The sequence below is a fragment of the Aquila chrysaetos genome, chromosome 3, assembly GCF_900496995.4.
Source record: "Aquila chrysaetos chrysaetos chromosome 3, bAquChr1.4, whole genome shotgun sequence".
NCBI classification, from domain to species: domain Eukaryota; kingdom Metazoa; phylum Chordata; class Aves; order Accipitriformes; family Accipitridae; genus Aquila; species Aquila chrysaetos.
Genome location: NC_044006.1, coordinates 79,036,256 through 79,178,249, shown reverse-complemented (window position 1 = coordinate 79,178,249; position 141,994 = coordinate 79,036,256). Strand labels below are relative to the sequence as shown.

The 141,994-nt window shown below is 55.3% G+C and overlaps 2 protein-coding genes across 2 annotated transcripts; one reads left to right on the top strand and one right to left on the bottom strand.

Moving 5' to 3' along the window:
* The first annotated feature begins 8,930 nt into the window (after window positions 1–8,930).
* Window positions 8,931–16,283, top strand: GBX1 (gastrulation brain homeobox 1). Its single transcript, XM_030009482.2, has 2 exons — window positions 8,931–9,436; window positions 15,561–16,283. The coding sequence occupies exons 1-2, from the start codon at window positions 8,977–8,979 to the stop codon at window positions 16,079–16,081; spliced, it is 981 nt and encodes a 326-aa protein (XP_029865342.2). The 5' UTR covers window positions 8,931–8,976; the 3' UTR covers window positions 16,082–16,283.
* An 8,196-nt stretch (window positions 16,284–24,479) lies between these two features.
* AGAP3 (ArfGAP with GTPase domain, ankyrin repeat and PH domain 3) lies at window positions 24,480–132,931 on the bottom strand. The gene is given in 19 exon segments (XM_030008325.2): window positions 24,480–25,786; window positions 26,072–26,327; window positions 27,420–27,642; window positions 28,000–28,090; window positions 28,628–28,782; window positions 41,933–42,094; window positions 46,746–46,919; window positions 74,042–74,210; window positions 79,525–79,629; window positions 88,863–88,955; window positions 93,018–93,173; window positions 102,703–102,830; window positions 109,891–110,025; window positions 112,046–112,187; window positions 112,529–112,614; window positions 112,764–112,851; window positions 120,029–120,087; window positions 132,044–132,467; window positions 132,469–132,931. Coding segments are annotated over 19 exon segments (3,297 nt in total). The 5' UTR covers window positions 132,892–132,931; the 3' UTR covers window positions 24,480–25,558.
* Window positions 132,932–141,994: the final 9,063 nt, after the last annotated feature.

The following is a 141,994-nucleotide window of genomic DNA, read 5'->3' as shown; positions in this document are numbered from 1 at the left end:
CAGCTGAAGAAAGGCATATCAGCATTATTCATGTACCAACCTGTATTGCGGATTGTGTTGCATAGCCTGTTTTGCTCTGAATCCTGCATCCTGCACTCTAAGAACACCACTTTTCTTATAGCCTCTTTGCTTCTGAAAGATAGCCATGAAACATACATTCACATAGTGACCTGCAGATGACGCATGTCATCTGAATGAAAGCATCCAGAGTGCCATGCCCACATAACTTCTGGGGCAGAGCAGTGCACTTGGAGAGGTCTTCTTCTAGGCTAAAAGTGCAAGAGGTATCAGGCCTCACCCCTGGGAGAGACCATCTGCTCATGGGCCAGATAGGGCTATGTTAGCTGAAGGCAACGTGCACAACCCTAGCGCTTGGGCACACTTGTCCTCTGGCATCACTCCCTTGCAAAGCCTCCTTGGTAACCTCCAAAGGACGCATTATGCAGTGATACCCCTGTCCCCTTGCCCCTTCCTTGCAGCCGGGGGCTGACAATGTGCCAGGTATGCCATCTTACAAACTGCGTCCCATCTTGCCTGCTGAGGACTCTGCACTGCCCTGAGCAGTTTTCTTTTCATGAAACTGATGACTTTCTGGTAATGGTTTCCCTCTGGAGATCTCACACTCACTTGGCTTTCTTTTGCTCTTTCTGTCCTTCTCTTGCTCTCTTCTCCCCTTTCTCTCTCTTTCTCTTTCTGCCAGTTATGCTTCCTGAACAATGTCTCTGATCAGCATGGGGAACAGCCATGCTACAGTTAGGAAGCTAGACAGAGTGAACATGTTGATGCTCCTAGAAGACCTTATCCCGATAGGAACTGAAGACAGCTTTGCAGCCCAAGTGTGGGCATTGCTTTGGGAATGTTGCCCAGAATACCTAGTCTTGGTCTGCTGTACAAACACAAGCCAAAAGAAACCAAGAACTTTCAGCAGCACCCGGTGAATGAGACAGTACCACGATGCTGCCAATATAAGCCAGCCCTGTGCCCTAGGAGCCCAGCAGATTATCAGAAGTGTTTGGCTAATATCACTCTCCCAGAGCAGGATCCAAACCCAGGAGTGAAGAAGGTGTTAGCTCTCCTAAACAGAACAATCCTCAAAGTGATGTGTGAAAGGCTCCTACCTTGTCCAGGAGTAAAGAAACGAAAATGAGAGACACTTGCCAGGTGCAGACAAGTTGGTTAACAGTGCCATTTTCCAAGCTGAACTTTTATCTGGGGGGTGAGTGGGTTGAAGGGCTTAACCAAGCTTCCAACTGAAGTGGTACCTGTGACTGGTCCCATCAGGCTGGCCTCTGTGTACTTACTCTGTTTGTGCGTTGCTGCTCCTCAAGCAGGCTGGAGCAGGATAAGTTCAACATGTTACCTGAGATGTGTAATCGCTATAATCACTGCCAGCAGCTTGCCTGCAGAGCCTGCTACCTTGGCAATTTGCCATCCCCACGCTCACGGCTCTGTGTCTGCTGAGCAGCCTGTTCCTGCAGGGCATGGGGTCTCGGGGATCTGCCAGTGGGGCTGGGGGAGCAGCAACATTTGCTGCTGGGGCCATGCCTAGTACCAGCTTTAGGTGATGAAGCTCCCAGCACTGTGTCTTCACCCCCTGTCTCAGGGGAACCAAGTAGCAGACGGCCACACTGCCCACAGAGTCTGCACAAATTCATTCTGAGTCCTGCCTTAGCTTGAGCTGCTTGCCTGGCAAAGGCCAGTGTGGCTGGATAAGCTGTGGTCCACTGAGGCTCACTCTAAGCTTACATGGAAAGGCAGCCAGGGAGGGAAGGTGGCATGCAAAGGATCCCAGGGAACTGATAGTCACAGGGGGCTGAGCTAGCTCTGTCAAGTCAGCGCTGTTGCTAATGAGCCATAAGACCATTTTAAAGTGCTCTAAGCAGGAAATCGGTCTGCCCAAGGTGTGGGTGCAGCTTTGGGTGCAGGAGTCAGGAGAGGTGCCAGGAAAAGTTGAGCTCCTCCAGGTATGGATGCGCTCTACCCTATGACAAGGCCTGGGGTATGGTGTGCTTTTTGCTTGATAGACCTGCTGGCTGGTGAGGGTGCTTCACATGTGTGTTGCCTGTGGTTTCTGCCTCACCGGTTGGGCCTGGGGCTAAAGGGCAAGGGGAGATGGTGCAGAGGTGCCTGCCTCAGCTGCCAGCATGCTGAAACAGCTGGTTGGTGTCTTAGATGGCCTGTGTGCCCTTAGCAAACCCAACAGCCTTCAATCACCTGCTCTCAGAAAGTATTCCTTTGCTAGCACCATGCAGGAGCTGTGCTCCTGCGCTATGTGTATGCCCAGTGGGCAACCGGGAGCTGAGCCACTGTAGGTCCTGCCAGGAGGCCTTTGTGGCTGGGAAAAAAGCCTTTGCTTGTCAGTCTGGGAAAAGAAGCGGTTTTCAGATCAGGAAGACCCAGCTTGGGGCTGCTTCTCGGCACTCTGCTGAACCACAGAGGTCGGTACACAAGACAGGCCACTGTTACTGCTGGCCTTGTGCAAGGCTTATCAAAAAGACAGGTATGTGGTGTTGCTCTGCCCTTAAATCCTAGGATGGACCACTCCGAGCTTTCCTCTCTTTAAGTTATAGTCTTTGCCTATTTCGGAAACCCTGGCTTGGGACAGGTCCTTGGAAGTAGCCTTTTTCTGCTCTGAGATCTTGTCAGCAGCAAAACTATGCACCTGGGAATGCTCTTTCTACTATTAGTGAGGATCCTGGATCCTTACTGCTCCAGCTATGGCTCTGCCAGGGCTAGTTCTAAAGTATGTTCCCCAGGCATGAGAGGGTGTCTCCTCAGCTGCTGCAGACAGGTTTTGCTGTAGGAAGCTGAAGACAGAATCACATGGGGCAACTCGGCAGTGGGGTGAAAGCCTGTGAGGCTGTATTTGCAGAGGCCCGCGGGAACCGCCCAGGTGCTCCTTGCATCCAGGTTGCCTGCTGGGGCAGGACTTGCACATTAGCTGTTACCCACCAGGCTGAGTGTGCCTACAGAGCCTGATGGCTCAAGCCAGGTTTGTTTCATCTGGACCACTTCACGGGTATAGCCCAATAGCAGAGCCTGTGCCTGATAGGAGCCTAGCTTCTGTCGACACAACATCACAGCCGCGGCCAGCCCATTCTCTAGGCTTTCCAAACTGAGTAAATAATTTTGCAACATTACCCTTGCTTTAATATGTTTAGCAGCTATATTGCAGGAATGCCTAGAGGCCGTGACTAGATTTAGTCCTGTTGTGCTAGATTCTGTGTAGAGATCGTAAGTGGAGCAGGTAGAGGCATAAAGTTAAGCTTGCATAGCAGTTTCCATTAGAAAGACCTGCTTTCATTTGCCAGTCAGTTATTAAACTTTAACTGATGCAGTTGTGGTTTGCCATGCTGTGTGCCTGTCTCACACTGAACTTTTCCCGCTACAGCAAAAATTAATTGGCCTCTACTTAGCCAACAGCTTGTGTATCAGGAATACGCTCCAGACTCCCCACCTTGGAGGAGCAGCTTACAGTGCAGGAAGGAGAGCTGACCCGGATGTTTCTTCTTCTGCCCAGTAGCGCGGGATCAACTTTTCCTAAATGACCAGCCTCTGAGGATCCCATTTTGCACGTACCAAGCAAGGACATTTTTAGAGGCCAACAGTTTTCTCCCAGGAAGCCTCTGCCTATGCTGAGCAGTTTGAAGTTATGCCAGGTCCTCTGTGCTGACCAGACAGGTCATGTACCATCTTCAGCATAGACACTGTGTCCAAAGTGTCAAGTGTTGATCAGGACACTTTCCAGTCTTGCCTACCGACTCCAGAAATGCAGGCAAACTGACTTTTCCATGCTCACATGAGTGCAGCGAGGAACAGAGAAGAAGAGGAGGAAGAAGCTTCAGCAGTACTAATGTGGAAAACAGACAAGAGGAGGGGTGGGAAGCAAAGGCAGACCGAGGAAGGAGGGCCAGCTCGGGAGGTGACGTGATGGAGGAGATGGGACAGGCTGCTCTGTAATTGTGTAAGGGCACTGCTTGCAGAGACTGGACTTGAATTCAGTACTCGGGGCCCAGATTGGTGAGACTCAGGACCAAGTGCTGAGGCTGATAAACACAGAGCTATGACCCAGCAACCCCAAAACAGAAGGGAGAGAGCAGGTCTCCTCCTGAGACTCTTTTAGCTCAGTGTCTGATCATGTATCCAGCAAGGTCCTCAGAGGTCTCTGTCAACAGCTGAGAGTGCAATGAGACCAGCGCCTTTACAGATTGCACGTGCAATTAATATTTCTCATGTACCCGGTGTGTTGGATGGTGTATCTCCAGGCACGTTAGGGGAACATATCAGCTACATGCGAGTGGGGGATGGAGCCCGATAAAATGGAATAGAGTGGCTCCCCGCAGAGAAGGCGTGTGGGGAAGGAGAAACGCCCAGGGAGCATACTGAACAGTGAACAGCGGAGGTCTGAGCCTCAAGTGGAAGCCATGGAAACTGCATTTCCACCAGACAGTGAGAAAGCGTGGAAGATTAGATACAGGATACAGAAATTGGGAAAGACCCTGGAGGTAGAGTGGTGGTAGAGTTACCATGTGCAGCCTGGACCCTCACCCTTCCAGTTTGGCTCGCCCTGCAAGGATGGTGGATGTGGGGGCTCTCAATCTGTGTCTTGTTCAGTGTATGCACTAGAGTACAATAGTACAGTATTTGCTTTATTTTGCTTGCAACCCTTTTATTTCCCAGTCCTTCGACCTTTTGTTCTCTGAATCTTTGCTTTACAATTTGGCAAATGAATTTCTACCTTACTTTACTGCAAAGTCTCAGGAGACAAAGTAAACCAGAGTGGAGTAAGTTGTCAGGGCCCTGAGTACATTCCCCTCCTCCCGGGGGTTTGGCTCTCTGGGGTCAGGGCCAACTTAGATGATGCAGCTGTCTGTCCTTGGGGAACCTCAGCAAGAGCCTGCCCCTCTTTGGCTGAGGAGCTGCTTTTAAGCTCAGGCTCTCACCCTTAGTCTCTGCCTGACCTAAGCTGGAGGTACACCTGATCTTGTACCTCTCTGATGCTGACAACGATACCGACACACTTATTTGACTTTCTGGCTTGGCCTTCGACCTGCCTCACCACTTGGAGAGTGGGACTTGCTGGGTGATCACTGGACTATTGGTCACCCTGGTTACTGTCACCAGATCTGCTCTGCCCACCTTCCTTGAGTCCTGTAGGACTGCACCCTTGTCAGTGAAGACGCTGCCTTGCTGCAACTCTTGCTTCCTGGCTTCCCTTCCCTATCCAAGCAGCCTGCCCTTGCTGCTCCTGGCATCGAACTGAGATTCAGTGTCTGGAGAGGCAGGGGCTGCAGGTAATGCAAGTGTATGGTCAAGTAAGCAGGACCTTAATCTTGGAGACAGGTGTAGGGACTTGCAGGGTGCAAGCTATTGATTTGCAGAGGTCAGTGTGGGAGCTTGTGTTATTGGCTTCAGGAGGGACCTGCTGCTTCAGGCACAGGCAGCCATCCTGCCTTGTGGGAGCTGTAGTTCAATCCCTAGCTTTCTCGGTTTCCCCAGCAAGGTGACTGAAGATAGCAGTTTCCTGCAGCTCTCAAGTATCTTGCTAACTTACATGAGGGCATGAGGTGTGGGTTGAATGTTACATACGAAAGGTTCATTGAACAAGTGATCAAATTGCAATTGCTCAGGACTCGGGAAGTTGCTTGCATAGCCTTGATTTGGACCCTTTTGAGTACAGGTCTTGAGATGCAGTAACTTATGCGTGGCTATGCTTTCATTTTCTCCGTGGTCTAAAGTGCTTTGATAGTGGCGGAATGAACACAAGCTGTGTGCATGAAGATGACTCCAACCAGAAGGTTCCTTTCCCACAGCGACATTTGGTGGATGAGGCAGGAGGGCTGGCCCAAGGACAGATAGAACATGGGTGCTGACCTGCAGACTTTGAGTGTGTCCCTTATCCTGTCACAACTGATTCCTAAGGCGGGATTCATCCAAATGCTAGTCACTGCCAGCCTCCTTCCCAGCCTGAAATCTGGGCCCTCATCCTAGACAAGGGGCCGAAAGGCCTATGCCCTACGAACACGAGCATCTCTTCCTCAGTGATTCCAGGGCCATCTGTTAGTGGGAGGTTGTCCCAGTTTCAGCTGGGATAGAGTTAACTTTCTTCCTAGCAGCTGGTATAGTGCTGTTTTGGGTTCAGTATGAGAAGAATGTTGATAACACAGTGATGTTTTCAGTTGTTGCTAAGTAATGTTTAGACTAAGTCAAGGATTTTTCAGCTTCTCATCCCAGCCAGCGAGAAGGCTGGAGGGGCACAAGAAGTTGGGAGGGGACACAGCCAGGGCAGCTGACCTAAACTGGCCAAAGGGGTAGTCCATAACATGTGATGTCATGCCCAGTATATAAACTGGGGGGGAGTTGGCCAGAGGGGAGGGGGATCGCTGCTTGGGAACAAACTGGGCACGAGTCAGCGAGTGGTGAGCAATTGCATTGTGCGTCACTTGTTTTGTATATTCCAACTCTTTTATTATTATTATTGTCATTTTATTATTGTTATTATTACCATTATTAGTTTCTTCCTTTCTGTTCTATTAAACTGTTCTTATCTCAACCCATAAGGTTTGGGTTTTTTTTTTTCCCCGATTCCTCCATCCCACTGGGTGGGTGTGGGGGGTGAGTGAGAGGCTGCGTGGTGCTTAGTTGCTGGCTGGGGTTAAACCACGACAGAGGTATCTGCATCAGAGTGGTGAGAGGGATCCCTCTTGCCGGGCCTCAGTTTTATCATTCAATGTTTGAGCCTGGATGATTATTTTAACATTGACTTCTCCACATCTCTGTTTCCCTGGCTGGGGGTAGGGCAGCTCTCGCCACAGAGGGATATTTCCTTGAGACTGCAAGGATATACCATAGAGAAAGGCATAAAAGACATGAAAGAAAGAGGAGGCTCTTGTGCAGGCCCTTGGTACTTATGTCGCAGCTGGACCCTGGGGATTCAGATCGTGCCTGTTTAGTGGAGGAAGGCTGAGTACCATACCGTCAGCCCGGTAGACCCATTTGGCCTCATTTACATGCTCCACACAGGATTCAAGTGTCCAGCTCCATGGCTGGAGTGTCATGTCCCACAAAAAAACACATGATTCAAGGCTGCAGTAAAGTGGTGCCCCAGACCACCCTGAGGACAGAGTAGGAGAGGGGACTGGTGGAGAACTCCATGTATTCACTTAGATACCAATGCCACCAGGCAGCCTGGGTAGCTAAGCAGCCAGATGTACGGCAGTCCTGGTCAAAGGGTGAGCGCAGGCAGGAACACACAAGGGTCCCGAGAAGAGGACTACCCCTAGGTGAGAGCTGGAGGTCTGGCGTGTAGCTGCGCCACTGAAAGGGCAGTCAGCGTGAGTTTAGGCATGACTTCAGCTCTGGCATTTCTCAGCTTCTGAGTGCTTTATGTGGTAATCCTGATGCTGATGCTCTTCTGAAGCAGAGCATTAGTTTGCCCCACGTTCAGGATATTACAGGCCCGGTGAGCATCTCCCTGTAGAAAGGAGCACAACGTAAGTGCTGAGCCGGGGGAGGGGATAAGTACTCCATTTTAGCGTGGGGACTCCCCAGGCAGGGTCAGGCCACGCTCGCCACGATACGCAGCAGGGCAAGGCAGAGCCGTGGACCTCTCGCCGCAGTAGTTCAGGAGCGTTCGGCTTGCGCTGCTCTCGCTTGCTCCGTAGATCGAGTGATGTGCAGAGGGCCCCTCGGCAGCCAGGCCGGGTACACCTCTGAGACCCGACGAGAGCGCAGGCGGGAGGGGCAGAGCCCGGCGGCTGCACGCAGCCCAGCCACGGCCGCCCCCGGGCTGCCGCAGTGGCGGACAGGTCCGGGCGGGCTGCCGCCGCCCGGGCAGGCGCTCCCCCGGCGTCCCGGCCGTTCACCGGACGCTCGGCGCCCCGGGCTGCGGCCGCGCTCCGCCGGGGCTCCGCACCGCCCGCCTGGTCCTGCCCCGACGGAGCCGGGCACCGGCGCCCCCCCCCCCCCGCCGCGGTGCCCAGCACCTCATTCCCCGCTCGGGCTCCAGCCCCCCCCCCACCTCCCCTTTCCCACTCTGGCCCTCGCCCTCCTCCGGGCGGCCCCGCGGCCTCCCCCGGCCCCGCGCCGCCCTCGCCCGCCGGTCCCTCGGCGGCCCCGCTCCGAGCCTGCCGCCGAGGCTCCGCGGCCTGGAAGGGGGCAGGCCGGACTCAGCCCAGCGGCCCCCCCGCGCCCGGGAGAGAGGCGGGCGGTCTTCCGGCGCAGCACGGTCGCCCCGGAGCGGCGGGGCCGCGGCCGGTGCCCGGCGAGGGCCGGTCCGTCGGGGCGCTCGAGCCCGCCCGGCGCCGGTGTCCCCGGGCCGCTCCCCCCGCAGGCTCGGCCGTCGGGAGCGTCGGCTCGGGCCGGCTCCGGGAGACGGTGGGGCCGGGGCGGAGCGGAGAGGGCCCGGCTCGCCCCGTCCGTTGTCCCGGGCCCGGGGGCAGCCCGGGGAAGGCTATGCCGAGCGGCGCGGCCCCGTCCCGTCCCCACAAAAGCGCCCTTGTGCTGGCCCCGTAATTGCTAATCATCAATCACCATTAATAACAGCTGATGAGGCGGGAGGGGGAGGCGCCTTCCCAGGGGCCGGCCGCGCCGGGGGGGGAGCGGGGAGCCTTGCCCCGCCGGAGCGGGCGCTGAAGGAGGAACTCGACCGTGATGTGCGGAAGATGGATGAGAGCAGAGGGCGACACCCCCGCCCGCCTCCCCTCCCCTCCCCTCCGCGGCCCGGCCCGGCCCCCCCGCGGCGGGGCGGGCGGGCGGGCGGCTCCGAGCGCGCCTCCACTCCGCCGCGCCGAGCCAGCGAGCGGGCGGGCGGGCGGCAGCTCTCGCCGGGCGCCGGAGCCCACGGGAGGCGGCGGGCGCGGGCCGGGGCCGGGGCCGCGGCGGGGCCCGGCGGCGGCGGCGGCGGCGCGGCGAGTTGGCGGCGGCCCGAGCTCGCCGGAAAGTTGGTGCCGGCTGAGCCGGCGGCGTCCGCTCGCCATGCAGAGACCCAGCGGCCAGGGGACCGCCTTCTCCATCGACTCGCTCATCGGGACGCCGCCGCCGCGCTCCGGGCACCTGCTCTACACCGGGTACCCCATGTTCATGCCGTACCGGCCGCTGGTGCTGCCGCAGGCGCTGTCCCACGCGCCCCTGCAGTCGGGGCTGCCGCCGCTGGCGCCGCTGGCCTCCTTCGCCGGCCGCCTCACCAACACCTTCTGCGCCAGCCTGGGCCAGGCCGTGCCCTCCATGGTGGCGCTCACCACGGCCCTGCCCAGCTTCTCCGAGCCCCCCGACGGCTTCTACCCGCCGCAGGAGCTGCCCCCGCCGCGCGCCAACCCCGACGCCGGCTGCCGGCGGGGCGCCGAGGGCCTGGAGGCGGAGGAGCTGCCCCCGGGGCGCGACAAGGGGCCTCCCGAGCCACCGCTGCACTTCCCGGACCCCTTCCCCGGCCTGGCAGGTAAGAGCGGCGCGGGCCAGCCCCGCCCGGCAGAGAGCGACTCGTCTGCGGCGAGCGCCGGCCCGCCTCGCCCGGGACCCCCGCAGCCCCGAGGGGCCCCGCGGCGGGCAGCGCCGCCCGCCCAGACCCTGTCCGGGTCCTCCCCGCCGCCCCAGCGGCGGCTGCGGGCGACACCGCGGGCCCCCGAGCTCGCCAGGGCGGCAGCCGCGGACCCGGCGGCGCCGGGGACCGGGGCGCGGCGGGCAGGACGGCGGGGGCCGCGATGGGCCGTGGACGGCGGGATCTGCCCACGGCTGCGCTCCCGGCCTGTCCCGGCGGGCCGAGCCGGGAGGACCGGGCCGGTTCCCCTCCGTTCCGGGCCGGCTCCGCAAGCGCCCGCAACTTTCGCGGGCGGGAGACAAACTCCGTCCGCCGCGCCCGGGCCGCGGGGCGGGAGAGCCGCGAGAGCCGCCGGTCGGGGCGGCCGCCCCGGCGGGGCACCGACCGCCCGGCGGGACCGGAGCGGCGCGGGCCCTCGGAGCCGAGGCCGGCCCGGCGGCGCGGAGCTCTCCGAGGTCCTGGCAGCCGGCCCGGGGCGGGCGAGGCGGAGGGCAACGGGGCGCCGCCCCGCCCCGGGCCGCGGGACTGCGCGCGGCCCTCCCCGCCCGTCCCGGTGCCGGTGCCGGTCCCGCTGGGTGCAGCCGCGGTGCGGCGCGGGGCTGCGCCTCGTCTCCGGCACGATGCCGCGGGGCTGGGGGCTCCCTGGCTCGCCCGCAGCCCGCGCCGTGCCGAGCTCCGCCGCCCTCTCGTCCCCGTCGTGCTGCGGCTACCGGCGCCCCGAGCCCCTCCCGAGGCCGCGCCGCGCCGGGCGAGTCCCGTGCCCGGGCGGCCGCCCCGCTCCCGGCGCCGTCTGGAGCCCCGCTCCCCTTCGTCTCGGTCCGCCGCCCCGCGCTGCCGTGCCCACTGCACCCGAGGCCTCGGCACCGGCGGCCTCGGCACCGGCTTTGCCCGACGGCGCGGGCGGGCGGCGGCTCCACTCCCGCGCCCCCGCTCGGGGCTGGCCGGGGGCGGCTCCCGCTGCCGTGGCGGGGCCGCGGGGTCCTCGCCGTTGTGAGCTGCGGCTGCTCCCCCGTGCGCACAGGCATTGGCCTTGGCGACTTGTTGCTCTATGTTTCTCAGCCAGCTCCAGCTCCTGCTCTCTTCCACCTCAGCTCCTGCGGCACGGGGCTCGAGGTGTCCCTTCTGCGGCGAGACTGACACAAACCAACTGCTGGTTTTCTCTGACATGGCCCGTCCTGAGAGCTGTCTCCCCTGGTCACCCCCGAGATCCACCTTTGTCTCACAGGCTTCCCAGCGTGGATGCGTGCTGAGAAGTCTCTGCTGCTTCTTGCAGTGCTTGGCTGTTTGTTCTCCATCCTCCCTTTAGTCTCTCCTGGGTAAGCCCGGGTCTTTTCCTTGCCCTGCCTTGTTCTTCCCTCAGAAGACTGTTTCCCTCACTCAGGTACCCCTTGAACCTCGTCCCTCAGCAGGACAACTGGGGCATTTGCCTCCCCATTGCCTTCATGGGTTATCGGGGCTTTGGTGCTCCTCCGGCGCTCCCAGGCCTCTGTGCCGAGTCAAAAGCCCGGTGCAATCTCGCGTCTGTTGTGAAAGTCTCCTCGGGGACAGAACTGCCCTGGCCAAAACCAGCTGTCCGTATGACCACATCTTCCCAGTCTATGGGGAAATGAGCTGCATTGTGCTTGATATCCCTCCATGGCTCCTCTGTAGCTGAGCCCAACATATTCTCTCCTCCCGAGGGACTCAGATGAACTGTCCCAGACAGTGGCCATTTCTGCTATCGAGAAATCATATCTTTAAGACTTGCCCTGTTGTGACTGGCTCATATGATGGAAGGAAATATGTCTTGCTACTGCTGTTCTGCTGCCTATTGGCTGTCTCTTAGCACTGTGCTTGCTCTGGAGCCATGAAGGATGCTTGTCCTTCTGCACGAGCATTTGCCCATGTGGACCTGACTCTGTGGGCTGCTCTGCCCAGGTCCAAGGGGATTTGTCAGGCCAAATGTACCCCACCTTCTGCTTTACCTAATGTTTCTCCTGACTGTACCAGCCAAGGCCCTTGGAGAGGGACAATAGGATTTGTGTTACCAACCTTCTCGGATGAAAGCCAGGATGGTTGCTGTGGGCTTTTTCCACAATCAAAGAAGAGAAAGATGATTCACATCAAAAGGAGACATTAAAAACTATCTATAGTGGAGTTTGTGCTAGCATCCTATCTGTGGCCCGGGCCAAAAGCAATTGTCCAGGGGAGAGTAAGAGAGCACAACCTGTGCAATACTTTCTAAAATGATGCTTCCCTAGCATCCAACCACCTGCACCCCAGGGGCTTCCTGAGCCAGGCGTTGTTTCTGGATATTTAGTAACCTTTGACCAATTCCTCTTCTGTGACTTTATCTAGTCTACCGTGGAGTCCACCAGCAAGGACTTAGCCACGTCCTGGCGCAAGGTGTTCCACAGATCTCTTATCTGTAGAAGAACCATGTGAAGAAAAATGTCTCCTTTTATTTCTTTTGCTGACATCAGGTGAATTATACCCTAAAGTGACTTATTTCTGTCCCTGGGCTCCATTAGTATCTCCATCATGCAGGTGTCTATGGAGACAAGATCAGTTGTTTGCTGAATCAGCCAAAGAAGTTAATGCTCTATTTTAGGCCCTCTCTCTGCATCTACTATGTTTCAAACTTGCTTCCAGCTGTTGTCACACTTCATGAGAGGGGAGAGGCTTATAGCGAAACTGGTGGTATGAAGCAGCAAAGCTCGGAGTCTGGTTTGTTACTACAGCTGTGACAAAGAGTATGACCCCCAGGATAAAGGTACTCAACACCCCCAGCTCTCCACACCTCTCCTGAGAGCACGTTTGTTCCTGAGCTGTAGAGGTCTCCACCGAGATCCAGGCAGTGGTCTGAGACTCTCTCTTGGGTTGATGTAGTAACTGCACATTCAGTCAGGGACAGGGTGAAGTTGTGGGTTGTTCCCTATGAACATGACTGAGAGCTCTTGTGTGCTTACCAACACAGGGCTCTTCTGGCTGTCACAGCACCCATTCTTGATCTGGGTGCCCCTGATCGTGCTTGAATAACTTGGTCGCCTGTGACACCCAACTCTCCTCACCATGCTTACTGCATTCATAATCATAGGGTTCCATTTGGGTTGGAAGGGACCTTCAAAGGTCATCTAGTCCACCCCCCCTGCAATGACCAGGGACATTTTCAACTAGATCAGGTTGCTCAGAGCCTAGTCCAACCTGACCTGGAATGTTCCCAGGGATGGGGCATCTACCACCTCTCTGGGCAACCTCTTTCAGTGTCTCACCACCCTCATCATAAAACATTTCTTCCTTCTATCTAGTCTGAATCTGCCCTCTTTCAGTTTAAAACTGTTACCTCTTGTCTTATCACTACAGGCTCTACTAAAAAGTTTGTGCCCATCTTTCTTATAGGCCCCCTTTATGTACTGGAAGGCTGCTAAAAGGTCTCCCCAGAGCCTTCTCTTCTCCAGGCTGAACAACCCCAACTCTCTCAGCCTGACCTCACAGGAGAGGTGTTCCAGCCCTCGGATCATTTTTGTGGCTTCCTCTGGTCCATGTCTTTCCTAAGATCAATAAACAGCTGGGACTTTGTGAAGAGCAAAGCAAATGGTCAATTCTATTCTTCGTCTACGGCCTTCTTGTTGATTTTTCAAAGTCACAATGCTTTGCTTCATGACAGCTTCACTTCCTGTTCAAAGGCCTTGAAAGTCTCAGTACACCCTCCCACCAAATGGGTGGGTTCCCCTGCCTCCGTTACTTCCTCGATGGGCACATGCTAGATGACTAACAGACCAATACACCAATTGTCTTTGTGAACACCTCTGGTGTAGACTCTATCATCACATAGTTCTGAGTTCCTTACTGCAAACCCAGCCTTTTTATAAGGCACAAATGTGAGACGTGTTAGTCTGCTAGAGACCATTTAAAATTTGGGGTCTGATTAAGAAGAGTATCCAGGGATAGTACCTGTTTTACAGAGTGACATGTTGCTGTTAGTAGCTCAGCCTTCTTCCAGTCTCTTGGGACAGAGTCTGGGCCTACAAGAGCAAACTGCTTAATAAGTACCATTTGCTAGTGTGGCTGCTGGGATGCCGTCTTCCATCACTGGGGAAGGGCAGAGTCAGGGCAGGACCTATGAGTACTCTTGGTGAAGACACTGATGTCCTCATAAGAGCTCTCTTACCTTATCAGGCCTTGTGCTCCCACGGACAGAGATGGTACACAGAAATGAAAGCTCTCCTTTTCTTCGGCAAAGTGCTTGCATGAGACTGTGCATTGGCAGCCACAGTGCTCCATGCCACCTGCTGCTAATCCTCAGCCCTATGAGCATCAATTCTCTGGGTCTTTACTATACGCCCTGTGCATATGGGAGATTTCTTGCCCCACCTCTCAAGAAGAGAGAGCTTGCTGTCTATTCTACTGCAGCAGAATAGAGGCAAAGGTGTTTCTTTCCCACTGTATGAAGCAGGAGGAGCAGGGAGGTGATTCCAGATCTCCAAAGGCACTCACTCTCAGGAAGCCACAGACTTGCTGCAGGACCAGCAAGGGATGTGGGAGCGCCACAGCAACCAGACTCCTAAGAACGTCTCCTGGGCTCAAGCAGTTTCTTGCAGTTGCTGCTTGTGTAATTGCAAGCTTTCACCTTCAGGCATCTGAGGGCTGCTCTGCCTTTCCCACTGAGGTGAGGTGAGGTGCCTGGAGATCCAGTGGCCCAGGGTGCACATGCCGGTACCTGGACACTGCTTAGAAGCTTGGAGAGCTGCTGCTTCTCCTTCTGCATGTAGGACTGTATTGAGAGTGGCAGTGCTTCAGAACCAGCTCCTTCCAGCAGCGATTCCTGCTGTTGGGTCGGACTTGGAGACTTTGCTGGTCTCTTCCAGTCTCAGCATGACAGAAAAGCTTCTTCATCTGCTTGTGCATAGCTGTGGGTCCTCTCCCTCCATGATGCCCGGCTATGGCCGGGAGCATCTTCTCGCTCGATCTCCTGTGGGGCCTTTGTTTGAGCCCTTCTACCAGGGAAGTGACTGGTTTCCAGGCCTCTTTTCTCCCCACAGTCTCCCACCCACGTCCTCCCTTGCTCCGTGGCTGTTTAATCATTCAGGCAGCAGTTTGGGACACAAGAAGCTTGCAAGAAGGAGATTCGTAGCCCTACACCCTATCAATACCCTTGCAGGCAGCGTAACAGTGGTCCCTGCGGCGGTCCAAGCGCTGCCTCCAGGCTGGGTGGCCTGGGATGAGGTCCTGTCTGTTGAGTGATGTTGGCAGGCTCCAGCGTGCCCCTCCGCAGAGACTTGGTGGGGGGAGCTAAGCCCTGAGCATCACCTGCCTAAGCACCTTGTTCCCCGGCTGCACCACTCTGCTGTAGTGCATCCTGGGGTTAGGGAGGGAGAGCTGGCAGCAGGACACCCCACGTCCTGTAGAGCCCTGCAGAGAGGTTTGCGGGGCTGGCACCGGCTCTGGCTGCTGTTTGCAGGACGGTCCTTCAGCTCCTCTTGGCTGGCTTCTTTCTGGGCGAACAGCAGTGGGACGGGGCAGAGGGGCGAGGTACAGACCTTCCCTCTGGCCGCGGAGGTCCGCTGGAAGGGTTGCGGTGTGCTCTGCGGGAGGGAGGCAGTGAGGCTGCTGCGGCCAGGTTCTGGGACGGGGATGGCGGCGGCGGCGGCGGCTCGGCCCCCGCGGTGCCTGCGGATGCTCCGGCTCTTGCGGGCGCTGCCCCAAGACTGTGGGCAGCGCGGGGCCGGGGACGACGGCTGCCGGCAGCGGGGCCGAGCGCGCAGCTGGTGCCGGGGAAGCCGCTTCTCCGGCGGGCGACCCCGCGGCTGCGGGACGCGGCGGTGGCGGGGCCCCGGCGGCCGCGGGCGGAGCTGCAGCCTCCCGAGCGCCCCGGGGCTTGGGGGGGGGGGGGGGGGGGGCGAACGGGGGGAGCCCCGCGGGGCGCCGGGGCCGCGGCTCCGGGGGAGGGAGGGGGGCTCCGCGGGCGCGGGGTACCCTCGGGCCGGGGGGGGGGGGGGGGGGCGGCGGGCCGCGCCGGCGGGCGCTGACGCTGTGTGCCCCGCAGACGGGAAGGCGTACAGCTCGGACGAGGAGAAGTTGGAGGTGAAGTCGGCGGCGACGCCGTGCAGCGAGCGGGAGGAGGAGAGCTCGGCGGGCGACAGCGAGGAGGAACCCTTCCTGGACGGGGCGGCGGCCGCCGCGCTGGGCGCCAAGGGCAAGAGCAAGGGCGGCCCCGCGGCCGAGCAGGCCCCGCCGGGCTCCGGGGCCGGCAAGAGCCGCCGGCGGCGCACGGCCTTCACCAGCGAGCAGCTGCTGGAGCTGGAGAAGGAGTTCCACTGCAAGAAGTACCTGAGCCTGACGGAGCGCTCGCAGATCGCGCACGCCCTGAAGCTGAGCGAGGTGCAGGTGAAGATCTGGTTCCAGAACCGCCGCGCCAAGTGGAAACGCATCAAGGCGGGCAACGTGAGCAACCGCTCGGGCGAGCCCGTCCGCAACCCCAAGATCGTGGTGCCCATCCCGGTGCACGTCAACCGCTTCGCCGTGCGCAGCCAGCACCAGCAGATCGAGCAGGGCGCCCGGCCCTGAGCGCCGTCGGGGCTCTCGGACCCTGGGGCGGGCGGGCCGCCGGCAGCGGGGGGGGCCGGCGCGGCGGGGGCGCGGCCCGGGCGCCCGCTCGCACTCCTCTGTACATGTCCCTTATTTATTCCGTGTAAACTCTGTACATACGGCAGCGTGTCCGTCTGTCCGTGCCGCGGGGAGCGCGGGCCGCCTGGCCCCCGCGGGCCCCGGCCGCCAGCCGCGCCGGGCCAGGGCCGGGGGCCGCGCTGCCCGCGGACGCCCGCCCATGTATAGCTGTGATTTCAATAAATTATTTTCTATGGAGCGAGGCGACGTTCTTCCGCGGCGCTGCCCGCCCGGCCGCGGGACAGGGGCTGGGCGGGGGCAGGGGAAGGGGCAGGGACGGGGGAAGAGACGGGGGCAGGGGCAGCGGGCGGCGGCGCCGACCCCGAGAGGCGGCAGCGGAGGCCGGGGAGGGCGTGCGGCCGGGGTCGGCGGGAGGCTCCGGGGGTCGCCCGCCCCCTCGGCCGGTGCCGGGGCCCGCGGACCCGGCGGCTGTGCGTGGAGCAGCGGTGGCCTTGCGGGCTCCATCGGCCCCGATCCGGTGCCGGTGCTGAGGCACGGGAGGGGGCAGGGAAGGGGAGGGGCTGGGAAGGGCCCGGGAGCATCCGCGGGTCCGCCCTGCCGCCGGCGGGGAGGTTCGCGGGCCGCGGCCGGGGCCGGGGCCGCCCGTCGCCGCCTCCCGCAGCCCCTGCCGCCACAGCCTGCGGCAGCCGAGGCCAGCAGCCCACCCCCGGCTGGGAGGAACGTGTGCGCTGCCCCTCGGGCTCCCGACACGGCCGCCTGCCCCGGGACAGCCGGCATCCCTGGTGCCTCAGGCCCTGGGGCAGGAGCCGCTCCGCAGATTGCCACCCTCCCTGAAGGCAAAGCCCTGCTCGTCCCGTGGGCCTTCTGCCAGGATCTGGCCTTTGCTGGCCGTGGGCTGAGGAGAGGTCCGTGCCCGCAGCCCCCTTGGCCCCTGCCTGGTGCGGGCAGGATGCCTGCCTGCTGTCCCCAGGGCTGCCCCAGCACCCTGTGCCAGCTCTGCACGCGCTCAGCCCCACATGCCAGCAACACCTCTGAGGCCCAGGGATGCAGTGCCCTCCAGCTCTTCAGGGCTGCACTGCCTGCTCTAGGAGTCCTGTCTTGAAGCTTTTCCTCCTCCCTCAGCCCCGAGGAGCACACCCCAGCCCATGGGGAATGAACGGAGAAATCCTCCTGCAGCTCAGGCGCCTTCTTGCCGCTGAATCCTGGGGCAGTGCTGGCTGCCAGGGCTGCCTGCCCCCACAGCTGGGCTGAGGGGAAGCTAAGGGTCTTGCCCTTCCTTGGAAATCTCAGCCTCTCTCACCAGTACCAGCTGCTGCTTCTCTTACCACACTGCTAAGGCTCCGCAGCAGTGAGCAGGGCCAGGGCCGAGCAGGCACTGCTGGCACTGACACTGTGTCTCCTTGCCCCAGCCTGGAGCAGCTGCTGGGTCTCACTGCACTGGTGCAGGAGGGGGGTTTCAGACTTCCTGAGAAGGGGCTCTCACATCTAGGCCAGCCAGAGTGGAACAGTCTGCTCTTGAGAGCTATTGCAGGAGAAGCTGCTTCTGAAGTCAGGGGGTATCGCAAATGACTGAGCCCAAACCCAGAACCTCATGAAGATCCAGTTTTGCACGGGGTGCAGCTGCATGCACAATCCTGAGTCAACAGTGCAGAGGACTGTGTGATTCCACCGCTAACTGGGTGTCCAGCCATGAAAGCCTCTGTCGCTGGTTTGATGAACATCAGCCAGCCCATGGGGCAAGGGAGCTCTGTGCTGTAGTAGCAACACTCAGTGCAATCCCACCAGAGGTTCCTCGACAGGGAGAAGGCTCTCTCCAAGGGTGTGGGACATGGTGCTGCTGGGATGCCAATTGCTCTGAGGTTTGATACAGAGTTTGGGTCACACAGGGTCCAGTTAGTCGCTGGCACCCTTCCCTGGGAGACAGAGCTTGTAAGAGTGGGCAACATCCCTGACAGCCAGAGCCGACTTTGGCTTCCGGGGTGCCCTCCCTGATGCCACAGCAAGGGCTGGCCCATCTCCCTGCTGCCCGGCAGGGAGTGCTCCTTCCCCATGGCCCTTCCCTCTTTGCCAGGTGCATTCTGATAGTCTGGAGTGCGGACCCAGTGTTCAGCCTGCACAGCTCAGTCCTCCTGCAGAGCCCTGCAGCCTCAGAGCACTGGTGAGTGGCTCTCCCTGCCCATCGGCTGCTGGCTCTGGCTGACCTGCGTGGGGACAGCCACAGCTCGGAGAACAGCAACCATTAGGACAAAGCTGTGCTCCTGGTTGTTTTAGGTGGGTGCTTCTTTGCACGATGATGTTTGTTGCAGGTCCTGAGACAGTTCTGCAGGATCCTTTCATGACCTGGATTTCTGAGCACCTTGCTGGGGCAGTGGAGCACAGCTGGCTTCCTGCAGCCACAGCAGGACAGCTTCTGCCTCTGTCCCCTGCACCACCGACCTGGAAAGGAGAAAGTGTCCTCAGGAACTGCCTGGCCTGGTGTTGCTCACAGCATCCCCAGTGTGGGCTTGGCCTGCTCAGGTAGCAACATCTGCTGGCATTCACTCTGGATCAGGGGAGGTAAATGTCCTCTGGCAGCTGACCCCAGCTGCCCTGCCCTCAGGGGAGCTGGCAGTTCCCTTCATGCAGTGGTAATGCTGCCTGCACCTGAGAACCACAGCTCAGGTAGTCCCTGCTTCTCCCTCCTTGGGTCTGGGCTGGTCTGAGGCAGAAACTGTTAACTTATCTATGCTACTTGGCTGCAGAAGGGGATAAGATGCCATTTGCAGGAATTGCAATAGCTCCTGCACATGAACTGATGCACGTACATCTGGGTCAGCTGGGGGGGGGACGGGGAGGGCAGAGGGAGGCGGGATAAAGCAATTGTGCACCTATAAGCAGTGCTCTGTCACTATAAATGTGTCCACATGAGGGGTCTGTGCCACTGCTACCTAGCACGGCACAGCAGTCCAAGATTAAGCATGGCACTCGGAAAAATGTCCACAGATCCAGGCTTGGGGCTGTGACATTGAAAGGAGTTAAATTTTATTTTAGGGTCCCAGAACCCCCTTATTCTCACTTGGCATTTCTAGCTGACGCTGTGGTTTGATATGCCCTGTGCCACTGACAGCATCTGTTTATTGTGCTCTTAACCCCCCCCCCCCCCACACCACTCTACCCCCCCCCCCCCCCCCCCGCTGTGCACGCCATTGCCAACCTGAACTCTGTGTGCAAAGCAACCACCACTCTGCACGATTGTTCATCTACTGCCTGTAGACTGGATTGGAGAACCAGAGGTTTCAGCTTCTTAGAAGTTATTTGGGTTTTGGCTTTTTTTTGTTGTTGAGTTAGATCAGTCCCAGAGCCAGTACACAACGCAGCCTGCAAACTGTCGCGTTAATGTACCTGCAAGTGCTGCAGAGAGGTGCAGCTCAGTCTGGTGCTGATGGAGGTGAGAGACTCACTGCTGTCACTGGAGGTGTTGGAGAGAGCTGCAGAATAGCAGAGTGCTCCTTGCTCTGTGCAGAACAGAGCTCCCCTGTGAACCTCATGCATTGCAATGAGCCTGATGCCTCCTGCACAGCACAGAGCAAAGCACTGCAACACACCAGTGAATGCGGGGAATGGCACTGCCCACACTGCACAAAGTGGCTGCAGCACCTCCCCAAATAGAAGAGCTGCTGGGGCAGAGGGTGCAGCATGTCCCACAAGCTGGGCTATAGGTGCTGCATCATTTAGACTGGGGTGGTGGGAGGAGAGCAACAATAAAAAACTGGGCAGTAAAGGCAGACCCTGGCATGACAGAGCCATGGAGGTGGGAAGGGACCTTGAGAGGTCTCTGGTCCAACACCTGCTCAAATCTGGTCCCGTTAGATCAAGATGCTGAGGAACTTGTCCAGCTGACTTCACGAATCTCCAAGGATGGCGATCCCACGTCTTTGGGACCCTGTTCCAGTGTCTGACCACCTTCCTAGTATTTTTTTTTTCCTTACAGCTATATGGAATTTCCCATGTACCACCTTCTGCCTGTTGTCTTGTGTCCTGGAGTAGGAACTGGCGGGGGGAAGAACTCTTATGTGGATATCCAAATGTGTATGGTGTATGTGCATGTGTATGCTTGCATGCGCATACACAGAGTAAAAGGTAGATACAGACATATGTATATACATGGACATGCATTTATTTATACATATGTTTATACATATATATACACACATATGTACAAACAAAACTTATTTTGCCCTCTTGAAGACAGTTTCATCATTTACAAGGGAATTGTCTCTACCCAGACCTGCCCACGCATTTACCTGGACAATGGTTCTTAAAGAACTAGGAAAGGAGTAGTGATTGCATCCCATGGGTTGTTTATTCACTCAGCGGTCCCCCTCAGGAAAAGGTTTTCAGTGCAACAAAGCTGGTTCATAGCATTCTCTAACAATGGGCTTGTATGAAAAATTTGATGGCCACAACATGGTGCTGGTGCCACTGTTGTTCATTCAACATCTCCAGGACTTGCTCGGATGCTTAGCTGCTCACAGAGGAGTTCCCCAGGAGGTCATGCCGGGCTTTTTTTTCCAAAGCTAGTGTGCAGCAGTGGCTGCGATGGGCCCTCTGGTCCCAGTACAAGCAGACTTGAGGCAGGGCAGAGGAATGCTGTGCTGTGGGGGAATCTGTGCTGCTGGGGGTTGCCTTTAGGGAGCAGCTCACCGTACTCCTGGCCTTGGTCAGAAGTACCACGTGAGCGTCATCACTGCAGGAATCCTGCAATGCAATGAACCTATATCCTGGTGGGGATAAATTGGCTCTAACTGCACATGGGCAGGAGACAAATAATCTCCCTTCCCACCGGCCTGGCACCTGGGAAGGGTCATGAGCTCCCCACAACCACCTCCAATTCCTTTACAGCCAGCTCCACAGCAGCACACAGAGTTTAGGGTGCAGCTGCAGAGGGGATTCAGCAGCTAGTCTGGTCATGATGACCTCAACAGCGGCGTGCAAACTCCCGGTGGGTGTATCTATCTTCAGTGTCAAAGGAAAATGAGCCAAGACCTGAAAGAAGTTATCAAGGGCATGCTGGAATTGGGGCTTAGGAGAGAGAGAGAGAGACTGTAGCCACACTCTGCTGTGCTGCTGCTCACTCAGGTGCTGGGCAACCTACGAAGCACTTCACAAGACTGCAGTCCTTGATGATCCCTCGCTAGCCAGGACTGCTGAAACCCTTCCCGAACAGGGGCTCCCACTCACCTGCCTATGCTGGCCCTTTCACAGCCTACCAGCTTGTGCCAGTGTCCTCAGGTGCCAGGCTGACGTCTCCTGCAGAGGGCTTTGTGAGGACCTGTGCTGTGGACTTCTGCACCTACAGGCAGGCCAGATGATACCGAGACATGAATGGGCATAGGGTGCAGGTGCTGTAGTGGAGCATATTGGTGCCATATCTTGGTAAGCACAGGCCAAGGGAGCTGGGACATTGTGTCACACCTCTGCCCACTCTTTCAAAGAGGCAGGGCTGATTGGGAATGGAAAAGTGCGGACCAATAGCATGATCTCTGCTCTGGCCATCTCTTTTAAAAGCACCTCTGCATGGACCCAGCGTGTGGTCCCAGCTGCCTCAGTGCTGGGTAGTACTGCCCCATGCCATGGCTGCTGCCCACCTATGTCCCCCCCTGCCAGGAGGCTGTGCCAGCTCAGCTAGGGCTGCGAGAGGGCCCATGGGGCTTTGCAAGTTGTGCCCTGTGGGGCTTGTCCTGGCCTGGTCTGCTGTGCCCAGGCTCTCTGGGAAGTGTTGTAGACCTGTGGCATGGCTGGTTTCCAGCCTGGGGCTGCACACCCTGGACGAGCTCGTGGCATGAGTCTGCATCCTTTACTCCTGCCCTGCAGCACCCACACCCTGCTGCAGCCACTGCTTCAGCTGAGTGGTGCCGGCTGGCTGTGGCAGCGTCCTTATGGTGCTGCCAAGGAGCTGGTGTGGTCATCGCTGCTGCTAGGGGGCTGCATCATGCAGGGACAGCCCCACTGTGCTGCTGCCTTGGCACACTCTTGTGGCATGCAGAGCAGAGTGGAGGGTCCGCCTGTGCCCTCCCTGACACCAGCCTAAACATGGACACAGCAACTCCTGCCCCTAAACATGGACACAGCAGCTTCTGCCTCAGCCTGTCCTGGTCTGGGACCGTGTGAAGCCATGCGGGCCACCTTGGTGCTGAGCTGTGCTCCAACAGTGGGATAATGCTGGGCTGGGGCAAGGCAGGGCAGGACCGGAGTGCTGCTGCTGGGGCCTGGCCCCACTGCCAGATGAGGACATGCTATTTTTCTTAACAGGGACACTGCTGTTCAGCGCAGACCCTTTCCTGCTGGGCATGGGAATGGTGTGCCACAGCCCAGAAGCTGCCCGTGTCCAGCACAGGCCCTTGCACTGGGGCAGCACACTGGTATGGGGTGGCGGTGGCAGTGCATCCTCCCTTATGGAACCCAGGGCCACTGTTGTTGTGCCGGCAGCCCACGACGGCCTTGCCTGCCCGCTCATGAGCTGGAGAAAAGGGCTTCTTTTGTCTTGGCTCTTCGGGACCATGTCAGAGCCCGTGGGGAAGCTGCTGGCACTCCCTTCCCCTGGGTGCAAGCAGAGGGGCAGCCCCCCGGAGCCCCCCTCAGCACCCATTTGCAAGATGCAGGCAACAGCCGGGCACTGGGTCTGTCTCCACGGGGCTGTGCGCTGGCAGTGGTGCCACCACCAGCAGGACCTGGCCAGGGCTGTGAGTGCCCCGAGGGGGGCTGCAGACCCCCACGGGCACCAAGTGGCCCAGCAGGGGCTGCTCAGGGCGGCGCGGCCCCAGGGCTGTCCTCCCGCAGCTCCTGTTGGCAGAGCCACCGCTCCCAGCCCTGACCCCGACGGCAGAGTGCGGGGTGGGCGAGGGGTTTGCCTGGGGACCCTGGCCCGGGGCTGGCTCTGGCGCGGGGTGCAGGCTGTGCCGCTGGCCAGGGGCACCCCGGCGGGTCAGGGCAGGGCTGGGATGGGAGGGGAGGCGCCGGGGCTGGGCCGGGCGGGATCCCGTGCGGGAGATGATGTATGGGCAGATGTATCAGATCGCACAAGATAAACAAGCAGTGAATTTCATCAGGGCCCATCATGGCTTTAATTTGGCTGCCTAATGAGTCAGATCCAGCCGCGCAGATAAAAGTTGTCAGAGCCGCAGCCCTAATGAATTTCTTGCCACTTGTAATCAAGGCAGCTTGTCTGAGGGGGATGATTAATGGGCCCCAGAGGAGCTGCCGTCCCTCGGCTTCCATTCCCGCTAATGCAGTCGCCAGGAAATTAACCAAACCCAGCACCGGGCCGGGGCCGGGGCCGGTGCAGGGGCACCGATGTGCGCTGCGAGGGAGAGTGGGCACGGGCACCGAGGGGCAGGCACAGGCGGGGACAGCTGGGACCGGGACCGGGATGGGGACCACGGCACTGGCACACGCAGCCGGCACACACAGACAGTTAAGGGGCTGGCGGAGGGGCCACCGCCAGTGAGGCAGCCCTCTGCCGTGGGAGTGGCACAGGGAGGAGGCAACGGGGGTCCGGAGGGGACTGCTGACGGTGACCTGTGGCAGGTGGGGTGCCCGGGGTGGGGGGAGTGGGGTGTTTTAATGGTGCTTTTCCTTACAACACCACCATGCAGGCTTGGGGACCCAGACCTGTGCCCAGTCCCAGGCACTGGAGCCCCGAACTGTCGCTTGTGGTATGGCTTTGGGTGCAGCCAGAGGAGAAGCAGCAGCGCTGGGGCCTTGCTCTGCCAAAAGCTGGGAGAAGCATGTGGGGTCAGGGATGATAAGGCAGAGACCCACGGCTTCCTTCACTGCTTGGGGGGGGCTGTCTGTGCTTTGGGACTAGATGACCTCCAGGCTTCTGCAGGAATCTTCTTGCCATAGCAAACCACCCAGGCTCCTTGCTTGCCGAGACAGCCCCACCATTCCCTGCCCATCTCTGCCCCCCCCCACAGCTTCAAAGTCACTGTATTGTGCACAGGGACCAGCTGTGCACCTTCCCCAGCACTTTTGACCTGGCATGTCCCCTGCCCAGCACACACCTCTGCTGTGCAGATCTCTGATCTTGCCAAAGCCATGCATCCCTCCAGGGCCATGTCCCTGCATTGTCCCACAGAGCCTGGGGTTGACACATCTCCCCTTCCCATCCCAGCACTCTGCCATATCCACCAAGGGGCCCAGTTCAGCACAGGACTGCTGTTACCAACTCCCGAGCTGGAGGAGAACGAGCTGAACATTTGTCAGTCTGGGATGGAAATACACCAGACCTCACGGAGCGGGCAAGAAGCAGTCCAGAGGCTGCACTGGAGGCCCAAAAGGCAGCAGACAGAAAACGGCCTGGCAGGAGGTGGGTTGCTTTATTGGCCTTTATCTCCTTGGCTGCAGATAACACACACAGGGCAACTCATGGCAAAGAAACAGTATATACAGAGTGTCCATATAAATATTTCCAATGTACATTTTATACACAAGTGACAGAGACGTTCCACAGCAGCGTCCAAAGCCTTGGGGTTCCAGCGCTCAGCTGCAGGCTTGGCCCAAAACCAACAGGAGACGCTCATCTCCTCTCTCCTCTTGCTCAGCCGGAGACCAGCCCCGCCTGGGCATCAGCGGGAGCCAGTGGGGATGCTCTGATGGAGACACTGTGTATGGCTTTGGGGCTTGAACCTGGAAGGACAGTGACTCTACAGACAGACAGACACAGCTGGGGATCCCAGGGTGACCATCCTCTTCCCCCTCTAGGTCACCAGGGAGGCTGGAGAGGCCTTCATCAAGGGGCTGCATGGGAGAGATGCTCCCTTTGCTTCAGCACGTGGGGAGTGGTACCAGCAAGCGCATCCCTTCCTGCACCGGCGAGAAGCAGAGAGGAGCACAGGGGTGCAGTGGAGAAACATGCACCTCTGCTGCCCCCCATCTCCCCATTGCACCAGGGGTGCACAGCAAGGCTGACACAGGAGGGAAGGCAGGAGGGAGGTGCCCAAACTGTCCTACTGTTTGGGAGAGCGGGTGCAGCAATTGCCCTCCCCAGTACCAGCTGTGCAGGGGAGGGCCACACACCTGAACTGCCTCCAGCCCCTGTATTATCTACATGTGTGTGTGATGGGGGGCACAGAGAAACTGCCTCTCCTCCCCCTGTACCGGTCATGAGAACGGGGTGTGCTGGAGCCCCTCTGCAAGCTGACAGCGCCGGGTCTGCACAGCCCCCCGCCCCAGTGGCATGGGCAGAGTCCACAGGAACTGGCGCAGAGGAGCAGGCTGCTGGCTCCCCGGCCTCCTCCCGGCTGCAACGGGGGTCCTGCTGGGGGAGCGATCGCGGCGGGCAGCCCGGCTGCGCTGCTCTCGGACCCGCTCCTGTGGCCCTGGTCCCCTGGCAGAGCTGGAAGGCGGCCATGGGGTGAGTGGAGGGCCCGTGAGGAGCTAGACAGCACTGGGGCTGGAGCCGAGCTCAGCTGGCACCACGGTGCAGGCATTGTTGTTGGCGTTGGTGTTGCGGCGGGGCAGGCTGGGGGTCAGCGTGGTGACGGCACTGTCGCTGGGGCATCCGTGCTGCAGCAGGATGTCGATGCACTCCTGGCTGCCGGCTCGCCGGGCGTAGGCCAGCGGGGTCAGGCCCCGAGCGTCCCGGCTCTTCACGTCCACCCCGTACTGTGCAGGAGAGAAAGCAGCTGGTCAGTGGCACCCAGTTGCCACGCAACCCATGGGCACGGGGGTGGTGGCGCAGCAAGAGCACCGGCAGAGGCAGAGGGGCTCTGTGGCACTGGGGTGGGCAGGGAGAGGGAGACAGCGGGGTGGTCAGGGCAATGCCAGCGGGCATGTGGGGGAACCCATGGGAGGAGGATGGACGAGGGGTGTCCCGAGAGGCGCTGCAATGGGGAAGCACCGGGATAGGGCCAGAAACGCTGTGGTGGAGGCTGCGAGGTCCTGTCTTACCCAGATGAGCAGCTGCGTGAAGACTACGTTGGCCATGGCGCAGGAGAGATGCAGTGCCGTGCGCCCATCTCCATCACCGTAGGTCTCATTCACTTCTTCCTTGGTGCCGTGGGCCAGGAGCGTCACCACGAGGCGCAGGTCATCCTCTACCACAGCCCGCAGCAGCTGCTGGCCCAGCGGGATGTCCGACTGGGGCAGCGGAGCCAGGAAGAGCTTCTGCTCATACTTGGCCCGGATCCAGCGCTCCTTCTCCTCCCTGCCAGATGGGACACTGTCACAGGTGGGTCAACCTGCCTGGGCTCCACGTGCAAAGGGGCACGCACACCAGCACTGTCACCCCGAGCGCACCCCGTGTTAGCAGCGAGCGTTTGTCACGCAGGCATGCCTCGCATAGCCCCGCTGCAGGCACCTCCCCTGCTGTGCCCCCCCCCCGTGCATGGCTGTCACTGGGGCTCTGTCACACTGCTCCAGACAGATGCCTGAGACACACCTGTCCCACTGCACCTCCTTATAGCTCCCTATGTACACTGTGCACTTACGTCCATGCATGTACAGCAGCAGCATCCCACACCCAGACCCCACACCTGTCATTGTGCAAAGGAACACCCACACCTCTATGCTAGTGCCCCTACACACTCTCCTGTGTGCCCACTGCATGGGGACCATCTCTGTCCCGCACTTGTGTGTGGGCCATGGCCAGCGGCAAGAAAAGGTTAGCTGCTGCACATGACAGCCCAGTGCCACGGGAGGCACGTTATCACTGCTGCCGTCTCGCCTGGTGCAAACAAAGGCTGCGGCAGCGTCCGTCCCGCCTGGGGCTGTGGGGCCGGGCGGATCGATGTGTGCCGTGCCGCTGCTATCTGCTGCCATTCTATCCATCTGCATCTGGCGGGCGGCCATCAATGCCCTGCGCGGAGCATGCTCACTCCTGCCGCCCCCTGACCCGCTCTTATCCGTTGATAAGCTGCAGAATGGGCTCTTGTTGGGATGAGTGACAGGAGAGTCGCTCCGATAGGGACAGACAAGGGCCTGAAAGGGACGCACCCTTGAGACCAGCACAACGCTGCCAAGCCATCTCTGTTAACCCCTTCTGCTTTGCAGCCAGCCACAGCTCCGGCAGTCACCGCATGGCCATGGCTGGCCATGAAGCCCTGCTAGCCCACCAGGACAGTGGGAGAGGGCCTCCACGGCCCAGAGAGCAGGCAGGACCCCGAACACTGGAGCACCTCGAGGATTCCTGCCCACCTCTCTGTTTGACTGGATGGCTGCTCCCAACCTCCTGTGGCGCCCTCAAGCCTCCCGGTGTGGTTGTCTGAGCAGCATCTCTGCAGTTCCCGATCTCCCTTACCGGCTGCTGTCAGGGGTGGGCTTGGGGTAGCCTTCCACTGCTCCTTCCCAGACAGCGTTGGCCAGGGCATTGCCGATGGCTGTCATGACCATGAGAAGCTCGCTAGGCCAGTCGTCCAGGTCGAGGGAGCGCACGCGGGACAGGTGGGTGCCCAGGTTGCGGTGGATCCCCGAGCACTCAATGCACATGAGGGAGCCCAGGTTCAGACTTGCCCAGTCCGGATCTGAGGGCAGCAACATCAGTGGGGGAGAGTTAAATACCAGCATGCACTCACCAGCCTGTCTCCTACAATCCAGGAGACACATATTTGCAGGCACCTGCCCAGCGGATCCCTTCCGAGCCCAGTGCCCCAGCAGCACAGAGAGGCAAGGCCCCCAGGCTGGTGAGTAAGGGGTCACGGACCAGCGTGGCAGGTGGGTCAGTAGCCCATGCCTGAAGAATAGGCCCACTGCAGGAGAGGACGAGACAGCCCCACGGTGTAGGTCTCTTTGGGGTGAGAGAGGAGGTGGCTGGGATGGAGTCCCTCTGCCCTCCCTGGGTGAGCAGCCCCACCTCCCAGTTTCTCCCCACCATTTCTTACTCGGTGCGTCGCAGTCCACACAGAAGCTGTTCCCACGTGCGGTGCGGACGGCCTGCATGGCCTGCGCATCGCTCTGGCTGCCCAGCCGAGCCTGAAACAAAATGCACGGGAACCCCATTTACTCAAGGCCAACCGCCCTGCCACGTGTCCTCTCATCACCAGCCCATGAGCCTGTCGGGGAGCCGCCAGCACCTCGCTCCAGCAGGCACCCCGCAGGCTCTGCTGCAGGAGTGGTGTCCACCGCGGGGGCTCAGAGAATGGGTCTGGAGGGAACATCGATTCCTAGCGCGCTGTGTGTCGGAGGAGCAGGGGATGGTGGGCTGGAAGGGGGAGCGAAAAGGCAGAGCTGTCCAAGGAGGGAGCGGACAGTGCAGGATCCAGCCCTGGCGGGATGCAGAGAGCTCCGTGGGGCCGGAGCCAGGCTGGGGAGATGACAGGGAGCTCAGAGAGGTGACAGGACACCTGAGGTGGAGCACAGTCCCAGAGACGGGATTCAAACCTGACTGGGAGCAGAGAGATCAGGACGGGATCCAGCCTGGACAGACAGGGAAGCCTGGACAGGGACGGACACAGCAAAGCAGGTGCCAGAGAGGAGGAAACAAAGCAGAACTCGGCCAAGGCCTCTTACCTTATTTTTGCTGCTCTCACAGCACTGCAGGCTGGCCAGGATCTGGCTCTCGATGGCCTGCACCCAAAGCTCTCGCTCCTCTGACGTTGAGGCCTCAAAGAGCCATGTCTGGCCCGTCAGGGACACGATAATGAACTCAAATGGCTCATCTGGTTCTGGAAAAGAAAGGTGTGCCATGACATGGGTCAGGGAAGGAGGGGGTCTGCCAGCCTCGCAGGGCGTGAGCAGACAGACAGATCCCTGCGGGCCACCGCTGTGCCCGCGCGCGGGCAGGATCGCCGGCAGCAGTGGTCCCTGGGAGGCTGGGACAGGGAAGCGCAGGCAGAGAGTGCCTGCAGGGAGGAACCAGAGCTCTGCGCCAGGCCATCACTCCTGCTGCTTGCACAGCTCCCTGCGTGCCAGCTCTACTAGCGTGGGCTTGCTTTTCCTGCCGCACACGAACATCCGCAGCCTCGTTCCCCCATCGTCCCGGGCCGGGAAACCCAGGAAGGTGTAGCATTGGACTCCTGGAAGCTGCCTGCGCCCTGCTCTCCATGCCCTCTATGTCCCAGCCTCGGAAAAAGCTGCTGACCTCTTGAGCAGTGAAGTCAGCGCCTCCGCAGAGCTGCTGCCCCCCAAACAGCCCCATCACCCCCAAGAGCCCACAGAGTGCTTGGTGCCTGGTGCTGGCTTTAGCGGGACAGGGCCCTGCACACTGAATCAGGAGATGCAAGGAGGGTCCTTGCAGTGGGCTCAAAGGCAGCTCTTCACAGACCTGTGCATTGAGAAGGGGCATCATCGCCAGCTGAGGAGCGCGGCAGGGCAGGGATCCCGCTTGGGAAGCCCTCGGTGCCTAGGTGCTCCACGGACCCACACAACAGGGCACAGCCGCTGTTTTCCCATAAAGAGGCATTAAAAGTCACAGAGACCCAGGCAGGAGCCACGGAGTGGCAAGAGTGATGCCATTCTCAGCTCTGGCACCTCTCAGTGCCCTGCTGGGCAGATGGCCGCTGGCTCCCAAACTGGGGAAGCTGGTGGCCACGGGAGTCCCTGGAAGTCGGCCAAGCAGAGCTGCTTCCATGAGCCGTGTGGACGGCAGTGGTGGGGACACGTGCAGGGCAAAGTGCCCGGGAGGGCACAGCCAGGCAACCTGCTCCTCAGCCTCTCCTCTGCGCAGCATCAGCATCTGCACCCCGCAAGCAACCCCAGAAGATACAGCCTCAATATTAAAGCACTTCTCTGGCCATGAAACACGTGGGGACAAATTCCCGACTTTCCATCTTCAGGGAAGTTAATTTTTGTGAGCCCCAAGGGTTGCTCAGGCCACCAGGCACTTACAGGCTGGGTACAAATGGAAGCGTTAGCATCCCTACAAATGCAGGCTGCCTGGTGGGTTTCCAGGGAGGGTGTCAGAGCACAGGCACCTCTGCGCTGGGTGGCAGAGCCAGGAGCAGAGAGATGGGGGACAGTGAAAATGTGTGAAAGCACCTCAGGCCCCCTGGGCCTAAGAAAACAGCCCCAAAACAACCAAGAGCCTGCTGAAAACCAAGGCTTAAAATGTGGTCTCCCCCGCTGGCTACTGCTCTGATTGCTGTAACGCCCTCCCAGTCTGGGCTGCCAGGGCTGGGCTCTGCCCTGCCAGCCCTTGCCACGGGCTGCACCGAGCGGGCGCACGGGCCTCAGCTTTACATGGGCTGCCCTACATGTCTCATCTTTGCACCCGAGCACCACCAGCATTTACCTTTTATTGCCAACTTCAGTAGTTAGTGCAGTAAATGACTTAACTAAGCGGGGCCTGAATGGAATGACTAATAAACGTTATGTCACAGCACACGCTTCAGCTCATAGCAAAATGATTTGTAATTACCTAATTAGCGTTATGCAAATAACACCCTCATCTCCATAATGTGCCTTCCCAGCTCTCTATTAAAAGCAGGGAGTCAACTGCACAGCTCCAGAGACAGCAAGGAGGCCAAGGGGACCAGCCTGGTCCACAGCAAGGCAGAACTGTGCTGGCCTCCAGCCTGGCAGGGTCTGTGCCCGCTGGGGCAGACACGGGGAGGCGAGCGGAGGGGGTCCTCTCTTCTGCCCAACTTCCCCTGCAAGCTGCGGCCAGAAGAGTCTCTTACTGTGGAGGGAAGCAGCAAGAGGGAAATGACTGAGGAACTTGCTGCAGCCCGCAGCACCCCAGCAGAGCTAATGAATGGGTGCAGAGGCCACCAGCCAGGTCCCACCACGGGCACGGTCAACCTCAGCTGCTGCTGGACTGCCTGGCACTGGCTGAGCAAGACTGTGTCCACAAACACTCTCAGAAAATGGGTGCAGCCATGGGAAGTCTTCCTGAGTAAAGACAGCTTCGATGGGGGTGGCGGGAGAGCACAGCCCTTCCTCTCTTGCAAGTGCTCTCTCCAGGCTCTCATTTCCTTCACAGGCACCACCACCTGCATTAACAAGTACCAGGCACAGCACCCAACTCTTATCTCTTTCCATCATGCACAGCTGGTTACCCCAGAACAACCTGAGGGTAAAATGCTGCTTCTGCTACTGTGCCACGGTGGAGAGCGTCATGCTACTCATGCAGCGGGCTCAGGATCTTGTATTTCATGGGGGCTAAATGCATGAGTGACATCTAGTTGGAAAGAAGCCTGCCCTTTGCCATGGCTGAGACCACTCCATGGTGTGTCCTGCACAGATCCCAGCAGCAGCCATGGGGGCTTGGAGATAATTAGCGCTGATGAAATGCACTGGTGCAGGAATGCAAGGCTTGGTCTCCACACCAGCAGACCCTTGGGAGGATTGAATAACTCCAGGGAGAGGGGCTCTCCAGGTGAAGTGCCAACTGACCTTTCCCAGATGGGAAGGGGAGGCTGTTTCACTCATTTCACCATAGAATCAGCTTGGGACTCTTCTTCTGAGGAAAGATGTCTGCAACTGCCTTTCTTCTGCTGGGAAGGAGAAACTCGGGGGCATCAGGAGGAGGACAAGACTGCAAGGTGCTGGCAGCCAGTCACGCTGCTGGACTCTCCTCCTCTCTGCAATGCACTTGCCTAACCAGGACATCAAGGTTGCCCAGCACTTCGTCCTTTCCTCCAGCTCTCAGCCACAGAAGAGACCCCACAGTCCCCGCTCTGGGGAGCTCCCTGCAGGCAACATGCCTCCTACCCTAAGGATATTTGCTGTGGAGGCTCCAAGGACACCAAATCCCAGCTCAAAAACAAGATTCTTGGAAACTATACAGCCCGTAGCTTCTGAATACTGGGAGAAGAAATAACCAGACAACAGCCAGGCTAATAGCCACTGTCCCCTCGGCTAGCTAGCACCATCCTCTTTGTGAGCGCTGCCAGACCCTGGACATGGGCAGGGAGCACCCAACCGCTGATGGCAGCCAGCAGTCAGGCGGGACAGGAACCTACTACCACGGCACTCAGCTGGACCTGCCCAGCCCCTGCTCAGCTCCAGCCCACCCATGAGCAAGCAGCTGATGCCACCTCTTCCACCATCCCAACCTGTGACTGGGATCTGCAGTCCAGGGACTCGAGTGCTCCAGCTGTTCTGAGACAGTTCCTTCTCCCTCTGCAGGAGGCTACAAGAGAGCAGGGATCAGGCCCTGAGAGCTGCAGAACCAATTGCTGCCCAAGGCGAAGCATTAATAGACAGGAAGGAAAGACTGGCTTTTTTTCCTGGGGGACAGTGACTGCCCAGGTGCTTGAGGGAGCGTTTGCAGCTCCCAGATCTCGCATCAGGCCACGCTGTTGGAGCAGTGACCAACAAAGCCACTCCTGGGGCACCCCAATATATCAGAATGGGCCCTATTCTCCTTAAATCTCTCCCACCCTCGGTCTGAGCCACCTGTGGCAGCTGTCAGTGTGTTGCAAAGCCCGCTTGGACCTGGCAAGTACTGGATGCACTTCAAGTGCTCCGTGCTGCTGAGCCACTTCTGCTGCCACTGAAACAGCAGCAAGCAGGTCGGCACTGTCCCTGGGACACGGTGAGGATTGCTGCCATGGGCTCACATGACTCCATCCTCCTTGTTCCTTTCTCTCGCTTGCTCGGTACCTCCCCACCAAACACGCAGGCAGGAATCCCAGCCCAAGTGTTCCTGAGCCAGTGCGCTTCCCAGCAGAGACGAGGCAGCAAACGCCAGCCCTGCAGTGCCTGCCTGCCCCAAGGCTCCCATGCGGGGCTCGCTGGTGCTCCTCTGAGGTGTCTCTGCCTCAGGTGCTGTGGTGGGGTGGGGGTACCGTATATCTCCCAGTCCTCTGCTCAGGATACTCACAGAGGAGGGGCAGGCAGCTCTGCCTCCTGGGGTCCCTGCTGGGCTGCCCACACCTGACCACGGGCAAACAACAAGGTTTCTGGGGCTCCAACCCCACTCAGACGGACTTCCGCACCGTCACAGCTCAGGGGCATCCTGGATCATGGGGCTGCCCAATCCCAGCCCTGGCAGCAGTCCCAGTCAGACCAAAGCCCCAGCGCCGGCTTTGCAAGCCACAGGACCTCCATTCCCCTTCCTCCTTTGTGCCTCATGGATTCCAGCTTTACTCTGAACAAAGGGCCTGTTGCTCTCAGCAGAGCCCGGGAAGAGCTAACAAAGGACGACAGCTTTTCTTCCACACCAAGGCTTCTTTTGCAAGCAAAATCACCACCTCTCTCCCTGCAGCAACACAGGACAGCACTGCCGGGTCAGACCTCCTTGGAGGGTTGAGCACGGCATGGCTATGGCAGGAAAGCGGGCAGCTGTGGGATCACTCACTTGGATTCGCACGCAGGATTCGGCAGAGCTGGGAAGGGAATCGAGGACTCAGAGCAGCTTTGAGCAGCGTGCAGGCCCAGCTTCTTGGACGGTGTGGGACGAGTTCCTGCGCTCCCAGGGGGGGCCCGTACAAGTTGAATCAGACTTAAGCCATAGCTTCAGGGAAAGGGGCTTTCTCAGACTTTTCTGGGGAGAGGCACAGGTTTCTGATGTGGCAGGGGCATTTCTGGCCAGATGAAAGAGTAGCACAAAGTAGAGGACACAGGCAGAAGGATTCGGACTACCTCTGTTGAAGCAGAGTTGGCAGAACACCCTTCCCTGCACCACGTGCAGGGGACAGGCTCCTTTCTGGTGGCCAGGGTGGCCAGAAGAGCCCTAGAGCTCGCCAGCTCAGACTCACCACGGCTAAGGTCCTGGAGGAAGCCACTCCTACAGGAGTGGGAAGCCCCTTCCAGCCACCTCGGGGTAGAGGGGCTATCCCAGGGCCAGAAGGCAGAGCTCGTCTCCCTGGCCCTACGGCTGCCTGCAGGCGTGCTGGTGGGAGTCCATTACGCCAGCTCCATTAGAATTAGTGGGCAGTGGAAATGAACGCGCTTGTCTCTCTCTCTCTCTTGATGATTTTTTGATGATGTTTTAAAGACTGAGCTCCGTGAAGAGTTGCTGAGCAGAGTTCGGTGCGAGCCGGCTCTGCTAATGGGCGTTAACCCCATGACCCAGCTCCAACACCGCCCAGCAATGAGTGCTCCAAATGAGAGCAAAATTAGTGAGGGCACTGCACAGTGGCCAGGACGGGCCAGGGCTGTGTGGCACTCAGACCCGACTAGCAACTGAGTCACCAAGCTGAGTGGGCTTGAGGACTTCTGCAGCAACCACAGCGAGGTGATCAGCCCTTGCGGAGTTACCCTTAACCAGCCTGCTGCGCTAGAGAGGGGGGAAGCCAGCAGCCCCCACTGCCAGCAAGCCAGCCTTGAGACGAAGCATCTCCCCAGGGCCAGCAGATGAGCACCACAGGACTGGGAAGAAATGGGGGAACGGAGACATCCTCTATGCACTGCCAGGAACCAGCACAAAGTGAAAGGAAGAAGGTAAAAGGGAAGAGCCCCACCAAGAAGCCAGGGTGGGACAGAGCTCTGCTGCCCTAAGGGGCCCGAGAGCTGAGATGCCCAGCAGACCAGTGAATCTGTCACTGTCACCTGCAGAAGCAGCAGGGGATGTTGGAGAGGAGAAGCAGCACAGAGAGGAAGGGAAGCAGTGGCATCCCGGGAGTGTTGCCCTTACGGCTCGTGCCAAGGCCCTTCTCTCTGCTTTCAGTGGGAGGAAGCACAGCTTTGAGCAGCAGTGGTACATCAGGGCGGCTAAAACCACCATAGCTTCAGCACACAGCTGGGCGCAGGGATCCGTCCTGCTCTATCAAGGGCTCAACTACACACTGCATCAGTGCAGAAGAGGCCAGCCCAAAGACCCCACTGCAAGGATCTCAATGTGGAGTCAAGGGAGTGGCACTTCCCACCTCCTTCCCACGGACACCCTGCTTCTCCCTGGGGTGCGGTGTGAAACCCCAGGCCAGTGTGCCTCCTCGGGGAGCTGCAGTGGGACAGGTTGGGCACATCCCTCACACGTACACAAGGTGCCCCCCACACAGGGCTGGGGCAGCACCCTCAGAGCACTAGCAGCAATATGGGGCGGGCTGCTCCCCTATCCCTCAAGCACCAGGACACAAACCAGCTCTGCATCATGCGGTGAGATGCTCCTCACCCAACACGGCGGGATCGTGCTTCTCCCCGCACTCAAGACACAGGGCTGCAATTCCCTCCCCACACAGGGCACCGGACAGAGCTCCCCCACGCCAGCCCACAGGACACAGGGCAGAGCTTCCCACCCCAGTGGGCTGGACAGGACGGAGCTCAGCACAGGGGATGGGCGGGAGCACTTCCACACCAGGCAGGGAGAGCCCTCCATGCCAGCCGGCTCCCCAGCTGGCTCCTTCCCTGAGCAGACGGGATGCAGCCCCTGCCCTGCATGGAGGATGGTGTAGGATGCCTCCCCCTGCATCCCAGCAGGTCCAGGAAGGAGGAGCGGGACCCCACTCAACAGCAGCAAAACGAGAAGCAGAGCTCACACTGAGCCATGCCGCACTCTTGAAGCAGCAGTCTCCTTTTTCACCTCCGCTCCCCCCGCCCCGGCTCCCAGTCACATCCAGTCTCTCCCTTCGCACTGCCCTTCTCCTCCCATCCATTCTCCCACTTGGAGCTGGTGTAGCAGAGGTGCCTCTGGATGCCCTGGTGAGTGGGTGGTCACACAGGGAAGAGGCGGGGGGGGGGGATAATTCCAGCATGTGGGGGCACATGGCAGGGAACCAAGGGCTGGTCCTGCCTTTGGTGCAGGGAGTCCCTGGCCCACGGCTCTGCTCTCTTGCTGCCAAGTCTGTGAAGAGTGTCCAGGAGCAGGGCAGCCTGCAGGCCCCCCAGCCTCGGGATGCTTGTTTGCAAGCTGCCACTGTACCACATCATTATGAGGTGTTTGGGATATCAACAAATTAGCAGGCGTCTGGGAAGAGAAGGATGCAGCACCATTCGTAAATGTCAGCTCGCTGCCTCCTCATTTTGCAGATCATTAAACCCAATATTCCTAACCTGTATTAGTGCAACGGGGACAGGCCCCCTCCACAGCAACAAGCCGCCAGGAGAGCCGCAGCAAGAACATTGCTATGGAGACCCCACAGCGCCTTCTGTCCCAGTGCCCCCAGACCCCCAAGCTGAGCTGGCACGTTCCCACCGCCCCACTGCCTGCCCTGTCCCCGGGGGGCACGCTGGGCTGGGGGGGGCTCTGTGCAGTGACACTGGCAGAGATGGGCAAACTCAGCTGTACAACAGAGGACACGCTGTGGGGTACCAAACGTGTGCGTGCGTGTGGGCACGTGTGGGGAAGGACAGCAAAGGCAGTTGAGCCTGCGTGTCAGGAAGAGAAGGTGCTCCTGAGGGACACTGCAGGGCACGCTGTGATGTGCAGAGGGTGTCACCGCAAGGGACCAGGAGTGTCGTTTCTATGTATGGGGGGACAGATGCCATATGGGGTGCAGCGTGTCTACACAGCGCAGTGGGGCTGGGAGGCAGCAGAAGGGCCATGCGGGGTGCATGTATGCACTGGGGGCGGAGGGGGTCACACTGCGGGTGCAGGAGGGATGGCATGGACGGCGTGGGCTTCATAGTGCACGTGGAGGCTTGCTGCGAGATGCACCAGTGGGGTTATGGGTGTGCACACGAGGGGCAACAGGGAGCTGTACGAGGTCCCCCAAGGAACCACAGAAAGAGAAGGGTGCGGAGCCGATGGAGATGGGGGATCAGCTGTGGTGTGGCCATGCCCAGGCACAGGCTGCTTTCCTCCTGCCAGGATGGAGCAGGGAGCTTGCGGGGTCTGTAATGAGCAGGAGTGACTTGTTAGCACTGAATTAAGAGCCTTGGTGGAAGGGAGCGCACGGGTGACACAAGCTGCGTGGGGCAGCAGGAGCTGAGCAATAGCAGCTGGAATCCCCAGCAATCTGGTAAGCGCAGCTCAGCCCTGCACTCCCAGCTCACCGAGATCGGCCTCCGACAGCCCCTGACAGTTGGTATTAATCACGCACATCGCCCCAACACAACTCTTTACTGGCCATCAATTTCCCGTGGGTTTTAAAACTAAAAAACAAAGACAAAACCGCGTCGTTTGGCCGCCACTGAGAAGCACATTAAGGGGCTGTCAGCTTCTCGCCATGCACCCTGCATCACTCTTTAAGCACATGAGAAGTTCATTATCCCCGGAGCTCTGGCAGCCATGGGGATGCTGGCGTAGGGAGCGTCGCAAAGGTGCTGCTGCCATCAGACGTGCCTGGTGGCTCCCCGGGGCCCTCCCGGCTGCCCGAAACAGGAGCCAGAGGTCCCAGCACAGAGGAGGTGCGGCAGCAGCGGGGGCTCTGGGCCTGGCTGTGGCAGGACGGGGCACTCCTGGCCGCAGCGCTTTCTGGGCAGACTTTCCTGATGGTCCCTGCAGGCTGATGCTGCAACCCCACCACGCTGACGAGCTGTTCCCGGGGCTGCTGCGACGACGTTCCCCTGACAGCCTGACACCACGTTTGCCAGCCTGTGGGTGCTCCCTGACAGCCTGAGCCGCACTCTCCGGTTTGGTGACATCCCCGGCAGCCCAATACCACGCTTGCCATAGTTTGCTGATGCTCCCTAGCAACCTGACACTGCGCTCTCTTTAACATGCGACCATGTAAAAAAGCAACAGCTCGTTTGATTTATGATACTTCAGAACAACTAAGATTCAATTGCTCCGCACGTCCCTGGCTCTGATTACCTCCTAAATGAGATAAACTGATGGCAATTTATCCCCAGACCTCACCAACTTTCCCAGGATGCTAACCTGAGACACTCGTGCCCTGCACACGCAGGTGTCGGGCTGGGTGCATCCGAAGGCAGCCTGGCCGCAGCCCAAGCCGCCTGCTCCTCCGCTCTCCCCTGCTGCTGCTCCTTGTGCCTGGGAGAGACGCTGCGATGGAAGGCTGAGCCTGACACCGTGCCTGGCCCAATGCAGCTGCTGAGGTCTCCTGGCAGGAGGCTTTGGGGGGTCCCAGCAGCGGTGCTCCCCACACTGGTGTGGTCACGCTGGTGTGAGCTCAGGGAGAGCACAGCCGGTCGCTGGGCTGTCCCCGCCCCGGCTCCTCCCAAGACAGTCTACCCTGCACAGCAGGATGAGCACCACAAGGGATGGGAGCTCTACCACAGAGCATGGCAGCCCTGCTCTCTGAACAGCGATTTTTACACTTTCACCACATTGCCTATGCGAAAGCAAAAAGCTCAGATTATCCTGCTGTGAAAAAAACTGCTGTAACTGTTCAAAAGCAGCTAAAAGATTCAAGGAAGAATCAGACATACTTATGGACAGCAGTCCATGACATAAGTCATCAGTCATGCCCATGATGTGGGGCAATGCTCGGCCCCAGTTTCACAGCTGGAACCAATCGCTGACCATTAAGACGTCAGGATGGGACCTCACAGAGAGGCTCATTATCTATTATTTGCTTGCTGCCAGTTTCCACTTCTAATGCAGGCTGCCATGCAGGACAGTGACCTGGCTGTGACTCCAGTCTAGTGCTCACCGTGAGTGGCTAGAAAGCAGACAACCTACGCATCGGTCCCAGAGTCACTCCTCTGCATCGGCCCTGGGCTGCCTGGTCCCGGTGATGAGCCGCCACAATGCCCTGAGCTGCACCAGCTCTCAGGAGCAGGGCCAGTGCTTGGAGCAGGAGAGAGACAAAACAAGTCTCCCAAGGGGGGTACCACAGGCAGGGAGACCCAGTGCGAATCAGACGTGTGGCAGGCAGGGGATCGTCTGCCTGAAAAGGAGCGCGTGATTCAGCTCCGCAATTTGTGCTGAGCACAGGGATGTACGAGGGCCCTTTCAGACAGACATGGCCCCCTCTCCTCAAAACAGGGTATACAGCTGTTTGCTACTGAAACACTGGCCTGGCTACAGTAGGACCAAGCTGCGAACCTCTAAGTGCGTGCTGCCTCCGCACAGCAGCAGCGGCTGGCTCCCGCGGACGTGGAGCATGGCTCCGCTGGCACCGGTGCTGCCCGCAGCCCCTCCGGACCCGCAGCATGCACAGCCTGGCCTCCCAAGGAGGTGCTGATGCAGGGCGACCCGTGAGGATGACAGAACTGACCCAGACTTTGGAAGCCCAGTTTTGCAATCAGATCAGTTTTCTAATACAGCAGATTACATACAAAATAAACACAAGGCAAGTTTTTGAAAAGCCAACCAAAAAGCCAGAAAACCCACCGCACAATACCCCATGTGGAAGACGCCGCATGGGACTACTCTGACCCGGCGTGAGCCTGGGAGCAGCAGGCTCTTGTCATCTCTGCCCGACAACAGTGCTGAGCCAGTGGATACTGCACCTACTGACTGCCTGAAGGAGGACACAGGGACTTGGAAGGACTGGATTCAAGCTGGAGACAGAGAGGTTGGATTGCTCATGTGATCGCAGATCACAGATGCTTGCTCCGCTCTGCCGTGCCATGCCCTCCTGCCTCTGCTGTGCTCTCCTAACTCCTCGCATGGCGTCCTCACTGCTCCCTTTCCACTGCTGCACTAGAGCAGGCTTAAGCAGCCTGCTGCCACGTGTCCCAGCAGCGGCAGTACCGCAGATCACTGGGGAGGTCTTTTTCCTGCTCTCGGTTCTGGTGCCAGAGGCTTCTGGCAGCAGGAGGAGAAACTGCGTGCGAGGTCTGTGCAGTGACAAATGAAGTTTGGTAACTGACACTTCACTGGCAAATGAAGTTCCATGTTGATAAATGCGAAGTAATGCACATTGTAGGAAAAAATTACATTACTCCAACACCTGACAGGGCTCTAAATTAACTGTATCAACACAAGACAAGGCCTGGATATCACTGCAGATAGCACAAGACCTCTTCCCAGCACACCACCATGGTCAAGGACCAGGGCAGGGAATAACAGAAAATATTCTGATGCCCTCATACATATCACATGGCACCACATCCCCACTATCTGCAGCCTTGGTCACTCCACCTTCCAAGGATACTGCCAAACAGGGAAGGACAGCAAGAGTGAGCATGTGTCCCAAAAAAACCCCCTATGAAATGACAGAAAAACTGGGATGGCTCAAAGATTCATGGACTTGGCATCCCAGAAGGAGGGTGACAATCAGCTGGTCTGCCCACCTCGATGCAGAGGGTAGGGAATTCTGCCAGGGGCCAGACCACACACATCTTGTAGAAAAGCGACTAATTTAGTTGAGCAGTGGTTAGTCCATATTACTGCTCCATAAAAGTGTGCCCACATTTAATTACCTCTTCCACTAAGAAATTGTATTCAATTTTGTGTAACTTGAGATCCCAACCTCTGCACCTTCTCATGCACCCATCAGCTATGCTGAACAGCCTTGCAGGACCAGACTTCTTTCTCTGTAAGTACTGAAAACATCAGTCCTTCGCTTCTCAGTCTTCATTCTGGTAAGCTGAATACCTTAATGTCCACATCATAAATACATTCATCAGAAATACATTCATCAGACCCAAGTCTGTTTTGGGGCCTTCTTTACAACTCTCTCCAGTATTTCCATGCTCTCTCAGAGTATTATTTCCAGGATGAGACACAGTACTTTAGCACGTGCTTTCTTAGTCTCACGTGTAGGTGCAGAGTCATTCTACTCTTTGGTATCCCACTTTCAGACATATAAAGAATACACGTCTCTCTTTTTGCCAAAGCACTGGACTGAGAACCGCAAACTGAGAGGGGAAGGGCCATAATGTGTCTGAAGAGTCAATATATACCCATAGCTAAGAACGCATCAGTTGTTTAACAAAATGTAAATACAGATAATATTTCTTGCTTTCTGTGAGACATCCAGTGTCTATTATAGACTCAAATGATGCTCAAGATGCCTGAATCAACCACCGCAAAGGCAAAGTCTTAGTTGCTGGATGGGGTTAAACCATGACACTTAAACTCAGTGGTTTTCAGATGAAGACAACTACAACGGAACTGCCAAACTCCTTTGCAGATCATCACCACAACATTTCTAAGAGAGAGAACTTAAAAAGAGTTGTTCTGCCATGCGAAACCTGGGCTGGTGGACTACAGGCTGACCTGCGATTTGGAGCAAGATGCCAGGACAGCCACAGCATGCCTTGTTAGTTACAGGCTAACAAATGTACAGGCTAAAATATTCTGGTTTGGTTTACAGTAGCTATTAGTTTCAAACACTTGTACTTAACCCCTCTCCCCCTGCCTTTAGCGATCTGAATTAAATCTTTATTTTGGTTTACTACAAAAGCTTACTGAGTGCTGTGGGACAGGATGACCTAGGATAAAGTCAAATCTTAAAGACTGAGGATCACTTTTTCCACAGAGGCTAATCATAGATGCAGGCTTTGGAGAACGTGTTTGCCAAGCTGATCTCTCTACCTGGACAAATTTGGATGGCTTTTCATAGCAAAATGCACTTCCCTATGCCTTGCAGGCTCCCTGCCAAGCTTGGGTCCCTCTTCAAAAAACAGAGACACCAAAATTTCTGAACAGAAAAACCATCAGTACTTTTAGCATAGGCAAAGCAATGTATACGTCTTCAACTGGTTTCCTGAAGTAGATAAACTTTTCCAAAAGACCCTCAGCTTGAGGTGGATGGCCAGCATAGGTCTTTTAAATGATGAGAGTTTGGCAAATTTACAAGCCAACGAAAACAGGTTCTTTCTTGTGGTAGAAAGTGTCTGCACACCTTAAGCATAGTCAAGCACGCCTTAACTATGTGGTGTGCTCTGCTCTGCTAACACAGTTAGTAATTATTATTACCACTAATAGTATATGCAGTCATGGGCATGATGGCAGTCCTGCTTCCATTGCAGGTGAGAAATCAAGGGCAGATCAAGAGGGGCTGGTTGCTCCTTTCTGCCTAAGCACAAGCTGGCTTGGACGAGGAGCGCTCCAAGCCCCGGGACCTGATGAGCCCCGGCAGGACTCCTGGGTGCCCGGCGCTCAGAGCTGCCCCCCAGGCAGAAGACCTTTCCTACCTTCTGCTGCCGTGCTGGGGCCATCAGGCCGGGTCGTCCCTGTGCTCTTTTTCCTGCGATGCTTCTTCCTGTTCGCATGTGGTGATGGAGGTGGCTCCAGCTTCGGGCTGGCAGCACTGGAAATGTTTGGGCTGGAGCTGAGAGAATCGGCAGTACCGTTAGCTGGGAACAAAGATAAAGAAAGTAATGTACAGCAAGACAGTGACAGTCTGTTCTTTCTAGAGACGACCAAGTGTCCTGGAGACAGCCCCGATGCTCTGCCTGGCTCAAAATGCACAGCCCCATGAGCCAGGACAGCACCCGCACTCAGCCCTGCTGCATGGGGCAGCTCCGACACCCGCTCCAGCTCAGGGCTGGCAGGCTCCTTGGGCAGGGTCAGGCTGGACACGCTCTGCACTGGGATTCATCTGGGATGATCACAACGAGACAGCGCTGGCACCTACGTAGCCGGGACAAGCGCAGCGGCATCACTGGGGCAGCCCGACACGCTAGCCCCTCGGCGCACGTCCCTGTGCATACTGCTCAATGGCAGTGTCCTCACAGGGCGATGTGTGCATTTTGGGATGGGACAGTCCCAGGAGGTGTTTTCGGCCCCCCAGGTGCAGATCCAGGTCCCGGGATCTGCAGTGCTGCTGCAGAAGCATCGATCCCCCACGGCACCGCTCTGCCAGACGAGGTGACTGGGGTTGCCACACTTAGGAACCTAAGCATGATGGTCTCAATAGGCTTCCGATACGGAGCTGAAGAAGCTGCATCCCCAGCAGCAACGCACCAAATTTATCCTCAATCATACTGTTCCTTACAATTAATAGCAGAATTAGAAACAATCAGGGAGCTGCCTAATTACTGTCAATTAGAGCGCGCTAATCAAGCTCCGATCACACACACACACGCTGCCGCTGCACTCACCATTAAATGTCAAATTTCATTAGAGACCAGCAACAAAATCAAAAGCCTGACATTCAATTTCAGCAGCACACACAGCGCAGGCTTCCAATCAGCATAAAAATGCAGACTCCGGGGAAGGCAACGAGGCGCAGGAGCCCTCGCTGCACTGTTAACCCTCTCTGAAATACACTCCTGCCTCTCCAGTGTCCACCCGCCCACAGGTCACGTATGGCAGCTCCGCTCCCAGCTTGCTTCTGCCCTGGGCAGCTTGCTGTCCTCTTTGCAACGAGCCAGGGTCTCCCGCTAAGTCCTAACCTCCAATTTCCATGTTTTGTGGCACCTGAAATTAAGAAAGCAATCACAGCATCTAACAAGGGCAGCACCCTCCAGCAGTGGGGACTGCCTGTGACTTGGCAAGCCCTTCTCCCACTCCAACCTAGCCTCTGCTCTCCCGTTCCAGCCTGGCTCGGTCTCTGGGGCTCGGTCTGTCTCTGTGTGGCAACACAAACATCCAACAGTGGGGCAGAGATGGCTACAGGCAGTGGCCAGGAGCTGCCCCATGCAGAGGTCTGGCATGCAGCTGGTGTCCTCCTCACAAGGCTGGGAGAGGATGCGGCATCAGAGCTCTTCTATCTCTGGTTTCTACTACATTTGACACACACTAGTAGGGTGTTTCTGTTGCTATTCATCCACAGGGAAATAGTTCACCCTTGACAATTAAGAGAGATAAATCTAATAGAATCAGACTTCAGTTTTATAAATATAAATTACTGATACTGTTCAACAGGACTATGCTTGGAACAGGTGTGAGGCACCTTCATCTCCCAGCCTGGATGTCGCAGGGGACCTGAACTTTCTCGTCTGAGGCTACACATGGTGCATCCAGCCTACCTCTGCTGCCCACCTGCTCACCAGGATGCCCTCCGGGCCAAACCATGCACCGCCAGCATCCTGCCCCCCTCCGCTCACCCACTCAGCGTAAAGGGTTCATGCATTTCTGCAGCTCCTGCCAACGTGCTTGCAGGCTGCGGTGAGCCTGACACCTCACGCTCCGCGGAGCAGAGATCACCCACGTCCCTGCTCTTCTTACCACCCAGCAGCTAAAGACACGGAGCTGGGGGCTTCCAGGGCCCCCAGTGGGGTAGGGATGGGACTGCAATGGGGCAGGGGCAGAACATGAAACACGCTCTCTCTACAAGATCAGGTATTGCTTGCTCTCCCTCCTTCCCCAGCAGGACAGAAGTGAGCTCCTCTGACGCACCCAAGGACTTCCAGGTCCCCATCTCACCATGGGAACCCTTCCACAGGCACGCGTGGGACCTCCTGGTTCCTCCCTCCGAACCAGCTGGCCTTACAGGCAGCCCCTGGGTCTCCACGGGTGGGCGCAGAGGTCCTCCCATAAAGGACAAACATAAAATGTACTGGAGCGTGTTTACATGGCCTGTACAGCTCTCTCCCATGTGCTCTCCAGGTCACAACTGGAAGAGGCAGCCTGCACCCTCTGCATGCGCCTGCAAGTCTGCTCTGAGCAGAGAAATATTCCTCATCCTGCCCCGCCATTTAGAGCTGGAAATAACAGCGGAGAACTCAGACCTGGGCTGCACGGACACGGTGGCACAGCCAGGGTTCAGGCGCGGGTGCGAGGCACGCCTGCTTCGGCTTAGCTCAGCCCTGCAGCAGAGGGGCGGACATGCTGCTCAGCTTGGCAGGCTGTGCTGTGCAGGACGCACTGCCTGTCCCCCCAAAAGCCCTCTCCCTCATGACGCTGAGAACCCACTTTTTCTGCTGGCTGCTGCCCATGCAGGTACGCAGCCCGGAGAGCCGCCAGCCTGGTGTGTGCACAGCCCAGGGCTGCTCTAGCTGACCGGGACAGGAGCCCAGGGAGCTGCTCGCCACCTCCCTGGGGCCAGGGCTTTGCTCCAGGGGCTCCACCTGCCCCAGCCCTCCCTCGACAGCCCTAAGCGGTTCTGCAGATGGGAGACAGATGCTGGGAGGTATGAAATTGCTGCTTTTCCCACCAGCGCAGCAGTGATGGTGCCGTGAGCTGTAAGCTGGGCGATGGACTGCGAGGCTGCTCCAGGAGGCTCCCAGGACAGCCAGGCCGGTCGCCCCTCGTATCCTGCGGGCCCTTCAGCACGGCCGGTCCAGTGATGTGTCTGTGGACCACTAACACCAGGGCAGGGCAAGGCAGGACCGACCCACAGGGCTTGGGGTCCAGCACAGCGCAGAGGGACCTGAGAGTGGACGAGCAGCCTTCAGTGCTTGAGACACACAATTAGCACTGAGCTGACATCTCACCCCTCCACATCACTAGGAGAAGAAGCAGCTTCTCAGCTCCTGTTTGCATCAGTCTCCCGGTTACTTTGCATGAAAGAGGTAGATTGCTTCGGGTGGCTGCAAGCGCAGCAGGCTCCTCCCGTGGACAGGGAGCAGAGGCTGGCTTGGTCTCTTGTGACACTCAGGCCAGAGCCAAGGCAGGCAAAATGCACAGCGTGGCCACACCAGGCCCTTGGGCTCCTCAGGAGGACTGCTGGGAGGAGGACGAGACCTGCTTGGACGGTTCCTGGGGCAGGAGGCTATCCAGGCAGACAGCTGCTGTCCGGAAGGGCTGTGCCACAAAATTCACCTGTGCAAAGGCAAGGTGCGTGCGGACCGCAGCGCTGCCTGTCTGCTCACCTGCACCAGGGAGCCCAGACCCCGCTGCTGCGCGTACAAGGGCACGCTCGGCAGTCAGCATGGGAGGCTCTGCTGCCTGCCTGCGCGGCTCCAGTGGGCAAGGCAAGGTGCTGCCCGTGGTGGGGCACCCCTCTCCCGGCCCGAGGACCGGTCCTGCAGCATCCCAGCAGATGTGCCTGTGTCCAAAGCAGCGCGCGGAGCGGCGGTCCCCCCTCGCACCCCGCTTCCTCCGGTGCTGGAGGAGTGGAGGCTGCCCTGCTGCACCCCGTGTCCGAGGCGAGGGGAGGGGGGGGGGGCTGCCGGCACATTAATGCTCAGAGCTGCGCCCTTCCGCTCCCGTCGCCTGCGCTGCCCCATCAGCAGTAACAGTCTGATTAATTCGCTTCCAGCAGGGAGCTGATGGGGCCAATGATGGAGCCGCTGCATCAGGCGCGCTGAAATTGATAGTTTTTCACAGTTACAAATGAGGAGCCTCCTCAGCTGCAAATGGCGCCCGCACAGTCGGACTCCGGTAATGATCATAAAGAGGCTCTCTTTAAACTGCGAAAGCCCCTGGGACCGAGCGGGGGGGCGGCTGCTGCGCTAATGAGAACTACAAGGGGCGAGCAGGCATGGAAATGGCTCCTCCACTCTTGATGTGCATTTAACTGCTTTTTTAGTGCGGCGGCAGAGCCAGGAACGAAGGAGTGATGAATGCAGCACAAAAGCATTTATTTTCCAATTCGGCAAAGTGGCTACGTTGGGAAATGTATGAATTATTTTAATTCACTCAACTGTCCTGAAACATCACAGAGAGCGAGTGAGCGTGGGGGGAGGGGGCGGGTGGTGCTCAGTGTGTGCTCCAGAGACAGGAATTACTCCTATTCGTTCAACTGCCCCAAAATCTGGGAGCTGGGGGTGCTGACGAGGAGCAGAGATGGGGGAAAGCAACGGTTATCCCTTGCACGGTGAGCTAAGAGTGGGGGAGGTGGAGGAGAGAGGTCAGAGCAGTCCTCAGAGCAGCATCCCTTGGCTGGAGAGAGACTGCTTTACCATGCCCGGCAAGAGAGCTTCTCCCCCCCAGTTTGGACACTGCCAGCTGACCCTCACGAAGGTGGACGGTCCCAACAAGGCCCCAAGGGCTGTGTCTGACACCCGTGGCAAAGTCTGGGCTCGCAGCCACAGGGCATAGCTCAGGATTGCCCCATCACCAAAATAAGCCTCCCCACCTGCTGCAGCTGAGGGGAGCAGGGTCAGAAGTGCTACTTACAGGGGTTGGGGCAGCTGCCAGGGATAGCCACAGCCTCGTTCCACTGGTCTGCGCTGGAGACGGAGTAGGAGCGCTGGTGCATGCCGTCTGGCTTTGAGCTGAAGCCCACCAGGTTGATGCCGCTGATGGAGCGCTCTGAGTGCAGGGAGGTACTGCTGGTTGAGTGGGGAGCACCTGCAAGAGAGACGTGAGTTTAGCACGGACCAGCTGCTGCCCTGAAGCACAGTGGAAGAAGGAAAAGCTGTCCTGTACCTGATGTGACATGCCCCCGGGTGGCCCTGCCTGAGGACAGGCTCTGTCTGGCTCTCCCAAGGGGTGCAAGTGCATCAGCCCCCAAAGGTGCTGAGAAAAGAGCACTGCCCAGCACACACCACTTCTCAGAGGGACACCCAGCTTGATGGATTTCAGCGCAGCACCTGGGATGCATAGCTAGGCATCCTGGCACACAGCCTTCTTCTCCAGCCGGATTTTGCAGCTGGAGTTCACGGTCTGCTCATAATTTTCACTATAGCCTCGGGTACCTGGACAAACACAAACCCACCCCATAGCCCGCATGTCCATCCTTACTCCTTAACTTCACCTCTTGTGTGTCCTGAGCAAGAAACACAACCATGTTGGAGGCACTAGGAGTGAATGGAAAAATCACACGGAGGATGTCAAAGGGACAAGCAGGGGAACAGACATCTGTAAGGTGGGGATTGTGGGTGGGAACGCCTCTTCCCACTAGCTGAAAACCCCTGCGGCTGAGCCCAGGAGCTTGAACCCCCAAGAAAGGAGTGGTTTTGGGACTAGAGGCCATCACAGAAGACAAGATCCCTCAGTCATTCAAAATGGGTCAATTGTTTCTGGATTACAAGAATATACACAATTTCCAGAATAGTATACAGAGCAGTTCTGACAGGGAGCAAAAATCTTGCTGTTCAAGGATGCAGGCAATCTGTTAAGGAGGATGACGCTGCCCTAGAGAGACTACCCTACACCTGCCCACTACAAGCACTTTCCTATGCCTGCCCTTAGGGCATTCAGCTCCAGCCACCGTAGAGCAAGTGCTCTGGGAGCTCGGGGGCAAGCAAAGGGTCCCTTTCCCTACTCTGAAGCTGTGTTTCTTCCTTCCACGCCCGGAGGCACAGATGCTGGGCTGGGACTCCCACACCAGCCCTTCTGTCCATGGATGAGTGCAAGGCCCGTTGAATGGCTCCAGCTGCAGAGCGCCTGGCTGATGGGACACACAACCACAGCCTGACCCGTCTGCTTGCTCCAGCCCTGCCAGGGCCGACCACCCCGTGGCCATGCAAGGAGCCAGGCTAAGAGAAACCAAGCAACTTGTTTCATGGGACTGGGATGTAAGTGGGATACTTTCACAGAAGCAGGCTGGAGAGCAGATGGACACCTGCAGGAGCAGGTCCCCAGCTGGATCTGCTGCAGCCAGGACAGCTCACCTGACCGTGTCTTTGCTGTGTAAAACCAGCCTCATTTTGCTCTCACAGCACAGCTGAGGTTGAAAGGGACCTCTGGAGGTCATCCTGTCATCCTGCTCAAGCAGGGCCACCCAGAGCCAGTTGCCCCAGACTGTATCTGGATGTTTTTTGAGTATCTCTAAGGAGGGAGACTGCACAACCTTGCTGGGCAACTATTCCAGTGGTTAGCCACCCTCCACAAAGAGCAAAGCCCTGTAAAATGCCATGTGGAGCCCTGGATTCTGTACATAAAGTTACGTTTCTGTCCCTCCTGTTTCCATGAAAACCTAAGAAATGTGATCTGAATGTCACTGGGGCCTGAATGCTGCCTGAAGCTGCAGAGTGCCTGAAACGACAGCTCAAGAAGCCCAAATCCCCCCCTACAAAAGGTGGATCCAAGGTGTGTGCTGAATGGAGGGGTGATGTGGGTCATCAGCCCTGCATCAGGCATGCCTGCCATCCACAACCACCTTTCATTCATCGCCAGCACGGCGTGTGCCTCCCACCCTTCTCTTCCATGTGCCCACCCCGGACCAAAAATCCCCTTTCTCTGCTGCACTGTGTAGGGACTACCTGTAAGCCTTGCCGGCAGACCCTGCCTGCCCCGGCAGCAGCAATGCAGAGCTCGCATGGCCACGGTGCCCTGCAGCCCCGAACTGCCAGGGCCCTTGCCCGTGGGGCAGGAGCAGCAGAGCCGCCGGCTCGTCTGCCTCCAGCCCGGCTGCTGCACGCTCCCCCTCCCTCCCCTTGTTCAGCGCCACAGAAACACGTGTAAAACCATGACACTGACTTTGCCTCTAATTAGCCCTTAATTTACAAGACACACTCGGAAGGGTAATTAGCTGGCGCTCCGCTCCTGACTGCCGCATCCATCTCCTCTCGCCTCCTCGTGGGAGGGAGCCTGCTGCCACTGGAGCAGGGACAACGCTGCTCTCCCGGGACTGGGAAGAGCTGGGTCCTGGGGACCGCGCTGCTGGGCTGGGACAGGATGGGATGGGACAGGACGAGCTGCCCCCAGAGCTCAGGCAGTGCCCGCCAGCCCCAAGCCAGGCTGCGCACACAGCACGTGTCTATTGCCACAGCCATAGAGGAGAGGGAGGCAAACAGCAGGAGTGCAGAGTGCCTGGGAGAAGCTCCTCCAGCAAAGGGGAAAGTCCTGCAGAGCCCCAGGGAGCCCAGATTTGCCCCTTGCACCTCCACCCCAGCCACACTGGGAGCCCAAGCCTGCAGGCACGTGCCCTTCCATCGTCTCCTCTGAAGAGCAGCGCGGGCTGCCACAGACGCCCAAGTGCCCCAGCCCTGACCAGAGCCAGGGACGTGCGATTCTGCCGTGGCCAAGGCACCCTCCAAACCCGCGCCCAGCGATGGACCTCCTTGGTTTTGTGGCACCATGTGGTAGGTGAGGCTGGGCAGCAGGAACGAGTGCTGGCAGCAGGAAAGGAATATGCTGTGGTCAGACTCGCACAGCAGCAGCCCCAGGCACCTCAAGTGCCTGCCCCGCAGCCCCGTTCGGCTTTGCCAGCGGCCGCCCTGGGAGCACACCACGCTGCCAGGGCAGGCGGCCGCAGCTGCGGCGTGACCTGCGCCAGGCCTGCGGGACACCAAATGTGTGCAGAAGAAGACATGCTTGGGAAAGCCGCCGAGACACGCTCAGAGCCCACACGCACGCCCACCCGACCCCGCACCAGCGCCCAGCATGAGCCTCCTGAATCTGACGCCTGCCTTGCCAGCAGCGCGTGCCACGAAGAAGCAGCGCCAATTTGAAAATTTCATTTTGAAATGAAACGGTGCTGCTACAGCTTCCAGGAACAGCTTCTATCAGCCTCTGCAGTCTCCCCAGGAGCTCCCAGCTGCCTGGAGTCACCCAGCTGCAGAGAAATGTCCTTGCAGCCCAGCCGCTCGCTTGGCTCACGGACCTCTTGGCCATGCAACTCTGGCTTGTCCCAGGGATCTGCAAGGTGGTCCCAACAAGGCTAGAGCTCTAAGGAATTGCGTCCCTTTGGAAGTGACACCACCGGCAGTCACTGGATATGTTCCCTTTAAATTAGGCAAGCAAAGTGAAAGGTGAATAAAAGGCTACATGTAAAATACTAACTGCCTCTCTGAGCCAAAGCCTCCAGGAACTGAACTCTCCCTGACCCTGCCTACAGTCCCCCAAGCAAAGCTCTCCCAATCACTATTTCCTCAAAACCCCAGAAAAAAAGAGATTCATGTAGACATGTTAGTGTGACCTCACCAGCAGGCAAGGCTTCATGAAGCCTTTTTAAGTAAAGCCTAACTGATGACATGGCAGTAAATGGAAAATGACCTAAAACCAGAATGTCATTTTTCTAAGCGTGGAGTGTGGCAGCCTGGCCACTTCAGTAAAACACCTGAATCAAAGCAAACTGGAAATTCTTCATTAAGGTGTGGACACACAGGGAACTGGATAAAGATGAGTTAGCAAAAAGGGGTACTGCCAGTTGGGATGGAGATAATTTGCAGAGTCACTTGAGGATCTTTGGACAAATCTTTGGACAAATTTAGTATTTTCAGCAGTGATTTGGCAAAATAATACATGGGTTTTGGTGAAATTTCCTGGTAACATTAAGTTGGAAGCACTGCCAGTATTCTGGAGATGAAGATGGCATACAGGACTAGATGATTTTGAAAAGTGAGCTAACAAAACCACAACAAAATTTATTTAGTACACAATGCAAAGACATGTACTCTGGAACTAATGGGCCTGATTCAGAAAAAACTGGGAAAGTACATACTGTTTGCCATGGGATTTGGATTGCACTGCAACGACATGAATGTTTGCACTAGGCTGGGGCTCTTAACTGGGGACACCAGAGGAGGAGGAATTCTGCAAGTATTGCCTCTTCACAGCATTACCAAACTACACCACCACTGAGGCTGGAAAGTCGAATGTGATCCCACGTGTGCAAGATGAGGTATGTCTTCCATAAGTGGGAAACGCACACTTTCTGCACAAAGCTGGTATGATGCCTCACCTAGATCCTCATGCACAACCTACCACCCTGAAAAAAACTAATTCAAGGTGGAATGGGTATAGAAAACAAAGGTGACTTTCCATTTCTACTAATCCTATTAGCCCACCTGCCCACATCCTACAACCTGCAGTCCTGAACTACTGCAGACTGCCAGTAATAGCAACACAAAGTGTACAGACATGCTAAGTCACATGTTTTTTTAATAGGAGTAATACAGAAATACCTACATTCTCGACAACTTCATTGAGGAAAGGACTACTTCCTTCTCTTCTTCGAACATACCATAACCTGACCAGCACTGAACAAACTAAGCTGTGACACATCAGCTCCACCTCCTATCACTAGTATCCAACATCCACTTCTGAGGAAGCTCCCGGTGAAGCCAGATGTCTCCTTGATGCACGTCCTGGGTGCTGAGTGTCTGCAGTCTGGCCAGGACACGGAAGAGAGACTGCTTCAGTGGCACAGATGGATACGCTCTGCGCACCAACAGACAAAGGACAGATACCAGTGATTATGGTCCTGGGCTAATCTCTTTGCTGTGTTTGATGCTGTCAACCCAGGAATAAAGCCATTTCAACCTGAGAAAGGGGACAGGGTCCCAAAGGCTCATCCTCCTTTGGCAAATGCACACAGCAGACTGCAACACAAAAATGTCTTCGCACTCTCAGACTCCTGCCTGGTGATAACTCAAAGGAAGAGCTGTCTCTTGCTGGATTTATTCAACATTAAAATGTGATCAACAGGAGAATAGCCACATGGCAGCTAAATCCTGCTCTGCCTGTGCCTCTCCACACCAACCACACTACTGCAGTCAGGATGGCTTGGTTGGATGTGATTATCAGAAGTCGTGCACAGCAAAGTGAGCTGGTAGCAGAAGAAACACTTTGAGAAGTTTGCAGCTCCCATGAAAACTGAAAGTGCAGACTTCTGAGTCAGTTGCTGCTGTCTGGAGTGAGCTTCGCTCTCGGTTCCTTCGCTGGAGCTATGTTCTGGTACAGCGTAATTACTCATGGATGAGGTCATTGTTTTTGCTTGAGCAGAAGACTGGGCATCATCCTGTGGATACAGCTTGGCCTCAGTTCTTCAGGCATCCATCGTTTCTCAGCTGGACTATCCCAACGCGCTCTTTATCTGTGCATGAAGCCACCACGAGCACAGGCTGAGGCAGTGGTGGTGGGTGTTTGCAGAGAAGGCAGGAGGCTGGCTGGACACCTCATCTCAGCTAAGGCTGCTTGTATGTTCTTTTGCCTCCCAGAAACATGAAGGGTAGGTCCCCGACCATCTGCACCCCATGACTTCCCCAAGGCCCTGCAGAGCTAAGGGCATGGACAGACAATTGCCTGCAGTTATGTTTCTGCAAGGAGCCACCGACCCCATCCCCACCTCAGCACTGCTCTCCTGGGGCAGACTGGCTGCTGCCAGCCCCTTACAACATGGAAGAAACCGGGTTTGTTCAGGGGAAAAGGGGTATGCTGAATTTTAAAGAGGCACAAGCTGGACAGCAGTTTTGGAATTCCCCCTTGTTTTATGGCCAAGGTCAGCACAGGTCTTTTCTCTGAAGTGCCAGGTCTTGCTCTGGCACAGGAAGAGGGCTGCCACTGCCACGCTGCGTTGCAGCAGAGACTGCCAGACGTATGGCGTGGGGCGGTGATGGAGGTCACCCCAGGAAGGCATGAGGACACCCTGGCATGAAGCAAACCCTATTTTCTCTGGTACTGCAGTAGGCCAATAGCACACTGCAGATTAATGCTATTCACTACCTGCCAAACCATGTCGCAGAGAGTCATCAGTTACCACTATCCATTAACCAAAACTTTAAGGTACTTGTTGCCAACTGCTCATCATTTATTCCAAATAAACATCTGAATTACTGCAAGTCACCTTAGTGTACTGACTCTCAAATACTCTGTTGGTGTCCGCAGCCAGAGCACGTCTCAAAGCCTCCCCAAAAGCTGTGCACGAGGGGCAGCCGCAGCTGCTCTGGACCCCAACATGCTGCTCCTGGGCTGTGCGGAGCAGGCTGGATGGGTACCCACCTCCAGCTGGTGGGAAACTCCTCAGTTCCGAGAAACCAACTGGTTCTTGAGGGGAGGCGAGAGCCAATGAGCCTGGTTAAGCTGACTGCCTGCGAAATCCCTGCTGGTAAAGACATAATTCACCACTCTCCATCAATGGGCGGTCAGCTGCCATGTACACAGGAATGCAGCTGTCCTGGGAGCACCCCGCGGCTGCCTTTCCCAGAGCTGCCCCCACCCCTGGAGCAGGTCCGGAGCCAGAAGAGTCTCTGTCAGGTTGGTTTTCTGAACGAAGCACTGCATGCTGTTTTGCTGGACACAGTCTGTTCCTTCCTCTCGAACAATTCCTACCAGTAACGAGGCCAGAAACCGTAGGCTAGCTCTTATCAACAAGAAGCGTACGGATGGAGACATGTTATTTGAAAGACATCGACTTCCAAGTTCTCCTTGGGAGATAGCAACAATGCTGAGCACCTATGCAGCCCCACAAGCATGGTGGGGCACGTTCTGAGACGACAGATGTCCTTCCCAGCTCTGCCAACAGCGAATGTCTGCGCAAAATCACTGATCCAAACCGCAGGCGGCTGAGGTTTCCCAGCCTTGCTTCTTAGCAAGGCTATCAGGATCTGCCAGCTTGCACACGGTGGGAGCCATTGCCTTTCACTGGGCCTCACAGATGCTCTGACACAGGGAAATCTCCCTCCTGTCTTAGCACTGCATTTGGAGAGCACATTTTTGGACATATGCACATGGTAAATGACTATATAACACCCTAGCTCCTACCAAAGCTAATCCGTAGTGAGTACAAACCGCCAGGAGAAACAGCTCTGTGTAGTCCAGACATCTTTGGGAGGACCAAAAACCCAAGCTACCTGCAGCAGGACGGGAAGGGCTGACCGTGACACCGTTACCATTTTATACTTCTATCTCCCAACCAAAACTCAGGGACACAGGAGATAAGCCAAGGGATCCCAAGCCAACACACCAGACTCATCTCCGGTTCAGATGGTGGCCGACTCCATGTACAGATTTAGCAGGACCCCAGCAAACCAGAGAAGCCTGTGAACAGGTACTGCAATGACAGCTGCTCCCCAAAATCCTCAGGCACCAAGAGCACGCCAACAGTCCAGAAAGCACAGGCAGCTGCAGCTACTCAGTCCTTCTCCAGCCTGAGCTCTGCCCATACCAAGCACCCACGCAGAGCCCACGGGAGCACACCTTGTCCGCTCACCGTGCAGCTCCGCTGGCCATGGAAGGGTGGCCAGAGTTGTGTGGGGAAGAGGCGAATTCGCCGGGAGAGCTAGTGACAGCACATCTGGACAGGAAGTCAGAATCAGCCAGAAGGAGCCCTCTGATTGTCTGATCTTTTCTGCATAGCATAAAATTACACCATAGGTCTTCCACTAATTTACCTCTGTCTGAACTACAACGTATCTTTTAGAAAATCTTCTAATCTTGATTAGAATATTGTCAGTGACAGAGAAATCACAGCAACTCTTGATAAGTAGTTCCAGTGGTTAATTACCCTCACTGTTGAAATTTGCACCTTATTTCTAGTCTCAATTGTCTTGCTTCTGCTACCCGTTGTTGGATCTTGGTATATTTTTATCTGATAAAGAGCTCTCTATTACCAAATTTTTGTTCCTATATAGGTACTTACAGATGGTGTGGAAATAATCTCTTAACCTTTTCTCCGATAAACTAAACAAATTGAGCTCCTTGAATCTTTCACTACAAGGTGCATTTGGCAAGCATTCATTGTTTTTACAGCTATCCTCTGAGCCCTTTCCAATCTATCCGTTTCATTCTCATACTGTGGACACATGAAATCCATGAACTTCAGCCCTCTAGAAGTCCTCTCCATCCCATAACCAACAGTCACCATCAACACTTCAGAAAGACCTTGACCACATCTTCTAGGATTCCTGAATTAAATAATTCAGACTTGCTGATTCAAACATGTCTAAATCTCCTACCTGCTGTTTAATATGCTTCTTAATTACAGTTGGAATATGAAGAATTCATCATTCTGTGATAAGATACATCATCTTGCCTCTTCCCAGACAGCAAACAGAAGTGTTCACTGAACGCTTCTTTTTTTTTCTTTATCAACCATTCTACTATTTCCATACAGTAATGAACGAATGCTGGGTTTAGGATTCATTAGTTCCTAATAAACTTGAAAAAAAAACTTTTCACCGTCTTTAACTCTGCTGGTTACCTTTTCTGTATCCCCTTCTGCAACCATAGTAATGTAGGCTCCTGGAACTAGCCAAGAGGGGGAAGGTGAGCTGGGAAATGAGCTTCAGATACTAAATCCATCACTTCTATTTGTGTGTTATGTAGAGTCTCCATGGAACATGTAAAGGTTGAAGATTAGGAACTTGGTAAGATATATGAACAGTGACTATTCTCATGATTCATAGGCTAAAAATACTGTCATACAGTGATCAAGATGCTGTGGAGAAGGCAGCCACTTCAGCAGAAGCTCACCAAGTACAGGGCACAAGACAAGTGTAAAGTCAAGACACATCGCGTGGTGGTGAAGGAGAGACCCTGCTGCACTTCCACACTGCACCACCGAGACCAGAACAGGAAAAAGCACCTGGGAGGACACAGGAACTGCTTTGAGCTCAACATCCTGGATCTGTGTTAGAGGAGGAACCGACATGCAAGATTTGTCTTTTTTTCAAGTAAAGCAGCTATGAGAGAGAAGGAGAGAGAGGTTTCCCTCTAGGAGAAAGGCAGCAGAGATGACAGACTCAGGCAGAAGTCCGCAAACGAAGCAGCTCTCAGATGTGGGAGGCAGTGTCGGTCTTCCCATCAGCTGAGGCACTGATGCCGCTATGGAGAAAGGTGGAGGGTAGCTCTACCCAGCCACTGTGGTGTGCTGACTTTAGTTTCTAAGTTCTTAATCAACAGCATAATTTGCTATATGTATTTAACTTCTTCTCTAAATTTGATTGGTACTAAGTGTGGTCTGGGGAAGCTGGGCAGGCACAAGGTGCACGACTTCTCCACAAGCAATGAACCCAGATAAAATGGTGAAACAAAACCTTTGTGCGGCTGTAACCAGAGCAAGTCTGGGAACGTCAGGAGCTGGAATGCTTCCCACAAAGCCAAAAGGGTCACTTTGAGGGCTGCTCATAATTAATCACTCACGGCGGATGTTAGTCTGCAGAGCTCTGGCAAAGGGCTAAATGGCAGAGAGAGGCTCCACCCGTGGTTCCAGCTGGCCATGCAGGACCACACTGGTGTTATCAACTACCTACCTACTGAAGCCTTCAACTGCTGCTCAATACTTATCGATTAGTTTATTATGTTGCCTTTATTTTTATTGCTTTTTATATACATACGAATACACAAATGTACAAAGTATGTTAGCACAATGCAGCTTGCTCCCCTCCACTTTCTTTTGTTCCTGTGCATTCTTCACTATCTGGACAGAGAGAGAGCGAATAGTTTACATCTCCTCTTAACCCAGATTAATAAATTTTTCAGCAGTGCAATGTTCCTTTTGATTTTAACTTTCTGGTATCCAGTAAAATGTTCTTTAAAAACTCCTAATTATGCTTCACATTTTTTTTTCCTAAGTTCTTTCTCCCAAATGATCTGGCTCATAATTGCTTTCAGCTTTGTGAAATTGGCTTGGATATATATTTTTGTGTGCGTGTGTCTGTGTATGTCTGTGTTTAATACTCTCTATTTCTGATTTGAATTTTACTCTGCCTGAACACCAGTACAACAAAGTCAAGGTTACTTCTACCTAAGCCACTACTGAATTTTAGTTTTGTGATTCATTCTCCTCATCTGCTTAGATGAGGGTAACTACTCCATTCGCCATGGGGGCTTCTTTGAACCAGTAGGATTCAGAAAGTCTGAGGAAGCTTTAGTGTCACTTGGCTAAGTCCTTCAGTGACTATCACCACAATAATGTAATTTACTCTCCAACGTGCTATAAGGAAATACTTCAGCAACTGTTTCCGAGACATGCAAACCGAAGTGCTGGGAATGAGCAGTGGGGAGTGGAGGAAGGAAAAATGGTCCTTGTTTCGGATCTCTCTCCTGGTCTGTTAATATGACCAGAGGTGTCACTTACAGCCTCAGTAGAAACCTGAAATCATAAGCTGCAGAAAATGTACAAGTAATACTGTTTAAAATACAAACCAGAAAAGATACTGTGCAGCTGAAAAGTCCAAAAGAGATCACCAAGACAGTGGTGGGAGACAGATAATCATGACAGGTTGCAACGATACGAATCACCATTTGCATTTACAGTCAGAAGCAGGAAGCCGAGTCTGATATAAAATTGCAGGAAGGAAGGAAGCAGATCCAGAACTTTTTGGGTTTGCTGCAGAAGTGTGGACCTGGACAAGTATTGCAGTGAATGATGAAAAACCAGCATTTGCACACAGCTCACAAATGCTAGCAACTGAAAAGGCCATTCAGCTTATGCTAGAATTGTATTATATTTTCTTACATAACTTCCGTTTCTAAAGCTATTCACTCATAACATGTTTTATACACTCCTGCTTACTTCGCCCACAGAGGCTGCCTCGCACACAGCAACACAACCACCCAGTGTGCACAATACCAGGAGAGACCATGGATCAGCTTGAAGTTCTGCACAGGTCCCTAGGAGGGGACAAAGCAGGCACTGCTCTATTTGGAGCAAGCCCGTAACAGGATGACTCTATCCCTTGTCTGCTAGCAATAGGTTTTTGCACCTTCCTCTCGGGCACCTCGCTGTCCAGCAACAGAATGAAGACCCCAGCCACTGACCCCATGTGCCTGTAGTGCAGAGCAGTAGAGGAGAGATCTGGAAGGGGGACTCAAACCATGAGTGGCAGCCTGCACTCAAGAAGGGATGAGCTGGCATGAAGACTGGGTGACAGCAGAAAGGGCACGAGTTTGTTGCCCAGAACAAGTTGCTCCCCTGCCCCTTTCCCTGTTGCAGCACAAGCGTGGTCTGTGTGGAAGAGAAAGCATGGTTTTCTGGAAAAGGTCCTCAGTCCACCCCAGGAGAATACCAGCTACTCTGCTGCCCCAGTATTCCTTGGCAATGTGGGGCAAGTTATTTATACTGAGATTTTTCACAGGTGGCTACTAATTATACCCTCTTCATTTTTCCAGGTGCCCTGTGCAAGACACCCAGAGCCAGATGTTCAGAAATGCAGGATGCTTATAACTACAACTGCAGCCGATAGTGCTGGCTTGCTGCCCCTGTGTGACGAAGCTGCGTGCCCATCTGGCTTCCCTCGGCACCTCCATCGTCCCTGGGCAGGGCTCTGATCATCAGAGTGTTCTGTCTGCCTTGTTCTTTTCTCCTCTGTGTTCCTCTCCTCCTCACTTTCTCTGAGGCCTTTTTCCCTGTTCAGCCCTGCAATGCACAGCTCCTTTAGTGTTCTAGCAAGTAATAAGTGTATCAAGTCCCAGTAATTATCTCTAATTAGGGTTAGTGATTATACTGTTGGGTCGGAGAAAATCAATCTCTGGTTTCCCATCAGGGAGGGCAGAGAGAGTCAGGGTGGGGAGGGGAGGAAGCACTGGCAGCTCCCTCCCGTGCTCCCATTCCTCCCACGAGCTTCTCCCTGCCCGCACTGCTAACAGTGCTGCTCGTCCCAAGGACCAGGAGCTCCGTGTGGGGAGATGGGTCTGAGCACTGGCAACTGGGGCACAGCCTCGCTCCTTCACTGGTCTGGACAAGGGAGAGGGCAGCCCACCCCAGGGATGCAGAGCAAAACCAGGGCTGTGATGGCATCACTGGGCCCAGCGTGGCCAGATGCTCTCACGCCAGTGGCCACCTCCGCAGAACAGGCCTGCGCTGCGGGTCCTTCTCATGGGGACACTGGGGCTCGTGCCCTGTGTCTAGAGGCAAGATGGAGTGTGGGGTGCTGGAGCTGCAGAGGCTGGGCTCCCTGGAAGGGCAGCATGGAGCAGAGACCTGAGGAGGTCCTACCTCTCCTCTGGGCACAGGGTTTGTCAGGCGATGGCAGCCCACCTGGGCGATGCTCTGCTGTCTGAGTGAAGCCCGAGGTCACAGGTACAAGTTGTACCCCAGCACGCTTACCCTGCATACTCCTAGAGAACATGACTGCTGACCATGTGCGAGTCACACCATGGCCATGGTCTAAAGGATAAAAGGTAGAAGGGTTGGATATGCTGGATGACAGCTGTGGATGATGGTGAAAACTGAAGAGGAATAGCCAGAGCAGTCTGTCACACACCAGACAAGCTGCCTTTTGAGAAAAGTCACAATAAAGTGTGTCCATGATGCCCAGCCTACAAGTCCAATGAGTTGAGTGCTCACACCTCCCAAGCAGGAAGGCTCTGGGTGTGGACATACAAAGCAGAGGCATGGGTGAGCACCTCTCTAAAAGGGGCAAAGATAGAACATCTTCTGGACAGAAACCTCTGGCAACTGGCAGGTCAAAACAGAGAACGGCAGCCAGATTTCTGGCAAAGGAAGCCCGCAAGAAAAAGAGCAGGTCTGAAGCAAGAAGGTGCTGCCCTTCTTCCCATGCTTGTATAGAACCCCAGCCACCGGGCAGGAGCTGAAACCTCATTTTCACAGCTGGGTGACAGGTTCTACAGCTCCTAGGAATGGTGGGAGCAGGCAGCTCTGCTCCCAGGCATGGTTCCTGGCTCACCAGCTCCATAGGGGAGTCATGCTCTGACAAGGGGAGCATGAGGCCCTTCTGAAAAACGTGACAGATGAAGCTACTTAATACGCAAAAGATAGTTGGGTCATCAACTCTCTAAGAATAGTAGCATCTTTGCAAACATCTGCAGAGTCACCAGTAAAGCTGGAAAATGATACAACAGTAATAGTTTTTCTATATGACTGAATAGGCTACCAGTGCTTTCACATAATAGCTCCAGTGCAGATAAAATGGTCTTCAGACGTAGTGAGGACAGGCTCTGGAGGAACGTGGACAGGCAGGCAAGGAGCTGCCATGGACTGTGTACAGACTGTGGGTTTTCATAAGGGATTTCATGTGAGCTGCTCCTTGCTGCTCTGCCTCACAGTTACCCCCACATTTTTCCTCTCTTGCCTGGTGCAAACACAATCCAATTTGCACAACTCAGTAACAACTTTGCATATTCACGCAGAGTCCAGGATATCTCAGCTGAGCAGCTCAGTGTGCTTTTCCACTTTACAACCAACAGATCAGCAGTTTCAGCTGATGTGCCACAGCATGCCCCAATTCAGACCTGCAGTACTGGTATACACCTTTGCCATGCCAGATAAATCTCAAACACCTTAGTGTAGCTGATCTCATCCCTAGTAGAAAGCATCTCCTTCCTCCTGCAAGGGCAGACTCATTCTGGAAAAATCATTCTGCTGCCTACCTACAGGCTAGAGTGAGCCAGCTGGCCGTCTAAAGGGAGACAAAACTGTGGTAAAACCTAAGGATGCAATACGTTGCAATATCGTAAATACTACTGCCACCATGACATGGCACATCCTCTAACACCCTGTGACAGCAGCCTTGCTCAGCAATTTAGGAAGCACAACACAGTACTGTACTTTGTCCCTGGGACCTGCGGGGAGGATATGGGAGCACGTTGCAGTGCCAGGGCTGCAGTGCCCCTCTGGGAAGCGGGATGCTCTGCATAGCCATTCCTGTTGTACAGATGGAAAAACTGAGAGACCGCGAGGAGCAATTTGCCAGTCAGCCCCTGGAGTCCCTAACAAAACCAAAGAGACAACCTGAGTCTCCCACCTGCCAGGGCCCTGCACAACCCTGGGGCCTGGAGCCGGTGAGGTGCGGGTAGGATGGCCAGCTTTTGGAGACACGGCTGGTAAGCACCTCGCTCCTGGGTCTGGTGTCTACTAGCACATCCGCAGAGACCGTGTGGCATTTATCAAAAGCTGGGGATAAGCCAAAGTTCATGGACTCTGTAAAACATACAGAAAATTAACACTTTTATGGTGTACGGAATATTGTAAACCACCAAAGATGTTACAGGTAACTGAGTCCCTTGAGCAGGGAGAGGACGCTCAACCCAGAATCACCAGTTTCCCACTCAGAGGTTGTGCAGGAACAGCCAGCGGTGACTAACCCACAGCCACGGGTAAACCTCTGCAAACCAAGAGGCTAACCCTACATCAGCCAACTGACCACCCTGCCATGGGAGTCACTGGGAGAGGTCCTGCGCTCAGAACAGGCCCACATGAATGATTTTTGGGGGGCAGGAAGGACTTGGATCAAGCGGACAGTGCCGTTCACGCTCTGCCTCGGCACTCAGCCCAGGGAGTGATGGCCAGGCAGCACAGCATGCGTCGACTCTGCACCGGCCAGGCCAGCGCCTTTGGTTCATGTGCCTGAGCAGTCTCTGAGCACACAAAATGGATGCCTTTCAGGTGAAACTAAACAAGAATACCTGCTGCAGCACTGCGCCTAACGTGCTCCAACCACTGCGGGACATCTGGTTCCCCAGACCAGGCTGGAAATGGGCTGCAGTACACTCCCTGCACCCCTGGCACTGGGTACAGTGCAGCTAGCACGCCTTCACCCACTGCTGCTCGAAAAATCCCATCCCCTTGGTCTACAGTGGACACATAGCTCAGCACAGTACGGTGGTGCCGACCAACAGCTCTACACGAGTGCCGCTTCGCTGAGACACAAAGGTGATCATCGCACAGGCCGGTGCTTGCACATGTCCTGCCCACGTGAAGGACAGTGGGCTGCAGGTGAATTGGCAGACTGGGCCAGCATGCACCGGAGGACGATGGGGATGATGACGAGAAGTGAGGTGGTCTGCTATCTTCAAGACCTCTGAAAGACTTCTTGCAGGATCAAGGTGCCCAAAAGAACAACACAGAAGGCAGCAGGGAAAGCAGGGGCAGCTCAAGGCTAAGGAGCCGAGCATTTCCTTCGGAGGCAAGGGATCTAATCCATACACCACTGCAAAATTCCCAGAGCTACTATTCAAGTCATTTATACTAATATTTATCAAAAACAGCCACTAATAATGTGTTCCTCCTGTTCCAAGTTCCCAGGTGGAGACTCTGAGGACTGATAAACAGGAGCTCACTGCTCACAGCTACATTTTAAAGGGCTAAAAAAAGGCCAAGTTCTTGGGAAAGAAAAAGCAGTTCTTAGGCTCTAAACTGGGGGCACATAGTTAGCAGATGCTTTTGACAATTTTGGCTTTATCTTCTCTTTGCCTCAGTTCTCATTCCATAGAAAGAAATAATAATAGCTGAGAGAACAGACTTGCAATGCTTGGAAATATGAAATTCATCCTAAATCTAGCATATACCTAGCAAATAAAACCTCAAGCTGATCCAGCATATCTCAGTTCTTCAGGCTTCTGTCCACCACAAGGACTGGGCACCAAGGTTTGCTGGAACTGTCCTGCCTCATGTCATCCCTTCAAGTTCCCGATGCACTCCTCTCCCCCATGAAGTCCTGACAATTTCTAGCTTCTACTCAATGCAAATCCTTTAATGCAATGGCTCCAACCTCACATTTGGATTCATGCTGCTACTGCAGGCAGCCAGATAAACATTCGTAAGATGTTACCATATGAATGTTATAGTGAATTTATAATATTTATAATATACATATGAATTTGCAGTATTTTATACATGATTCATGATGCAAAATATTACTTACAGATAAGTTTTACTAAATCTCTGATCTCTGCTTCATCTTCAGACTACAAACAACCCTTTAACATATTATTGGGAAGGATAAAGGTCCCACACCGACAAACTCCACAGACAGACCCTCGCCCTCTTCCTTTCAGCTTTGGCGTCCCCACGTCCAAGTTCTTGGCCCTTGGCTGAACAACAGTAACTAATGTTGAACTTTGCCAGTCAGACTCAACAGAAAGCAAAGTGAGCTAGCCGAAATCGTGGCCAGCCGTGGTTTAACACCAGGCTCCCAGCCAGCAGCACTCATCCCGGCTCAGAGGAGCGTGCCCCCGCCTCGCTCCCGCAGGAAGCATCAGACCCGGCCAGTCCCTCTGCAAGTGCCTGCCCGCCGGCTGCAGGCAGCCCTGGAGAGGAGCGCGGGCAGGCAGGGCTGCTGCGGCAGAGCCTGCCTGCGGGGAAGTGCCCACGCTGTGGGAGGTGAAAGGAGCCTGGCTGGAAGTGGGTCTCTCGGCTGGGTGCATGCAGCCCGGTAGCTTCAGAAGCTGCTGCTGCCACTGTCCGTGGAGCTGCTTGCCACAACTGCAGCTGTGGCAGCCAGGCAAACCAAGCTGGAAACCTCCGTTTAAATCAAACTGCACTGCACTGAAGCAGACTGGGCACGAGCTGGCAGCCAGTTCCAACGTCTCAGTTGGGTGACAACAGAAAACCGAGCATCCCCGGCTCTTTAACTGACTCAACACAAAGTACCAGGGAAGGCCTGTCTACATCCTCGGACTGGCAAGGACCACCGAAATATGAAGCAGAAGCTGCCCATTTCCATAAGCAAGGAGACCCTGCAGTAGCACATCTGGAGGGAAGGAAGGAGCGTATCCACATCTGGTACTGAAACAGCTGTGTAGAGATACTGCACCAATCCTGGTCCTGAGCAGATCCACTGGCTGATGGGGCAGGACTGGAAAGACTGCTCTGGCTTTCTTTCTGCTAACTAGTTCATCGGTACCAAAATAAAGAGACTAGTGTTACAGGATTCCTGCCTTAGAGTAGGAAATACTGAAATGACAAGAGGTAGCCATGGATTTTAAGAGCAGGTCCTATGCACTGTGCAGGGAACAGACCAGCCACAGGATTACGGGCGAATCATGGGGCAGCAAGCTCGTTCTGAAGACACCACACGTTGACCAGCCGGCTTTCCCTGCAAAGTGTGTGAGCACACGTGTACACTGGGGATGTTCTTGGTGTTCCTGGAAACCTGCCATCGCAGGGTGGGATGCGCTGCTCCTGCACCCACGGGCTATTTGCAGGGCAGGGCAGGTAACTTTGTTCTGAGCTTTTCCTCCCCAGTACCCAAATACTCGTTCTTTTGCAGGAGATTAATGACTCTGCTCTGACCTGAAAGAATATGTTGTGCAGCCACAACTAGGAGAAAGGCACAAGATGATCCCACCAGCCTCCTATCTGCCATGACCTGCACCACCCTGCTCTCTGCTGCCTCTTCTTCCCTCAATGTCATTGTCCCCCACGGCGAGCAGCGGTATGCCAGGGAAACAGGTTTTCCCTTTTCTTTGTTAATTCTTCCCTCATTACATTTGAAATTCCACAATCAGTGTGCACTGTAATTGTCGAATTTGATGCTAATGATTAATGAATTAAACATGGATCCATCAATTAGTCCTCGGAGAATAATTCTGCATAAAGCAGCGGATAATGTAATTACAGTAACAAAGATAATGAGATGTTAACATCGACGGAGCCCGACGTGACATGATCACAGCAGGCTCAGCAACCCCGGCCTGGGGGAGCCAATTCCTCACTCTGCAGAGGCAGAGCATCGGGGGGCAGTGCACAGGCACCCGGCCTGGCAGAGGGGGGGCCCCACCGCTGCCACGCTCCCCCAGCACCAGTGGCCCAGCGGGCGCCGGCAATGGCAAGGTGCTTTCCTCCCGCCTGCCTTGGGCAAACATGCTCCCCGGGCTATCCGCTCTGGAAGCGACAACGAAGCGTGCTGCTAGGCGTCGGCATGAACCCGGCAAAAATCCTGCAGCTGCTTGGGAACCCAGCACCATCTCCAGCCCAGGCTGGGCTCCCAGGCACTTTGCTGAGTCCAGCACAGGCTCCCCATCACCCCACCAGACACAACAGCCGAGGGGAGAGGCAAGCTACCCATGCACAGCGCACCGAGGGCTCTCCTGCACGTGCCTGAGGAGCCCGGCCGGCTGGCTGCGGCCAGCAGAGCTGTGAATCAGTGCGAGCACTCGGAACTCAGCCAGGGGACAGCTGGACCCTCGTCACTTCAGAGCAAACACAAGCATCAGCCAAGACACTGCAGCCCAAGCAGTGCCTCCACCACCACGGACACACTTGAGGAAATGCTCTCCCTCAGCTACAGAAGCAATCCTGCAGCAGGAGGAGGAGGGCTCACATGCAGCCTGCCCCGACACACGTGTCAGGCCATGCGTGCTGTTCCTCAGGGTGAAGGCAACCAAGCAGCATCAGTCCCTTCCAGCTCTTCCCCCACATAAAAGACTCCAGTACTTAAGCTCACACCCCTGCACTGAGACCAACTCGGCTTATTCTTCTCGGCCTCCTCTGTGCCAGAGACACTGGTGCAATCTTTGCTCTCCCGCACCACTTGGCAGCAAATCCCATGGAAGGCTCATGGTTCTCAGTGAGCTGGAGAGCCCCACACTGAGCCGCCGCAGAGACAAGCAGTTTTCTCCTTTGACCTCCTCCCCTAATACCATGCTCTGGATCTCCCACACTTTGTTTGCTTTAGTCCCATCTCCAAGCCACCTAGCCCGGCTGCCTGTGCAATGCTGGCCAGAAAATCTCACCTGGGATTGCTGCATTAGCTCAGCATTTCTGGCTGAGGTAGAGCATCTGCACTGCTTCTGCCTGCTAGATCAGACAGCCTTCTGCTGTTGGAAACTGTGCCTCCATGAGCTGCGTGCAACCACAACAATCTCAGCAATCTCTGATTTTTCCTTACACTTCAACTTCTCATTTGAAGGCAGGTTTTCCAGTGTTCAGCTGCTTGGCTTCCTTTTACATTGCTCAGCTGCAATGCAGTGTCAAGGAATAGGCTCGTGTGCTCTGTGCGTGCCCATGTTAAGTGTGCATGTAAGTACGTGCACAGGCATCGCATACCACATTTTCAGGCAGTATGCTTCATGCCCTTTTCCCCTGTGTTGACTGCTTTAGAGTAGGTCCCTACAAACCTCTGCAAAGCAAGAACTCAGGGCTGCAGCTGTGCTGAGACCAGTCTCTCATGCTGACTGACGTTGCCTCCATATTTTTCTTGTGCTACCATCTGTCCTTCCCCACAGAAAAATTCCTTTTCATCCAGTCTGCACTTTGAATAAGAGCTGCTCTCATTCTTCAAGCCAGAAACACACACTGAATGAGATACAGATGGGGCAAAGAAGCAGAAAGGGTGAGCTTGCTGAACTACAGCAAAGATACATCTGGGGATCTCTGAAGAAGCATGCAAGAGAAGTGATATTCCAGTGGGAAGAGGACCTGCAGGGATCTGAAGAAGACACCTGAACCAGCACTGCCACACGTGCAGTGAATAAATGCCGCCAGGCTCCATACTCACAGCCCATTCATACCCAGGAAACAGCATCCTTAAGCTCTGGCAGTGACATCTGCACATCCCTTTCCTGCCCTCTCCAGCCCCAACACCACTTGGGTTTGCCTGGCACAGGAGACACCGCGAGGTGCTGCTCGCACTCTGGCTGGCGAGGTGCCCGCGTCACCTTGCGAAGCTACGTGCCCAGAGCTCACCTGGGCACTGCTGGGCACTGTCTGCTCCAGCTGCGGTCGATGGAAGCTGCCCATGCTTGGCGTGCCCAGCATCTGGCCCAGTACTGCTCCAGTCCAGAAACCCAGAATAACACAGGCGTTTCCATCATTGGACCATAGCCAGCACTATCTCACCTGACCAGGGATTTACAAGACTGAGCAGTAATTGCCAAGAACTCTTTCCCAGCTTCCTCCAAAGGCCAGTACCCACTTGTGCTCTTCCTTTGAGACTTCAGGAGTCCCCACAGTTCCCACCGCTTGTGGAGAACTTCTACTAGTGGTTTCAATAAAGTCCTTTAGCAAGTATCACTGTCCTTTTAGGACACATTCGACCCAGAAACCGAGACGCAGGAATGCTCTGACTAACCTAGGTGCTTTTGGTGGTCTCATTTCTAGCTGTGGAAAATCAGACAAACAGACAAATATGGATGGATCCTTCAAAGTCTCTGGAAGTCTTTGATGTGAACAGGATAAGTATATGTGCCTATTTCTATGCAGCCTGATTTGCGGCATGAGCAATTCCTTCTCCTGGCACCCGGTGCTGCTGTAGTGTTAGGTCTAGAGAATCAGAGCACCAGGATGCCTCTTCTGTGCTCACATTGCCCATCACCAGCTGCCCGGCTGTGCTGGTAAGGAGGAAAAGGGAGCAGGGGATGGAGTCGCTGGTGGGAGAGGCAGGAACAGCTGAGGGCAGGAAGAAGCGAGCAGAGGAGGAGAGCACAGGCAGAAGAGAGGTCAGGAATAAAGGAGCCACATCCACCGGCTGTGGGAACAAGTGCCTTGTTCCTACATCCCAACGTGTCCCAAGTGCCCAGGAAACAGCCGAGCATCTTCCCAGCCAACGGTCCCTCCTACCTCCTGACACAGGAGGCTTGCTTAGAGAGTAATGGTGTTCAGCTGGCCCTGTCCTTCACCAGATTGAGGGTATCTACTGACCAGACAAAGAGCAGGTGGTCTGCTCTTCAGAAAAGGATGGGTCTTTTCGCTGTATTACAAAAATGCATCAAAGGGAAAAAAAACCATCTTTCTTATAAAGTTAAGATACCAAAAGTTGGAAAACGCCAAGATGGAGTCCGTTGGGACAATTCTAGCATGAGCCGCGTGCATACGCACTGTAATGGAGCCTAAGGGGGTGGTGCGTTCCACGGACGCCCAGCACCAGCCAGGCAGGGCAAAGCGCCGCGGGGGCAGGACAGCCCACCCGGCCGGCGGGAGGAAGGGAGAAGGGGCCAGCGGGACAGGGACGCGGGCGAGTCCTCCGCGGCCCGTGCCACACGTGCCTCACACAACAGCACCCTCCCAAGCGCCCGCGGCGCGGTGCGCCCTGCGGTCCCCTCCAGCCTCCGCAGTGCTGGCGTGGGTGCCTGACAGCCAGCTGCGGCACCAGGGCCGCGCCGACGCCAAAACTGTCCCCTAAAAGCTCCAGCTGTCACCGGAGAGGCGCCAGTGGTTTGGACGCATACCCGAGGCGGGGGGCCCGCGAACCACCACCCAAGCCCTGGTGATGGCCGATGGTGTCGATCCTTCCTGGGACATGCCAAAGGCCTGGCAGCACCGCCACGTCCCGCACCACCCTGCCGCAAGGGCGGGCAGGAGCCCTCACCCTGCCGGTGGGGAGCAGAGGAGGGTGCCGCTGGCAGCGGGAGAGCCCAAGGCTGCCCCCACCACGGCTGCGCTGGTGCCGGGGCCGCCACAGGAACAGCCCCGGCTGTGGCACAGACACGGGGGAGGGACAGAGGAACTCGGCTGTGCTGGGAGCACGGGCAGAGCCGTGTGGGATGGAGCCGTGGCAGGGCTCGTGCTACCAAAGCCCACCAGCACCCGCAAGCGTGGGTGTCTGTTGGCTTCAGGTGCATTCGGAAGGTGCCGACCGGCGCCTGCTCGAGAGGATTTCTCCCCAGACGGACACCAGGTAGTGCCCATTTTGCACAGGGCCTTTAGACTGTGCCAGGAACTGGCCGCCTGCTGTGGGGTTCCCTCCTCACGTCTCAGGGTGCAGCTGGCCAGAAGTGCCAGTGCTTCCCGCTCTATTTTGACCAGTTACCTCCGTGCAGTGCACCCTGAATTTTCCAACCTAGTTCACCTTGCCTCAACAAGAAGGAAGACTTAAATGTGAAATAAAGATTCACTAAGTGATGCTAAAACATCTGACTTTTCACTCCAAGTTCAGAAAGAAACTGTTACGAAGAGTAAAAACATGTAATGCTGTCTTAGCATCCATCAGCAAGACCACTTCATGTCTGCACCTTTATCTAGCTCCAAAAGCTGGAGTTAAGCATCCATTTGACCACCCCCTCCATCAGAGAGCTAACTGATCCAAACGCCGAAGCTGACACGGAAGCTGACAACCAGCCTTATCTCTGCTGTGGCGTGCTTCCCTGTGTAACCTTAATCTGTCCATGGTGTATCTCTCCTTCTGCCAAGGCCTGCCTGTGCTCCCACTTCATGCCAACGCAGTACTGATGGCTTAGTGAGGCATTGGTGCCTTTGCTACTCAAAGCATTTCTTGGCCTGTTTTTATATTGAGTAACACTTTACAAATCGTAAGAAGCGTTTACTCTCTTTATATCTATATCCATGTATCGCTTATACCTTTAACATATTCTTAGCCTTCACGCACATCAGTCACAATATATTCTCATCTAAGTGACGAGATGTTTTTGTTCAGGCATGCTCATGAAGGCGAGTCCCCCCGCACCCCAGCTTGCGGCTTTCCAGGAATCCAGTGTTACATCCCCTTTCCTCCCCGCGTGTCTCCCAGGATAAGGCCACTCATTTTCCTGACATAGGATGGTTGGCCCAAAGAAGTCTTGTGATCATGACTGTGGAAGGTGGAGCACATACGTGCAACACTCTCCTGCCCTATGCAAAGGAGGGATGGCTCAAACACACAAATGATTTCACTGCTGTCCCTGACCACATCTGTGCCACTAAAGGGATTCTTTTTATAGTAGAACACAAGAGCCATCAGGGCCCTTGCTTAAAAACCTGTGTCAGTGTGGGGTACTGAGCAAGACAGCAGTGTACACTGGGGTGGACCCCTCTCCTGGCTTGCCTGGTGCACACCGGACCCCAACCTGTGCCAGCCATGGGTATGTATAAAGCAGCCGAGGTGCTGCTCCACCATGGAAAGCTCAGCCTTGCCACCCGCCCAGCCCCGAGAGAGGTCCCTCTGGAGACGTGCACGCTAACACCACCATCCCTCCATCCTGAGACCCCGTGGCACAACTAAGCTTTTGCCTACACACGGTAACTCTCTCTCCCCAAAACCTGTGCCCAAATCTGTGTGCCAGCCTGCACTGCTTCCTTGGGTGCTGTCCATGAGAGTCCTTGCCATAAGCCAGAACCATGCCAGGAACACCCAATGGCTCAGCATGGCTGAACCATAATGTCAGAGGATCAAGTGGTTCAATGATAGTCTGCAACCAGTCTCCAAAGAAAACCTAGGGGACAAGAAGGTGGCAAGAAAGTGCCTTGGAAATGTCTGGGTATATGAGATGCTTCTGGAAGGCATATCCAAAATGTTCTTGGACAAGCTCCCCTTGGCTGGCACTTCCCAGGCATCCGCTTGGTCTTCCAGGACATAACCGGGGAGACAAAGAGCACGATGCACAAACAGCAAACCCCGTGTCGAGACATGGATGAAGAACATGCCGCTCGAGCCCACAGAGGTCCAGGTGTGGGACTTTGCTTCCCAGGCTGGTCTGCTTGGTCACGCCTAACTCTGCGCACAGCACTGCCTGCAACTAGCACAGCAGGCAAGGAGTGCAAGCTGGCAGAGGTGACACGGGCCAGTTGCCTGCGCTTTAGGATTTCCTGATGTTGAAGGGCTTGATTTAGGGCTCAGCCGTAATGAACTAATGCTGGTTATTTGCATTTAGTTAGCTCTAAACCTGTTAACAGAATCTGTGCTTGACCTCAGCTACTCTTCCGTCTCTGGATAGTCTCTTTACCAGTAAAATTTCATACAAGAATGAAAGTTAGGAGGACGTTACAGTTGGAAAGTGAAGAAAAAATATCACAGAAAAGCAGAGACCATTCTGCCAGGAGCTCTTGACAGCCCAGGAGGAGATTAGGTGCTCCAGAGCTTTTAGTAACCAACTTCCAAAACTTTGATCAAATCCCAATATATTTTCCCAGGGATAAAGAAGAAAAAAGTTTCTAACTGAGGACAAAACTTCTGCTTCTAGGCAATCTTTGCATCAAATCTCTGAAGATTTACAGCTCTTGGAGAGAAATTTTTAATATTGACAAAATGAATACAGAATCCCAGCATGGCTGAGGTTGGAAGGGACCTCTGGAGGTCGTCCTTTCCAACCCCCCTGCTCAAGCAGGGCCACCTAGAGCCAGCTGCCCTGGACTGTGTCTGGACGTTTTTTGATTATCTCTGAGGAGGGAGACTGCACAAACTCCCTGGGCACGTACAACATCACATTTGCATATATGTTCCACAAAAAGTAAGCCTTAGGTGGACATAAGGCAGCTGCAAATTCTGACAACGTTCTGTGCCTCTGAAAACAGGGTTTACAATGGGAACACATGCAACCTAAAATAAAACCAACTCTGACTACAGTAAAGTTGCCTTCTTTAATGGTTTAAATACAGGGGTACAATCATGCATTGAGCTCAGAGTCCCATGGGTTTCACAAATATAAGCTTCCCCATTCTTACTTCATTTAGCTCCAAGTTGTACTGTCTGTACCTCCTTTGGAGGTTATTTTGAATCATCACCAGAGTGCTACATATGTGTATTTTATCCGCATACAGGTCAGTGTGAGATATTTTATCTTTTTCTTCTCCTCCTCCCCTTTACCTACTACTTCTTTTCTTGCCCCTGGGTAGGGACTGTGCATGTAGTGGACATTAATTAGCACACTCACTTACCTTGGTGGAGCTCAGGTCACAAAGAAACCATGGACCACCTGCTTTGAACTCTAAACACAGGTCATTTGGTTTTACCCAGACACTCGTGGTGTAAGACAGCAAATCATTCAGGTCTCCAAAGCTCACGTCCTCTGAAGATTAACTTGTGCACTGGCAGAGAACTGCAAACTTTGAGGTGCTCCCTCTCCAGCTGCCCAAAGCATGTATTAGATGAGAGATGGCCAGTGGACCCCAGTCCCATCCCTAGCCCCAAAGGCAGCAAAACTGCAAAGTCCCTGCTAATTTGAAGCAGGGCAGATTCTTTACTGACCCCAAATCCAGGACTCTGCATTACACAGGGATATGAGCAAGCCACCTCAGAGGATTTTTATCATGTCAGTGCACTTACCGTGGCGACTGCATCGTCAGCTGCAATCAGTCTTGGAGGCATCAGAGTGAGTTGAAAAAATTCCTCAGAAAACATCTTACCATTTGTGTACTAGGAGAAAAAACCTTTCTGACCAAAGCAGACAACCACCCAAAGCCAAGATACACAAAATCTGATTAAGGTTACTGTCTTAATGCTGAGCCCCATGCTGATGCATGTGCTCTGGGTAGCACAGTAGCGCTGTTCTGCTCAGGGGCCCAGGGAGAAGACGGTGAACAGGGGATCTCAAACTCACAGATTTCTACATGAGAAAAGACCATTGTATCCATCCAGTTTGATCCCCTGCACACATACACGCAGCGACACACACATGAGCTGGATTAAAGCATATCTTGTAGAAAGATAACTAATCTCATTTTAAAGGCTTCAAGCAGTGCTAAGTCCACCAGCTCTCCAGATAAACTATTCCAACATTTAATTACCCTCCCTGCTAGGAAACTACATCTCCTCTCAAGTTTAAATTGCTCTAACTTCAGCCTCTACACACTGCGTCTCCTCAAGCTTTGTCAACCAGACTGAAAGGCCTTGCACAGCGCTCACTTCTAGGCACTGGTTTTCCAAGCAGCAGTAATCAGTAATCAAGTCACATCTCAATCTGCTCTTGCGAGCCCAACAGGACTGAGATGACTGTTGAACGCAGGATACAGGGTTACGTGAGCATTTGGTTTGACATCAGCATAAGCTTTTCTGTGGTTTGTCTTTGAATTCTTCCTACAGCTCTGATAACCTTCTCAAAGTAGGAGCTCAAACAAAGCACCCTAGAAATGCACACCTGAGAAGTGCCTGTGTACGGAGGCAGGAATTGTTACCACGCTCGGGCATGCTGAGGGTGTACAGTGGTGGTGAAGAAATGACAGTGTACAGTGGAGAGCCATGGCAGAAAACAGGCAGAGTTGCACATCCTTGGTCAAAAAAGACAGTAATTGCAATCATTCACTGGCAGTTTATCTGGTCTGCAGACTAATTCTGACTCTACAGAAACAGCAGTTTGGGTTCAGAAGGGCTTATTATTTCACACTTGGCACCATGTGAACACAGCGATGTTAGCATTCTGCATTCCTTATGCTGTGTGTGATGCTGAGGACCCCAGCCAGCTCTTGGCATTCACTCCAGCTGCACCCCATCTCATGAGTCCTCAGTTCCAGAAAGCTGTGAAGCACAGTGCCGACAACACCCTGACTGCAGGATGCAACTCGGGTGCAGAGCAGGACTGAACAGAAACGAGGATGTGGACATCCAAGTTCACTGTCGGTGGCACAGCGTGCAGTACCAGATTATGAAGGATTTGTTATCACCAGCATTATCAGCACTCCCTTGTTATCCCAGAGAGTGGAGAGGTAGCCATACCCTGCTATACTAGATTGCTGCCAACAGTTGGCTGGGAAGAATGTGTGTGGAAACTGTTCATCCTGGCCAAGGATACCAACCCTGAGGACAAAGTAAAAGCACGTCAATGCTCTGGGAAACTTGGGCAGGAAAGCTCTAAGTTCAACAGCTCCCGTGGGCAGGGCAAGATACCTCCTGCGGCAGGAGAAGCAGTAAGCAGCGTGGCACGCACTCCGTGAGAAACCAGAGAGCCTCCCAACCACATCTCCTCTCACCACTCTCTGTGGCAGCTGCACATCTCTTGAATGTGGACACAGAAGAGTAATAATTACAAAACAAATCCCTCACATTACTGTTTCTCCAAGGGAAAGTGAGGAGGAAAAAGGGGGCCACGAAAAAGGAAAGAAACAGAAGAGAACTTGCCAGGGATCAAGAGACATCCCTCGCTGAAATTTCCTTTGGTTTAGGGAGCAACAGCTTTCCCCATGCACAGCAACTCTGATATCAGACTCGACTGTTTCCTCTCAGGGAGCTCATGCCACTAGTTCAAGCCCTTCTACTCTTTCTTCTGTCCTGGAAACTAACCAGCATAAAATCCCAACAGGAGCTTACCTGAGACCCGCACAGAAATGCCAACACCCACCGAAGACACTCCTGAAGAGTGGTGAAAGCAAGAAACTCCAGAACAGCTTTTGTTTCCAGCTCAGCAAAGCAAGGCACTACTGATGCACTGGAGGGAAGGATGGCTGTCAGCTCTGTGGCACCCACACCAACTCTTACCTGTGCCTCCCGTCAGCTGCGTGCTGCTCCTCTCCTTCGCAAGCCCATTGGCTTTGGGGCTAGCGCTGGGTGCTGCTGCCGTTGTTGCCCTGGGTAGCCGCTTGCCCGGTACTTTCACTGTAGTTCTCAGCAGATCGATCTCCTTCCCGTGGACGTTCTGCATGTAATCCTACAGGAGAGGCAGAATGGTTCAAGATCAGCCCTGCCCTGGCCCACCACTCTCAGCTCCCCTCTCATCCCCATAATCAAAACTAAACCCTGGATCCATTCATCCACATGGTAACTGGTTAACGGTCAGCCAGCAACCTGGAGGTGACTTGGAAGCTCATCACATGCTGGTTTCTCTTGCACTATACTTAAGTCTCAAGTCAGGTGGGCTAGAGGTGAAAGACCCTACAACTTCCCCAGTGTCCACAGCCATCCATTTTCTGACAACATGGATGCAAAGCCTTGACTCCAACCTGCCTTCTTCCCATGACTAGCTGCTGCCTTAGAACTGGCTCCGGAGAAGTGCCAGGTCTCACTTTCAGTGCCCAGAACTAGTCAGCTCTGATATGAATAACGTCGGGATGTTGCCATGGGCAGTCAGATGCCATGACAAGCCCATTTGTGAAAGCCTGGCTGGGGATCAGAGATTAGATGGAGCAAAAGAGCACGTAGGTGGCAGGCAGTTCTTCTTCCCTGTCATCCGTTGTCTTTTGAATCACAACACTCAGCTATAACAGCTAATAATATAATATAGTACAGTGTAAGTAATGGGATACCTGGAAATTCCCTCTTGGGTCACAGCTAGGATAATTCAAGCCCCAGACAACACAACTCAGGGTAACTCCCTTGTACATTCACCTGCATAGCTTTACATTATTCAAAACTTGGTGCTTCCACCATTTCTTCTGGTAGACTGTATACAACCAAAAATTCCATGTGCAGACTCTTAGTATCATTCTGCCCTGTCTCCTAACAGCATCTCATCTTTCAGCCAAAATAAGGCTGCAGACCTCCAGCCCCTCCCAAGACCTGTGTCCTTTTCTGTGTCTTCCACCACTTCCCTGCTCCACTGGGCACTGCAGCTCCCCCCTAACACTCTCCGATGCGGCTGGCTCTTCCTTGGGCTCATGCCCCCAGAAGGGGAAGACCTGACCAATGTGAGCTCCAGAGAGACGCACAGAGGGGAACTGCCCTGCCCTGCTCTTGGGCAGACCTCAAGGGTGCAGGGACCGAAAGCTGAGCTAGAAGCTCTGGGAGGAATCGTGACATGGGTGCATCCTCCCCGGCTCTCTGCGCTGGGGACGTGCACTGCAATTGGGAGAGGAGTGGCAGCAGCCGTCCAGGGTGAGACTGCGGCTGCTGCAGGGAGGCTTGGGCTTGCTCCAGTTCACAAGGAGGTCACCAAAAAGATTAACTCAGAGCTGGTCCCTGTCTGCTTCCAAATCCAAGAAGATAAAGACATGAACAACATCAGTTTAAGAGCAACCATTCTCCCAATCCTTGGCTCCAAGAAGCAGATGACTGGGGGCTGTATGGGCAACGCTCTGTGGCCTCAGGTGACTACCTGAGGGTTACAACCTCTCAGCAGCACCTCAACACCTTGGTTTTCAACTCTTGCCTTTCCACAGACCCCTGTGCAGGCATCCAGTCCTCACAGCAAGCCCAAGAGATGGGGTGGCGTGGCAGCACACCCTTCTGTGGTTCCAAATTCTGGGTAACTTGACCTCAAATGACACGCACACACCCTTTGGTGCCCCAGGCAATTCCTAGATAACTAGCCCAAACAAACATTACTCCAAGCTGTTCCTGGTTGGGTGGGAGCCTGGTGGCACCCCTGGGCAGGGAATCTCAGAGGGGCTGGAGGATTTTCCCTAACTCAGCACAATTGCTGCGGTAGCCGGCTGCCTGCCGGAGAGAGCGGTCACCAGCGCACTGCTTTTATTACATGCTATAAAACAGCAATTTCTTCCCAAGCCTCCTCGCTAATTACCCAGCCAGTTCTCTCATTTCATTTTATTACTGGAATTAACAACGAGTTCAAAGCGTGGAAAGCTATTAAGATGTGTGATTAAGCCACATTCAATTAGTTTCTACAAACAATTTAATTGATGTTGCAGATAGAATTAACAGAAGGTGATTGTGTGAATGGCTCCACTGGCTGCAAAATGGGAGATGCTTTCTCTCCAGCTCTGCGCAGCACAGCACAGCCTGGCCAGTGAAGCTGGGCTGAACCACATACGCCTTCCTCACGAGCAGAAGCATTTACTCTCCAAGGCTTCGGGAAAGTGATAGGAAACCTCACCGGTCTCTTCATAGAACTTGTTCTTTTCCTGTCACTGAACACACTCACAGAAAGGTAAGAAAAATACAGATGCAACAAGGAAAGCTGTGCTGAATCCAGGGATCAGGCCCCCAGGCACTCCTCCTTCAGCAAGAGCTGCTGCCCACTCCTTCAACTCCAGGCATCCTGCTTGCAAAGTCTCTGAAACCGCTGACTGTTCCAGAGAGGAGGCAGAGGTGGCATCTGAGAGCAGGAACACACAGCTCCCTAGGACCCAAGCATAGGTCCAGGCTGGTAGTCAAGGCAGATACGCTTCCATCAAGGAGTCACAGAACACTTGATTTCAGGGCTGGACCCAGCTCACTAGAGCACTCTCTGTCAACCTGTAACTGCAAACCCACAGTTTAAGCCTGACTCCCAGTGAGGAAACTTCAAAGTGGGGCTGGAGGTGCCAAGATACAGACCCAGAAACAGGTCGAGTGATAAACACCCAAAAGCAGCTGAATAGCCCTGCTGGGAAGCTTTTGGTTGGTAAAATCAGAAGTATGACCCAGCCAGAGCCATGCAGTAATCATCCAGTGGGTCACAGGCAGATCTGGGGAAGATATGTCTACCGGAGGAAAAAGAAGGAAGGCAGGGCTGCTGATCCCTGCAGTACCTACACCCATCCCAAGAGGGACAGGGAGAGAACATAACAGAGATGCAAGAGAAGAGAATCCTAGGCACGAATTGCCCTGAATCATGGCAGGGAAAAGCCACTGGGAACACAAGAGCAGCACAAAAATGCCCTGGGGCTTGAACATCCAGTCCGGGGCTGGGAAAGACCCTCTTCCCGCAGTGCTCAGCCATGCCCTCAGGGACCCCTCTGCTGCACCCTGAATTCTGCCATCCCTGACATGTGGCAGTACAGGCTCACCCTGAGCAAGGCAGGGCAGTAGCTGGGACTTGACTTATCAAGGAAGGAACTTCAGGACACCGAGTGCCTCCTTGACTGAGGATCTGCATACTTGTTCTTGCCAGCAGCTTACCTCACCACATGCCTGCTGGCCTGAGAGCTGCTGCCAGAAATGGAAGTGACAAAGAAGCACGTGCCCTTTCTCAGGGACACAGGTTTCAATAGTGACCCAGACTGTTCAACCCTAACATGCTCTGCTTGTGTCATCCTGTGAAAGGACATGGGAATTTGCTTCATGCCACGGGAGACAAACCTGGTGACAAACACGCTGCAGCACCTACCGATTCACTCTAGAAGATGGGGAGGAGAGGACATAATGGGACATCCTCTTCTGGACCACCTCTTCCTCCAGGCTTCCTTCCTGCATCTGTCCCCTCCAAGCAGGTCATAAACCAGATAACCAGAGGGAAGGCAAGGCAAGGCAGAGGGGCTTTTGCTAATCAGAACAGCACACTGCTCAGCAAAGCCTTTGTCAGCATTGCAGTAGAAAATGTAACACAATGGTAGTGTCATGGCTCTTTTCCCCAGTTTTCAGGGAGGCAGTGCCAGGGAGGGAGCATGCAGACCCCCCACATCCTTGCAGAAGCCAGAGCTGGGCAGCAAGCAGCTCTGCGTTCTGTGGCCCACACGTAATTAGTCCTTGCTCTAGGTAAACATTTAGGGCAATACAACACCTATCTTGGGTGCAAGGTTCAAAGCTTTCAGTGAAACCTAGGGGAGGAGAGGCCCATCTTGTACCTTTCTTAGCAACGGGCTGTGGATCACCAGTAGCACCAGGTGGAAGCAAAGCAGATTTTTGCTTGGGGCAACGTAGTAATGAAATGAAACGCTGAAGAAGTGCAGTAAGGAAAGCAAGTGACATCAATCTAGATCACCCCCTGAGGAAGAAATGGTGTAAAAAGAAGAGAAACCTAGTGTGTAGCAGCATCATCTGAGAGCGGTTAAACAACATCCCAGAAATTACTCTGCCTCTACAGCTGATTGTAATAATGGCCTATGATGTCTCCGACAGAAATGTGATAAACCCACACACACGTGTGAGCACACACGCAGAGCAGGCAGCAGCAGCAGCAGCCATTCCCTCCCAGTTTGGTTCTATAAGGACCAAAAAATGGGGTTACAAAGTTAGGGAACTGCAGAACCACAGTGTGGTACAGGGATCAAAGACTAAAAGAAAAAAAAAACCTGTTCTCAAAGCTCCCACAAATTAAGGAAAGGAAACGCAATGACTGGCTTTCCAGTGTAAGGATAGGAGGGTTAAAAGGCTCGATGGTTCAGGAGCTGGATGACTGAGCATTGCAAGCTCAAGTTAGAGTTAGAGACGCAGGGTTAGAAATGAGGAGAAAGACTCTGAGGCTCGGGGCGAGGAGACTGGGGACAAATCGAGGGCCCAGGAGCATTCAGGAAGTGCAGGAGCTGCAACACCTTGCTCTTCTGCTCCAGTAGCCCCTAAACCACCCTGCGCCCAAGCTCCATCCTGTGCCCCCCAGCCGCTGTCCGGCTGTCCTGCTGCAGCACGTCCTTGCTGCAGAGGGTGCTGTGGCCTCAGCATCACAGGTGTGTCTGTCCGTGGCTCACTGTCTCAGCAGCAAACTGTGCTCAAGAGGGAATGGGGAAGAAGTCATTAGCCCCACAGTGGGGAGGCGACAGAGATGGATGGGGAGGCAGCTGTGCGCCTGAGCCAAGCAGTGAAGGGGATCAGAGATGCATCGAGTGACAGCTCAGCTCGGCAGGCTCTGCACAGGCACCTCATCTCCATTACCCAATACCTAGCAGCCAGGAAAATTATTCCACACCCAAATGGCACCATCAGCCGTGGCTGCAAGGAGTTCTCCGCCTGCTTCTCACCCCAGATGCAGGGAGGCAGCAACCCCTGCTTTAAGGGACTGAGCAAGGGAAACAGCGAAAAGAAAGATGCATTTACTTAGCATAATTCTGTGCGGAGCGTGTTCCTATCAGCTTTTCCCACCCAGCCTGGCACTGCAGAGACAGCCTTCGTGAGAGGGAAGAGGTTTCCTCCAGACCCTGGTGAAAAACAGCTCTGCTGAATATGCCTGCCCTGTGGAGGGCTAGTGCTGAACCTCCTGCGCAGGGCCCTGCTGCAGGAGGAGCCTAGGGCTTTCATTTGCTGCCAAACACTTCCCAAGCAAATCTATGACTGTGGCATCTGCAAGAGGACCTGCAGCAGAACTCACAGCATGAAGGAGGACACTGCTCTGTCCCACCCCGCTCCTCTATCCAACCCAGCGCAGTACTTACATGCAGGCTGGGGTGGTAGGTGAGGACTCCGTTGTCACACAGCGTCACATACTTCTTCTTCCACTCCTTGTTGAGAGACTTGCCACTGCGTTTGAGGAGAATGCCCTAAAAGAGAAGTGTCAAGAGTCTCAGACCTTGTTTGGCCTAGGCACCTACCACTCAGCTCCAGCACTGCCCCTTGTAGGAGACTGGTCTTTGAAGAGACACGAAGATCAGGATGCAAGAAAACATCTTCCAGGTCGGCCTTCCCAAAAGCATTTTCCCTGGGACTAGTAGGAAAAGGGCTGCATCCCTTTCCTCAACACCCCCAGCATGTCTCCACACACAGCCCCCCCCCCTTCTCAGAGATGAGCGTCTCCACATGCCAGTACTGATGCCCAGATCTTCTGAGGGACCTATCACATATTCTGCTGCCCCGAATCACTCCCTCTGGGCAACAATTCTTTTGCTGAAGGACAGTGTCAACACAAGGCAGAGGCCAACCTCACCACCAGCCGACATGGCTTGCTCTGTTACCACAGTGCTCCCAGACCTTCTTCCATCACCAAAAGCACAGCCAGAGGGATGGTCAAGGCAAGGACAATTTGGGACAGGCAAGGGCCAATCAATGGAACAACACTCCAAGATACAGGTCTCACAAGGGAGGCATATTCTCTTGCCTGCTTGCAATTCTTTCTTAGACATGTCAAACAAATGGAGCTAGGGACACATTTCAGGAGGTAAAGCAAGTCCTGGGCAGTTGAGGGATCGGTTCACCCCCTTTCCCCATCAGGACTTTACATGAGACACATCCTGTGGTCTTCAGGCACAGCACACTCCTAGGGCCTGAAAACAATTGTGCTCTGCCATGGTTTAACCCCAGCCAGCAACTAAGCCCCACACAGCCGCTCGCTCACTCCCCCGCAGTGGGATGGGGGAGAGAATCAGAAGAGTAAAAGTGAGAAAACCGGTGGGTTAAGGTAGACAGTTTAATAGGTAAAGCAAAAGCCACGTGCACAAGCAAAGCAAAACAAGGAATTAATTCACGACTTCCCATCGGCAGGCAGGTGTTCAGCCATCTCCAGGACAGCAGGGCTCCATCACCTGTAATGGTGACTTGGGAAGACAAACGCCATCTCTCCCAACATCCCCCCCCTTCCTTCTTCCCCCACCTTTATATGCTGAGCATGACGTCCTATGGTCTAGAATATCCCTTGGGTCAGTCGGGGTCAGCTGTCCCGGCTGTGTCCCCTCCCGACTTCTTGTGCCCCCCCACTCTCCTCGCTGCTGGGGTGGGGTGAGGAGCAGAAAAGCTCTTGGCTCTGTGCAAGCACTGCTCAGCAATAACCAGAATATCCCTGTATTATCAACACTGTTTTCAGCACAAATCCAAAACACAGACCCATACTAACTACTATGAGGACAATTAACTCTACCCCAGCCAAAACCAGCACAACTTACATGCCCTGAAGCTCCCTCTTCCCACCAGCCCAACCCAGAACTAACTTCCATTGATCTGAACCAGCGCTCATAGCTTGGACCCTCCTAACCCTCTCCCCATCCAGTTCAGCCACCTCAGGAAATCTGCTTCTAGCAGCAATTCACCATGCACCAGGTAAGACCAGAGGTGGAGAGGGAGAAGGAAGACGGGGCAAGAAGCCAGGCACAAGGGCTCTGGAGCCGGGACTGGGGAGAGAACATCAAGTATTCTGCCGGCAGGGAGAAAAGGACAGCACAGGGGGACAAAAGTACGAATGAATAACAGAGTCTGGGAAAAAGCTGGATCCACCAACTGTCAGGCCGGGGCCCTCCGAAAGCACTGTCTGGACAGACATCCAGACTGGCTGTTCCTAACGTGGAAAAAATCTGGGCCCCAGGCCAGCACCTCCTCAAAAACCTGGACAGAAAGTCTCTGTCCTGCCAGCCTCAGCATATTTGGGGGCCCCGTCCCACTGCCTAGAGACTGAGGCTGCTGTGCCTGCATGATGGAAAAACACAACAAAAAGTTGTAGGGTTTGGCACATGCTGGGCTAACAACGCTGCCAGACGTGACCATGAAATCGGCAATAAATGATGCAGAAAAGGCAGAAGTGCTCCATGACCGCTTATGTTCAGTACTTGGGAAACAAACAGTGTGAAGAGGAAACGCCTCCTACTCGTGCAAGGCAGGGAAAGTTAAAACAGAGCAGCAAAAGCTAAGCTGTGTTGGTGGCGGGATCTGATCCCTTGCCTTCAAGAGCTCTGAGAGAATTAGCTGAAGAGCTCACTCAGCAGCGGTTAAAAGGTGCTGATTTTAACATGTCTTGGAACATGGCAGCAGTCCGAAAGCTCATGCTTTGCCAAGATCTGCAAGGGGAAAAGCAATGACCCTTGTAATTACAGCCACGTAGCCCGACACACTGGGCAAAACTGTGGAAAAGCCACCACAAGAAGTGATCAGCAAAGAATGAGAGGACAGCAGTGTAACTAATGCCAATCAATGCAGAAATAGGTCATCAAAGAAGTTTGATCCTACTTTTGGTAAGATGTCAATATCTGATGACAACAGTAACTGTGTTGGCACAGCATTTTTAGTTTTCTGTCAGGATTTTAACTGAGCAGTACACACCATTAAAAACCAAATGTACAAAATCCATAAAGCCATTAATGTACAGAGTAAAAACTGGTCAAGTGAAAGGTCTCAAAATATAATCATAAATGAGAACAAGTGTAATCATAAATGGCAAATCCATGTCCAACAGAAGTACTTGTATAGAGGTCCAGCCAATCTGCATTTGATTCACACTGTTTAATCAATGTCTTCCCCAAATGAGCTTGAAGAAAACACAAAAGCAGAAAACTTGAAGGTAACATAGAAACAGCACAGCATAAATCACTGCAGTGACTGGTCATTAACGCAAATTGCCTCATATCACTTGGCAAACTGGGCTCCTGAGAACAGCGTGGATTTTAGCACAGCTCATGCGAGGTCCTGCTCCTGGGGACAGAGTACCAGACCACCCTGCAGGGTGGGCTCACTGGGCTGGAGAGCACCATCGCCGAGTGGTTCCCGAGCTCCCAGTGTTCAATTAGGAAGATAACTCAACCTGGCAGTGGACTGTCAGGTCAGACAGGGCAGACAGTATTACCTCCAGGTGTGGTATTATCATAGCAAAGCAGGGCTGGAAGAGCATTCGGAGGTCACCTCGCCACATCCCTGCCCAGGGCAGGCTCAGGTGTACCCACGTCACTCCAACCTCTTCATAAAAACCACCAGTGACGGAGACTGTGCTCCTCCCCACCAGAGATCAGATCCTCATGTTTCCTGCATCTCCATGACAAAAAGGCAGCACAGCACTTGTTCTGTCGCAGTGACCGCTCAGAGTGGTCCTGGGTCCTCTGCAGCAGCCTTTAACGTTATCTGAGGACTGCAATTACACCTGATGCCCTATTCTTCCCTCTGGACTCACAGGCCCACATCTCGCTCCTGTGTTGCAGAATGTGCTTCTGAAAGCATTAACCGACTCGCCCCGGAGAGTCTCTGGCTGTCCCAGAGCTCAAAGAGCAGTGTCCCGACTGGGACGCAGCAGCCCATTCAGTGCCTTACCGTGCCAGAGGCAAGACTGCTTCTCGGGTCTTGTAAGACATCCTCACACACAGCAGCAGTACCTGCGTTTTCCCAACACCAGGCCGTGGCTGGCTCTGCTCTGGTTCTGACCTACACGAAATCGTCTTCTCTAGCACCACTGCTGGGCCATGCATTTCCCACATGGTGTATGAAAAAGATTATTCCTCCTCACATATAAAGACAGTTTAATATTACACCAGCTAATCTAGATAAACGGTGGATTCTCTGTATTTGAGAATGTTTGTTTGATATCTTTCAAACAAATCTGCCCCAGACCAGGCTGAAGTTATGAATTTGGCTCAAAGTCACTGGGTGAAATTCTCTGGCTTCTGGGCATAATGATCCCTTCTGGCCTTAAACCTGGCTCAGTTCTACAGTTTGACCTGCCAATACATACTGCCAAACAACAACTCCGGCTGCCTCTCCTCTCCTTGATGCGTCTTCGACTTGATACACCTTGGTGCTACAAAATACCTACTTCAACACTTTCAGGCTGCTGCATCTTCTATCAAGCCCCAAAAATGTGTTGTCTGCAGAGAAGAGTTCAGCTGCAGTTAGTTCAGCTACAAATCTGGAACTTCGCAAATTGAAACACAAGCAAAAGCAGACCTGGAAACAAAGAATTGAGCACTGGCAGCCCATTTTTTCAAGCCAGAAGGCACAAGAGTCCAAAATTGGGAGCGACTACACAGTCTAAGTAAACATCTAATAAAATGGGGGGGAGGGGAAGGGGCCCTTCAGGCCAAACATTTGCAAGAAACAGCTGAATCGAGGGATAGAGCTCGGTTAGACTTGTTGTTTGCTCCTGTATTGGAGATTAAGAGGCAAGGGACAGAAGCTGAGAGGATTCCAGGTTTTAATGGTGTTGCTGTGCTGACTGCATCAAGGTTACAACTCTGTAGCCCAAGTTCTTCTTTTCTGATGGTGGAATGTGAAGATTTGGACCAGCAGCATCCAGAGAACCCCGGTTTTCCTGGAGGAAAGCCCCCACAGCAGCTCAGAGAGAAGTGAGAATGGCAAGGAGGACAAAGCCAGGTGAAACGCGGGAGAACACACCAGAGGCAGGCGCATCCCCACAGCTGAACTCATCCCCTCCACGCACGTTCTTGGCGTGCTCCTGCGCATGCACCCCAACGCGACTCCTGGCTGGGCTCCTCAGGTCTGCTGAGACCCCCGCACTGGCACGCATTGGTTCTGCACCTCAAGCTCCCTCTGCTTCTCATGGAAAGATTTACAAGAAATAACTCTTCCACAAGTTTCTTCCCAAGTGTGGAAGTCATGCACGAGGGGAAGAAGCTGCCAGAGACGACAGGCAAGAGAGCCCAACCCTCTTCCTCTCCCCACTTTTCCTTTCTCTCCCGGCATTTTGTCGGCCAGCGCGAGTGTCTCTGTGTTGTGTTTGGATTGTGGTGGTGCACAGTAAAAGCAGCAGCAGCAATATGCAGCGTAATGAAGCAGGGAGCAGCGATGGCCCCCAAAGGACTCGTTTACTCCACAAATCTCCCTTCCACTCACTTTTTGCTAAGAATTTTAACACCAAACTTAATTGTAAAGTCGCGTATTGATTGGAAAATGCAAATGGCAATTTAAATGTAATCTAAGCTCCCAGCATGATCCCAGCTCCCAAGGAGGAGGAGTCACCCGCCTTGGGCCCTACTGGAGTGCATGGCCCAAACTGAGCCGGGCCAGGGACCTGGGGACCCCTGGGCTGCCTGTGCATTCAGTTCAGCCTTCCCAGAAAGAATCTGGTACATGTGCAATTAGGAGTTCATTCCTAGCAACGAACAGCTGGGGAAGCTTAGTCTCCCAGCCTATTTAACCCACTTCTCGGAGACAAGCGTCCAGCTATGAAGAAGCTCTTCCGACCTTGCAAGACCAACTGAACCTACGTATCACTGAAAGGACATTGCAGCAAAGGGATCCTGAGTCCACAGTGCAGAGCAGCCCCAGCAGAGGCACTGGCTCTGCAGCCTGGAGGGAGAGGAGGTGCTGTCCTAGGCATAGAGGGGCCCCAACATCCATGGTCTCACCTGTCCCATTGGGGATTTCCATCTCTTCTAGGTGTGTGTGGGATATAAGGGAGACAGAGCAGGTCACCCAGAGGCGTTGTTCTCAGCTGTGCTGGAGAAGGTAGTGACAAGTGACAGCCAGCCACCACACCTCCATGGCACCATATGTCCCTTCTCAGCCAAGCAAAGTGTCCACCCAACATTTCTCCTTTCTGCAACACACAACCAGTCTCCCACTTCGTGGTCAGCCTTCCCAGATATCAGACTTGGCTCTGTGCAGAAACCCAAATCACCGAGCGTCAAACAAAGCTGCCGGCAATCCCTAGTGCTAGTCCTCTTCCCACAGAGTCCAGGAAGAGATCATGCACCGGTCACAGTGATCACAGCCACAGGTCTCACCGAAGGAATCTGCAGGGCAACTGCCCCTACTGCTGCTCCACACCACCCACTGACTTCAACTACCTTTAGGTAATTTAAGCATGCACCAGTCTTGTTCTTCCAAGCAGAGGAATCAAACCGCTCCCAAGGTTATCTACCCGTGGCTGCAGCACCCCAAACACAGCATTTGTTGCCATCGGCCCAGCAGTTGCACATGCTGAGGGAAGCAAAGCAGTCTGAAACTGGCCAAGCACCCAGGCAGAAGATCCTGCATGTTTGCTACTCTACAGCCTTCAAAATGACTGACCTCACTGCTCTTTTTATGGCTGGGCAGGACCACCAGACCACGTAAGAGTAAAACTAGCTAAAGGCCCTGCTCTTTTGCTACCCTTCAAAAAGATGGCAAGTAACAAGATCTCCATGATCTTCCAGAAAGGGCAGGTCCATATCAGAGAGCAGAGCAATCATCACCTATCCTGAATCTTTGTGATATGGAGCTACAGCTCCTGAGAATCTTTGCTCCTTTTCACATTGGTGGTGCCACGTCATCGCTCCTCCTGGAGGGATGACCCGGCGAAAGGCCACAGCAGGGATGGTGCAGAACTGCAGCACTCTGATGTTACTCTGGACCTACCGCATTGCATGTTTACATCAACCCCATCCCCCATAATCTGCTTGTGGATATTGGCTTGTTCTCTCCTTTAGGAACAAAGCTCTGTGTCTTCCTAAGATGCTGTAGCACAACTGTTTAATTCAAGCAGTGGGAGGGCAGCAATTTCAGAGTGCCACAGTATCTCAAGAGACAGGTCACAGTAGTGCTCTGTGGCCTGAGCATTGCCCCAGGGCCAGCAGCTCCAGTATGGTGTAACACAGTCAGTCAGAGCCCAGGAGGGAGAGCCATTCGCATAAACTGGCGCCTACCTTTCCGACAAGACACTGCTTCCCCCAGTGTCAGTACATGTTCCTGTAAAAAGACTGCCAGGATCTACTCTGTGAAATCACCTCCTGCAGTTTTGGCTACAGGAGGTGCCAGTCCTGAGCCCAGGCACAGACCCAGATCTCACAAGGTAATGTTTTGCTCCAGGCTCTCCTGGCGAGCTGCTGCTGTGCAAACTGGTCACTTCACTTAAGTCCTGAACCAGGCAAGCAGTTTGGCACCTATTTGTTCTTGCAAAGCATGGGAATGATGTTCAAGCTTTGTTTTGCAGACCCAGGCCTTCGTCTGTCTCCATTCTCCACCTGCTCAACTCAGTAACAGCACTGCTCTGCCTACAGCAAGGAATGACTTAATAATCACACTAAAACACTGCCATTTCCAGCAGACTGGACAAGTCCAGGCCCAGTTAGCAGCACAGAGAGACACAGGAGCAGGTAAAGAAAGCATCTTGCCGTGCTGAGTGAAGGGAAATCCCGGAAAAAGCAACCCAAAGTTCCAGAAACCAAAGGCCATGGAAATGCTCCCACGACCAGACCTCCTGCAGTCAGCAGCACAGTATTGGGGAGCCAAGTCAGGTCTAGCTCAAGGCTCCAGTTGCTCTGCTCTCAGCCTCCCCTTCCTCACCACGGAACAACTGCCCACTGCTTCCCCTGCCTGCCATGCTGGGCTGACTCAAAATCAGAGCGCACAGGCGCTGCCACCGCAAACCAACTACCCACCATGCTGACGGGCAGCCAAAAGGCAGCACACATGGCACGGAGGCAGGGCTTGGACTGTGCACCTCACAGCCCTCTAGGTCAGTGCTCGGTGGTGCTGGATCGGGCATGCCCGTTGTCTCCAGCACACAGCCCCTACCAGAGGGTGTGCAGAGGCAGCCAGCTCTGCCTGGAAATGAGAGGAGCAGTGTGGACAGAGGGGCAGGCACCCCAGCAGCAGAAGCGGTGGAAGAAACAGTTAAAGGAGCCTTGATCCCTTCTCCAACCCCAAGATTAAAAAAAAAAGACCTGTGCCACAGAGAGAAGGGACATGACCTGGCATGCAGCTGATATGCCCCTTCCTGCTGGGGCTGTGCAAGCCTTTAGCACTCTGGAAGCAGAGCCCCCATGTGTGAGACCCCACAGCCCCTGCCCTGGCACCCAGCATTGCTTCCCCTGCCAGTGCTCCCCTCCAGCCCCAGAGCCAACCTCCAGCACGCTGCCCTCCCAAACGCAGCCCTCCTTCCAGCACTGCTCCACTGCACTCCCCTGTCAGCGGCACTGACAACAGCCCTTTGCAAACCTTTCACAGTATTACTACGTGGACTGGAAAGGGCAGGAAGCTTTGGGAGCTCCAGCAGCAAGCAGCATTTCTCTCTTTTGACCCACCATCCCATTCCTCAGTCAGCCTGGCCTCACTGAGTCCTTCCTGGGGATCTCTTTCCCCAGTGAATACTCAGCATGAAACGGTACCAGGGAGACAGTACCTGGTCGGGACGCAGACTCTGCCCTTCCGCCCCACTGCCCAATGCTCCTGCGATGCAGAGACATTACAGCCTTATGTGCACAGCAGCTCAGCCCTGGCAGTGTGTAGGCAGACGGGGCAGAGAGAGGCCAGCTGGGGAAGAAAAATGGATTCACAACAGGGGGCACAGGGTGCAAGGCAGAAGCACAGCCAGGTGCTGCAAAGCAGTGTACGGATGAGCCTTGCCAGTAGTGCAAGGGAATCCTGCTGGAAACACCATCCAGCCAATCCATACCACTTGGCTCATTCAGACATTGCCCGTCACTGCTTTTCCAGCTGATGGACAGGGGGGCAGGCAATGGTCGGGGTTGGTTCCAGGCAGCTCGAGCTTCCCTGGAAGCCAGGAGTGGAACGCACTGCTGCCAGAGCAAGCGGCTGCTGTCCTCTGATTCACGGCAGCTCACGGCGCAGGCACTGTGCTTGCTGCTTTTTGCCATTGGCCTGATGAGGAGAGCCTCCCTGTCCTGCTGGAGGACAGCTGGGCTGGTGTGGAGCAGCAGCAGGAGCAGAGCAGGAGCGGAGAGGAGAGGGAGAGGACAGGAGAGGAGAGGAGAAGGGAGAACAGAGGAAGAGGAAGAGGAGCACTGCAGCAGGGGGCTGCAGCTGGGGGGCCGGGGAGCGGGCGCGGGGCATGGTTGCCCTCTGCTGGAACGGCTCCGCCAGCTGGCTGGAGCAGCCCCCGCTCCGCACCCAGCACCCACGCACGGTGCAGGGTCCACACCAGCACCCCCAGCACAGCGCTCCTCAGGTCCAGGCAGGTGTGCAGCCCCCCAAGGCACCCAGTCAGGTGGGCCGAGGGGCACCCAGCTCCTCCATGCTCTCCCGCGCCTCGTGCCGAGCGAAGGCACCCCAGTCCACACCGTAAAGCCTTGCGGCACCTCCCCAGGGAGCCTGCTCTTGCATGGGGGTGAAGGGAGGAGGATCGAACCTGCTTCATGGGAATGGCCCGCCCGCTGCCGATACTGTCTGCTTTACACTCTGGCACCTTCTTCTCCCGCTCCGGATCCGTGCCCTTTCGAGACTGGAAGAGAAGAGACACAGGTCTGTTAGAGACAGGGGCACAGGAGACAGAAACGCACAGCCCCACCATCCCCAGCAGGCTGCCAGAGCAGAGCAGACCAGACCACTCTCCCCCAGGCCAGGTCTCCCAGCGCATGGAGCAGCCAGCGTCTCGCCCGTCCCCTCTAGGGACACTCCAGCCCCAGCCTCCCCACCACCTGCCCCTGGCAAGCTGTCCTCTCCCCCCACAACTGCAAGCAGAGCTGTCCTCCTAGCAGAACGGGGCTACCTCTGACCCCCCCCTCCCGCGGGGGCACACAGGACATGGCGACAGACAGAAATGGCATGGGATGCAGGTGGAGCATGGATGGAAGCAGGAGAGGCTAAGGCAGTGAAGGAACTCACACCTCTACTAATCCAACAGATTTATTCTGTTAACACACTTGCACCATACAAAGTAGCACAGGTCACCGGGCAGAGATACCAGCCCCTTACAAAAGAGCATGGACAATAAATATCTATCACACGTCTAGAGAGTTGAGAGCAAAACCTGCCAGCCCCCAAGGGCGGCTGCGGTGAGAGCAAACTCCAATAAATACAATATGAAATATACAGTCTGTTGAGCAGAACTCATTCAAAGTGCTTAGGACAGAGGAAAATATCAAGTCATACACGGCATGGAGCACAATCAATACATTCAGAATCACAACAATGGCAGAAGGGCAGCGGCAGCGTCTCTCTGGAGCGTCCTACACACCCCCTCAGTCCGGGAGCGCCCCATGTGCTTTGGATCAGAAAGGGACAGGAGCCCCACGCGCCTGGGACACCGATTCATTTGCTTTTGGGCCCAGAACAAAACAAAGAGATTGAAAGAGAAGAAAACTAAAGAGACATAGATGGCTGCTCTGCTGCGAGGAGGAAGAGGAGGAGGAGCAGGAGTCCATGCAGGCTGCAGGAGGTGCAGTAGGGAGGAAGGAGCTGAGTGCTAGCGGCAGGCGCTAACAGCAGCTCCCGCAGGCAGCAGCAAAGCGTCTTTTGGCCCATCCAGCTCCACACGCTGCTGTCGCCCGGTCCCGGCGGGTCTGCAGGTCTTCCCATCCCATGAGGGTCGTCCGCCTGGCATCCCCGAGCATGGAAAGTGCCTAGACAGCATCCAGCAGGCCCAGAAATGTCCCAGCTTAAAGTGCAGGCGCAGGCCGTCTCAGCGCTTCCTAGACTTTACATTGGGGGGATTTAAAAGGCTCCTGCGTGTCTCCGAGGGGGGGACCCATGCTGGCTGGAGGGCGGGCGAGCCTCTAATCTTAGATCAATCCCAGTGCCCATCCCTTATCCGGCCCTGGAGAGGCAATGAAAAGTGAGAGAATTTGTACAGAGGTGCCGTGTGTAACCACCTGGATCTTCTAATTTGGAAGGAGTTGGAAAGGCCTTTTTGTTGATGAAAAGTTGGAAACAGTGGCACATATCTGCAAATATCGAAAGAATAAAGAGTTTGGCAAGTTATACTCAGAACACGGACACGAGTCTGTCAGCGATGGGCGCCAGCGGACAGGCAGACAGACAGGCCACGGAGCAGGGCGCCGGCGGCAGCAGCAGTCGGGGTTTGGGCTCCAGCTAGTGGGGACGGGGTGGGCGCCTCTCGGGCAGAGTCTGTCTCCACCTGGTGGTCTCCGGCACGCAGACCCCCGCCTCTGCGGCGGCGGGGCGCGATCTGGCGTGGGGAGCAGGAGGGGAGCAGGAGGGGAGCGAGAGCAGGAGAGGAGGAGGAGGAGGAGGAGGAAGAGAGGAGGAGGAGGAGGACTGGACGCGAAGGAGCCAGGCACAGCTCGGGACTGGGGCTGCAGCTGCTCCTGGCGCTGAGCGGAGCACGGCCCTGCCCAGCGCCGGACCTCGGAGAGGCCCGTGCCCGCCTGGGGGACCCCCTGAGGATGGGGGCTGCTGGCTACACCTACGCTGCCTGCCTGGGAAAAGCTAGCGGCAGAAAAACAGCCTTCCCTTCCCTTCCTTTCCCTTCCCTACTCTTCCTGGCCCTGTCCCGCTGAGGGAGGAGGTGTCGGGAGCTGCTGCTGCTGCCACGACCAAATGGGGTGAAGACTTCAACGTGAGCCATGTATGTGCACCGGCACAAGAGCAAGCAAGTGAGCGTGAGCCCCAGCACCACGGCGAGTGAGCGCAAGCCCAGATGAGCACGGGTGAGCCCCACAGCGAGAGTAAGCAAGCTTGAGCCCAGAATGAGCGAGCAAGTGAGAGTCCTAGACGGATGATGACGTCCACAGCAAATAAGCGTAAGCCCCACAGCAAGCCGCCCTCCTCCTCCTCCCCCCCATAAGCGTGTGCCCACACCAAGTGAGCTGAGCGTGGGGCTCCGGGAGGAGTGAGAGAGCATGAACATGAGCTGACGGCGAGTCCAGAACCCGTCAGTGCGCAGGCGAGCAGAAGGATGGGTGGCAGTGCATGAGCGCCCGCGTGCACTGGTGCACAGCAGCAAGCATGAGCGAGAGAAACGGCGGGGAGGGAGGAGAAGCATCCATCAGCACTGAAGTACAACAGTAAGCATGACCATCGACAACAGGAGACCTACAGGGCATCCTCAGGGAGGCGTGAGCACACAGAGGAGGGGAGGGCTAGTAAGGAGACAACCATGCGTCAGGAGCAGTGGATCTGCTGCAAGGGGCTGTGTGTGCTGGGAGGAGGAGGTTGGCGGAGGACAGCCTACCTGCCAGGCAGCACAGGGAGCAGGGGCGAGCACGTGCGCTGCGGAGGGGCTGGGAACACGTGCACATGGAGAACCAGGAGGCGTATGAGATGCAGACGGTGGGGAGCGCATGGAGCATTCAGGACATCAGAGCAGATGCTTCCAGGATGTCAGAAGCTGGGGGAGATGGGTACAGTCCCAGCACAAGGAGTCAGGGGAATCTGGGGTGCCAACAGTGCAGTGGGAGGGATGGGGCATGGGACATTGTGAATTCATGTGGTCTGGGTCCAGAGCAATGGCGGCTGTTCACACAGGGTAACATGGTGCAACACGTACAAGGACTTTGTGGTGGCCAGTTCCACAGACAGCAGACACGGGTGTACTGAGCAATGGTGGCTGGAAAGCACATTTAGATGGGGAGGAGAGAGGCCTGAGCCCAGCACATTTACAGGGGCACCAGGGGGAGAGGAGCACATTTACATGGGGAACACAGGCTATCTACGCTAGACACGGGGACTAGGAGTATGTGTGCGCTAACAGCAAGGGGAAGCTCACGGGCTGCGCTAACAGCGAGGGTAAGTGTGTGGGCAGGACTGTGTGCACGCTGCGTGGACGGGTGTGTGCATGGTGTGAGAGCGTGCTGAGAGGCAGGCTGCAATTCAACCAGCAGAGATAATAGCTGCAAACGTACCCTGTATCACCTGGGGCCCATGGCTTTGCTGGGTCCCTAATGCCTCCCCTCCCTCCATGCCCCACAGCAGTTCCCAGGCGCACTGCTCAAGTCACACAGATGCGGGGTTTGGGTACTGGAGCGAGTGGGGCCCAGTGCCACGTGCCGAGCTCTGCACAGCACCACCTGGTACAGCACAGCTGGCACCAAACAGGAGGCCCAGTCGCCAGGGGCTTCGTACCACGCTCGGGGGACACGGCCCCAAGGAGAGGAACAGCAGAGGTCACTGGTGCTGTGCATGCACAAAGTGCAGCTCTCCCCAGTAAAGATCGGGGAGCTCTGCTCACGCACACACACTATACCCACACAGGAGCGTACCCCATTGCACACTCCTATGTGTGCAAGGAACGGCTTGCTCTCAGGCGCTCCCCTGTGCACACACCCCCCCACCAGAAGCAGCTCTCGGCACCACAGTCCCTGCACACACAGAAGGCTCCCTCCCTCCCTGCTGCACACGCACACTCCTGCGGGGATACCCCCCACGCACCCGCTCTGTGTCCCCTACCACCCATCCCTCCCTGGCCAGCACAGCAAGGTTCACCTAGAGACTAGCGCACGGAAGTCTGTGGGGCGAGACTGCTGCGGACCCACTCCCTTCCCCTCTCCTTGCCTGACCCTCAGAAAACTCATCCCAAAGCTTCTCCAACCCCAGTGTCACTTACCGTGAATATGTTGGAGCGCCGCTTCGACTGCTTGCGGATGGGGGTGGGTGTGTTGGAGGCAGCAATGGTCTCAATCCGCAGCTCCCGCTGGCTGATGCTAGGTGTGGAGGGCACAGAGGAGGAGTAGTCACTGAAGGCTCCTCCACCGTTGGTGGCCTAGGGCAGAATGAGATGGGACAGTCAGACAGAGACAAGCAGCTGCCCGGGACACGACTGTGGAAACACCTTCCACCTAGGAAGCCTCATGCACCAGGGGCAAGGAGGTGCAGCACAGGACTGGGACGGGGGAGACATCCTATGCCATGCACTGCTCCTGCCCAACGGGGGATCTTGGGAAAGCCGTTTCCCTTCTTTCTGTTCTAGTTTCTTCCACTGGTAAAATGTTAAAATTCTGACACCAACAGTGAAGAGCAGCAAATGGACAGAGACCTGACTGCTGGCTGTCGGCCGGCAGCCAGGGAAGCCCTTCCACACAGGCTGGAGCAAAGGCACAGAGGCAGCAATGAACCACGCAGCTCCAAATAGCAGCAGCTGGCTCTCTTCTCGGAGGGGCACGGCTGGGGATACTTCAGCATGCTCCCTCTCCAAAACACGGGACTGGTGTAGCTATCCCTTGGACAGTCTGCTGGTGGGAACCCTCCTCTCTGCAGAGGCCATTGGACGTGAAGCTGCAAGGCAGCCCACAGCCTGCCTGGCTCCAAGTCCCACTTGGTCCCTTCCCTGTCTCACGATGACAGCTACAATACCAACAGGGATCTGTGTCCCTAGGACTCAAGCCTTCGCCTTTCTGGTGTCCTAAAGCACAGGCTGCCACAAGTCAAGCTCACGCTCTATGTAAAACGCATCTCTGCTGCTGGTTTTGAGGTTTATCCAAGCAGACGCCAAGGGTGGCACAAACTTCCTGAGCCTGTGGACCACCGTGGCCTTGGCTGCAGTGGCCCATGTCTGGGAACATGTCAGACAACACACTGCGTCTTCGTTAACAACTCGCTTGACTTCAGCGAGAGGGGAAGATCTAACCACGCAGTTTGCGCAACCATCTCAGCAACGCATTTCTTTCAGACAAGTAGGTGCTCACTCGCATTCTGCTCACGCAACCTCTGCGGGCAACAACCTGGAAATGAGCTTACAAGAGGTCCCAAGGAGCAACACCTGCACAAAAGCATTTCAGATCTGCAGCCCAGGACGTCTTACTACGACAAGGCACGTGCCAGCCTGAGCTCTCTTTGGCAGTTCTGCTGATCTTTGAACAGTATTTCAAAAACACATTGAAGAAGCTGCTCCTAGAAGGCTAGGAGAGCTCCGGCACCCCTTGCAGGGAGCAGCCCACCTCCTCCCAGTTCATATGCTCACAGAGCAGCAGCATCCGACGGCCTCGGGGCTTCCTCCACTCCCACCTACTGCTTAGAGCAGAAAGTGCAACCACATGCGGGATGAGGATCTGCCAGAGGTGCTCAGTGAGAAAACACCCGCATGTGCACACTGTGCTCCAAGAACCTGAGCCTTATTCTGAGACAAGCAGTTAAGAAACGTTAGAAGCATGAAAGACACTGTGCGTGCAGAGCAGCGACCGCGACCCACAGCCCAGTCTCCTAGAAAGGGTGCACTTTCACTCAAGCTATGGATCGTCTCATCTTTGATGAGAGAAATGGGAGAAGACACACAAAAGAGAACTTCTCTTAAGAGAGGAAAGAGTCATCCAAGAATCAGCCCAACTTCTTCCTCTCTGAGGCACAGCAAGGGACTTCTGACTGAGGGCAGCCAAGTGTGCCGCAGGGAAATCCTGCTTTGGAAGGACTCTGAGATGGACCTCCTTCATGGCCACGTTCAGGGAGCTGACAGCTGCTTCTGGGAAGTTACAATGCCCCTACTTGCCAGGGCTACCCCAGGCTCTGGAGCAGCTCCACAACAGCCTGCCTGCAGCATGGTGCTGCCTGAAACCAGAGCAAAACACCCTTCCACAGCAGGGAGGTGAAGCCTGTGAGCTGACAAAACGTCCTTGAAGGCCACTGTCTCCAGGTGGGTCTGGGAGACCCTAACACCATGCTGGAGACAGGGCAGCACCAAGCGACAGATCCTCCGCAGCCTGCCCAGCCCTGCTGACTGCTCAGCAGGGAAAGGGAGCCTCGTACCAAAAGGGACTCACTGGTTGAGCTCCCACCTGCTGCCAGCCTGGCAGCACGTGTGGCTCAAACCGAGGAGCTGGAGGCCATGCGGCTGCTCTGTGGCTTTCAGGAAAGCCTTGCTGTGAGCAGGTGGCCTCCCTGCCAGTACAGGATTCGGACTGTCCCAAGCCTGTCCGGAGACAGGAAAGCTTCTGGTGCTCTGAAACACAGAAGGAGCAGGAACCCGGTCTGCTTGTACTTCTCCGCATGTAAAAAAGGCCAGGCACTCCATCCAGAGAGGTGAACGTCACCAGGGAGCTTCTCCGCAGGCCATCCAGCTGACGAACCTGCACTGAACGAGGGAGTTCTGCTGCCATGTCCCAGGGAAGCGGGGACCACCAGGGACATGGAGAAGCGAAGCAACGTGCCACCCTGCCAGTGACTTCTGAACCGTGAACAGAGACCTCCTGCAAACCATGGATTCAACACTGCATGAAGAAGTGTTCTGCAAATGCTGTGATGAAGGAACAGATGCAGAAAGCTAGGGCTACCAAGTTGAAGAGAATTTGCTGAGACAGCTCAAGTTTAGGATCAGGCATAACAATGCAGGTACAATCAGTATTTAACTGATGCATAATGTGTGAACCATGCCAAAAAAAGAAAAAGATTCAAAGTGTGAGGGAAGAGATGGCCAATGCTGCAACACAGAAAACCTACTGCCCAGGAAGGTAAGCCAGGCAAGGCTGCCAGGAGTCCAGAAACCACTCTGAGGTAGTCTCCTGGCTAAGCTCTGCATATTTCAGTAACCTTGTCAGCACATTTATGAAGCTATGACTGTGGGAAGGATTCAGTTCAGAAGAGGCTGAACTGAAGTTCAGAAGAAGGAGTTTGAGCTCCTGCCATAGCAGCTGGGACAAACCTGTGGATGTTAGGTGATGGATGCTAAAGCTCCTACGAAGAAATCTTGCTAAATTGCGGTTTGTATTTTACATACTCCCTGTAACCTTGTTTGTAATTTTTGCCTGGCTGGAATAATTTTCCTTAGCCCATAAGTTTGCCTAGTGTTGAAGACAAGTCAAGGTTACTGTTGTTCTTGAGTGCGAAAGGACACAAGCATTTGAGCCTGCTGGTGTCCCACAGACCCCCAAACCTCAGGAAAGGTACTGGGGCTGGAGGATGTCTTGCACCAACCTACAAAGGTAAGTGTGAGGACTGGTACCATCCTGTGAGTTTGGGGGCAGAGGAGAAATTCCCCCAAAGGCAGACAGCAGCGCAGCCTTTGGCTACACGGGCAATCCTGAGCCACCGCACTGCTCAACTGAAGCAGACTGCTCCAAGACTTCACTAGGGATCCAGGGACCCAGAACAAAAAGCAGGGATGTGGGAGAACCCTGACAAGATGACAGGTCTGGGCAAACACCTTATTTTTGCTCCTGGCAGCTACTTTGCTGATCCACTTGAACAACCACCTGTGGTCGCTATCGAAATCTAAGAACGCAGCAGAAGCTGAAAACGTAGTAAAATGCACATGGGACAAATCCTTCCCATTAGTATGTAATGGGTGAATATCGTGAACTTCAAAGAATATCGATAGTGCCATAGGGTACCTCAGCAGGGAAGAACTCAGCTGAAGTTAAGATGTAGTAACTCTCAGCATAAAAAGGCATGAGGTGGAACAAGGAGTGAAATTTGGGAAGGGCTCTGAACGGAAGAGTGCAAATGAACAACAGCCACCGACTCAGTGTCTGCACAGGAACAGGGACGAAGCCAGAGGAGTGTACAGACCATGAAATGGAGAGCATCGCAAGCTGAGCAGGCTACGGGACACAGGCTTCCACGAGGAAATGCAAACACCCGTTGCTTCAGCTGCCAATACACACGCGCTGACCGAACTCTCCTGAAACGTGCTGCGACAGGCAGGGAAGCACTCGCTACTGAGCACAGGTGAGCTGCCGTTTGTGTTTCATTTCACTTGCAAACTGTAACGTTCCACCTCTTTCATCTGCTCTCTTACTAAAGTCTCGGTAAATGCACTTCCTGCTGTCACTGAAGAGCCCAAGCAGGACCGCAGGCCAAGGCAGCAGAGTGAAGCTGTGACACTGGGCCGTCCTGCGCCAGGAGGACGGCAGAGCAGAGCCAGGGACACCCGGGCACCCACATAGCGCGGCGGGGGCTGGCAGCGGCTCCCAGGGCCCGGGGGACTACGCAGTTCACTCCGCCAGCCTGCAGGGATCTGTGTGGGGTGCCTGTGTTACCTCCTGCCAGCTGCTGGGAATGAGTTCCCTGGCAGAAAGACAAACTTCTGTCCCACAGCAAACAGGCAACGGTGACTCATCCCACAGTCTGGGGTACTCCTAAACGCATCTCAGAGTCCCTGAAGAAAGATGGAGAAAGGGGTAGCAACAGTAAGGAAATCAGGTGGAATAACTCTGCAAGTACTGCAAGCATCCACTGGCCCGAGAAACTCCCACCCATACCCTGCAGGCAAGGGACAGGCAGCTGCCAGAAAAGGGAGCAGGGTGGAAGTCAAGGCCAAGCCGAGGAATGGGATTCCTAAACCCATCTAACCTGCTTGCCCAGTGATGGGTGCGGGCAGGACACCAGAGAGGAGAGCCCAAACCAGCAGGCAAGCAAGAGCCTTCCTTGGGGGAAAGCTGGGGTCCTGGGGGATCTGAGGTGTCTGTTCAAATGGGTGCAGATCCACATCCCACGAGCCATTAGGAAGGCCCGAGGGACAGACCTGGCATCCCCAAGGGAGCGTGCAGGACTCCTGGGGCTGGCCCTGGCTCCTGCCACGCGAGGACCAGGGAGATGCTGAACACGGTACTCAGGGTCACAGACCTGATGAGCACGTCTGGCACACTCGTGAGTGCTGGTGGAAAACCCTGATCACAGCTGACCTGCTACTACAGCTCCCTTCCTCTCCACCTTGATGGAAGTAGTGTCCTCTGAGGCACCAGGCACCGCAGTGGAATAAAAGCAAAAAACCCCAAACTCCCAAAGACAGAAATGAAACTAGGGCCTTTGGCTGGTTCAAGAACTGTTTCATAAAGAAGATCATCCACTGTGCAAGGACACCAAAACACCTCGCACAGCACCGCTGTCCCAGAGCCCCACCAATTTGGGAACCTGGCTCAGTCACAAAGGTTTGGAAACCAGCCACCACCTCACACCAGGAGAAGAAAGTCCTCTGGAGAGATGGGTGACAAAATCACCAGGGTCCTCTAGGGTATCTCCTCTCCCAGTAATTGCAATGGACTGGCCAGATTGTCAGGAGACCAGACAAGCAGTGGCCGTTTCCAAAAAAGTTAGTTTGGCTCAACTAGTAGCATCAAACTAGTTCCAGAAAAGATGTCCCCAGGACTATGACGAGAGGCAGGGCTGGCTCCCAGCTCCTGCCTGCCATAAGCAACCCTTTGTAGGGACCACTTGTTCCTATTTCCAGAAGACAAGTGCTGCCTTCACTGACAGCTCCAGAAGACAGAGCTGTCCCTGCCTGCATGGGCCAGGAGACCAGGCACCGAGCAGAACATTCCTCTCCTCTCAGATGGTACGATCACCTCTCTGGGCACAAAGCTATGAAGGGAGGCAGACCTCAACTGTAGCTACCAGCAGAAGGGAAGAGGGACGATCCAGGGGGAAGGGAATGCTGTTGCTAATAGCCGTCAGAAAGGCAGCCTGCTAAGGGGAACGAAACACTGCCTGAGATGCCATAACTGCCTGGAAGGGACAGAGCAATGCTGCCACCACACACAGCCAGGAGCTGCAGGCAGCACCTCTCGACACCCAAAATCAGGCCCTGCGAGGACAGAGCAGTGTACAGGCTTCCAAGGGCTCCTCCTGGCCAAGCACTCAAGATGCAAATGCCAGTCCCGCTGTTCCCACAAGTGGTACTGAGAAGAAAGAGATCCTTCTGTCCCAGTGTGTGTGTGTCTTGCCTGCGTACACCAATACCTAGCTGTGGTACAAGGCAAACAAAAGCTCCTAATTGTATTCTTTGTCTGGCTTCTTTCCACCTCATCTCCATGTTAAATCCTGTGTTCCCAAACCCTTCCTTGAGATCCTTTTCCCTGTGCCAGTTCCTACTCTCTCACTTGCGAAGGCAAGTAGGAAACCTTGGCGAGAGGCCCATACCCTCAGGTAGAAAAAGACAGAACACAACACTACTCCGCAAAGACCTTGTCACTCTCTCGTTCGTCCTTCCTAACAGTGTACAGTCTGTCCATCTCCTCCCAGAGCTGCCCCACTGGTTATCTCAGTGCCAGGAGCAGAGGACACCATCACCCAGCCCCCCAGAGGCTCCGGCACTTCTGCAGCCCAGACCTGGAGTGCAGCGCCCGGCAGGACTCCAGAGCTGTCTGCACCCAGGTCTCTCCTGTGTCATGCTGGAGACCATACCCTTTGGTGCATCACCACCATCACAGTGCACTCCCGAGCAGCGATTCTGGGCTCTTTTGCATCCCTGCTGCAGTTACTGCCTGGTCACTGTGCTCACTATTCGATGTGTGTCCTCCTCCATGGGCAGCAAGCCCGTATGCACCTCTGCCCAGGTCCGTGTTAGAAACATCAGCAATCAGTAAGCTTGTGTTTCTCAAAGCCAGTTGATTTTCTCCGAGGACAGCGGAAAGCAGTTCCAGAACGTCATTCCTGAGCCCAAGCAAGAACGGGGAAATACTTCACAGCATTTTACGATCACTCACCAGTTCCATTACTTCATACTCTATTTTTAGGAGAAGTGCTTTTTGTAATGGAAGAGAGATGTGCAAACACCACAGCAAAGATTACTGCAGCAGGTCACTGGGAACTGAAAGGGTTTGTGGCTGAGCCACAGAAGACCCAGAGAACAGAAATTAACTTTGATCCTCACTGTGGCATCCAGGTTTGCTGAGAGCAGGAGGGACACAGTGTTAGACAGGCACAGAGCATATACAGGGGGAGGGAGGACAGAGGGAGGAAGCTCCAGAAGGACATGACCTATCATTACTGCTGACACTGCTACAACCCAGGCAATCAATAAATATTTCTGGCTTAGAAAGGCCCCACAGTTAGCTGCAATTTTCTGTTAGCTGCACGCTGCATTACTTCCCTTTAACAGCTCTGGTTTCCCACCAGAACCACCTAGGTCCCTCCGGCAAAGCCCCAGGAGCACAGCAAGGTACTGAGAGTAAAGGTCCTGCCTCAGAGCCAAGGAACCAGCATTCACCTCTACACAGACATCGTCTGCAAACCGGGCTGAAAGGTACTCTGCAGGAAGGAAAGGAAAGTAGGGAGGTTTCTGAGCAAAAACCTCTAACAAAGCTCGTGACACGCAGTTAGAAACCTCTTCTGATGGCCAAACTTTGCTTCCACATGGCCAGTCTTAAATCCACCCCTTTTGTTCTAGCACCTTCTTTTCTTAAGAAGGTCTTTCCTTTCACAGCTGTGTATTTTAGAGGTTAGGTTTGTTCCATTTTGGCCTTTGCTCTCCTCAGCTAAACAAGCCAAGTCCTTAACTTCCTCTTGCGTTAGGGTCTCTTTTGCCTTCCACTTGCTTTTTGCTGTTCCTACACCAGTTTCAATGCATAGTTACGACTGGAATCAGAATGAGGAGTCTGGTATTCCCACACCGCTCACACAGGGAACACGTTTTTAGCTTCACTACAAACACGTTGCCTGGCACAGCAAGTGCCATTAGTACCTATTTGTTAGGACCCTTTTCTCATGCTTTGGACATTGAAGAAAATATTAAACAAGTGTTCAGCTCCTCCCTGAGGAACGCTGCCCTTGGCCATCTTCTGCCGTGCTTCCCCTTTCAGTGCAGACTGCCTCTCCTTCCAAACCAGTCTCTGACTGTTTACAATTTGTCTGCTAATAAAATCCTCAAATTACCAGGTACACTCAAATCTGCATTTTCCCTGGACTTTGCTCTCCATCTTTGATGCCTCCTAGTAAACTTCTCAAAAAGCACCCATATCCAGACATACTGCAGGGGATGGTATGGCTGCATATGTTTTGCAAGCAGCTGTCTGTGCTCACTCTGCCTGTATCCCAAGGCCACTGGACACAAGCAAGATCTGATCAGAAAGCTATGTAGCTTCATCAGGCAGCTCTGGCTGTCAGCAGGGCTTAGCCTATTCTCTTGCACACAGAGGCTTTATCTGAACTTGCTAGGGTCCAGGTGACCTAGAGCACCAGGAAGCTCGCATAGGTCTCTGCAAAAATCTGTACACACCTACTCACAGACCAGCTTTAGAAGCCTATACAGTTAGGTATAAACTTCAGGTAGGTATTTAAAAATTCTTTATGTAAGGGTCCAACTAGTGGATGCAGACACTACTCAAGTTTGTACAGGAACAATCTCCCCTGTGGTGGTATACCAGAAGTCCTCCCAGGGCTTAAGAGGCTCAGATACACCCTAAGGTTCAAAGCCAGTCCCCTTATGAAAAAAAAAGTGTCAGTCTGGTGGAATTTGTTTTGCTAAACTTGCTTTGCATGTTCTTCAGCTTTACATTCTCCTCTGAGTCCTTAGCTACTCTGTTCCTCAAAAACTTTCAAGTGCTGCTCACTGCTGAGGCAGCCAAGGGGCCCACAGCTGCTCCGGCTATGCTGTATCCCATCTTCCATAAACCCAGCTGCTACACTTGCTGTTTCTCAGTCTGACAGCACCATGCCAGGCAGACAGATTTCCTGAAGTCCTTCCTACAGATCCTGTGATTTCATATGCCACTTGCTTCAGAGCTGGAACCTGTTGGCTTGACTGCCCCTGAGGAGCAGCAGAGCCCAGTATCTCACCTTCCTCATCAGAGAGCCAGCTCAGCATTTATGTGGGTGCTGGAAATTGCAGCAAAGCCCTAGTGCAATTAGGCAGCTGCCCAAAGGATCTCCTCCACCAGCCACTCACCATGGCAGCCTGCTTTGGTTTCTGACCTGCCCCTCCTGCATCAGTTCTGGTCCTCCAGAGTCACAAAACAAACACCTCTGGCTTCACCATCCTCCCGGCATGGTGACCTTGGCAGTCCCTGCCAAGCTAACGCTGTGCCAGAAGAACAGCACAGAGCCCTTCCTCTGGCAGAGGGGAGGAGAACCTCCTCCTCTGCGCTACTCCTTCAATTCACCACCGAACTTGCCCCTCCACAAATACATCCCCTAAGAAGCCCGCCTGTATATGCACGGAACACCATCAGCTTCCCGCTTCCAGGGGGAGCAGGACCGTGGGCAGCTGTGTCCAGCCAGGCTTGCCTGCCTGGCCAGGGCAGCCAGACTGAGGCCCCTTTCACAGACCTCCTTCTGCTCTGCCCAGGAGCTTCCCTGCAGACTGCCCACGGCTCTGCCGCCAGCGTCTGTGGAAGCACACCACAATCTTTGGAAATCGTGAGCTAGACCAAATGGTTTAGATACAAAGTTTGACCTCAGGGCAAGCATCACGCTATTCTGGGCGACGGGCAGAAGCACCAAGGTGACAACTATCTGCTTTTTCCAAAAGCTATGCCAGGGCTGTAGTGCGAGTCTAAGGCTAGGCTAAACATGCTGTGTATTGAGTGAACTAAGGGGGTGTGGAGAAGCATGTGGGGTCCCTGGGTTTCCCCGTTCCAGTTTCCCACCTGGTTGATATGAACCGAAGGAATGGAGGCCGCAGAGACAGACGAATGGCTGGGTGAATTGGGCAGGGACTTGCAGGGGCCGATGGAAAGCTGCTGTTTCTTCCGTAGAGCCACCACCTTCTGAGCCACTGTAAGAAGGGAGAAAGGGACAGGGTCAGAGTCCAGAAAGCAACTTTCTCCACCCATGGATTTCTGGAGGGCTTCAGTGAGACTCAAACCCTTCCTCTGACTGATGCCAACATCTGGGGCTCAGACTGTGCCACCCTGTATTAACAGGGAGGATTTCTGCAGAACACCCAACCTCACAATCCCCATTGCCTGCTGCTGCCACACAACCCAGCTGCAGGGGACAGCATTTGTCTGTGGCTGTTCCAGCAGGCAGCAGGGCAGGCTTCCCATGCTGGTCATGCTGAGTCCCCAAAGGCCACCTGCTCTCTTGAGCAGTGACTTCATGTGGACACCAAGGAGCCACCCAGAGCCCTGGGCTGCTGCAGAAGAATCCCTGGGCAGCCAGAGTCACTTCTCGGTCACCCCCTAACAGCAGCTATAGGAGCCAGTTACCAAACTGAATAGCCTGGGCAATGCCACCTCCATCCGTCTGGGCCCTTGTGACCCTCGCGGTCTCCAGATGTTCAAAAAACTAACACGCGGAACAGCTCTCCCAGTTCCTGTGACCACACTGCCTGATGCCCCAACAGCCCAGAATTGCATTTCAACCTCCACAATCTCCTACCTTTTCTGGACATAAACACCCTGACCAAAGAGCATGACAGCAAACAAGCTGGGCTGTTGGGGAATTCAGGAGAACACACTGCCATTCCTCGTTTTCTCTTGCACACTGGCCAGGTACACCCACCATCACAGAAGAAGGAACCTTTCAGATGAACATGACTAAAGTCATTGGCAACATCACACGTCCAACCCAGCATGCCTCATATCGTGCACCCTTGCAGTAAAGGAGCCGCCACATTCCCCTTCCAGAAAGACAGAAGATGTTGCACCACATGTGGTGTGACTGAACCCATTTGGAAAAGTCAGATGCCGAGAGCAACTGCCAAATCCTGCCACCTCACAGCTGCAGTGCCATGTCCCATACAAAGACAGATGAAGGCGTATTGGGCCACCGCTGCTACCTGCTCATCTGATAAAGTTGGGAGCCTGCCCAGATTCCCAAACTAAATATTAGTCCCATAAATAGCAGGAACCCCTCCTACACCCACTAAACAGACCACATTAACCTGCTGTTTCTTCCTGCTCTCCTCCCCTCCATCTTCTCCCCTGGACAGCTTCATCCACTGTTCGCTGTGTGAACCATCTCTCCTTCAAACACTGGCCAGGCACGTTGCAAGCTCAGGCACCCCAGGGGCCAGAAAAGATTCAGAAAAACTCAGTAATTGCTGTCCTGGGCAAAGAGCCTGACAGAGGCTCTGCCTTTTCACTCACCCTATACCATTAGTGGTAACAACGGAATTAATCATGAGGCCAGCAAGACCACACTGGTGGTGGTAAAAATCTCACAAACCCTTAACTGAGGCATCTTGAGGCGGCCTTCAGGTTTCTGCTTGCCGGGCAGAGGTTCTTCCACTTCTTGAACATCAGCCAGACTCCTTCAAGGATAATCTCTGTCATCCCTTAAGCCAGTCTCTGGGATCATTTGCTTATCACAATTTCTTTGGTTGCTACATGCAACTCTGAGTTGTACAACCAATGAGCCCTGCCCTGTCCACAGAACCTCTGTCCAGATACACTGCTTGGCATTTGTTTGCCAAATGTCACATGCGGTGCTGCTGTGAGTATTACCACTTGAGCATCACACAGTATTTTAAAGCATACCGCAGCACCTTGTCCTAGATGTTCTGGAGAAATCCCTCTACAGACGCTGCCAGGAATGGTCAGCTCTGGGAGGAGTATCTGGACAGAGAGAAGGTGCACATGAAGGTCCCCAGTGATGCACCAAGGACTCTGCAGAAAACACCTCGGGGTGCAGTGGCACCTTATGGAGTCACAGCGCCTTGCACACCCCACTGCACATAAACTCTTGGCCTCTCTGTTGAAATTTTCCTGCCAAACCCTTCCTCAGAAGCATCACTCACTGTCCTGGAAGACATGGCAATGCTGTCCATCACCCCGACGGCCAGGAACAAACAAACTCACACCCGAGCAGAAGGAGGGACACCCACTGCTCAGCTGTTCCACTCAGGATGCAGAAACCCAAACAAACCCTCAGGCAGAAGAGCCAGAACCACCCGTGGGCTTTCAAGCTGAAGTCCAAGCCTGCAGCCCTATGGCTGAGGGGGAATAATGGAGAGCAGCAATGACACCAGCACGTCAGCAGCAGGTTCTGGTGGGCCATGAGAGAAGGCCACCTCGCACCGCTGGCTGTCTTCTCCAATGCTCAGGGCCAGTGGGAGGAGAGGAGCACTCACCCTGGACTTGCTGCAGATGTGAAGCCAGAGAAGCCACCCACAGCACCAGGCAGCATGGCTGCTGTCCCTCCTGTGCCCTTCCAGGATGAGGCCTGGGTCATTCTTCCTCTTCAGGAACAACGCTGAGATAATCACTGCCCAGTGGCTCTCAACAATTTGCTCTCTAACCTTTGCCTGGTATAGAAATATTCTTAAAATGAAGCCCAAGAACTGAGGCATCCCCACACCAATGGCTTCTTGCTATTGTCCTGGCATCCTCTAAACTCTAGGAGATTTCTGCACACAGGAGCTCTCTGAAGGTAATGTTGAGAAGAAAGCCCTTTAACCGTACCTCTCCAGAGCCAAGAAGTCAGAAGGCACATTCAGTACCAGCCTCCCACCGCACTGGGAGCTCTGCTGTGAGTGAGGGGACCACACCAAGCCACCCCTCAGGGTGGGCTCACACTTGGTGAAGTTCTGAGACTGCAGTTGGTGTCTGTGGGGCACCAGACACTGCAGCACACAGCCCAACCTGTGTCACTCCTCCTGCTTGTGCCAGGGTCATCCCCTTGCGGTATCTGAAGCCACAGGCAGACTGTCCCATCTTTTCATGGAAGCAGTAACTGTGACAACATCTGGTGCTGGAAGCAACTTGGAAAGGATGAGAGAAGCGCAGATCCCACACACTGAACAGTGTTTCCAGGGGGACTTCTGCGAGGCTACATGTGAGAAACGAGCAAGGAGAAAGTTACCCCTTTCCTGCATGCCATGCAGCCTTTTCACAGTGGCTTTCAGTGGCCTGACTGCCCAGACAAAGCCTTAACTGCTCCAAGAGATTCAACACAATTACACTGGCACACACTGTAATGTATGTGGTCTAGATGCCTGCACAACACAACCACAAACTTTGCTTCAGACCAAACACGCAGGAACTGCTCTAGGTGTGGAGGAAGGGTCTCTGCTGCACCTGCCTGAGCAGGAAGGAGGGCACCACAATAGCTGGAGCCACCCAATTCTTGGAGAACCTCTGAACAGTTGGTGAATGTGAAGATCCGAGGTTCTCCTCCTCAGAGCTTCACCCACGCTCAACAGCACCACATGCAGACTGTGGGGCATTTGCAGAGACAGCAGCTTGGGAAGGAAGAGTGCTAGCCTCAGCCTTCAATTGAATACCAAGAGGTAGGATGGCTGCTCCCTCAAGCTGTCATGCTAGGCCAGCACGACATTAACTTGCTGTCAGTGATTGCTTGTTGTTAGACAAGACAGTGGCATAGAAGAACTCTCTGGGAACAGAGGTGCAGCATACACTCTGCACAGCATGGACAAGCAAACAGACCTGTACAATGAAAGCAAGGACAACAGCTTAGTGAAGTCTTCCCGTTTCTGCTATGGAAAACCAACATCTTCCCCTGCCTGCATGGGGCAGGTCTACTACAATCTGGGCTGATCAACTTGTGTTGGAGAAACCATATAAAGATGAGGTCTGACTCGTAACTGGATCGCCACACGGGGCAAGCTCCTCACACAATCCATGACTGCCAGCGCTCGACCAGATCCCAAAACTGATGCATCAGGACCCACCAGTGCTCATTAGGAAAAGCCACTTACCCACTCATCACACCTCATCCTGTCAAGTCACCTGAAACTGGATCCTGGAAGTCCCTGAACAGTTCTCAGATGCCAGTGATGTCTGGGGCCAATGTATTGGGCTCAGCTCTCCTCAGCTCCTTGCCAGCATCTCCTGCCCCGTTCTTTCCCTCCCACAGCTGTGCTCAGGAGCGTCTGCGTGGTCCTGCAGTAGAGCAGGCAGGTGAGAGCACTGAGTACCTGGGATTTACTCCAGATCTCCTGTAAGATGGTGGGTCCCTTTGCTCCATTTGCAACTCCCAATTCTCACACTGCCTTCTCCAGAGCTCTGAGCAGCACACTTGGCAAGGGCACCAACACTGGCAAAACTGCACTGGCAGGTGTGCGGCGCTGCACGCAGAGGCAGCCTACTGCAGGAAATACAGCATGGCACAGGGAACAGCAGGACAGATCCTGCACACACAGACTCAAAGGCCAGAAGGATCTCTCAGTTTTCCAGGCTGACCTTCGTATACTGCCAGCCATTAAAGCTCACTCAGCCTATACTGCACCAGTCATCTGGGTATGCGGCAAGTCTCTTCCATGAAGGGACTTGTTCTGGATTTGGAGAAAGTACAAGAGATGCAGAATACCGCACTTCCCTATGCATTTTTTTCAACAACTAATGAAAAAGAGGGCTATTAATAGAAAAAGTAAGGATTCTTTAAAATTTTAATTAGACTGGCTTTGGCTTCTAGCATTAACTCTCTGCTAGCCTGCAGAGTCTTAGTATCTGTGATTTTCTCCCTGTGTAGATAGGTATGTAGATACTCTTATATCGTAATCAAGTCACCTCTCAATCTTCTTTTTGATTTATTGAATGGATAAGCTCTTTTAGTGTCTCACTATCAGGTATTTTTTCCAGCCTTTGATTAATTTTTGCAGCTTTTTTTTTTTTAATGTTCTCAGTTTCTCTGTGTCCTTTTGAAGTGCTGTCACCTGAGTTTGACAACACTCCAGGTCCTCCTGCTGCCCTGTACAAAGGCAAGAATCCATCCAGACTTCCACTCAGTGCTCCCCTGCTTACTCGCCCAGGGACAGCATCAGCCCTCCAGGCAGGGTGGCCCATGCTCCTTGTTCCATACAGCATCACCATTTGCCCAGACTGACATCAGTTTTGTTTGAATAGTCTCCAATTACCACACTTCTTGGGGTTTTCTGGACTTCCTCAGCCTCACTGCTCCTCGTGTGGACAAACCCGCTCCCTTGCCTCCTTCCTGACTGCACATACAGGCCGTGAATAGACCCAGACAAAAGATGAAGTGCAGCACTTTGCAGGCACTCACTCCTGAGCCTTCAAGCAGCAGCTCAAGGTCTCCCACCAAGCTTGCTAAGTAGCGCTGGTGCTAGAAGCTGACTCCTGGTCTCACGTGAGAGCTTTCACGTCACACATCGCACTGCTTAAAGTTGTGTTGTCTATGCTCTGAGTCAACAAAGAGAAAAAATAACCCCAGAGCACAATTCATTCCATCTTGAGATAAAAAAGCATGAGAAGCAGTCTAACAACCAGCAGCACCTAATCCTGCAGTGCCTTCCCCAGCCCCTTCCCAAACCCACCGGCTGCTACTCCTCACTGTACTGTGCTGCCTTTCAGAGAAGGGACTCAACAGAACCAATTTGAAGGAATAAGCTGAACAAATTTGGTGACACACAGTGCCAAAGCTTTCCAGAAGCCAGGACCAGCTGTGCACACAGCCCCTCTGCTGTTGCTCTCTCCAGACTTGCTCTGCAAACCACTGAGTTGGTTCAGCAGATTCTCTCCTTCCAGGTCTGCTGCGGTCTTCACTATCCTCAACTACTCCTAGCTGTTCCTTCCCACCATTCCTCACAAGGAGGAGGAAGAAGGGGATACTCACAAGCAACCTGCCCAACAGAATCACCCCAGTTTCTCCAGGAATACTAAACCAATACAGAGGCTGCTGGGTGCCGAGGGGGTTCCCTGCCAGGGGCCAGGTGGGACAGTTTGCAAGGTCGCTCTCTGGGCTGACTTAAGACTGTCTCAGAGATGGACCAGCAGTAGGGGAGGGGAACATCTCTACATGCTTCTGTGTTAAGAAAAGCAGCACTGTGACTATGACCCTCCGCGCCAAAACAGGAGATTACTGGAAGGTCACAGACTTATGCAGGGGAAGGAGGACCACCAGCTCCAGCTCAGAGGATGGAGGCACTTGAAGCCGATGGCAGGCTCAGACCTGTGTCTTGCCCTCAGCCTATCTTGCTGTCCTGCAGTGAACCGAGCTGGATTTTTTGCCTTCAGGTAGTCCTGCTACACTATGATTTCCAAGTTTTCTTCCATGCGCCTGTTCCACTTGCAAACACTAACAGCACAACTCTCCTCCTTTCCAAAAGCAGCTCTGTCCTGTCCTGACACTCAGCTCCGCACAGACCCTTCCTCACGCATTGAATACAGATCCCCAGCTGCACTCCAGAAGACAAGGTAGAGAAAGGGAACAGGGGAATATGGAGTCCCATTACAGGGCAGGGTCCCGGTTTATTTAAGCAGACTGTGAACTCCTAGGACATGGCGTAGGTTTCCTCTTCCACCTACAGCATCCCTGTCACACAGACCCCTCTCCAAGTCTAAGCAGAAATGCTCTCCCACACACTGTTCCCATGAGGAACAGCTGCCTCATCTGGCTGTTCAGCTGCTGCTCCCCTACCTCCAACACCCAAAGATTCTGCTGTGCTTCATCCTCTCCTCCATGAAAGGCAATCAAAAACCTCTCTGCAGCCTCACAAGTCCTCTGCAGGCTCATAGAGACTGCTGTGCTGCACAAGCCCACTATGGGGAAGCAACTGTCCCCTGCAGCCTCTCTGCTCTCTGGAACAAGTGGCTACCCAGAGGGCAGCCCCTGCAAGAAAGGCAGGAGAAAGGTGCTGCCTGGCCCAGCTCTGCGGTCCCTCATGCACATCCACGTGCAGTTCACCTATGTGCCACACACACAGGAACCCTTCCACACACACAGCACACCCTACTCCTTGGACCAGGTCTACGTGAGTAAAGCAACGGCACTGCAGATGAATGCGTGCCTAACTCCCTTGGCCTCATGACATGACAGCACGCCGTTCTGAGAGCCAGCAGTCTAGTGTAAGCCCCCTCTGTGGGACAGCACTGCTGCCCTGGCTTGCCCGGACACCCTCCACCGGCTGCGGTTACCATCCTGGAAGACTCTCTCCACGTTCAGTCCATAGGTGGCACAGGTCTCGTAGTACGTGCAGCGCTTCAAATCATTGGAAAGTTTCCGTGCCCGAGAATCGTCAATGACCCGGGGGTTCGTGGCACTGATGGCATCTGGAAACCAAAGGGAGAGGAGGTTAAAAAGCAAGCACCCGTGTCTCATCTATCCACAGGTCCCAGGGCACACTCCTGGCCTCCCTCACTCCCCCTCTTCACACACTGAGATCCCCACCTTCATAGTACACCCCCTCTCCCATAAATGCCTTGGATAACAAAGTCCCATGTTTGTAGAAAAATGGATTTGTTAAATGAACCTTTTAAAATGAACCTTATTCAACTCTCCTAACCATTCAGTCACTGATGTTTCTGAAGAGAGAGGGCAGAAACCAGTAGGAGGTGTGGCTGGCAAGGCAAGGCAGCCTCAGTTGCAGAGTAAAATAGATTCGCCAGTCTCAACCATTTTAGGTCTCACGGACATACCCTACATATTAAAGAATCAAAAGGGAGAAATCATCCTCAGTTTAACTTGGAAAGATGGCTCTGCTAGGGTGTACTCACAGTTGAGGCCTTGGTGGACAACACTAAAAAACAGGCTTAATTTGTATCCCAGATGGCTGCTAAGTGCTGCCATGTTTTGGAAAAACTACCTTCCCAAGAGGAATCTGATTCCTTGAAGACATGCCAGGGACAGGCAGGGGCTGTAAATGAACCCTCTCAGGAGTCAGAGGAGTACTGGAACTTGCACTGTAAAGAAGTCCTCCTCGAACTCTCCAGTGGGTTGCTTAGTGTGACCATACCAAGGCTGTGACCTCACCTGGCTCTAAGTATGGGACAAAGACGATCACTGACCCCTCCGCCATATCGCTCTTCCCCACTCCTGAGCCTCCACAGCACGTGCCTGCAACCCCAGCCCAGTCCTGACCCAAGATCACTCATTCCTAAAATTAATTCCACAATCTTTAAAAATCCAAAGTTTAACAACTTTGTTCTACAATCTGGGGTCCAGACCAGACACCCCTGCGACTCCCCTCCCGCTGTCACCGCCTGTCTTCCCAGCCTCAGAGTCTCTTCTTCACCAGGAACGGGTCGCACTGCTCAGGAACTGGGTCCTGCCAAGACATTTTTTCCCCGCATCCTCCATCCCCTGCTCCTGCTCTCTGCTGTCACCCTTACATCCAGACAACTTTTGCAGCCCCAGGCTCCCTCCTGCCTGCGCTTTACCATCTACAGGCAGGAAGGACACTCTTGTCGGAAGAGCGGAGCTCAGACACCTGAAGCAATGCCCTCGTTGCTGCCCCTCCTTGCCTCCTGGGAACCCGCAGCAAAGCTTTTGGAGGCCAGGCTGCCTCTGAGGCATGCTGTGCCAGGCAGGAATCCCGCTCAAGGACTGCCCTCTCTCTGGGCAGCCCCTCTCCATCGGCAGCACCTTGCCCAGGCACGCCTGGGGTGCCCAGCAGGGCCTCCAGGCACTGTGTCTCCTGTCTCCTCTGCTGCTCACACCCCCTGGCAGCCTCAGCTGCAGTTTCATCACAATTCCCTTACGGCCTCCGTCCCAGTCCCAGCTGGCTCCAGGCCCCAGTGCTGCAGGGGAGAGGAGGGGGAGGGCAGTTCTGAGTTGCTGCTGCTCTTCCCCACATCCACGTGTGCTGGCAGCACCTCAGGGGAGACGGTGCTCCACAGCTCAGGCCTCTTCTCGAGGTGCTGAAAGCCAGTAGCCATCTCCCCAAAACCTTGCCTGCTGCAGCTCAGCCCCAGAGGAGGAAGGGCAATGCACCAGCAGAAAACGCTCCCATACCCAGGCCCCTGCCTGCACCCAGCTGCTGCAGGCAGAACCGAGGAAGGCAGGCCATGCCAGCAGGTTTGGGCATTTCAAAGAGAAAAGTGGCTCCATGAAGTAAGGCAGCTCTCTGCAGGAAAGCTGACATGGTATGAGAAGGAATGACTCAGTTCCTCCAGGGCCCTAGACTAGGGGCCTCAGCAGCACCCAGTCCCACGCACAGCTTGCGGACTGGGATCCCCTGACACAGTCACAGGGCTAGTGCCCCGCGCTCTCTTGCCAGTGTGGACACGTCACCAGTGCTCCTGACCGAGGCAGGGAGGATGCGGGGAGGAAGCCCGGCCGCCCTGCTCTCACCCTGTGTGCCCACCAGCACCATCGGCACCTCCGCTGTGTTCCGGTAGCTGCAGAGCCGCAGGTAGTAGTTGTAGACTGTCTGGAAGCTGATCTCGTCCTCCAGGCTGAAGACAAACACCACAGCATCGACCCAGGCAGCAAACTGAGGGAGACACACCAGCCATTACAGCCCAGACAAGCGTCCTGGAGCCCTGTGCCCGGAGCCGCCAGCAAGGGCAGCCACACGGCAGGCACATGGGGTGCTGAGGCCAGGCTCAGCCGGGCACATGCCCCAGGCCCTGTGGCACAAGCTCCCTGGCACCGCAGAGAGGCCCTGGGGTCAACAGTCACCATAGGGGCAGCCCCTCCTCAGGCCTCGCAGTCCTCATGTTCTCCCACGACCGGGCTCCCAAAAGGCAGCCAGGTAGTTCCCTCACTGGGAGCCCTCCAGTCCCTCCGGCAGGACAGGGTGGGAAGGGGCCGCAGGAGGTATGCGTCTCCTACCTGGAGTTCGGGGGGACCCCCTTCATCTCGAATCAGCAGCAAGTAACTCTGACCGTCCACTACGATCTCCTTCTTAAATCGGCCACCTGGGGAAAAGAGCAAAGCAGCAGGTCAAGTGTGGGGGGGAGCAAGTAGGGGAAACCCCTAGTGACGGTTGAGGGGGGTCACCTTTAGAGCCAGGGAGAGGAGCGAGGACCCAGACCACCCCCCAGGCACCCTGGGAACCAGACCTTACCCTCCGGAGACTCCTCCTGCACGTAGGTGCCAGTCAGGTAGCGGTGCACGAGGGCCGACTTGCCGCTGGACAGGTTCCCCACGATGCCCTAAAACAGAGGCATGCGTCACCCACCGCCTGTGTGCCCAGCACGGCTCCCTCGACACGAGGCCACCCCTGCGAGGCGAGACCACCAGTAACCAGGCGAATGCCGGTGATGGGCAGAGATGGTCATGAGAGGGCACAGGGGATGGCACAACCCAGCTGGTACTCGGTGAGAAGCCTGGAGGCATTAACTGGTCTCAGTCAGGCAGAGCAGCAGGTACCGGGGTGCAGCCGCCCAGATGGAGGGTGGTGAGGACCCTTGTCCTCCCCCAAACAGGCACAGCCCCATCAGCACCACGTTAGCTCTTCCCACAGTCCTCCTGCTCCTCAGGGGGACACTTGCCCTCCCAAGCCACAGCCAACTCAGAAGAAAAAAACCTTTTCTCCCAGCCCACACATCCCAAATTTTGGGGCGTTGCAGCTCTTGGCAGCACCTGCCACATGGAGAACGAGAGTGGAGACTGGCCATGCATTTGGTACAGCTCCTGCTTCCGATACCAGCAGCAAGGCACAGCGCTTGCTCCTCGCTGCAGCAGTGACACTGCTGTAGCAGAGTGCATGCTTCCCAGTGGAGCTGGCTGTGCTGCCTACACAGAAAGACACCTAGCACCCGTTTTTAACCAAGTTGAAAAATAAAGATACCTAGCACTAATTTTTAACTGGGTTGAAACTCACGAGGCTAGGGGTCTGTCAGTCTGGATCACCCTACAAATTTGCTACAAAATGAATGTAGCTATCCCAGGATGGGTCAGCCCTAACGTCAGCATTTTCCCCATGGTTTAAAACACCTCTGGTGCCTAAGGGCTTGCAAGTGGCCTTGCCTGCTGATGGGAGAGCAGTCCTGGGGTAGAGGGGCATCTTCTGCCATCCTTGCAAAAAATCTAATTCTGACTGGTCAGCTTATATCCCACAGCTATGTCCCACAGCCACAGGGACAATGCAGCTTGTGGAGCAGGCTCTTGCGTTACTGAGCAGCCCACCTCGTGCTCCTCTAGCCTCAGTTGCAGCATTCCTCTGATGGAGCTGAAGTAGAAACGCCGGGGTGATGCGGCAGTGCCCTTCACGCGCAGCGTGCTCTTCTACCTCCTCCCGATGCCCCAGGCCTGTGGAGAGGTGCTCTCAGCCAGCAGCCAGAAGAGCCGTTCCTAACTCACTTTTTACACAGGCCTGTGCACCTCAAAACCCTGGCTGGTGAAGAAGGCAGGCAAGCTCCTACCAGCCGATCACCATGCAGAGCCCAGGAAGCCGTCCCGGCCGAGCTGGGGCCGCAGCTCACTGTATCTGGGCAAAGCGAGCTCCCGCTCCTTTTCCACATGGCTTCCCAAAAAGCATCTAACCTACCTTTGGCTTTGGATAGTCTGACCTTACCATGAAGCTTCCGGTATGCAACCAACTCCTGTTTTAGAGCACCCTACACCTCCTCCTGTGCCTAAACCACACTCCCAGTGCTCCCATGAAGACATCCTGGGGGTGGGTGTCCAACACACCAACACGGCCATTCGGAGCACCTGCCCGTACTGCCCCACATGATCCGGAGCCTGGGGGTTTCTCCACTACTGAAGGTTCACTCTGCCCCACTGAATACATGACTGAAACAGACTTCTTGTTGCCCAGCATATTGGCCTTTGTACGCATCCTCCTTCTCTGTCCCCAAGATTAGTTAGCATGGATTATGGGGACTTGCTGTTTCACTGGGATTTAAGAGGTCTGGTACATCTACCAGATAGAAGCCACCAGAGACACCCCCGTGCAGACCTCCCAGTGGGGCTGCTGTGTTTCTGGAAAATCCAACATGCCCTGCGTGTCCACAGCTGCTTCACAGCAAATGCACAGTGACACCAAAGTGTTTGGCAGCACATCGCTGACCTTGCGCCCTTCCTGAGCACACCACGAGACCAGACCACAAGATTCACTGAATGTGTGCAGAGTGCCCGCATTTGCTGGAAATATCAGAGTCTCTGCAGAGGTGCTGACCAGACACAGTGGGAGTCTTTCTGCGCAGGAAGTCCCAGGCAGAGAACAGTATCTTTATGATGAAAATTTCAAGCAGGCGCACAGCACTGAAAAGGTAACAGCATTCACAAAAATAGCACATACACTTACCTATACGAGAGACAAAATCAAAATCCCAAGTCCTGTCACTTGTCTCTAAGCATCACCTGGGTATCAGAAACCGGCACAAGGCACGGCGGTGTCAGAGCTCTCCATCTGCCTGCTGTCACGGGAGAACCCTCCTCCCGGGCTCCAGCGAGTCCAACTCCCGGAATCGTGGACGTGGCACTGCCGTCCAACTCAGGGAAGGGCCCGCGCAGCTGAGCGAGGACCAGCTCCTTCCTGAGCAGGTGCTGCGTGCCGTACCCTCACCCCGTCCACAGCCCGGCCCCTCTGAGCACCAGGAATGAAACCTGCTGCGCGCTCAGCCCAGACCCAGCCTGGCAAGGGACACGTCGCCCCAAGAGACCCGAGTCCTGTGCGCTGGGGCTGGGGGCTGCTCTCCCCACCTGGCCCGCTGCCTTTGGCTGTGCCCACTCCCGTGCTCCCGGGGCTGGGGAAGGCATCCCCAGCACAGCCCGCCCGCACGAGGGGACAGGACCAAGCCGCGCTGTCGGGGCAGGGCCTCCAGAGCCCAACAACACGCTCGGGTAACGCTTCCTCATGATGTCCAAGCCTGGGCCACGACGATTTCAGCTCCAGCCACTGGCTCTTCCCCACTTGCCAAGACCCACTCCCCATCTCCGTACTCGGGGACCATAGGCAGGTCTCGCAGACACAACCTGTGGTGACAGCCAGGCGGCAGGCTGTGGCAGAGGGCGGACAGACCGCGCTGCCAGAAGCGGACTAACTGCAGCAGCAGAGCGCTCCACTCCACGCTGCCTGCAGGGACCGTCCTGTCGCACCCCACGCCTGCCCCTGCACCCACCTTGCTTTACACCACTGGCTGTGCCACCGACACGGTCTGCGCGACTGTGGAGCAAAAGGAATCAAGAACCGGTGGTCCGGCCCGGCAATCGTTTGCAGTGCTATTTTCAAAGCTGCTCGGTTGCCGGAGCAGGTCTGCGGTACAGCTGCGCACACAGCCCCACCAGCACCGAAAGAAGCGGGGGGTAAGGAGAGAGGAGTGGCTGGGAACATTAAAGCTGCCTCTGCCACCAAACAGAAGTTTATGGCCAACCATTTCCAGGCAAAGGGATGAGCTTGGTGAGTGAGTCACCACCAGGCAGGTTCTCCAGCTTTCACCCAGATGCTCAGAAGCTCCTGCTGCACCGGGTCCTGCCCCAGGCTACCCGCAGGCTCCTAGCGAGAGGTGAAGACGCACCAGCCCCGCCGTGGCGGGTGCTCAGCCGGTGGCAGACCGCGCTACAGGAGCGCAGGAAACCCGTCCGGTCTGCCGGCGCCTCTCGCGCCCACGCCGCACGGAGCCAGCGAGCAGCGGGACCGGAGCACCAGGAGCCCGGGACTAGGAAGTGCGGATCGACGCGCTCCCATGGGCATGCCCAGGCTGAACGCATCGCTGCTAGGTCTGTCACCCGCAACAGTAATTACAGATCATAAGCAGCACGTTTAGACAGATGAGAACACGTACCAGACTGCAAACCTCACAGGTAACACACACGTGCTTCTGGAGCCAAATGATCTGCGGAGATGTAAGGGCTACACAAACGCTGTAGCCCGAGTTATTAACAAAGGCAACACCCCTTCCTCCGGCCGAGCCCACCCTGCCGCTGCCGCACTCCAATGGCAGCGGGAGCAGTCTGGGATGTAGAGAGTAGGGACCACGGCACGGAGCGGGAAGCTCGGGGCTCAGCTCTGTGCAGAGGCTAGCCACAGCTCCGGTCCCTGGGGAAACCTTTGCAAAAGAAAGTGGCTCCCCGAGGCTGCCTGGCAGCTGGGACTCCATGCAACATCAGAGATTAAACACTCCCAACAACATTTTTGTGCTCTCAAACTTGGATGAAGGCTGCATTTACACTTTGTTTGCTTATAATCAAAATCCTGACCTGTGTCTTGCTGAAATACGCTTCTGCTTTGTCTTATACTTATCTGGTGTCATAAACAAGCTCAAACAGAACTGACAGTCTTCAGGAACATAACCCCTTAGAGGCAGCAAACCGAAGTAAAATGTGGCGTGTAGGCACCATGGAAACCTCTGTATCAAGACATGTTGGGAGAACAAGGGAATGCAGCCTGCCTCTGTGCTGGCCAGTGAGGGGCTGATACTGCCCAGTACTGGGTCTGGGGGACGAGTCCCTGCCAACAGGCATCATTTGTGCCCTTCCCACAGGGAAGGCAAGGTTTGCAGGAACTGCTGCCTTCTCTCAGACACAGACTCCTCTCAGCCTGCAGCAGAGACAGAGGAAGCTTCAGGATAAAATTGAGGTGAGAAAAACTGCTGAGCATAACTTAAATACATCAAGCTATTAAAAAAAAACTTAGAGAAAGTCCACTGACCACTTGTGGTGCAAATGGGAACATAAGCAGGGAAGCAAGCGGTACGATCCTTACCTCCTGCAGGAGAGGTAAGGGAAACAGTTCATTCCCGCAGAAGGAGGGATGTGGGCTGGATTCAACACTTTGTGCCACGAAACAGAAGACCCCAAGAGGTCCGTGGTTTTCCATACTCACAGAATTATGAATCTTGGTTCACAGGCTCAGTGTAGGTCTCCCTTGGGGACAGGGACTGGCAGATCAGAGACAGAGTGGGTACTTCGTGCAAGCCTCTCCCAACACAAACAGTGTGTTCTGCCATTTATCAAAAGACCTTGTGTTTGCCCTGCACTAGGATGTCTTTTAGTTTCAGACCCATTTTTCACGGGGCCATGTGGTGCACTCAGTGAAGCATCACTCAGGCAGGACCGAGGACCGGGTGGCTTTGCTGCAGGAGCCGCTTCGGCAGCACTGCTGAGACCGCTGCCGAGCCTCGTGCCAGCTGTGCAGGCAAGACCTTGCTCCACCTGGAGCACCTCCCTGCATCCAGCGTGCCTCTGAGGACGGGGCTGGGGAGGCTGAGGCAGGAGCTGAGGGGAGAGTTGCTTGAAAACTGGAAGGGAGCAAAGCCCGGGAACACTTCTTGCCAAGTCTCAGCCATTTATTTAGTGATTCCCGTACTGACTCTGGGATGGGTGGTGTGTGGGGACCCCTTCCGTACCACCGTAACCTGGTGATAACTCGGGACGCTCGCTCAAAGACCAACCTGTCTGCAGAGATCTGGGGAGAAATGCTGGGCCCTGCGATGGACGGGGACGGCCACACTGCTGGGGTGGGCGAGACGGGAGCTGAGGAAGAGAGGCATCGTGGAACTGGTGCACCCACGGCGCAGCCAGGGCCGGAGCAGCGCGGTGCGCAACGGACCCCTTAGACGCCCACCCGAAAGCTCAGGACCTGCCTGGCTTTCCTCGTCCCCGCTGGCTGACCGCCATCCCAGACCCAGGCAGGAGCAGCTCTGCCGCTACACAAAGTCCTTCCCTTCGCAGCTGCAGAAAGAAGAAATCCCGGATGACCAGCCCACCGCCCAGAGGTCTGCCCACCCAAGCACAGGGTCCCCCGCCAAAGTCAGCTGCTGCAGTCTAACCCCAGAGACACGATGGAAACGGCTTCAGCCCAGCAAGGCTGGGACTGAACGAGGACTCTGAAAGGCCTCCAGGCTTTTAGGAAGAGCTGCATCAGGCGAATGAAACCCCAGAAGTGATGGAAAACATGGGAAAAGGATTGTGCTAATTGAAGAAGAACTAAAAGCTCTAGGTTTGTTTAGCTCGCAGCACTCTTTTGTAGCCTGCACAATGTTAAAATGTCAGAAGGCAATACACAGAATAGCTACAAGAATATTTGTGAACAGGCACACATTTTGCAAGCCAAACTAACAAATGAATATTCAAAGTTTGTTTTAATTTTTACTTAGCTGCAGATAAGAAAAATTGTGGCAGCATGGTGCTGATATGTTTTGCAAAAAGGCTTCTTGTTTCTCGGATTAAGATGGAAAAAAATTAATCTTGAAAGGGCTGAAGGGAGACATGCCAACAGTCTTCAAAGGGAGTTAAGGGCTGCCATGGAGAGCATGAGAAGAGCGGAGTGTGGAACAGATTGCTGAGGTCCCTGAGAACTGCCAGACAGACACTCAGAAGCGCCTGTGGCACCCTGCCCGCCCCAACGTCCCTTCCAGAGCTACTCCAGTGCTTGCAGCACGGTTGCCGAGGGTGCCTTTCTGTGAACGTCCGAACCAGCCCACGAGCTCAATGCCACCAGCAAGGCCACGCTTCCTCCCTCGCCACAGGCGCAGCTTCTGCCCCTCGTGCTCACCAGCCAGCTCGGCTCGAGCAGAGCACCCTCTGTGTCCTCCGGCACCACTGACCTGTGCCGGCTCACAGATGGCCCCGGCAAGCCGGTGCGCAGCCATCAGCGATGGCAGGCCATGGGAAACATCTCCCATCTCAGAGGTGCCGCACGCCGAGATCAGGCCCCCTCCCTTGTGACCTTGTCCCACATGAATGGGCTGTGTCAGGGGCGAGAGAGGGGCAGAGGCAGCCCCCCGACCAGAGACCACATCCCACAAGTAGGTGATGAAGCCTGGTAACGGCGTGCCCTGGGGAACCCACCCCGTGGTGACAAACCGGAGGAGCTTCATCCCCTCTGTCTGGCAGAACAAAGCACCAGAGGTGACGGTTTCATCCCACCAGCATCCCTCCGTGGCAGGGACACCATGGGGCAGTCATGCCTGGGAGGTGGCCAGTAGAGGCCAGGGCAACACCAGCACAGAGCTGAAGTCAGCAAGGCTCGAATGGGGAGGTGACAGCTCCCACGTGGGTAACTTCCACGCTTGGACAGCTGCTCTGAGGGTGATGACCATGGATGCATGGATCAGGATCTGCCCCTGCTTCTGCTACGCCAGAAGGTCTAGCCCGTGCAGCAGTACCCGGTCGGGAACTGGAGCTCTGCTACGGCCAGCAGGAAGGCCGAGGTGCTCAAATATCACCTTTTGACCTTCACAGCCAAGTGCTCTCCCAGACCAACACCCTCTCCCTTGCCTTCCCACAGCACAGCAGCAACCGCAGCTCCTCTCTCCCCTCCGCGAGGCTGAAACCTCTATGCATTTCCACTCGGCCACATTAAAACACGGGTTTTTCTTGGGGATTTGGAGAAGCATCAGAGAACCAGGGGTATCTGAGGCACAAGTCGCAAGTACTCACCACCTTCAGCTCAGGCACCGAGCGACTCAGGGTCCATTCCTGGCTGTTCACAAACGAATCTGCAGAACAGAGAGAAGAAATCATCAGGTCACTGTGGTCTCCCTCGAGATCCCAACAAGGATCCTGCCACACTCTCCCTGCTCCCTCCAGGCAGGAGATTTACGGCTCTTCCCTCCTTTCCACCCCGTCCAGAGACACGAAGCTGCACGAGGTCATGACACTGCCCGTGCCCAGGAGGCTCTGCAGCCGCAGCTGCGGATGGGAAGGAGCAGCCGAGCCGAGGGCAGGCAGGCAGTGCAAAGCCCACACACCGCGGGCTGGGGACCCTCCCTCCTGCCCTGCGGGAGCACAAAAAGCCCTACAGCATCCCCTTCCTTGGGGCACGTGGGACGAGGGAAGCACCAGAAACTAGACCTCTTTTCGGGAGGCACATGCCGTAAAGGACCCCAGAACCGAGGGCACACACCAGCAAAAGCAGTGCCCTGAGTGCTGCAGTCAGGCTACAACACCAGTGTGTCGTAGGCAGTGCAGATAAAGAGCTGAAGGCACGCTATAATCTATGTTCATGATTGGAAGTGAACACAATTAATTATGTGTATGTTATGTAATTTGCAGAACATTGTAATAGGCTTAGGAAGGTTGTCACAATCAGGCACAGCTTTGAGTGGCACAGGAAACACCCTCTCTCCTGCCACAGAAATCACAAACACTTCATTTACATCCAAACAATCTCCAGGAGCTGGTCAAACAACAGACTTCCCAAATAAAGCCAGACTCGCCAGAGGAGGAGCAAGAGCCTGGAGAACACCTTGAAGATCTGAAGTAGCTAGCAGCCACTCCTAACAAAACCTGAGTCCTTCATTTGCCTTGGACAAGGAAGTACGTCCTCCACCCAAAGCCAGATGGCTACGGGGTAGGGGGCCGAAACAAAAGAGCAGCACTTGCTGTATGTTAATAGTGTAAAAATAATAAAGGATTTTTGGAGACCGGAAACCTGTGGGAGCACTGCTTCTTCAAGAACTTGTAATAAACTTGCCGAATTTGCTGCCACAGACTACTACAGAAATGGAAATCTCAGATGGGTTCAAAAAGGGAAGAGGCGAATCCGCGAGACCCAACCGTGGGCAGCGATTAAACACGACAGCCTGGGCGCTACCGCTGCTCAGACGTCACCCAAGGCCGCAGCAGGATGCCAGCCCAAAGGGGAGGATGGCTCTAGACCTGTCCCAGCGGCTCCTCCTTGCCCGCCACTTCTCCCAGCAGCCCCGACCCCACCACGGCGCTGGCAGTCCGAGTCCCAGCTGTCAGCGTCTGCACCGGCACTGCCCAAACCGGCTGGGCGAGCCGGCGGCTGCAGGTCTCTGCCGAGTAGGTGTTTCATCCGGGGCTGTGCCAAGCACCGCAGGCTGAAACCAGGGCAGTGCAGGAGACGCCGCCAGACCCAGGCAGGATCAGAGGGCAACGCCAGGCTCCTCAGCCCTGCCAGAAGGCAGTCAATGACTATCTTCAATCCCGTTTATGCTCCTGCCCTTGTGACTCCCAAGGGAAGGTTGGATGCACAACGGCTGCAACCCTCTCTCTACCCCAGGCCAATGCCTTCTCTCATCTCTCCCTACCTCACCCGGGCAACCGGTGGGAGATGCGCAGCCCAAAGCTGCGTGGGCAAGAGTCTGCGCCGACTGCTCGTGGCTGGAGGGCTTGCAGGGGCCCTGCCCTCCGTGCCTGCACATCCACACGCTGGTCCGCTGCTGCTCAGAGTGCACGAGGGAAAAAAAGATGATCCGCCACTGTGCCTTTACCATGGCACTTGTGCAGCCACCGCGCACTGGCACCTGCAGGCCACACCGCATTTTTCCATCGTGTCAAGAAAAGGTAAGAATACGGTGCTCATACCTAGAGTTTACCATTCATATACTAATTTATTAACACTTCTTTTTCAGAACCTACAGACAAATAAAACACAAGTCTGATGCAGTAACACAAGGTTATTTATAACCATCATGAAGGTTCTTAAGAGGAATTGTTTCTTCTTGGTCTCTGTCTTTCACCTATCCTTTCTTTTTTTAGGTAGAGGTAAAATCTTTATTAAAACAACTAGTAAGTTAGGAGGAAAATGGTAATTTCTTGAGCCTTTTCAAAAAGGTAACAGGACACCTGTACCTCCAACTGCATTACTTGGTCTAAAAAAAGCTGTCACCTCCACCTATAACTCCTGCTCTGCTTAGTCCTTTTGTCAGCTAACTGTGATGGTTAAAGCACCATCGGTACTTTCTCCATTACTGGCATTCTCTCCCTCCAGATGAGATGAGGCAGCACACTTGCACTGTTTCACTATATACACCTTGTTCTTGAACTACAAAAAACTGGCAACGAGCAAGCAGGTTTTTTGAGGTGTTCTGAGTGGAGCACAAATCAAATGCACTCACCGACTTGACCTTAAGAAAGAGAGGCAGAGAGAGGCCTGGAGAGGGCAGACTATACTCTTCTTTTTTTCTGTTCTCAGATGCTCTGGATAGAGAAACCATCCATATTTTTGCTAGTTGCCTCCTCTGCTAATTATTCTAGCAGATCTTTGTTTTTTAACCAAGGTTCAGGAGTTCATTAGCAACAGTTTGATTTTTGACTTGCTGCGAAGGCCTCTGAGTAAATCTTAACACAAATAACTGTGACACAATGCCAATTTAACTACACTCAGCCATACAACACATTAAATTATTAACTATCATTAGCATGCTTAACCCAAAACACCAACAAACAACCTGGGCACCTCTGCTTGTCAATCAGCTCCCAACATGTGCCAAGCCTGAATTTTAGTCCAGGCCACCAGCCGGCCCTGGTGATCGGCACAGCACGTCCCAGCCTGCGCACGGCATCGTCGGCCCGCGGGTCCTGGAGCAGCCCAGCGCACCGGCTGCACGTGTGCCACCTCCGCTCAGCAGTGCATGCCAGGGCGCTGGCACTTCTCTGCCCGGTGCAGCCGGAGCTCCTGCCGCCGCAAATCCCCGTGCCCAAGCGATGGCCCCGCTGGCGCAAAGGAGAGGGATGGCAACACTGGCAGCGATGCTCTCGCTGTCCCCGCTCACGCCTGTCCTGCGCCCGGCACCCATCGACTCACCCGCAGCGGACCTCTCTAAGCTGTGCTGTGCCCCAGCTTGCAGCAGCCATCACCACCCAGGAGCTCGCACACTGCAGTCTGGCTGCAACACCGGGCTAAGCAGGGTGAGGCCGTTCCTGTCCGGTGCAGCTCGCCGTCCCCAGACCGTGACTGCTCTTCGGTTGCAGGCAGGGGACGGGGCTGTCCCTCCTCTGAGGCAGGGAGCAGGGCTCGCCCGAGCGCAAGACAGGGCTGTCTGGCTACCTGGCGCCGGCAGGTAGGCAGTCACCTGCAGCTCACACCACTGCTGCTGGGAAATCCATTCGCGACTGCAGATGGACGGAGAGGCTGCTCGGCACCAGATCTCTGTTCTGCCACCACTGGGAGCAGGGCGTCCTCCAGCCCCTGCCGAGGGGCTGCTTCCCCTCCCCGGGCGCAGTGGGGGCTGCTTTGCCCCAGCAGCAGCTTCTGCTGAGGGCAGGAGGGAGAGGTAGGAGGCCACCCAACATCGTTACCCGAGAACGGCCATCTGGATTTGGACCGAGGGTCTGCCCAGCATGGCACACCACCTCCACCATCAGTTGGGCACGTGGGAACCCAGGAAGGGTAGGAACATAGTGAGAGTATGTGATACTGACCCCACACGTGTTTGCAGCTGCTGACTTCTTCAGCTCAGGGATCTCCTGAGGTTTGTCTATTTAGTAAACCCCAAAAAACTCTCCTTTGAGTAATTGAGTTCTGTCTCCTTTTAAAACCACATAAAATTTCAGTTCCACATCATTCTTTAGCAAGGAGTTTCAGCAGTATAAATACCCATTCCTTGAAAACCTGCTTTCTTCTGTTTTAGGCTTGACTTCATTGGATGCCCCCAGCTCCTGCACCAGAGGCAGTGAGCTAACTTCCCTAGCCAGCCTGATCAGCACCACCCCATCTTTCACTGCGACCCCTCTTTCCCACACTGTGGAGTCCCAGCTGTTGGATCACTCCTTGTGCAGAAGCTGTTGTGCACCTTCCACCCTCTCTGCTGTCCTCCTCCAGTACCTCCTGTTTAGCGGAAGAGGACACGTCCACTGCACACATCACTGCGTAAAGCATCTCACCCGCAACAGGAGGAAGGCAGACGGCTGTAGTGGAAGGTCCCATGTGGCTGTAACAATAAGGCGCTCTACCTGCAGCGTTTCGGGGTTGAGATACCCCCAGTGTAAGCGCTCATAGACGTATGGATGAACCCACTCTTATTCCAGTAGCCAGGAGGGTAAAAGCAAGAGCTTACAGACTATGTGACCAAAAGAACAGAGACTAAGGTGGAAGTGGCCTTGAACCGAAGACAGCCATGGGATTCCTTCACATTCGCCTGGAAAAGTTACGGAGACCCAGATGTTGGAAGGGCCAGTTCCCTCTGTGGCCCCCTCCAGAGCCAAAGTCACAGGTGTCGGGATCAGAAGACCCTCATGTCCACCTCCCATCCCAGGCTGTACCCATACACAGAAACCCTTCCGCTAACAAACTCCTACATGAACAGAAGCACCTCTTATTCAGGAGGACATCGCACCCTGACTTTGATCTGCCCGTATGGAGCACCACTCCTCACACCGACCCACTCACCCTCTGTCCTTCCCCATTAGCTGAGTGGGTAGGGCTGCCGGAGGTGTTTTCTACTGCCCAGATCAGGGATGAAGCAAGGCAGTGCCTGGGCAAAGCAGAGAAGTGAGGTGAGGAGGCTGCGTGTGTCCGCACAATGGTGCGGGCACATGTCCTCTGCCTGCACCTTGCAGCACACCTGGGAAGCTTCCCAACTTCTGCAAGAGCGTAGAAAAAGCTTCACAGTGTCCTGCAGCACACCCTCCAACGCCAATTCCCAAAACACCCAGCTTGCTCCACGAGTCAGTCTTGCGCAGAAGAACGGCGGCTACTGAGGAAGAGCACTTGGACCAAGCTCCCCTGGCCACCTGACTGCTGGCACCAACCGGCCAGGCTTCAGTTCTGGCTTCCAACGAGCCTCCTGCAGAGAGTTTGGGGGCTTTCTTTAACTGTGCCTGAAAGCTGAAACTCCTCAAAACCAAGAGGCGTTAGTGTCAGCTTCCCCGAGTTACTCAGTTAATAAAGCGGCATTTCCACACGTATGCTTCTAGCACTCCCTGCAGACCATGGGGAGAAGCTTGGCTCTGGTTGTCAAAAGGAGGAAAAATGAATGCCTTCAGCTGCATCAACGAGCAGCCCGTAGCATGCATCTCCTCCTGCCCCAAGCGCCCCGAAGAGCAGCCTCCAGAAGATGTGGCAGTTCCTGCTGCACCAAGAGTTGCCGCTACTGAACACGAAGCCTTGACTTACACCATTCCTCCCGCCCACCGCCTAGACAAGGTACTCAACACCATCAAGGCCACCAGCTAGTCCAGGAAGGCCTGAGCATCTGGAGCACAACCCACTTCCACGTGTCAGGCCGCGGTCCATGCCACAACCGAGTCTTTCAAATCTGTCACTGCAACAGGCCCTCGGTCCTTTTTACATCCCCGCTGCTCTGCTCCCTGGGCACACCGACCACCCTTCTCTCACCACGCAAGGGGCCGCACACAACCTGTGCACGCCATGCTGGCATCTGGGTGACCCACGCACAGTCCTGCTCTGCCCATTCGCAGGCCGAAAGACACCTCGTTGGTCAGCTCTCGCATCACCCGAAGGTCCTGTGTCCCGCAGCCGTCTGCACCCGCAGGGACGACTCCATCACTTCGTTTTCAGATAATTCCCCCAGCACAGAGCTCTCCCTCCCCCCGCCATGTTCTTGCACTTGCCTTCCTCCTCTACCAGCAGCTTCTCGCAGAAGCAAGCGCAGCAGCCATGTGCGGGCGGCGCAGATGACACCCACGGAGCTGTCAGAAAGGCACGTCAAGAGCAGTTTCTCAACCACCCAGAACAGCCATAGGCCAAGTACTTGACTGTCAAAATGTGCTGACACAACTCGCTGATGTCAGCTTCGTCCATCCCAAGTGTTGATCGTTTGCTGCTAACATGCAGCATACGGCAATTTCCTGCACTTCATTGGTATAAATTCTGTTAGTACAATATTATACACTCTGTGTATCTGTGCTGCTGTTACACACCCAAATGGGCGTAAGGAGGAAGGTCCAAGTCCATAGCTGCAGGAGGTCGATCTGCGTGTGGGAGTCCTCCCTCTGACGACACCGTTCCCCTCCGGGGCTGCTAGACCCTCCGGAGGTGCAGGGGACGATTCCAGCTGCTCGGGCACCGTTCCCTACTGAGAGAGGCAGGAGATCCCCATCTTCTCCCAGGGAGAAACAGCGACCACGTGGAAGGACACAGCAAGCCACCAGTGACCTGACTTGACCTGATCTGATCTAATGCACTAACCGAAATCCAGGCAAGCAAGTCAGCATTAGCACCTTCCACGCAGTGCCAGAGCCTTGGTACGAGCTTGTTTAGCAGAGATTGCCTCCAGCTGGGGTAACACCTTAATGAACTGTCATCTCCCTCATCACTAGGGTTCATGCAGGCATCAGGGAGTAGAGATTTACTTGATTAGCTTCACTGCTGGACTAGCTGTATCCTTTGGTATTTCACATTAAAACACACCCCGTCACTCTTCCTCCCTCTTCTCTTTGTTATTTAATAAAACAGAAGAGACCAGACCATCAGTGCTGCAGTTGAATAACCTCCCCAGGCACATCTGACCTCAAAAGCAGAAGCAGTGGACTCATGGCACCACTTGCACACCAAGAGCCTTAGCACAGCCACACAGTGGCCTTGGATCCAAGACGCAAGACACAACCACACAAGAGAGGCAATCAATCTGACCTGTCCTGGAAAAAGAAGATTCAGGCCAATTTCGTTACTGCCCAGAAGCTTCCGCTCATGGAGATTTCCAGGCGGAGGCAGCTCTACTGCAGAAGGTGGAAGCCCATATGGAGGTTTGGAAGTTACGGTGGACAGACAATCCCTAGTGTAAAGAAGAGCAGATACAGACATAAAGCACTCTACGTAGTTGATGTCCCTCGGTCAGTCAGTCATCCTGGACACCTTCAGTGACCTACAGACCAGACCACAGTTGTGGGACGGGCAGTGTCACATACTAAGGAGGCAAGACCAGAAGGCTCCATCTCGGCGGCTGGACGCAACAGCCCCCTCTGCCTTTACAGACAGCTCAGTGGGAATTCAGCCACGGCAGTACGGACCCGCTGCTGCTTGCATCCACTTGCTGCTGCAAAGCTGGGAGGAGGAAGGGGCTGGCTGGGCAAAACTGACTCTTCATCCAGGCTGCTCCCTTCACAGGATGAAGCGTAGCAGGTTCATCTACCTTGTGCTTCAGAAGCACTAGTGCCAGACACATTTGGTCTCCACACACAGCAACTAATAATTAACTGACTCATTATCCAAGCCACTGTGGAACTAACTTGGACACTGAAACCCTGGACACTAAACCCAGCCTTGAAACCAGGTCAGAGGCTGAGCAAACACAGCAGTGCCCACACAAACCACGTTCCGAGGTACCCTTCTGCCCGCACACGCAGATAAAAGGGCAGCAGAGTGCGACGTGCCTGGGCAGAACCACCTTTTCCAGGCCAGGCTTGATAAAGACTCAACCCTGGCAACGCTGGCAGGAACAGAGATTTCTCCAGGTCAAGGACCAACACAGGCAAGGCTAGCGTTCCCGTCAGAGAGCTTAGCCAATGCAGATGCCCTGTGCAGGACACGATCTTAGCGAGGATTATCTCACCAGAGCTTTAAATACTCTGCAGCAGTGAAAGGAGAGGATCTTGCATATCTCTGGGAGAAAAGGGCGTGATTATGAACTGCTACTCTTGCTCCTTAGCTATAGCACACGCAGCAGCAGCTGGTGCCATCACACCATGTATGCTGTGCAGCACACAGACTTCAGAAGAGCCATACATTTTAAGCCTCTTGGCACCGACTACCTTGCAGTCCGCATCGGAATATACACAGACCAAAGAACCGTACCAAATTCTCTCTGCTCTGACAGCTGGAAAGAGTCTGCTGAAAGGGACAACCCAGCAGAGCTAGTGACGTGGAGAGACAGATAACCCACTGCTTCCCCAACACAAGTGCTCTGTGGGGACCTACCTCACCAGTAAAAACCTGTTCCAAATTTGTCTGACCTCAGCTCTAGCTGTTTAACCCCACAAGCAAAGGCAAGTTAAGATTAAAAAAGGCACTGTTTGTTGAAGTTCCCTCTTCCTATGGGTGCCTGTAGACTGCAATCAGAACACCTCCACACCTACTGCACACATCATCTCCGATCTCATCCTGAGAATTAGGCCTCAGATTGGTGTCCCAACAACTCCTTCCTTGATATCTTCCAGACTTCTTAAGTTTTTCTGAAGCGTGGACACCAGACTGGATTAAGCATCCAAGGCATGGTCTCTAAACCCATTGTGACATCTCTGCTTCTCACCAACACTCTCTGCTAAGCTGAGGCAGGTACCAACAAGAGATGATACATATCATCATCTACTCAATTCACTAGGCAAATTTCACCTTATTAACGTAAAAGCATCCCCTCTTCTCCCAGTAGCCTTCTCTCACGCATGCCCTACACATCAGTCCTCTGCATGGCCAAACATCAAACAGGAGAGTAAAGGGAGTTACCTTAAACCTTAAAGCACTTTCAAAAGCAGGGCATCTTTCTGGGAGAGGGGAATATGGTTGTGAGAAACATTTCCTGAGCTGTTGGAGATGCTGTACCCATCACATGATCCCTCCATGCTCAGGGAAAACTCCAACCCCAAACTAGTCCAGTTTTTCCAAGCCTGTGCCTATCACAAGGCTTCTTCAGAACTGCACCAGTCAATACCTCAACACCTAGAACCGTTCCTCTGAACCGCTGTCCGCGATTATCTGTGATCAGTGCAAGCTGGCCGGACTCTGTGTTGACTTTGTTCTCTGGCTCCAAGGGCTCTTGCCCTCCCTTGGTGCATTAACAGAAAATCACACCCCCCGTCAGCCTTCATCCTGCTACACAAAGACCAGCTCTTTAAGTCTTTTTTGGGTAACAAACTCTGCATTGCCCTGATCACCCCTCCCTATGCTTGGTCCCAGCTGAACCCCTCCATCAGCAGGGAGCAAACGTTACCCATGTAGTCCAAAGGAGGTCTCAGCAGGGCTGGGGGAGCACACTGAGACCATCCTCCTGACTCTCTGGTGGGCCAGGGTTTTCGGCCCTTGGTTATGTCTACACAGCAGAGTGCAGCGCTGGATGGATATCTCAGTTTGCTATAAACAAAATACTCCAAGTACTGGAAACCAGGTAGCAGTGTCGGCTTGGATCTCTGCCTGGACTCATATATCCAGCTTTTCCAAAGAGCTGATAACCGCAACTGCAGCTGCACCCCCTCGGGAGGGCGTGTTGGGACTGTTCAGCAGCTTTCCTAGGGCTAAGGTGGGCAGCACTAGCATAAAGCATTGAAGTTTTTGAAATGTCGAGAGGGTATTAGAAACACTATTGGCCTGCAAGTCTGAAATAGGAATGGGGTAGGGACCTCCTGAGCTGCCGCATCCAGCAAGTCCATGTTGGAGCAGTACTAAGGTTGTGCACCTCCAGCCTACGGTGTCCTGGCTTAGAGGCTCACAGCTCCCATGGGAGTGAGCCAGAGCCCACAGACCAAAAACACTGAGTGGAGAGACAACGGGGAGACAGGACAAGCAACAGCGACTTTGGTCGGCAGACTTCACCGCTGCTTCTTCACATCTTGTTGACCCCAGGAGGACATAGCTCGATGGGGTACAGAGGCCTGTACTGCTTGTACTGGGTACCAGGCAAATGGCAAAAATGGCGTTCCAAGAAAAAACCAAGCCAAAGTGTGAACTTTGCAGCTCCAGCAAACAGGGCTCGCTCTGCTGCAACGAGCCACAGTCCCAGAGGCAGTCTGGAAAGGTCATCCCCGAGCTTGTGCCTTCAGTACAAGCCATGGCAGCAAATGCTAACCACCCTGACACGCAGTGGTCTCGCATTAGCTGGCTGGTCACAGAGAGGGCTCCAAGCCCCAGCGAAGCCTCAGAAGGCTCTCCAGCAGATGGACCCAAAGGGACCACCCACCTGTCCCAGCAGAGCAGCCAGGTGAGGGGCGAGGACACCAACACAAGCGCTCAACCTCAGCTGCTCCCCTGGGAATGCGGCCGCCGGGGCCGGCTTGCTGCTTGGCGCAGCTCCCGCTGGAAGCCGCCGGCAAGCAGGAACAGGCCCCCTGCTGCATGGGCAGGGCCTGGCCCTCCCTGCCTGGATACACCCACATTCCCCAGCCATGAGCACAGCCTCCCCTCGCCTGGGAACCTCCTGCCACCCAGCCAGCACCCAGCCCCGGGCACCCCTGCCAGCAGCAGGGCCCCCCGGGAGGAGCGCACCGCAGGGGAGCGCAGCAGCACTATCCCATCCCTTCATCCCGTGGCACACAAAGGCAGCCTCGGCCACCGCCCGGTGCCTTCAGAGCCTCCAGGACTGTTCCCGGGAAGGCGCAGCGAGTCCCAGAGACAAGGAGAACCGGCAGGAACGAGCCCCCTGAGCTCCCCGCACAGCACCTGGGCGGCAGCGGAGCTCAGGCTGCCAGCAGCGCTGCTCCTGTGCTGGTCCCTGGAGCCCAGCCCTCCTGGAAAGCATCCTGGGCACAAAGCTCTGGGCAGCTGCTGGCTTGGGAGCGTGCAGATTCCTCCGGGAGCCCGCCAGCCTGCCAGGCCCAATCCATCCCTCTGGCACATGAGCCAAGCTGGGGAACTGCCTCCACAGTGCCCCAGACTCCAGAGCAGAGCGATGGAAACGCGGAGAGGCTCGCAGGCGCCAGAAAGCGGCTGCCCTGCCTCCCCGAGAGCAGCAGGTCCCGGCCCAGCCCAGCCCCCAGCTCCGTGTGTGCAGGCCAGCGTTCAATGCCTTAAAAAACCTGGGGATGCTGTTCTCACCTCCCAGCCCCTGCCAGGCGGCAGGGCTCGCTCACACGTTCGCTTCTGCAGGGCCAGGCATGCTGCACAGCCAGGGAGCGGGACGGAGCACAGGGGCACAGGCAGCGTGGCCCCCGCACGCCTGGGCAGCCCCGACACGGGAGAACAGCCCACAGAAGCGAGGCCAAACACCACATAGTGGAGCACCCGATGGCTGCTTCAGCCACCAGTCCCCCATCGCGTGCCCGATCCTCGCAGGGGTCCTGTCCGCCCTCCCCAGTCCGTCCCGTCCTCTGTCACGTCACTCAGGATGCCACCAACCGCTCTCCGCAAGCTGCCCCGCACCCAGTGAGCACCGCCATGCTCCCAAACACACGGCCTCCACTCGGCCCCAGGGAAGACCCCAGCAGAGCATCACCCAGACAGAGCCCGGCACCAGAAAGCTGCTTATGGGAGGGAGGCGCAGGCATGTTTCAGTGCTCCCCAACCCCCTCGTGCTGCTCTGCGCCTCTGCTCTGGCAATCTCCCAAACAGTTCAGCACTTGCTCAGGAGCCCACTAACAGAATCCTTCTCCCCCTCCCACAGTTTCAGTTCCCTCCACTCCCCCGATGCCGCTGCACGAGGCTCAGCTCTCCCTGCCCTTGCCGGGACACCACCAGGGCAAGAAGGATGTGGGGGACACGCGGTCAACTCCCAGAGGTCTAGCCAGCAAGGAAACCTGGACCCCCACAGCAGTACCTCCCAGCTAGCCACACTGCAGCTCCTTTAGCACCAACGACGATGGCAGTGCCCACAGCCACCGGGTGCTGGAATGCGAAACGGCCCCACGAATGCTCATGCTTCCTCACTACAGCCGAGCTTTCCCGAGCACAAACCCCACGGAGCACCGACCAGGCTGCAATCGGGTGCCGGTGCCCAGCCCAGGACCTCGACTGGGACAGGCCATGGCCACCCGTCCCCGCAGACCCCGTACACACAAGGGGGCTCTCGCCGGGCCAGCACCGCTCCTGCACTCACTTACCCAGCGCTCGCAGCGGACCGCTGCCCAGGAAGATGGGCTCGGCACCGCCGTGGGGGTCCTTGGGGCACGCGCTGCCGGCGCTGCCGCGCTCTCGCCTTCGGAAGCGGCTCGTGAGAAGTCTCCAGAGTCCCCCCGCCTGCCCGGGGTCGGCGTGCAGCCTGCCCCCGACCCTGGCCAGCTCCGGGTAGAGCAGGTCCCGCTTGCTGGGGCAGGTGTGCAGGGAGCTGGCGTCCCCCTCGCTCTTGGTGCGGAGACGCGCGGGGCGCAGGAGCCCCCCCGACTCCGAGCGCCGCAGCTCGTGGCCCCGGCGCAGGCGGAAGCTGAAGCTTTTGCGCAGGGAGCTGAAGTTCTTCCTGGGGCCGGGGCTGCTCCGGCCGCTGGCCCCGAAGAGGTTCCAGCGGCGGCTGCCCCACAGCGAGCCCCCCCCGGAGGAAGCCGGGGCCCTCGGCGGGGTGCGGCTGCCGGGCCGAGGGCAGGAAAGTCATGCTGCTGGGGCGCGGGCGCTGCGCCCCGTCGGCCCCGGCGAGCGGGGACCCCGCGCCCTCGCCTTCGCCCTGGCCCTCGCCCGCCGGCCCCTGCTTGCGGGGCGAGCGCAGCCTGAAGAAGTCCAGCAGGCTGCCGCGGGCCCTGGCGGGGGGCGGCGGGGGCAGCAGGCCCGCGGCCGCCAGCCCGTTCCCCGCCGCGCAGAAGCTCTTGGGCCGCCGCCGCTGCTGCTGGGCGGCCTTGAGGGCGGCCTGGACGGCGGGGACGCCCTGCAGGTCCAGGGACTCGCAGACGCTGACGGCGCGGCGGGGGCTCGGCCGCGGGGGGCCCCGGCCCGCCTCGCTCCAGCGCCAGCCCTCCGCCATCGTCAGCTGCGGGGCTGCCCCATGGCCCCGGGCCGCCCGCCGCTCTGGGCCGCTGCCGGCGCGGGCGGCCGGTCCCGGGGAGGCGGCGCAGCGGGACCCCGCACGCCGCCCGCTGCCTGCCGGCTCCCACGCCGCGCCGGCATGCCCGGGCCGCGCTCCGGCGCGCCGCCAGCGCGGGGCTGGGCCCGCCCCGGAACGGGGCCGGGGCCGAGGCCGGGGCAGGGGCCGGGGCCGGGGCCGCCCCGCGCGGCCGCGCCCTCCCCGGGCCGCCGCCCGCCCCCGCCGCCGCCCCGGGCACCGGGCGGGCAGGCGCTGCCCTTCGCCCGGCCCCGCGCAGCCGCCGCGGGCAGAGGCGGCGGAGCCGGCCCGGGGCGGCGCTCGGCTGCCCCCGGGGGCAGCGCCGGGTCGGGGCAGGGCCCCGTCTCCGCCCGGCCGCCCTCGGTGCCCGCAGCGGCAGCCTGCACCCGGGCAGCGTCGGCGCTGCCCGGCCGACCCGCGGACGCCACGCCGGGGTGCTTCGCTTCGCCGCCCGGCCCGGCCCGGCCCGGCCTGGCCTGGCCTGGGGCCGGGCTCCGGCCAGGGCAGCACCGGGCGCCGGGCAGGGCCGTCCGCACCGCCCGCCGGGGCCGGTGTCGGTGCCCCTGGTCGCGGCGCGGTGCCGGCAGTGTCCGCCAGGAGGCGCGGCGGTCCCGCTCGCCGCTGCCGCCCTCGCGCGGCTCCGGGTCCCGGTCCCGGTCCCGGTCCCGGTCCCGGTCCCGGTCCCGGTCCCGGCAGACCCCCCCCCCCGCCCCGCGGGGCCCGGCCAGGCCGGTACGGGGAGACACCCCCCCCCCCCCCCCCCCCCGTCATGAGCAGCACTACGCCTGGCATCCCTTGCAAAGCCTCAGCGCCGGCTCCCAGAGCCCTCCCGCCCCGCAGCTGCCTGCGGAGAGCGGCGAGGGGCCCAGGGCAGCGGGAGGAGCGAAACCATCCCAGGCAGAGCTTCGCTCCCGTCTTCCTCCAGAGCGAAGTGGTCTCCCTTGATCAGACACACCATCGTTAAGCTCTGGCCCTCCTTCCGGGCCGTTTCTTCCAGAGTCCCCCACTGCAGTACCTCCTCCAGCTCTTCCCCAGCCCCCCCCTTTGCTGCCTGCAGCACAGTCCCTGTCTCCAGCACTGCCCCAGGACCCTCCTCCTCCTCCTTTCCTAATGACTTTTCTTTCCTCCTTCTCAGTGCAAGAATGATCTGCCCTCCCTCTGGGGAGAAAAGAAAAAAAAAAAAAAAAAAAAAGGTGCTCGACTCCCCCTTAAATTATTTTTACCTTTCTGAAAGCTCTGTTTGCTAAACCAGCTGAGGTCTTCTCCTGCCAGGAGAACAGGGAACAGCTTAATATCCAGGGATATTAATATCCAGGGAACATCTTAATATCAGGACCTCCGTTTCCCCCTCCTTATCCAGGAGTCTTTGACTCCACTGCCTCGACTCTCCTGAAATCCCACCACCCTTTTGGACTTTGCCCTCTTTTCAATCCCTCATCCTCCTTCACAGGATGCCCTCACGATTTTCTTGAGCAACACCCCACTGCCTCTCCAGTTCTCTGTGGATGCACCCAGCCCCGGTCATAGCCCACAGCCTTGGGACACAGCACAATCCCACCTCGCCCTGAGGCACCACCAGGTTCAGCCTTTCCCCTCCCCACGGCACAGCCAGCATCTCAGCCAAGACCCTTCCTCTCCCTTCTCCGCCCTCTCTTAAGCCCACAGGTTCCACCATCCGCCTCACCTTCCACTACCACCCCTTTTAATAACACAGACCACCACCACCACCACACTCCATAAGCAGAGCTATCACCCTGCAGCCTCCTCCCTTAGCTGGAGATCCTTCTCTTCCCTTGACTTTTTGCACCTTTCAGACAGTAAAATCTCTAGTTCAGCAGTACACTCTCCCAGTTATGCGGTGCTGAACACGTGGAGCAGCTAGCCAGACCACGGATCAGCTCAAAGATGCTCCTCCCCACACCATGTCAGTGCTTCTTGGGCACAAGACGGGACGCATCCAGCTCCCCTCCCTCCCAAGCCAATGGGCACCGACGCCTGAAACCGAGCAGAAGGCGCCTGACAACCCGCCAAAGCTACAGCTCTGCCATCTGTGCCAAGGTCACAGGAACACGAGAGCTGCCAGACTGGATCCGACCCTCATCCACATCATCTGGTGTCCTGTCTCCCAGGAGCAGCCGCACTGCAGCAAGGAGCGAGGAATTCTGCAGAAAGCAATTACGAGGGAACATCTTCCAAAGAGCGCGGAACACCAGACGAGGCTGGCTGCAGAGACCGTGGCATCTCCATCACTGGAGATGTCAGAACCAATCACACAGACGTCTGTCAGGAGTAATTCAGGCACAGGTAACCAGCCTTTGGGCAGGGAACCAGACCAGTAACCTCGCAAGCTCCTTCCCAACTGTGCTTCGCACAGCTCTTTGCTCCAAGGGACTGGAAGTTGTTCCTGTAATGAAGCGGGACCATCTATATTCATCCCTTCCCAGAATCCTGGGTTTAACTTCTACTGTAACAATGCCAGATGGTACACCTTCTATATGGATCTCATCTTTTTAAAATATTCTGGCAAGTTCTGGGCTTTAAGGTATCAGTGAATCACAGAAATATCTGCTGGAAGAGATGAGGTACCACACACTCCCCTGCCGAGGTGGGACCAGACGTGCGTGGATCACCCCGACAGGTGTCTGTCTGACCCATCCTTAACGACCTCCCTAAGCCCACTGCAGTACTGCACTGTCCTTGCTGCTCCCATTCTTCCTCCTCCCACGATCTTGTCCAAATCCCTTTGCCTGCAGATAAAGCCAATTACTTCTGCCATACCCTTATTGGCCGTGAAGAGTAACAGACTGCATTCTTCCCTACAACCTTAAACGTACTGAGAAACACAGAGTGTTCCCCTCAGCTGGCATCATCTTCAACTGTCCCACCGAGGATCGTATTTTTGAAGCTATTATTGTTTTTAATGCATTCCCTTCAGTTCTCTACTGTTTGTCTGCTACCTTTTTCTAAATGCAGTGCCAGAACCTGGGCACAATACTGAGCTGGGGCCTCCAGCAGCACTGAGAAGAAATATACATACAACATCCATACTGCTACATCCCAGGAAGATATTGGTCTTTGCTTATGTAACAACATAATGATATTTTTACCTAATTAGCCTGTTAAGAGGCAAAGGTTTCCATATGCTATATACATTGATATGATCCCCTTGGCATTATTCCTACAGAAAGAGCAAAAGACATTTAAAATAAAATAGAACAAAACGGAGCCTCAGATACAACTTCTAGTCACAGAGGGGTGCAGGCAGGGTGCTTGCACCCAAGGAAGGGCTCAAACCCTGCCAGATCTCAACAGCACGTGGGCTCTGGCTGCCTCTTCAGCCACGACAGCTGAAACAGCGACCGAGGGAGGAACTGTTCTGAGAATGAGACCAGGAAACCAGAAGCCACTGGTGTTTAGAGACAGCCACCACTGAAATATGCCCCACACACCTGTAAGTGTCTCTTCTTAGGCAGTTTACTCCATGATTATACTGGCTTTGACTGGTGCTGTGTGCATATCTAACGCAAATGAAAGATTACAATTCACCTGCCTGGTGGGAAGGTGGCTGTTGCTGGAGTCCCCTGTGCCACACGGGTCTCCGGAAGCAGACGAGCCCCAAGAACTGGGATGTAACAGGGACATCATGCTTTTGCAATCCTGACCTGGGGCAGGTGCCTGGGGACAGAAGCAAGTCAGTCTCTTACCAGTACTTTTATGAGTCACACTGGTGTTACAAACATTATGGCAATGAACATCTGGCTTAAATTAACAAAAAGCCATGAGAGGCTAAACAACAGCTGCACTGGAAGACAGTCCAAAAGTCAGGGAACTTTCCACTGCTGGCTGGTCCCCAGTGCGAAGTTCAGGGTGGAGCCCTGAAACAGAAAAGAAGTCTGAACTGTGACTGGTCAAATGCTCCGCTGCGCTCTTCCAGACCCAACTGGCATTGGTATTTCTGCTCCAGCTGTCTGCCGAGGCAAAGGTTTTGTTGCAAGGGGACGTTCGATCTGGAGGATGGGACAGCTGCATTCACCATCCCACCTGGGTTTGAAGGTGCTGTCGCTCTGCAGAGGCGCCCAAGTCTGGGAGACCCACTGCAGCAACCCACATGTCCAGCATGGACGAGGGACCGGCACTGCAGCATCTAAGAACACCTCGGCAGCTGGGAATGGAGGAATGATGTTCCCAGCACAGACAGAGCTGTGAGTTTTCAGCACCCTGGCAGCAGGCAGATGCCAGCAGCAGACCAGGAGGACAGGACAGACGTTAGCCAGCCCTGGGACCTATGTGCTAGCGGGGCTGCAGAGTACCCGAGGCCAGCCGCCCCATGCAGACCGTGCCGGCGGTGGGACCGCGGGCAGGAGACCAGGCTTAGTACCACTGCCCAGGCAGCGCTGCCAGGAGACAAAGAACGGACAGGGTGCAGTGACAACACCGCACTTGGGCCAGGCTGGGGGATGCCCAGGACCCCCGGCACACGCTCTCCAGCCTGACCCATGAAACCAGCAAGAGGCTGGAGCAGAAGAGCAGGAGGGCTCCATGCAGGGCCACCGGCCGGCGGCTGAGCCCATCCGCAGCTGCAGGAGGACCCTGAGAGCCATGCCAGGACCGTGCTGGAGCTGCCAGGCTCTGCAGACCAGCTCCAGCCGGCTGGACTGCGCACCAGGAATACTGATGAGGCTCTGCCCAAACAGGGAGCGTCCGGGGGCGCAGGCTCCGCTGCCCGGCCATGGGGTGTGCAGCGCCGCAGCCCCCGCAGCCCCCGCAGGCCCACGTCACAGCCCGCGCTGCCGTACGCAGCGCCCAGCCCGGCTGCCAGCGCGTCAGCAGCAGGCAGCGCGTCGCAGCCGTCACTCGGGGAGGCGGTGGTGGGGGCAAAGCCCTGCCTGCTGGCCCCACAGGGCAGGGACAGAACCGTTCTCTGCCCTGACAGGAGGAGAGCGAAGGAGACGACGGAGGCGTTTCCCTGGACCCTGAGCGGAGGGATGCTGTTCACAGCCGCAGCCAGGCCCTGGGCACAGTGGTGGGGCTCTGGAGTCTGCAAATCACACCAGCTCTGCCGTGATAACCCTTTCTGGTCACCCCAACTGACCCGTTCGCAAGAGACAATATCCTCACCCGCTGCACCGACAAAACATCTGCCAGCCCAGCAGCCCCCTGCAAATCCCCAGGGTCTCAGACTGGAGAAATGAGGCGTTGCTCCAGGTCCAAGCTCCGTCAGAGCCCCTCGCTGCCCTGCCTGCCAGCTGGAGCCCCTGCGCCTGCCCGTGCCCCCTCCCTCTGCCCTTGCCCCCATCACAGCTCCGGAGCCGAGGGTTTGACACCTGCAGGCCTGACTTTCGACGGCCTTTTGAAGTGAGAGATCACCCAGAGCAGGCTGTTACCTACAGTTTCCATGGAGAGAGGAGGAATGGGCCCAGCCAGCAAACAGTTAACAAAAGCCAGGAAGTAAACAGAAAAGGCACACAAGAGCCTGACTTCAGCATCAGCTCTCTCCCTCCTCCCACATGCTCTGCACACCCCCAGCTCGGGTCCTGCCTGCAAACCTCGCCATTGATGACGAGGAAATTACCACTTTCTCCCCGCTGGGATCCACAGCGCTGAAGCAAACCACCTCCTTCCTACCCGCTGTGAGGTCATGCCCATGTCACCCAAACTACCCCGCACCACCCCATCCCCGCAGGACCATGCACGCAGGGCACAGGCACCCTCTTGCCCATGAAGTTGAGCACCAAATGGTCACCAGCCCACTGGCGAGGGCAGCCGTGCTGCGGACCCCGTAAGGGCAGCTGTGCTGCGGAGCCCACACCCGCACGCTGCAAGACAGATGTAGAGACGGAGCTTCCTAAGCCGGTCCAGACCCCGATGCCACAGGGAAGCCCTGGAAGATAAGGCTTTGAGATGTTATCTCCCGGGCGTAACAGAAGATCAAGGCAGGGATCACTTCTGCTCATTAAACCACCCCCCCGGGCACTTCTGCAAGCAGGGAAGTTAATACCAGTGTTCTGACTAAATCTCAGCCTCTGCTTAGCTGCAGTTAGTCTGGTACCTCCGCTCCAAGCCACGGGGCAGACTCGCCGTAATGCCAGCACAGGCACCAGGCTGTTCCCAGGCTGTATTTACGCAGTCCTTCCGTGCTCCTCACTGGCCTTGCAGGAGACACTCAAGCAATGGCTGCAGGTACGAGCAGACTCAAGGTGATTAGGCTAGACATTGTGAAATCTCCTCGGTATTTTGAAATCAGAAGACAGAAGCCCATGTGAGAATCTGGGAAGAGGACTAAAGGAGACCTCTTCAGGTCTTCAAGCCCAGCCCTTGCCCTGGCTTTAAAATCCCTCCCATAATCATCATTTACGACACTGAAAACCCTCTAGCTTATTCCAAAAGCAGCGCAGGAAAGAACTGAAAAGAACAATACCAAAGGGGTGAAACTAAGAGACGGACAGTGTAGAAATAAGACTCAGAGGACAGGTAAATAAATCTGGAGGTCAGGAGGAGAACGCAGCCTCCTGGCCAGGAGATGGAAGAGGCTGAAAAATCCCCCCCTGTCTTGACAGAATGGCAGAGATCCTGCAGCAGCCTACGAAGGACAGCCACAGAGCCAGCTCCTCGGCGGATCAGAAGGGCAGGAGAGACCTCCAGACCTTCCCAGCTGAAGGCCAGCCCTCACAGAAAGGCTAGAGAGTTTGCTGAGAGGATTAAAGCCAAGAAGTGTCCCAAGGAGGGAGCTGCACAGGGGAGCAGCCCCTCTTGCCGCTTCCCCATCAAGCAGCTGGCTCGGGGCAACAGTCCCTGGCCTCGCTGGGGCATCAGGACACCCATGCAAAGCGCTGCCTGCAGCGGGAAGGAAACTAAACCCTTCCCGGGTACAGAAAACCTCAAAAATGAAACAGTCCTGCCCCACAACTGGGGGAAACCAGCTGTGCTGAACACTGACGCTGAAGAAAGTCTGTGCGACGTCTGCGTGGATCCTGCCACTGCCCTCGAAACACCCTGCCACCCTTGCCCTGCGCCTGCGAGGCCAGGCAGCGCTCATCCCACCCAGGACGGATTAGGGGCCGAGGCTCAAAGGCCACACGGCCACGATGCAGCGCAGCAGCGTGCAGCAATGCACAAGTACGGCCTCTCTGCCCCACTTCTCATTCTACCTGAGCTGTCTTTTACATGTGACCGCAGCATTGTCACGTTCACATGCCCAGCGGATAAGGGACATTCCTACACCCATATAAAAGCTCCCGCCCTGGCAGAGGATGGAGCCTGGATCCCCCAAGCCAGGTCTGCACCGACCGGACAGACCACCCGTCCTCAGGCCCTTCTCATTCTGTTGCATGCAGCATCGCTCAGGCACCACCAACAAAGTGCACAGGAATTACAGGAATAGCGGACACCAGCAGAAGGTAAGACTGGAAAGGCATTCAGCTCTACAAAAAGGGGAGAAGCGCAGAACCCCAAATGGGATGTTCCCAACAGAGCTTCCCAAAGCTATCCGAGACCGGTCTTCCCTGGAAAACATACAAAACAAATACACTGTAAGAAGCCATGAAAAGGTCCTGCCCTTCTTCCCTGTTCCCTCCAGGCACCTGCTCAAGAACAAGAGAGTTGGTAAAGGAAGTATTTTCAAAAAACAAGCTAAAAAGCCACAGAGACTGGTAACAAGATGAGATGCTCACATGGAACTAAGCACCCCAACAAATGCCTTCAAATACCATTTTACCTAGTGCTTCTACCTCATCAACCTCCCAAGGAACAGCTCAGTGACTAATAACATCAGCACACAAAGGCAGAGATTGTTTTTCCACAAACAAAAAGAGAGTCAGTGGTGAGAGCAGCATTACTAAACTCTTCTGCATCACACCTGGTGCAGGGTAATTACAGCACTCTAGCCAGCAACAAAGTTCTCTAGAAAAGCCAAACCAGCTTCCTCCCTGCAAAATAGGCCACAGACCCTATGTTTTAGCTTAAACTCTCATCAGCAATTGTTTTAGAAAAGGAAATATAACTCTTAGGATGTTAAAAAACGTAGATGTCATCTGACATATGAAACTAACATTTACAACAAAATGGTATTGGTGAGAATATGCATTTCATTAAACCCACCCACATCTTCAGGTGGTGCAACAAGGACCTCAGAGCAAGCCAGAGCCAGCCTCGAGCCCACAATGCAGCGGCATCCTGCAGCAGGTGCCGAGCCAGAATCCCTGCTGCAGACTGGATGAGGGTTAGATGTCTCCTCCTGGCTCCTGCTACCGCCTAGGTACAAGGGTCCCAGGCCTTGACACGGGGAGCCCAGAGAGGGAATTCCTGCACAGGTCTCGGCAGGCAGGACGGCATCTCCTCCCACCGCCCTCCCCATGGACACACGGCTCACTCACAGGGGCACGGGGCAGCTCCCTTTGACGATCCGTTCACGCTTGCAGTCGAGTTCAGTTTTATTTTCATTACCTGATTGCCCATTACCCAACTTAACTTTAGGTGGCCTTCCAAACACCCACCAAGCCATGTGGTCGTCAGCCTCAGCTGACAGAAAACTATAAGGCATTTGCAGAATGTGAACTTCAACAAAACATTTCATACAGTGAAAAGGGAAAAAAAAAGTTAACATGAGAAAGGTGGGTATTAGTGTAAAAACTGTGAAGTTTTCATCTACAGGTTAAATAGACCAAGCACTTTCAGGACATGGGCCCACCACCACTGAAGTTCCAGTACCTCTGGTTGCTTGTATTTGAGAAAATAGCTGAACTCTTCACTGCAGTGTGCAGGCTGTGACCCAAAACTGCCTCCATGTCCAGGACAAGGGAGGTGGCAAACGCAACACCAGTGTTGCAGAGCAGGTCAGGGGGAATCCCAGGAACCCCAGACCAGCCAGCTAACATCCATAATGGGAAAATCGGTGAAAACAACGATGAAGAACAGAGCAAGCAGAAAAGTAAATAGAGGTAACATCCTGGAAAATAATCAGTATGGATTTTGCCAGCGGCAGTCGCACTTTGCAGAAAGATAGCACCTCCTTTTGAAAGTGAACAAA

Excerpts from the sequence above, each read along its gene's own strand:
- GBX1 (XM_030009482.2), top strand. The coding sequence starts at position 8,977 with ATGCAGAGACCCAGCGGCCAGGGGACCGCCTTCTCCATCGACTCGCTC. Across the intron at positions 9,437-15,560 it reads CCCCTTCCCCGGCCTGGCAG|ACGGGAAGGCGTACAGCTCG; the intron begins GTAAGAGCGGCG and ends TGTGCCCCGCAG.